Source organism: Spea bombifrons, chromosome 11 (assembly GCF_027358695.1).
Source record: "Spea bombifrons isolate aSpeBom1 chromosome 11, aSpeBom1.2.pri, whole genome shotgun sequence".
In the NCBI taxonomy this organism is placed as follows: Eukaryota; Metazoa; Chordata; class Amphibia; order Anura; family Pelobatidae; genus Spea; species Spea bombifrons.
In genome coordinates, this window is record NC_071097.1 from 15,826,526 (window position 1) to 15,970,704 (window position 144,179).

At 41.1% G+C, this 144,179-nt stretch overlaps 7 protein-coding genes across 8 annotated transcripts in view; 4 read left to right on the forward strand and 3 right to left on the reverse strand.

Moving 5' to 3' along the window:
* Window positions 1-3,569: 3,569 nt before the first annotated feature.
* On the reverse strand, window positions 3,570-14,186 carry CARNS1 (carnosine synthase 1). Its single transcript, XM_053450387.1, has 10 exons — window positions 14,069-14,186; window positions 12,154-12,169; window positions 11,638-11,902; window positions 9,824-9,913; window positions 9,140-9,606; window positions 8,347-8,551; window positions 7,688-7,773; window positions 7,213-7,444; window positions 6,163-6,446; window positions 3,570-5,493 (listed from the first exon to the last, which is right to left on the reverse strand). The coding sequence occupies exons 2-10, from the start codon at window positions 12,154-12,156 to the stop codon at window positions 4,087-4,089; spliced, it is 3,039 nt and encodes a 1,012-aa protein (XP_053306362.1). The 5' UTR covers window positions 12,157-12,169; window positions 14,069-14,186; the 3' UTR covers window positions 3,570-4,086.
* Window positions 14,187-27,384: 13,198 nt separating this feature from the next.
* RAD9A (RAD9 checkpoint clamp component A) lies at window positions 27,385-56,691 on the reverse strand. The gene is made up of 12 exons (XM_053450779.1): window positions 56,576-56,691; window positions 53,373-53,449; window positions 53,220-53,290; window positions 45,796-45,915; window positions 42,684-42,798; window positions 41,441-41,540; window positions 40,647-40,756; window positions 39,663-39,769; window positions 38,724-38,788; window positions 36,984-37,079; window positions 36,150-36,363; window positions 27,385-27,963 (listed from the first exon to the last, which is right to left on the reverse strand). The coding sequence occupies exons 2-12, from the start codon at window positions 53,416-53,418 to the stop codon at window positions 27,874-27,876; spliced, it is 1,134 nt and encodes a 377-aa protein (XP_053306754.1). The 5' UTR covers window positions 53,419-53,449; window positions 56,576-56,691; the 3' UTR covers window positions 27,385-27,873.
* Window positions 56,692-58,729: 2,038 nt separating this feature from the next.
* Window positions 58,730-68,615, forward strand: TCIRG1 (T cell immune regulator 1, ATPase H+ transporting V0 subunit a3). The gene is made up of 20 exons (XM_053450347.1): window positions 58,730-58,842; window positions 60,616-60,739; window positions 61,066-61,144; window positions 61,341-61,570; window positions 62,998-63,083; window positions 63,292-63,418; window positions 63,599-63,681; window positions 63,795-63,888; window positions 63,978-64,184; window positions 64,376-64,526; window positions 64,613-64,752; window positions 64,832-64,989; window positions 65,175-65,265; window positions 65,385-65,503; window positions 65,628-65,841; window positions 66,091-66,213; window positions 66,298-66,399; window positions 66,580-66,697; window positions 67,863-68,034; window positions 68,360-68,615. Exons 2-20 carry the CDS (start codon window positions 60,623-60,625, stop codon window positions 68,433-68,435), a joined length of 2,487 nt encoding a protein of 828 aa, XP_053306322.1. The 5' UTR covers window positions 58,730-58,842; window positions 60,616-60,622; the 3' UTR covers window positions 68,436-68,615.
* An 11,242-nt stretch (window positions 68,616-79,857) lies between these two features.
* Window positions 79,858-108,682, forward strand: KDM2A (lysine demethylase 2A). The gene is made up of 22 exons (XM_053450599.1): window positions 79,858-79,956; window positions 82,147-82,252; window positions 82,531-82,669; window positions 82,950-83,028; window positions 83,164-83,210; window positions 83,318-83,496; window positions 84,865-84,971; window positions 86,725-86,818; window positions 86,928-87,081; window positions 87,837-87,952; window positions 88,054-88,180; window positions 88,885-89,366; window positions 93,421-93,504; window positions 93,679-93,948; window positions 94,051-94,182; window positions 94,267-94,347; window positions 96,135-96,164; window positions 96,677-97,263; window positions 101,787-101,950; window positions 105,747-105,905; window positions 106,015-106,230; window positions 107,588-108,682. The coding sequence occupies exons 2-22, from the start codon at window positions 82,217-82,219 to the stop codon at window positions 107,767-107,769; spliced, it is 3,465 nt and encodes a 1,154-aa protein (XP_053306574.1). The 5' UTR covers window positions 79,858-79,956; window positions 82,147-82,216; the 3' UTR covers window positions 107,770-108,682.
* Window positions 108,683-119,684: 11,002 nt separating this feature from the next.
* Window positions 119,685-137,392, forward strand: SSH3 (slingshot protein phosphatase 3). Its single transcript, XM_053450560.1, has 14 exons — window positions 119,685-119,857; window positions 122,436-122,473; window positions 122,588-122,747; window positions 123,625-123,743; window positions 130,190-130,261; window positions 130,350-130,415; window positions 130,508-130,696; window positions 130,963-131,044; window positions 131,182-131,310; window positions 131,396-131,442; window positions 131,780-131,926; window positions 133,185-133,385; window positions 135,946-136,423; window positions 136,745-137,392. Exons 1-14 carry the CDS (start codon window positions 119,795-119,797, stop codon window positions 136,994-136,996), a joined length of 2,043 nt encoding a protein of 680 aa, XP_053306535.1. The 5' UTR covers window positions 119,685-119,794; the 3' UTR covers window positions 136,997-137,392.
* Window positions 127,036-144,179, forward strand: part of LOC128468785 (uncharacterized) — a 131,536-nt gene continuing 114,392 nt past the window's right edge. The window contains exon 1 of the mRNA XM_053450594.1: window positions 127,036-127,045. The gene's annotated coding sequence lies outside the window, so the exon portion shown is untranslated. The remainder of the gene's footprint in view (window positions 127,046-144,179) is intronic.
* The window catches only part of POLD4 (DNA polymerase delta 4, accessory subunit), a 6,156-nt gene continuing 3,860 nt past the window's right edge, over window positions 141,884-144,179 (reverse strand). The window contains exons 2-4 of one of the 2 annotated variants that reach the window (XM_053450598.1): window positions 142,964-143,026; window positions 142,710-142,821; window positions 141,884-142,377 (exon numbers count right to left, since the gene is read on the reverse strand). In XM_053450598.1, coding sequence (XP_053306573.1) covers window positions 142,368-142,377; window positions 142,710-142,821; window positions 142,964-143,026 — 185 coding nt within the window. In that variant the 3' untranslated portion in view covers window positions 141,884-142,367. Of the gene's footprint in view, window positions 142,509-142,709; window positions 142,822-142,963; window positions 143,027-144,179 lie in introns of both variants that reach the window. The other variant, XM_053450597.1, reaches the window with a different exon arrangement.

The window sequence follows — 144,179 nt, forward strand, 5'->3', positions numbered from 1 at the left end:
TCAAGAAGGATTTTTTCCCCTGATGGTAGAATTCGAAGTAGCTTAATTAGGGTTTTTTTTGCTTTCTTTTGGATCAAGAGTAGTAAGGTTAGGTAGAAGGGCTGAACTTGATGGACTTCGATCTTTTTTCAACCTCATGTTTTATGTAACTATGTAACTATGTAAGAATGCATATTATGCTCTAAAATAATGTACTCATTTTCAAGGTCCACTACTAGTTGCTAATCTTCTGAACTAGACTTGGGCACCGGAGGAAAGCTTGTGCTCGTATTTGTGTTCATTTTCTGGGGAAAGAAATTATTTATATATGAACGAAATTTGTCTGTCTCCATCTTCTGTTGGGACAGAATTTTTGTTTTTAGAAATCCAATTCATTCATCTGGGTTGCCATGGAAACAAGAAATAAACACATAGAAGAAGTTGAATTAAAATACTGAGATTCTCCTCCTCTTAGTGTAGTTAAAATGTTGGCCGCGATGAACGAATTAACAAAGATTTTTGTATTGTGAATTTGTATTCTGGACCCTTCTGCAGCTTTTGATATAGTGGACCACCTTTTCTCCTTTAAACCTCTCACAATCTTGCTCTATGTGATACTCCTCTTTCATGGTTTACATCCTACTTTATTTGATTGCACTGTTAGCATCTCCCTTTCCAGTAACCATTCTTCTCCCCTCACCCTCTCAGTTGGTGTACCCCATGGCTCAGTTGTAGGAGCTCTTGGGGTATCACTTTACACTACCTCTCTAGACAAGCTAATAATAGGCATTCAGTACCAGTATCCTTCCCTGACCTCTCTCCCTCCCTTTTAGATCATGTCACTAAATCCCTTGCTTCTGTTTCTAACTGAACGTCTCTAAGGACCCATGCTGTTTGTACCTCCACCAGCAAGTGTCACCCTATTCTTAATCTGTCCAAGATGGCTGCTGACTCCAGAACTCTGTACTTTTTTCACTGTATTGGACTCACTTTACACGCTGACTATCTACTCCTGGGACATCTAAGGAGACTAAAACAAGTATCCAGAATGTAAGGTGATGTTTGCTGTTTTTAAATTTTTTTTTTATATTGGAACCCAAGCAGGTGGGGATTTTCTCATTTAAAGTTGCTTGCTGGGCTTAGCACTTGTGTGTGGAAGGGATCTAGACCTAGGTGATAGTCTAGCGTTACTTCTCTTGATCTGCTGTGTTTTGATGTGCTTTCATTATTGGATCATTCTTTATTGCCACATGCCTATACCTCTCTTGCTTGTGACTTGGATTATCCTGTCTGCCTCTAGCTCCTGAATTTGTCTCAACTGTCCTTCCGCCTACCAGACTTCCACTGACTCTTGCTCTATTTTTGTCCTGAGTGAAACAAGTAGTGTGACAAATTGACAATTTCTGCATGTTACTTAAAACGCAGATTCATCAAAATGGAATTTCATATCTCCCTTCCATCCAAAGCTAACATTCCTTTAACAGTTGCAATCATCACTCTGTCCCCTCAAGTTAGCTGTCTTGGTGTCACCCTTCACTCCAACTTCTCATTCATCCCACACATAGGATGTTTAAAAAAACAAAAAACTGCTGCCTTCACTGTGACGATACCCTCAACACCCCTCTTCAACCTGCATGATAAACTGTCCACCAGACTGAGCTACTGAGCGTGAACATTAAATACATATATTTGCCCTTTATGTTTGTTAATTCTCCCCACGGGTTTATTTCCACCGCCCTGTCCTTATACTTTTTCCCACTTTCTGCAAATCATACTCCACCTGCGGGTGGCAATGGGAATTGTAGGACACCGCAACTTACACCTGACCAGAGGACAGAGCAGGATCCCCCTGGAACTCTCAGGGGGACCTCAAACCCATTGCGGTCTGCTAAAACCTTGAGCAATTGTCGATCCCCCATAAAGTCTTCGATTGGTATGCTGTTTGGGAATGAGGGAGGCAATTGTGATAGGTCACCCCGTTGTGGGGACTGGGGGCATCCTGTTTTCTGTATATCTGGACATTTTGCAGCAAGTTGGCAGGAATGAAGGGCGACAAGCTGACGGCCGGGAATGTTGCCCTGGAAGGGACAGGGAGAGTGAAGGATATTGTATTTCACCTGGTTGGGTGTGTATAAATACCAGCGACCTGTTCAATAAATCTGAGTTTGTTTCTCACCCTACACTGTGTCTCTGCAAGTGAATGAGAGCTATAATTACTTGCCTGCCTAGTGAATTCTCAGCAAGAAAGACCTTGACACCAGTGCTACTCTTCTTGAGTATGTGTCTCAGTCACACTGGTGGCAGAGGTGGGATGTGCTCCCCTGCCCTGCGGACATTCAAACCGGAATCACCCCTCGTTATCGGATGCGTGGCAGCCAGTGAATGGAACATTGTTATCCAAAGCTCAAGAAGACTATGTTGCAGAACTTGCTAGAAGCCCATGGAAGGGTAGCCAGCAACAAACCCAAAGCAAAAATCATTGCAAAGCTGATGGAGGACAACTGGACCACCACCCCACCATTAGACGGTGATCTCCACCGTGCTGGCAGAATTGGACTCAGCTCCAGGTAACCGAGCTCCATTAGCACTCAGTTATAGGCATCCGCTGCCACTCCTGCCACAGTGGCTAGAAAGAAGCTACTGTATTCTACTTTTAGAGCATGCTCAGAGACGGACGGCAACATCAACAGCTACGTCCAGGGCTTTGAGTGCATGCTCCAGGGGATTGATGCTGCTGCCTGGGTCCCCATCCTGGCCAGAAAACTGTCAGGTAGAGCAGTGGAAGGGTTCCCCCTGGAACTCTCTGAAAGACCACAAATCTGCTGCGGTCCTCTAAAACTCTGAGCGGTTGCCGCTCCCCCATAAAGCCTCTGATTGGTATGACGTTTCGGGACGAGGGGGACAATTGTGCTAGGCTTCCTGGGAAATACAGGGTTTGAGATTACCCTATTGAGGGGGACCTGGGGCATCCTATTTTTTGTTTATACAGACATTTGGCAGCAGGGGGAAGGGCGCCAAGCAGATGGCTGCCCTGGGCAGAACAGTTGGAGTGGAGGATATTGTATTTCACCTATTTCTGTATATATAAACACTAGTCTGTTTCTCACCCCACACCGGAACTCAGCAAGTGATTGGGTAAACAAGAGCTTTAATTATTGGGCTGCCTAGAGAGTTCTTGACAAGAAAGACCTACACAGCAGAGCTACTCATCTTGAGTACGGGTCGCTGTCACATTCACCTTTAAAACAATTGCCTGCATTTGCCCCTTCTTCATGCAAGATGCAGCCAAGCCTCATTATCTCCAGTCTCGGAACCTGTAACCGTGCCTTAGCTGGTCTCCCTATGCCAACTGGTATAATGAACATCACTTGTACCATGTGTGTTGCTAAGGAAGTTACCATGATAATATATCACATGTGCATTGTTTTGTTATACAGGGTCTTTCAGTCTGTTAAGTACTGAAGTTCCTCTTGCACGTCTAGTGGGTTATAGTGGTGTTCAGCTCTGCCAGCGCCAACTCTCTCCTCCCTTATAAACCTAGTCTCGCCCCTTGTGAGGATAGTCATGCACCTTCTGGGAGACCACATAATTGCCTGGTTCACTGACCCCTTTAACATGTCATGTTTGTTATAGCAAACCTTTTTTATTTTAGAGAATACATCTGCGCACAGTTATTTCAGGTTGTTAGGATAATTGTAATTCCATAGCACACGTGCCTTGTGTCATCAATAATGCACTCAATGTTACTAAATAAGGTGTTTGTTTGTAAGGAGTAATTATTGTTACATATGTGACAAAGTAGTTCCTGTCTAGAAAAAAAAATCAAAAATAGCAATGTGTTATTGGTGTAACTGAAGTTAGGAGGAAGGCGTTACTGGGCCACACTTTTAGATTGTTACAACCCACACACTCTTAAATCATGCGCTGTTTTGACCAAGTATCGAAGGTATTTCTAGCACAACACCAACTATTCTTCAATGTTCTAAGCAAACTAATGAGTGTCCTGCTTCTAGTTTTTAATTTGTATTTCCCACCACCCTCTAACATTCATTGGATTATACAGCTATCTCCACTTGCCTGTACTGATTATTTCTCCCCAAGACACTCTCACTGGAACTCTCTAGTCAGATACTGCACTGGATACTCATTTGAGTCTAGCCCCAGCACTGAGCACACTCCTATCAGCCTTTCCCTGGCTTCCCGAAGCCCTCTTCCTTCACATGCAACACTGCCAAATGGATCTTGATCTGGTCCTCTGTCTCTGCTACCCTCCAGGCGATTATATCGGATGTGTCCAGCTTGGTGTAGTTCTGCCAGTCTCTGGGGCTTTGCTGTACTGTGCAACGCTTCTTCGTGATTTTCCCCTGTGCACATCACCCCAACCAGTACAGCACCCTGCCGGGTATCTGTTTCAGGCAAAACAGGCTTCACCCCACAAGAAAGAGCCAGAGCCACCAGCACAAGGTCAGTGCCATAGATATGAAGGATCCAGTCACGTAGGTAGAATCCTCCCATTCGAGGGTTTATCTCCAGAAGCCTTGGACCACATTCAGTCAGCTTTAACTCAACATTGAATACTCCAGGGTACAGTCCCAGAGCTCGACAACTGCGGGCAGCTGCTTCAATCAGCTGAGAGCGCCATTCAAAACTCAAACGAGAGGGGAGAGCAGCTGCTGTTTCAGTGAAACGTGGCAGCATTGTAGGACCATTATCAGACACATAGGCAGCAAGGAGCTGACCATTAGAACATAGGACAACATCCACGTCATGTTCAGATCCAGTCACATATTCTGCCAAAAGAAGTGGAGGGGGGGCCCGAGTAGGTATTCCAAACACATGTTTAGATACAGAAGCAGTGCATCTATCTTCTAGTGACATATCCAAACTATTAATTTCTTCCTTAAGAATTTCAGCAATGTCTAATTCACTGGAGCCGCCATTTGCAGGTTTATACGTCTCTTCCATTGCCATCTTACATGATTCGCCTTCCTTGTGTGTCTGCTTGCACTTTTCAGGTTCTATTCCAAGTTTTCTAAGCATCCTTCTGCACTCTTCAGCATCTTGAACAAGTCTTACTCCCACCGCCCCTGCTCCCGATTCTGGCTTTACCACAAGTGGATAGGAGATAATAGATTCTGCTTTCTCTAGGCCTCCTGTACCCATACTCAGAGGGCAGGAGGGGACTGCAAAGGCTCCGGCATAAGGGAAGGGTGGGAATGATGATGGTGTTGTGAGCAGACATAGTTGTGTTTGGGTCTTGTGCTTGGCAAGCCTCACTGCACTAGGGGGTGGACCTGGCAGCCCTAGGAGGTGAGACAAGCAAGCCGCAAGGATGGTACACTCATCCCAGAAGGTCATGCAGCCTGATGGAGTAAGGCCTCTTTCTTTGATTAAACTCAAAATATTTTGTGCATGTTTCTCTTCATCAAAGGACTGATCTTCATAGTCATAATGCATAAATGAGGTCACAAGAGATGAAGCAAAATGGTTGGGGTCTGATTCAACCAGGTGAACCTAAGGGGAAAATATACAAATTACGTAATTAAGTCAAATAATTAAAAAAAAGATTCCAGATTCCTGCACAAGTACAGAATTTTCATTGGGAACGGCGACAAGTTTTGTACAAATCATAAATTTGGCAATGCATAATTATCCTAGGGACCTTTATGTTTTTGGCTGCTGTATGTCTGACAAAAATATCCTATGTCTAGTTTGAAGTAAGGACAAAAATAGTTTAATGTGACATTGTTACCTATAATTGATAGAGATTACATACCTATAGGGAGAATGTGTATACAAGTGTTTTGTCTGGCAAGGCAGTTTCATAGATACACCTATAAATGCACTTATATTTATTGCACAAATCGTATGTCTGCATAAAATTTAACTGCTATCCTAGCTGCCCACTGCTCATTGGATGAAACAGTGTTAGCTGGTCTGGGGAAAAGCTGACACAGATGTTTAGATTTCAGATTATTAGATTTTGGAGCGTTTGAAGTTAAGAATCTGTGTTTATACTGAGATCTATGCTCATGTGAACCAAGGAAAAGTGTGAATTTTTTTTTTTTAAGTGGTGGAATGAAATTATGAATCATGTTATAAAATAGGTAACATATCTTGTAGCACATGTGGGATTGTGTACGGAAAAATATATATATTGTAAGGCATTTTGTAGTAATTTACCTTAATACCATAATCCCTTGCTGCCTCCCAGATGAATTTCTTGCTGATCCCACCAGCTCCTATAACTAGTACCTCCTTCCCTTCCATCACATAACTCAGGGACCGCCTAACCATGGTTTCCAACAGAGGTCTGGATGCAGAATTCATAGCAATGGACCCCCCAGCAACTACACTGCTCAGCAAGCATTCATGGATCCCACAACCCTCCAAGCAATGGGTTGATGTCACACCGAGAATCACTGGGGTCACCACATAGTCCACAATGGTTAGTAGGAAATCAACACCTAAAAAAAAGCAGAAAATCATTTAACTTGATAATAGAATAGCTAGAGATAATAGCTAGATCTGTTCTAAGACCTCCATCATCAAGTTGAACTAAACTTCAGAATGCTACAAATTAGCTCCTAAAAATCCATTCTAAAATCCTCATATGCTTTTTATGTGTATAAACTAACTTTCCATGCTAAATTACAAAGTATTGTTCAAAAGCAAGAAAGCAGGCCTTTCTGAAACATCTTGTCTAATCTGCAGAAATTGTAGTATCCATGAGGTCTCATAGATGTTTCAGCAAAACTCATTACAGTGACCTTACATATTTGAGGTCAACTTGCTATAGTGTTTTTTTTTTTTTAATGTATTTATTTTGGAAGGGGATGGCATGCCGGCAGGAGATGAGAACAGAAAACTGCTTTTCTGCTGGCGGGTAAGTGCTCTGATCATTACATTTGGCATCCTGAAGAGTTTTGTACCCTACTAAGGACTTTTGGATTTTGAATATTGTTAGTTTACTTGTGGAATATGTTTTTATTACACCTCTGGATCAACCAAGAGAAAATGTTTTGTAACAGGTTTGTCTAGTTTTACTATAAAAATGTCTCTCCTGCAGTCCATGCTACCACAGTACATTTGTGGGCTTATAAAAATATTGTGGGGCTCCTAACTTAAGATAATGTATAGCTGAGATAATGTAGTTTTAGACATTTTCTTTGTAGCACTATCAACAGTACTGCCTGATCCATGACTTCCCCTCTAACATCCTACAATTCTTACCCAAAATGTCAGTTTGTGCTTTGTATCCTCCTCTTTCCTTGGGGCTCTGCTTTTTCTCCTCCTCTATTACCACTCGCATGACACTTTCTGCAGTGTCTTTAACTTGAGTAAATATGTTCTCTTTTTGAATCTTATCTCTTATTCCCCACAGCTCTAATGTGGTGTCCAGAGACTGGGGTAATGCAAAACGATGATGGAGAGGCTTCTCTGCCCGCCCCACTGAACATACCACCTGTGGACAATGCAGAATTTACAAGTCACATAACGCACACATCTACACAACATTATAAAGCATTGTCCGATAATACAGAGTGAACAATAAAATGCATTTGGAAGTGAGGACCCTTTGTCCATGAAATACATCTGAGAGAGCAAGGACCCCTTATGAGAGACAGACTAAAGGGCTCATCTCTTCAGGAGGAGGGATTTGAAGATTGGGGTTAAGGCCCCCAAGATTATGTGTCAGCCCTGTTACCTTGCTTAGGATTGGTTGGTCTCCGCGAGATCGGCAGACAACGGCACAAAGACGGATCGTCAGCTCTGGGGGGCGCACGGAGCAGCCTGGGGGGTGGGGCAGAGACAGTAATATAGGAAGAGAGGAAGGAAAAAAAAAAAAAGACGGAGGTAGAAGTCGAATGTGGAGAGTGCAAGAAAAAGATAAGGGGGAAAAAATATAATAATCCACAACCCCCTGCTCTTTCACTAGGAAAATGTGTATCTCATAGTACTGGAAACCAAGACAAAGGCCTCTACAAAACACTACAAAGTAGATCCCCAGTGTTTGAAAACAGAATCATCATGACTCTTGTTTTGAGAAGAGGGTGCACCCTATGTATTCTGAATAAGAGTCTCTGAGATAGAGGAGAGGAAATGAGGCAAGATTCAGGGATTAAAACAGACAGAATATGCAATTTGAATAATAGGCTATTTAGGGCATTATGATTATATTAAAAATAGATGTAGGAGGATAGATATATGGAAATGAAAAAAGAGAGACAGATCTAATGGATAAAGGAAAGACGTAGGTCCAAGATGTATTTAAGAAGAGGAAACCTGCGGAACATCCCATTCTTCTGACCCCTTTCCCTTCTATCATCAAGAACAAAGTAGTTCCTCCAACACCCCTTAACTTACATGCTATGACAGAGGGTGGTCGTGGTGTTTGGAGCCTGCGTGGAGGTACTGTGTTCAAAAAACCCTCTAAAAGGATTCCTTGTTCGTCATGGAGGTCCCCAATGAGCCCAAGCACTGCTTGAGTAACACAAGCCGTGTCACATGTGGGATAGAAGACCGTGCCAAGGGACTTTCTTCTATGTGGACCATAGACTTTAACCACAACCTGAGGGTTAAAAAGACGCTTAATGGAGGGAAAAACACATGTAAATAGACAAGAGAAGAAAATAGTGGAATATGCAAAATAGATGCAAGGGAGCAGAATAAAAATGACAACATGTCACAAAGAAAATTTGATTCCCTGAAAGCCACTTCACTGATTGATCTATGTGCTGTACATGACCTGGCAGCCTACCTAGCTTTCTCTATTTTGTCAGATGAGTAATTTTTAACATTCAAGTATTGGTAAGTGATATACCATTATGTAAGTACTTCAAACCTATTTGTTTTTGTACTATATCCAGCTTGACGCCCCCCAATAATTGACTTAATTTAATGGGTATCTCTGTTTTATCACTTATTCTGTAGAGTAATAAAACTGCATTTATCCAATTTTAAACTAAATTTAAAGATCTCCTCTGCACATTAGATAATCAACCCTAATTTTATGAAGATCATTTAGAATGATGTGCATTCTTCTGCTATTTGTTTTAGATAATTAGGATTAAAAGTTCTGCAAGACCACTGTTGACCGTCTAGTATAACCGCAGTATGGTTCAATCACATATCATTGTACATTTAAGGTCCTACATACCTGCTGATGTTTCTTCATTCGCAATGTTGCCAGAAAATTGGAGATATCCTCTCTTACTCGTTCCTCCCACCCCTCCTTTCCATCTAATTCCACTACCTTTGTGTTCTTCCCATCTCCATTTCTCGAGCCCCATGGGCCTAAGTGACATTGGGGGGTAAGAACAAGAGCAGGGGGGAGTGGAAGTTCCCTGGAATCCAAAAGGAGTCGCATATCTAGAGTATTAGCAAGAAAGCTGGATAGTTGAGGTGAACCCCCCATCGGGCAATCCCACTCTTGCTCCAGAAAGACCGTATCCCCTCCCAACCAACAGAGGTATGTGACACGCCGAGGGGGAGAAAAGATATCCAAGAAAGTGCGCCCACCAAGATCAAAGGTCACGGCCTGTCTAACGAAAAGTGGGGGTGGGAGTGTACAAGCAGGAGGCCGGGGGCAGAACCAAGATGAAGAAAGGCATAGTAAGATGTTACCTGTAACCATAGAAAGTACTACAATAAAGACATCATATTCAAAGTGCACAGATTTCAAATACATACTTTTCTTTAACCAAGGTCAGTAGTCATTTTTGTTCAATTCCACTATATTTAATTGTTTCTTGTTATTTATTATGTTTCTCTAGTACTATATCAACCCTACCTATAGAACATTTCAGAGAAATAATGGAAAAAAAAGGGTTCTAAATCGTACCAGGACATTGTCTTGCCCCCTCCAGTAGAACAGACATAGAAAAGCTGGGAGGTCCGACCACACAGATTGTGGTAGCATCTGTATTGTGACCTAAACCAAGTGAAAAGAAAAAAAAACATTTGTGAATTAAAGTATTTTTTGACAGTTTCAAAATTATCCTATATGCAGTACTAATTCTAGTACTAGAGTTACACCATAAAAACATATCTGTGCCTTTAAAGGACACGTGGAGAGCATTGAGAGCCCATCTCAAAATATGCAAGATCCTTTATTTCATCTTGTTGCAGATGACTGAATATGGTTAGATAGAGCCAAGTAATTGTAATGCTGATACTAGGTTCCCTTACACCGTCTTTCCACTAGAAATATAAATTGAACAATTAAAAGAAAAAAAAACTGATTCCAAGTAGATATATATGTAGCAGGTACCATACTACCAAAAAAGTGAATCTATTGTGAGATCAGTTGACCATCATAGCATGGCATGCTCCGTATCTGTGCCTCTATGAAGAGCTTTGTGAAAGAAACCTGGTTTGTAAGAATTTGTAAGAACCATGAGCACAGGAAAGCAGCAGCTAATGGGGAAGGTGCCTACTTTCAGCAGCTACCCGCTGTTATGGGAAAGAGTGACCAGTCCTCGAAGCACCTAATCTTGCTGTTTTAGCCCACCTTGTCCTATTGACCAGGAACACGCCAGCTTCCATCACAAATTCAACTTGAAAAAATAATTAAATATACCTTGGATTTTCCTAGGTAAGGTGTAAGCTGCTGATAAGGTTTTCACCTAAACAGAAGTACTGCACAAACTAAAAACAAAAATTATCTAGGCCTCACAAAGGGAAACCCGTGGGTTGCTGGTGGCAGGTAGAATTGGGCTGGGGGAGCAGCATTTAGTTGCGGCATAAAGACAAGCCAACCAATAAGAAAATACAGCTTACGCGTTACCTACACACAGTTGTCCTAAAACGGAAGTTATCCATCCCTGCTGTTATCCAAAGTGAAATATTATCTTTGCAAAGGTTTGTCAGTTTTAAACTTGCTTTGGCAGAATGTGTAACTACTTAATGTTGTTTTTTTAAAAATGATTATATATATATAAATAAAACCTACATGATTTTTGTTATAGGCTTTCAAACATTTAGCTTGTGGCAGTGTGTCATTTTCCTCTCTGTACTACCTTGTACCTTAAATGGCTAAGCATTTCCACTGTTTCAGGACACTCTCTCACTGATGATCATGAGAATGATAGTTTTAAGAGGAACATGAGTAACTTTTGGAAAACTAAAAGGGCCCCGGATGGACTACTGGAATTTCTATGTATCATAGTGTTAACTAGACTTGTGCATTCGTATTCGGGCGAACATGAAAACGAACACGGAGGGTGTGTGTTCGTTGTTCAGAACAAATACTGAACATACGAACATGGCGGCGGCGGCGGCAAAATGTATACGACGACACACAACACGAAGAATCTTCGTTTACTAATCTGCCTGGTCCCTTCTCCTTCTAGCCAACCTTATCTACACAGCATCGGAGGGGTTAACGGGAGCGGAAATTCTGAGATTTGCCATCAGTAGTTAAAGGGCCATGCAAGCGACTCTATTGGTCGCCTGCAGGGGCCTCCTCTGGCATCAACCAATAGAATAACACGAAGACGAACACGAAGAGTTGGCCGGCTCCCAAGTCTAGTGTGAACCATTATACAAATAATATGTTACCAACAATTTATATTAAGCTGAGGTTAGCTTGAGTGATTGATTTGATATTGTTTTGCCTTACTTTTTTAATGGCGGTTTTGTTATTCCTTATATTACCTGTACGAGGTTGCTTGGTTCTGTCCTCTGTCTTTGGAAGTCCAGCACTGATCAAAATTTCCTGCAAATCTTTATAACTTTCAGTTATAACTTGGTGTACTTGGTGCTCCATTTCACCTTCCTCAAGATTGACTCGTGTAGTTACTCTACATGGGCCTCTCCCCCATGGAGGTCCATCAGGTGCAACACCAGGAACCCATAATTCATTGATGTCTCCATCTTTGGAGTACATGGACTGATCCATGATCAGCTGATCAAAAGATAGCTAAAATGAAAAGCAGCAAAAGTAAAAATTACACAAAATTATGAAGATAAACTGAAGGCTTAAGGGATTTGTGGTCTATAACACTTATCCCCTGATATCTTTTTCTGAGAGGCACTTATGAAGAGGACGCTGACAGAGAAACACTACAAGCTAATCAGCTTAAGAAAGAAAGTGAGGGAGAAAGAGAGAGAGATACAACAAATAGACACACTGTGAAAAATAGTGATGATAGCCAACACTTTTATACTCACCATAATTGTTCTCTTCCTGCAAAGCAAAATAATGCGACAAATATTAGTGATTACTGTGTGGTAACATATTGACCATAGAAAAATATATATGCAATTCTAGCCTCTTAATTATTTTATTGTAGCATATTTAACTTACTTGCAACATAAAATGAGAAAACCTGGATTTGTCTGTGCACTGTTTATTTAATCAACTCATATCTCCAACTGTATTGATGTAATGGACTGACTCTGAGCTATATGACCTCATTTAAGACACAGTGCATACCAGTCAACAGTCCTGAATATGCCAGGACAGTCCCGTTTTTTTTGGGGGGGTCCTGTCGTGTCAAATTTGGGTCCAGGCATAAAAATACTGCCTATACGCAATGCATTGTACTGTACACAGGCAGCTTTGCATGTCTGAGAGACACACAGCCTAAATGCTAGTAAATGAGCTCCAGGCACCCCAAAACAGGAGTCTAAAGTGGGTGGGGTTATACAGTGCCACATAACTCCACCCACTTTAGGCCCCACTCCCTCTATGTCCCGAGACACCTAGAGCAAAAATTGGCAAGTATGATACATACACACATATCTATATCTATATATATATATATATATATATATATAAATACAAGTGTGTGTAACTCAATGTGTGTATGTGTATGTTACTGTATGTATCTTACTGTGTGTGTGTGTGTGTGTGTGTGTGTGTGCGTGTGTGTGAGTATATGTTTGTAAGTATGTTACAGTGTGTGTATGTTACAGTGTGTGAACATGTGTGTGTGGAAGTATGCTACTGGACTCCTCTTCGTGAGCAAAAAAAAGGTAGAGGTGTGTGCGTGGTTGTGTATGTATGTGTGTGTTAGTGTGAATGTGTTACTGTGTGTAACTATGTCATTGTGTGTGTAAGTATGTTTGTATGTGTTTGCATTAGTGTGTGCAAGTATATACATGTATGTTAGTGTATTTGTGTATAAGCTTGTTACTGTGTCTGTATAAGTAAGAGGAGCTTAGGGACCCCCACCGTAGGTCTTGCAGGGGGGGGCTGGCATTTTTTGTTATCTCCCTATCCAACTGCAGGAATACCATGTAGAAATATTACTACCCACAAAAAAAGTCACCAGAGGACTGTTCTTAAGCATAATATATTAATATAGTATATGTTATTATACATCCAATTATACAATTTATAAGCAAAACATTTTTCCACAAGAGTGTCTAGAAGCTATAACTATTAATGCACACTCTCGTGTGTGAAGGTAGTGGTTACAGGGTATAGAGACTCTGACAACACCAAAAATGCCAACCAATCCTTAAATAACGGAGACACACAAACTCTATTAATGCACTCTCTCGTGACTGATCTCCAAAAACACACTGTGTGACACCCAGCTGTCCTAAAAGGAATGGGGTTCTCAAAGTCAAATTTCTCATGTTTGCTGCCAGAACTAAAAGGCGACTAAAAAGAAAATAATATGTAACTGAGATGTACAGGATGCCAAAATCACAAGAATGGAGACTGTATAGATTATAAACAAACATACGATACAAACAAAGAAACATATAAAACATTTGAGAAAAATAAGCATTGTAAAGTTGGGTGACCTTAGAAACCCACTTTTAAATGGACGATCCCCTCACTATGACTTATCTCTTTTATAATATGTCCTTGAAAGCGTGTCTTGAAACCTTTAGGACCGAAAGTAAAAATATTTTTCAAAAGTAACCTTGTATTTTACTTTTAATGTCATCATAAAATTGCCCAGCAACCGATTTATTTTATTGAAATCTACTTTTTATTAAACGATAACTAAATTTGAGAAGATATGTGTTTTTAAATTATTATTATTTTAATTTATTCCTGGAATTCATTTCAAATGCCTAGTAAGCATAACATGAGCAAACATTTATATTGTATTAAAAAAAATCTTACCTCAAAGATGCTCCCCAGAAAGGCGACAGGTAAAAAGGAGGTATCGCAGAGCCAGACGGCAGAGAGAGAGAGAGAGAGGGAGCTTTGCCTGGATTAGAGCGTCTCTTTAAATCCTGCCCCCCACCTCCACCCTCCCTTGTAGGCTTTAGCTGAGCTGCTCCCAGCTGTCACTCAGCCAGGGCCGTGTCACTCCGGGTGTGATACTGGAAAAAAGTCTTATTCCAAGAGACCAACTAAGATATGCCACTCTTCCTGCAGTTTGACACTCGACAGCATGTGTGAATTCTAATTTATTGACGTTGCATGTGCAAATCTTGGAGTAAAAATATAACCTGCAATCCTGCAGTGTGGCCAGCCAGCTAGCCAGATACTAGAAATAAACCCCTTCCTACAATTACATATTGTAAAGGTATACTATGATGCTATATCCTGCTAAGGGGCAAATCAGATGGGGCCCTCGGTTTACAGTGTTACAAGAGGCCCCTTCCAAAATCTTGAAATATATACACCACAGTGCCGTTGTTTTAGCAATCTCTTGGCAGTAGGTTAACTACTTTTCCTTTCTGCAACCCTGGAACTGATTTCCATTCAAACAAGTCACATCACTATTCAGCCCGGAAATGCCCAGTCAGTTGCGACCCAGATAAATGATATATAAGGGGACAGGAAGGGGACCACAGACAATACTAGGGTGACCATTATGCAAAGCGAGTTTTGTTCCCACAAAGCTGTGTGAAATGTGACAACTGAATGGCCAAAAACAACCAGGCATTCGCAGTTAAGACAGTATAAATGGACTTTTTTAAGTTTGCGGTGGTCATGGAAAAAAAGAGATATTGTTACATTTCTTGTGCTGCTACAATGGTATGCGGTACATATTGAAGGGTTCATTCACTAAAAGCAGGAAGGGTTCCAGTAGAAAGGGGAAAACCCAGTGAGTGTCTCCTGAAAGAAGGGCTGAGCTGGCCCTCTATAAATATATACACACATGCATATGTTAAGTTTTCTTTTGAGGGAACTAGGGAATTGTGTTATTAAAATATCAATCAGATGGATTAATTCTTTATCTACAGCATACCATCTAAAAGACTTATGAATGTGTTATGTGCTTAAGATTACAACTGATCCAACAACAGATACATCCAAACACATATCAATGAAATCACAATATGTATTCGGATATATCTCCTGAAGGCTAATGTGTTTTCTAGCTACAATAACTACACTTATCCAGGTGAATGGGTATATGGATACACTTATGAAATATGCACCGATAAACCCACCCACTGGCTTATTAAGTTAAACAATCCCTGTTCTATCTCTTCTAACTTTTAAGGTTTGAACTGAAAACTTTCGCTTCTTCCAGAATGCAACAGAATATTTTGGAAACAACAACAGGATATCCAAGAATCCACAATGCGGCTATGATACGACAATACAAACTTTTACTAGAACGTTCCAAATATAAAACAATACAAATAACAGTACAATAACAATAATCCCCACATTAATTGACACACTTACAACAAATACATATATATATAAGTTCCTATTTACAATATTCAAACATGCATGTTCATAGTTACCTTCCCTGAGAGCTCCAGGTTAGTGATGTTACTTTGTCTCTTTACTTTCTCTCCTCCTCCTCTCTCTTACTTTCACTACCTGTCCCTTGATATACTAGAGGGTCCCAATTGAGTCTAGTGGGGAGATCCCTGATTGGACCCTGTGGTTGCCGTAGTCAGGGCCGGCCGAAGACTTAACGCCGCCTGGGGCGTCGGGGGGGGGCATTTTAAACTTCGCCGACGCCATTATCTACGATTCCCCCCCCCGGTACTTACCTTTAAACAGTCCTGCGACGAGTCTCCCTGCTCTGCCACGGTTCCGGCTTGTAATGCTGAGCGCCGGAAATTGACGTCACTTCCGGCGCTCTGCATTACAAGCCGGGACCGAACAGGGAGACTCGCCGCAGAGGAGAGAGAGAGAGGGGGGCGCCGAGCGGGTAAGCGAAAACCACTCGGTGCCCCTCTCTCTCTCTCCTCCGCTTCAAAAAACAAACAAAAAAAAGCGCTTGGGGTGGCAAAGTGCCGCCCCTTCTAAAGTGCCGCCTGGGGCAATTGCCCCAGTCTGCCCCATTATAGGGCCGGCCCTGGCCGTAGTTACCCTTTGAAGTTATTCCCTTTGGCCAACACCACACCCTGGGGTCTTTACAATCATGGGGCAGTAAAACCCGAAAGATCTCCTGACCTGATTGACATGACAATCTATTTCATGCGAAAACCTGTCTTTCTTCCACACACCCTTCATCACACATATCAGTGTTATCTAAACTAAGACAAAAGGTTTCCCAAATATTTATCATTCCCGGCCACCTCCCATGCATCTTGATTTAACTAGTATTAACAGAAACCATGATATATATATATATACATACACATACATACCTACATATACATATCTACACACATGTACATCCATACACCCGCATACACGTGTCCATATACATATATATCCACACACCTGCTTATAGTGTAACACATACATATGGATCCAACCCGCACAGGCTAGTTGTCTCTAAGACTGCATGCTGTGGGATCCCTGACACAGTAACTCAGAGCCTTGTTTTTTCCTTACAAGAAAGCTATGTAGCTTCCACTATGGCTGCCAAAGGATCTTTGGATTTGCTAATTCTGTGAAATGGCAGGAACTAAGCATAATCCAGAAATGGAGCATGTGTACGTCTCTGAAATACCCCTACAGCAAGAGAGGGACCAAATGCACCTAAAGACCCAACACAACACCCAGCACAAGAAGCAGTGTTGTTCTTTTAGGGTCCAAAAGTGTGAATCCATCATCACAAACTGGTTTTATTTGATCATTTAGTAAAAATCAACTGTAATCACTTGATACTTATTATCCAGGTGTACATTATTTAGCACTGAGACAAATTAATGTTTTATCTGTTTGTTAAATATTTTTGTGAAATTGCCGTTTATGTGAATATCCTCTTCACATACCATTTGCTCAAAACTGCTTTGACACTATATTCGATTGTTAAGTATTATAGTATGGTGCTGCTAGTGATTCTTCTAGTGTTCTACCACAAATGACATCATTAATGGCATAAAAATTACATCATCAGTGCCTTCATCATTTACCTTACCATCTCTGGTGACAGCACAAGTAACACAATCAATTACATCACAAATCACCTTATCAGTGCCATCAATAGCAACACCAAATATCCAGCACCACCGCACATCAACTGGCAACACTGACTTTACACATCAACTGGCAACACTAACTTTACACTTACTTAAAGCTCTTTTTTAATTCAATCCAGAGCATTGACTTGTATTTCCTGAATTTAATTTATTCTATACTATGTTTATTCTATACTATACTAGCTATCTATGCCCAAAGCTAGGTAACTACCCAACTCCCCTTCCCAACCACTGCTACCTCAGGAAGGGTGACTCCAACCCGTGGTTAAAAGTGTTGTATTAAAAGGTCAAGTTATGATAAGCGAGTATTGATTAGGTGTCAATCGATTTAACATACATGGAATGTGCTGATTAATTACAAATAACGTGGGCATTGTTATGGTGCAGAATTCTCTCTTAATCTGATCATGGTTATAGTGCAGAATTCTCTCTTGTGATCCCTGCCTTACAAACAGGGATCAGTAACTGGGACAACACAGCTATCCCCCACAAAAGCCACAATAAAAAAAAATCAAAACTCACAATATGCGCAAACATATAAATAAAAAACGGGCTGCTGGCATTTAGACAATTCTCATCAACCGCTTCTTATGTGTGTCTACCTTGCAGCATGCAAACATGCTACTAATGCCTCTGTACATGTTCAGAAAGGAACGTCTCTACAGAAGTGACAAAACAGTGCTTGCTTTACCGATCCCTGATTAAAAAATGGTTAGGACTGTCCCTTGACTACGTACCACGGCATTAGACATTGTTAAGTAATCAAGGGGTGGCTTGATTGTTCAGTTTGTCCATTGCTCTGTTGATAGGGCAATTCAATATAAAGGTTTGCATTGAAAGGAGGTGTCACTAACCAAGGATCAGTGGAGCAAGAAAGTAGTTTCATTACTACCTAGAACAAAGGGCATTTTATAAAAGATTTACTGGGCTTAATTGGTACTTTTCTGGATTTAAAGCATGAAAAAAAAAATGCAACACGTAGTTTCATTTATAGTTTTGTTTACTGACTATTCAGCTGAAATACACGCACCAACAATTAAAAAGTTGTTACAGAAGTGTTCCAAATTTTGCAATACATGGTACATCGTATACAGGCTATATTGTTACACAATTTCTAAATAATCCATTATCATCACATTACATATGTTAAAACAGCAACGCCTGAGGTTAATAATTCAGAGGACTAACTAAAATATTTGCGAAAAACCAGAAGGGTGGAGTCTTCTGGTGGATAGAGATATAGAATAACTATCAAACATTCGTTAACATATCAAAACAAGTTAGTAAGTAAAGAATCGGTCATACACCATTTTCCTTCCTCTTTCTGATGGCACCTATTTTATTAGCAAAATAACCAGATCTACAGGACTTAATGCATGCACTGATTGACGACAACAAACAATGCTTTGAAGCATCCAATTTGTCACATCTTGAGGGGGTATTCCGAATTTTTTAAATACCAAGTATGGAAAGTGTCATCTTCACAAACACCTTCTTAAGTATTTGAGGTATTCCCAGTTGTGTGCCAGCCAAGAAAACCTACTTGTTGATTTGGAAATAAAGCATCTGGTCTTTCTACTATTCGGTCATGTAGGTTTTTGCCGTTTATTTCCACTGCCCCAGCAGTTTTGTCCTGTTCACCTTCTGCTGAAAAGAAACTTTAGCATATATCCAGGTAGATTTTCCTTCCACCCTAATGGCTGCAGCTGTGTTTAACAATACCCGCCAAGGTCGGAACCATCGATCTGCAAGAGGGGTAAAACAAACAAATATCTTTACCATCCCCATGGCACCTGGCTATATTGTGTGGCAAGGGGCAGCTAGGTGTCAGCTTGTGTAGTTCTTTAAGGTTGCAATGCGTATCAGTGATATGCTGAGTCATCTTCTGGACCCAAGTGACATTTATATCCTGAGCCAGTCGCATACTTGTCTCATATGACATAAGTGCTATTGAGAGATGTGGAGCTTTCCAAAGTGTATTTCATAGGGAGACAGTTTAATTGGTCCTGTAGGGTTGTTAGTCTTTTGTTATTTCAGTTATTGTAAAATGTGCATTTGACTTTCCCACTGGATCATGAGTGGTATAGGGTATGGAACTGTTGTTTTATCTCCGATATTAAACATATTCCCTTCATCACATTGGCTGTAAGATGGGTCCCTTAGTCACTACTCAATACCTGCGGTAGCCCATATTTAAAGTATATATTATTTCTATTATAAACATTTTTACAGTTTCTTGTACTGTGGCGGCAGCAACTGGAAATGCTCCAAACTAGAGCCCTGTGCGGGACTGCTTTTTTAATCCCATTCCCGCCCGCTCCCGCTGTTTTGAATCCCGCTCCCGCCCGCTCCCGCAATGTGGGTGTTCCGCTCCTGCCGTTTTGAATCCCGCTCCCGCCCGCTCCCGCAATGTGGGTGTTCCGCTCCTGCCCGCTCCCGCCACATTTGTGGCCAATCTCGCCCGCTCCCGCCACATTTGTGGCCAATCACACCCGCCTCCTTACCTGATTTCCCGCGCAGTCCCGCAAGGCTGCCCTCGTGTTGTTCCCTCACAGCGTCTCTTCTCTTGGTCCGCCCAGGAACAAGGCGGAGTCACAGGAAGTGACGTCACATCACGTGACCCCACCTTGTTCATGGGCGGAGCAAGATAGGAGACACTGTAATGGAGCAGCGAGAAGGCATCCTTGCGGGACTGCGCGGGATTACCGGGACCCGCAGGTACAGTGCCTGACCGCCCGCAGCCCCAGAAAGACCGCCCGCGCCCGCAAGTTTTTTGGCGGGTCCCGCGGCACCCGCCTCCCAATGCAGTCGTCTACTCCAAACCACCCTTAAAACGATGTGCACATACTAGAACATACTGTAGATTCCTTACATTGTATGCATTCTATTTGGAGTACCTGAAAGGGGGCATTGGTGGGTGGCATTTTAGCGGAAACCGTATACACTGCCTTTCCAGGATCAGTTCTGGATCAGTTGATTCATGGGTACTTGCGACTTATGCATGGAACTGTTGGCCACATGAGCCAAGGCCAGGAGTAGGTTCTTGAGGGCAACCGACCATCATTGACTTTTCATTCCTGATATTGGTCTGATATATTAACAATGGCTCGACAAGCTGCTTAAATACACACATAAAGAGATAAGCAATGAAACATTCACCTACTACAATAAAACAACAATAACGTTAACTCTTACCAACTTACCATAGAGTATATCAATGGAAAGAGAGGAAACTCCGGTTACTGGTTACTATGGAAATCCAAAAAGCTACTCTTGCTGCAATAGATCTTCCTGCTATGTGTAATTGAATCATGAAAACAGCTACTATTATCCATATATGTACTTTTTGTTTCCCACGGCATGTCATATTTTCTCCATTCACATTACGGTAAAAAAATCCATAGGCATCAGTGCATTAAAAGATGCACAGCTCCTTTAGGCAGCAGGATACGACACATCAAGGTGTGCTGTGTCTTAAAGGCTGTGGCAGCATCCATAGCGTAAAAAGTCTGGTTAGGGAAATCTGCCCCAAATTTCTATAGCAGGGGACTGCCACCTGCCGTGGCCAGGATACCTCACTGGTTTAATCATTCCCTTTTTTACCATAAAAAAAACACTTTGTCCATGATCATGATGCAAAGCACTTGTCCAGGTAATTAAGCCTGTATTCCCCATAATGCATTAAGCTACAACAGGAATGACAAACAGTACGTTCCCACTCAATTATGTCTCGTCAGACAGGATACTCATTTAGAACACCATATGAAAAGAAATGTCACATTTAGGACAGCAAACCTTGTAACAAAGACACAAAAGTGTCATCTGAAAGGGAGAGACCACATGGTCTGATCAGAGAGTAATGCATCCCGAGCAGAAATGTAGGAAGGTAAACTGTTATCTTATGTGGCCATCTACGGTCAGTTTCCAGATCCTCTCACAACAATTGGCAATGACGTGTGTGATGGAACCCTCCATCACCGGGGCCCCTGGAGAGGCCTGAGAGCCAGCCTCCTCCGTATTGACTATGGGCCCTGGCCTTGTAAAGACTTCTGTGTGTAGGTACAGGGGGTCAGTTTCTACTGATTTTTCCCCGGTACAGGTTAAACCATATTTCCTAAATATTAGCGACTCTGAGGACTGTGGAGCGCTGATATTGATTTGGGATTGGTCCTGTACTTTGTCAACACTGATGACGTTTATTTGACGCAATTATTTATTGTATGTCATAACTTTTCCCTGTGTCACCCCCTGTTTTCAGCTACCCCCAGAAGTATATTGTCTTATCACTTGCTGAGGGGATTATGTCTGGCAGACAAGTTATTGTTTCAATTAATCTGTTTAATGCCTGACCTCCCCATGGCGCACTAAGATGTTGTTTAAATCAGTCTTTCCCCATCCCTCCCCCCATTGTATTCCACCATGTGGAAAATACATTTATGTCTGTAATAAAAACCCTGTGTGTGACTCTGAATAAACAGTTCTCGTACTTCACCCTGCATTAAGCTTCGGCTAGTGATTTGGGTGACTGGACAGTTGGTGCTTTGGAGTGTACCCATATACAGTCCGTGTAAGAGCTAGGAATCAGCTATTGACGGACGTACCCAGTTAGGGTACAGGGCGTCCCGCCACGTTGGTAGCAAGTGGTGGGATGTTTTCTTTCTACCGGGATTGACCGACAGGACGGCAGACTTCGGACGCCTAGATGGCAATATGAATGTGACATCAGAATTCCAGGGGCATCCTCTCCTACTACACCACTGCTCTGCCTACAGAACAATACCAGGAATTGCGGCAACAGATTCGAGGGTCACTATGACAGGTGGCCATCCAGGAGGCTGTTTTAAGCCGGGGTCAGTGTCTTCCAAGCTCCGGACAATCCCTGTAAGAGCTAGGAAGCAGCTATTGACGGAGGTACCCAGTCGGAGGTACCCAGTTAGGGTACAGGGCCTCACGTCACAACGTGTTATTCCTAGGTTTCAGCACCAAATTATAAAATACCCAACACGGAGTTTCTTGTATTGTTTTATTTTGTGAATATTCAGCAGAGCTATACACCGTACAAAGAGCCTTTACAGAATTGTTTCCAATAATGCAAAAAAAATAAACTAACTAGAATATTTGCGAAAAACCATGAGGGTAGATTCTTTTGGTAGACAGAGATATAGTCTTTAAATTGGTAACAAGTTGGTAAGTAACGTATAGTTCATAATATAAAATACACTAGAACTACTGACATTTTGTCTCAGGTACTCAATTCTCCTTCAAGCATCCAACAAATGTTTGTCAGTGGGCTCAATCAACATGAGACAGGCAGCCCTTTATACTATAAGCTAAATAAATGAGGGAGACGCTCAAGAGATTCCACCATGCAGAAAAGAGTGAACGCTAACACTCAATAAGGTTGTACAAAAATACAGCAAGAGAAATCCATGAGAAGGGTGTAGTCAGATACTGTGATTGCTTTGTGGGCACAAGGTAAAATACAATGCGAGGCGTAATAATGAGACATGCAGTTAAGCTAGGTGTTACATTTCTGTAAGTGGTACCACAAGGTCCGTGTGTTTGCTGTTTGATATGAAGAGAAGCAATCATTAACTTTTAAACATTGTTTGTAGAAACAAGAGGGTAGCAGTAAATGTTGTGGAAAGGTTGGGGAACGGACTTTAGTCTAGTTATGGAGAACAGCCAATTCTCTGCTTACAAGACTTATTTTCTTTAAAAAAAAAAAAAACAAAACAAAAAAAAAAAACAGAATAAATAACATAGATGATGGCAACGCCCCGTCCTCGATCACCCAGCCCTTCTCCCCATTGGGGCCATTTTTTTTGGATAACAGCTGATTCCCTATGGTCTTTGAAACACCGGGCATGAAAACTAGCCTCGCAGCCAATCCGTGTTACTTTAATAAGAAAAATGTCTCAGAAATGCAACTCCAATTAGGCATACCTAGAGTATTTGTCACCTGGGCAGATCCTATATGTGGCACCCCTCACACACAAAAAAAAATGTTGGCAAGAATATTTATTTCACAAATTAGGCACCGGTGCGGGGAACTCTGATCTCTGAAAGCCGGGGAAGGTCTGCGCGATGGACGCAGACAACCCCCGCTGCTAGCCACACCTCCTTCCTGCTGCAGCGGAAGTTGTCTACGTGAATCGCGTAGACATCTACGCGCTGCCCCAGCTACACACCGGGGACTCAGAAGTACCGGTAAGTGGGGCGGGGGGGGGGCGACACAGGAGGATACAGGTCCCCTGCAGCTGCGGGGGATCTGGATCTTAGTCGTCTCATAGTCAGACCTATTTGAGGTCTAATTATAAGACGACCCCGATTATAAGACGAGGGGTATTTTTCAGAGCAGTTGCTCTGAAAAAAACCTCGTCTTATAATCGAGCAAATACGGTAATAAAAACTCACATTTTTAATAAAAGGTAACACATAGGTAACACACAACAATTGGACCAAAAAAAATTGGCAATAAGACTTGTCATGATAGGAGTGTGATTGCTAACAGCAATCACACTCCTATCATACCCAGGCAACCAGTAAATGCTGGTACCTAGGCATGATGTGACTGTGCTTGCTGTGATTGCTGTTAGCAATCAGCCATGTACTGCCAAGTCAGCCAGTACATGCTGGTACAGGGTGGCTGTAAGTGATGTGCAGACCCCATACTGCTGGCAGCATCAATACACAAGGGGGGCAGCTAGCCAGGTTTCAGCATGTGCTGGCTGACTTGGCATGATAGGAGTGTGATTGCTAACTGCAATCACAGTCCCATCATGCCTAGGTTACAGCACTTACACATCCATGCTATCACACACACACTCATTCATTCATATACTGATTCATTCACAGATTCATTCCCTCAATCACACATACTCATTCAAACACCCTCCCCACCCCCTTACCTGCACTGCAGCTCCTCGATGCCGCTCACAGACGTCAGCAGGGGGCATGGCCTCCCTCTGCGTTCTCTGGTACTGAATAGAGGAAGCAGGACTGGAGCAGAGTCATGTGATGTCACGTGAACTCTGCTGGGTTCCGCTTTCTCTGTGCAGTACAAAAGACCCTCCCACAGATAAGTAGCAGGGCTCTTGTTGTAGCAGGGCTCGAGGTGCGGCTCGCGTAAGATCGGTTGCCCTGGCTGCCGATCTTACGCGGGCTGCATGTTGGACGCCCCTGTTCTAGCATGTACTGGTTGCCTGGGCATGAAAGTGTGATTACTGTTAATCATATATATATTAATATTGTTATTGAATTTTTCTGTCCGATTTTGGTTACTTACTTTTAATAAAAGTGTGGTTAACACACCAAAAGTCGACCAAAAAATCATACATATAATTGCTAACAGCAATCACACTCCTATCATGCCCAGGCAGCCAGTACATGCCAGAACCTGGGCATGATAGGAGTGTGATTACAGGCTCCCTATGCCATGCTATCACACACACACACATTCACACTCATTCACTCCCTTAATCATGCATACTTGCTCATACACCCTCTCCCACCTCCTAACCTGAACTCCAGATCTCTCACTCGCAGACTTCTGCTGGGCCCGGCTGTCCGAGCAACTTCTCTTGTCCTGCCCCCAGGGGAATAAGGAAGGGAGTCATGTGACGTCCATTCACGTGACTCTGCTGAGTTCCTGCTTTTCCTGGCCAGTACAAGAGACGCTGCTCGTACACTGTGCGAGCAACGCACAGGTAAGCAGCCTGGCCCCTGCAGACTATTATTTTATGACATTTTTCTTTGTTTCAGAATTTTGCCGATAATGTCCTTTTCAGCCAATATACTTCGCCACCGATATATCGGTGCATCCCTAGTGCAAAGGCATTTTTTTTCTCATTATGGGTGCAGTGGAAATTTATATGGGTCCAATGGCAAATATTTTTTTCCCCATTGTGGGTGCAGTGAAAATGTATGTGGGCGCAAAGGTATTTTTTTCATTATAAGTGCAGTGGACATTCATGTGGGTGGAATGGCAAGCCATTTATTTCATTATAAGTGCAGTGTAAATGTATTGGGTGCAAAGTTGGTGCAGAGGGCAGTAATTGTTGTCAATATGGGTGGAAGTTTAATATTATAAATACGTGCAGGAATATTTTTCTGTTAAACACCTTATACAAAAAAATATTCCCTGGCTGCTGCATAATGGTAATTACGTTCAAAGCTACTTTGGTACATGTGAGTAATTGAGCAGATGAGTTTTACAGCAGCTCTGATGTTCAAAGGATTAAAAGAACCCCCCCTCCACTACAGTTCTCCTTTGATTAAACTTCTTCTACGCGTTTATTTCTTGTGTCAATGACAACCTGGAAAACAAACACAAACTTTCCGCTGTAGTCCAGGTCTACTTCCTGTTGCGTGCTTTGTCTCTGTGTCAAGGGTTAGGTGATGTGTCAAACTCTAAATTACAAACCTAGTTCTATTACATGTATTGATTTAAAGGTATAGCCTTTATACAGTATTGGCCTAATTGGCACTTAAAGTGGGGGTGCGGCCTATAATCTGGGTTCAGTGTAGGGATGTGCGATTTGTATCGCCCGAGACGCTGTTCCAGACGCTGGGAATGTGTTTTTTTTTTCTTCTTTCATTTAGCCTGCAGCAGGGTTAGGACCCAGATCCCCTACGTGATCGGGCAGACGTCCACCGGCTGCCCCCGTTAGACACCAGGGAGTCTGAGGATGCATTGGTATGTCAGGGGGGCATAAAGCATATCAGGAGGTAGTGTCATATCAGGGGAGCAGAGTGGCATATCTATAAGTAAGGTGCTTTATGAACTGAAAGAGGACCTTAAAATGGCTATTGGTTTTCCAAATTTCTGTTTGTATTTAAAACTTATGCTGACTGCATAATAGTTACCAAAAATGTATTCCTGTTCATTAGATAAAATACAGTTTTACCATTCCACTGTTCTTTAAAAATAAATTTTTCTTTAATATAGCACCAAACTTTAAGGGTGCGGCCTAGAATCGGGCCAATACGGTATATCAGTATAATGCAAACAATAGTTACAATTCATTTCTAGATAAAGAAAGCAACTTTTATTGAAAAAAAGAAAGCATAAACACAGACGAGCAGCATGACAGTAATATGAATCTGAACAAAACAATAAAAACTATTAATGCATTCTAAATGAACGACAATAACAAATTTGCATTTATGACATTGCATTCTAAATGCATAGACATTAATGTAGTTGGACCCATTAGTACAATGTGTGTGTGTGTGTGGGGGGGGGGGAAACACAAAACAAATTACTACAATCTTTGACAAAGGATTGTAGTAGAATTACTGTGTGGATAAAATACCAATAATTTAAATACCCTGGAGTGTCTAGTTTTCAAAATATATGGGTTGGTGGGATAAATCAAATTGGCCAGGTTGAAAAATGTTTCAAATAGGACATGGGAGGCAGGTTGACCAGATGGTAAATTCTAAATTGAAAAATCCACCACCATTTGGCCACATACCAGGAGCGAAAAATTCATACCTAATGCGTGTTAAAAAAAAAAAAAAAGTCTACCACAAACGTCAAAAGCTGGTGGTAAAATTAGTGCGTGAAGAGGGTTAAAGTACCACCATTTGAAATACCCTGGGGTGTCTAGTTTTAAGAAATATATGGTTTCATGGGAGGTAAATTGAATTGGTCAGCTTCAAAGATGTCCCAGATAGCACATGGAGATAGGATTGAAAAATATTTGAAATAGCAAAATGCTACTGTACTTATTGCACTATGACTTGCAAGAAAAAAAAACATTGGGTATTTCTAAACTCAATACAAATAGTAGAACCTATTTAGCAGTTTTTTTTTTATTAGCTTCTGTAGAGGAGTAAAATATTTTTTAAATAAAAGCGGGTGCTTTTTTTCAATTTTTCACCATTTTTTTAATATAAGAAATTGGATATGATCAAAAAATTATAGCTAAAGAAAGCCCTTCTTGTTCTGAAAAAATAAAAACAATATATAACTTGTGTGAGTACACTAAACGAGAGAGAAGAAAATTACAGTTAAACATGAGCAGTGCAAAAAGATCAAAACAGCCACAAAGGGTATAAACATAATAAATCAGCCTGGTCATTAAGGAGTTAAACAATCCCATTTTATTTCACAGTAAGGGACAAATAATTGCTTGTGAAATGAATGTTTCCTCCATGTCTCTTACGTAGATGAGGGTATTCCCTGCTGTTGCACAATGCCATACTGCGGTCATTGTTTGTGCAATGTCCAACAATGTACATTTCTGAGTTTACATATGTAGAGAGTTTAAAATTCCATTCCATAGAACTGGGCCTAGTATTTAACACCACCACTTCACTAGCACAGTACAGCTGTGACATATACATAATGATAATACATGTGAGATTTAAATTTTTACGTAAGAAAAAAAAAGTCAAAAAATAATATATACACTTTCACATATATACACTTTCTTTAAAACATACCATCTCTTCATGTGCAGCACCAAAGCAAAAAGGAGCAGTTATGTATGATATCAAGGCCAGAGCAACAAGTGGAATAATTCAGGAAACTCAATTTATGGGCAGTGCATTCAACTTGGAACCACTTCTCTATTAGGACTCTCCGTCACTGTCCTCAGCTAGAACAACTTGATTTGTCTGATCGGATCTTGCAAGAACAGACCCAAAGAAAAGGGAACGAAACTGAAACAAATGGATAATATAGTGTTAAAAGTGAGGGCTAAAAAGATGGACTTTGTAAATGTAGAAATGTTGTTGAAATGCTTGGCATAAAGATAAAGGTAAAGTTTCTCTAAGAAAAATTAGTCCGTAACAGATTCACATGTATTAATACTGACAAGCTTCATCTCATGGCTACCAGTTACGTCTTCATGTTTTCATCCAACTATTCACCTGCAATCATTAACATACACCAGGTCTCCTTCTTACAGGTATGATCATATATTACATCTGTTCCACCCCCGAACCCTTCATCTCCTGCTATAACCCCTTGGTTTTTTCCTGATATGTCTCTATCCTGCCTGTCTCCAAACCCCGCTGATTTCAAAGGGTTAACTTCGGTGCCCTCTTGTGTAGCTTAATTGCAGTTGTTAAGAGAAGATATGAAACATCCGCATCCTATAAGCAACCACCTTGTCTGACCACTTGTGAGGTAGCCCTATACATTCACTTACTTGAAAACAAACTTGCTTGGAAATGTAGATATTGTGGCCTCATCACAAGTGGCCAGTTAGGAGATACTGGAGTTAAACTGGTGGAAACAGCAGGAACCGCATACCATTTACTCTTGCAGGCAGCAGGTAACCTACCTCTCACTCTCTGTGCCTTATGTTTGTCACCCCATTCCCTCAAGATTGTAAGCTTGCGAGTAGGGCTCTCTCCACCTAATGTATCGGTTTGTCTTATTCTGTCAATTCTCATCTTGTCATACCCCTTGAATACATGTATTGTATTAAGTGCTGCATAAATTGTTGGCGCTATAGAAAAGGTAATAATAATACAGGGCTCGACAAATCCCAGGGCGCCATGGCGACAGAGAATTTTGTTTACATCCACAAAAAATTGCCCCCGTGTCACCACGCGGGGGCGCTGCTGTCTGCCCAGGAGTCTGGGCAGACCAGCACAGCTACTCCGAGCCCGCCCCCGAGCCTGTGATCACTCCCATGGAGTGATCCTGTAGGCTGAAAACGCAGTTGCAGGAAAACCAGCAATCGTGTTTTCAGCTGCCACAGGCAGCTTCAGGGAAGGGGGTTGTGTGTTGACTAGGACCTGACCCAACACCCCCCAGCTGCCTGATCGCTCCATGAGAGCGACAGTGCAGCGTTAACCCCCCCCCCCAGCTGCATGAGAGCGACAGTGCAGCGTTAACCCCCACCCAGCTGCAGACCAGCAACAGCAAAAACAAGCCCCCACAAGCCCTTTGATGACTTCTGTAGGCATGGAAGCCTACAGCAGTCATCAAAGAGACTCCCCCCTGCAATGGCTGGTCTATAAACCAGCAATTGCGTCCCAGCTGCCAGAGGCAGCTTCAGGGACAGGGGAGAGGGTTCTTCGGTATCCACATGAGTGTGGAGACCAGCCCCAACCCTCCCCTGCTGCCCGATCGTTCCATGAGAGCGACAGTGCACCGTTAACCCCTTCAATGCCACAATTATGTATGACACATTTGTGGCATTGCAGGTGTTAAGCTTGTGGGGACTAAATATCAGTCAATGCTGTGCTCCAATGGAACATCAGCATTGAAAGAGTTAAAAAAATAATAAAAAAAAAAACAGTAATTTTTACTTACCGTAAATTCTCTTTTCCCAAGTATAGTGGCAGTACCGGCGGGCTTTGCTCTCTCCCGGGACAAGCACTTAAAGAAAAGGGTTAAACTCCGCCCCCCCTTACCCTATAACCACACTCACCGGCGCCCGTAAGCCAGTTAATAACAAGAGGACCATTCAGTAGCAAAAAAAAAACGTACTTTATTAACACAACTTGGGAGGGAAACACGTACTGCCACTATACTTGGGAAAAGAGAATTTACGGTAAGTAAAAATTACTGTTTTTCCCGGCGTATAGTGGCAGTACCGGCGGGATATACCAAGATCCCCCAAAACAAAAAAGGGAGGGAGTTAGCGATTAACGGTGTGAAGAACCTGCCGCCCAAACTCCGCTTCTGAGGCAGAGGAAATGTCCAGTCTGTAATGTCTAATGAAAGTATTCCAGGAGGACCAAGTAGCCGCCCTGCAAATCTCTTCCGGAGAGACTGATGATCTGGAAGCCCAGGAAACCGCCATGGATCTCGTGGAATGTGCCTTAATTTGGGACGGAAGAGCCATATCACAGGATTCATAGGCCAGACGGATGGCGTCCGTGAGCCATCTGGCTAACGTAGATTTTGACACTGCGCGGCCTGCAGACCTGCCATGGAACTGAAGAAAGAGATGATCAGATGAACGAAAGGCAGAAGTGCGCTGCAAATAAACAGAAAGAGCCCTCTTAACATCCAGCGTGTGCCAGTCCTTTTCTAGTGATGATGTAGGATTCGGGTAAAACGTTGGAAGGACTATAGGTTGATTAATATTAGCTTGTGACAACACCTTTGGAAGGAAGGATGGCCTGGGATACAGAACTACCCTTTGTCCTGATGAAAAATGAGAAAATCTTCCGAGGCCGAGAGAGCCTGGAGTTCCCCAATACGACGTGCAGATGTGATAGCAACCAAAAACGCTGTTTTTAAGGAGAGGAACTTAATGGAGACTTCTTGAAGAGGTTCAAATGGCGCAGAACACATAGCTTTGAGAACTAAGGTGAGATCCCATGGTGGAAAAAAGGATCTAACCGGGGTCTTTTAATCATGATGGCCTTCACAAATCTCCGAATGAAACGATTTGATGCTAAAGTAAAAAATGGCTGAGAGCAGAAATCTGACCTTTAAGCGTTGCCACCTTGAGGCCTGCTTCAAATCCTTGATTTAAAAAGTGCAGGATGACCGGCATGGAGGGAGGTGAAGCTTGAACGTCATGACACCATTCTAGAAATTTCCTCCAAGTTCTTAGGTAAATAAGAACTCTGACTCATTATCAGGTCCAGCTGCAGTTGATTCCATGATCAAGACAGCCTTCATAAACCTGCCCAGCCCTGCAGTCTGGGCCTTGACATTAATGTTTGAGGACCACATGCTTTGCTTCTTGATTTGTTCCTGCTTTGCTTCCTGATTTGTTCCTGCTTTGCTTCCTGATTTATTCCTGCTTTGCTTCCTGATTTATTCCTGAGTTGCGGCCAGCGCACCACTAAGTGGGCTTCCAGCCGTGTGCCCCGCGAGTGGGCTTCCAGCCGTGTGCCCCGCGAGTGGGCTTCCAGCCGTGTGCCCCGCGAGTGGGCTTCCAGCCGTGTGCCCCGCGAGTGGGCTTCCTGCCGTGTGCCCCGCAAGTGGGCTTCCTGCCGTGTGCCCCGCAAGTGGGCTTCCTGCCGTGTGCCCCGCAAGTGGGCTTCCTGTCGAGTGACTTTCTTTGTAAATATTGTTGTACCACCATATACAATACAACTCTTAATCCTGATCTTCTGTCTGTGGTTTATTCCTGCGCCTGTCTGTACCTACCCCAAGCCATTCATGCATCGTGGGGTACAGACAGAGCCCCTCGTATCCCCTGCACCTGGGCTCCTAATAGACCTGCTCCCCAGGTTCGTGACATCCGCCCTCTGATATGGACCGCCGAAATTGCTTCCAGATTCTCTTGCGTCCATCGCATAATTTTTGAACAGAGGTTTTGAAGGCTGGATATTCTCGTCCCTCCTTGTCTGTTGATATATGCTACTGTCGTGGCGTTGTCGGACTGAATCTTCACCGGTTTGCCCAATATCCACGGTTTGAAGAATGTCAGCGCCTTGAAGACTGCATTCAACTCCCTGAAATTGGAGGATTGACGTGCCTCCTGTGTCGACCACTGTCCTTGGGCTGTGCGAAACTGGAGATGTGCTCCCCAACCAGTTTTGGACGCGTCCGTGGTGACTACAAGCCACTCCTTTGGCTGGAACGATAGACCGCTTGTTAAGTTTATTTTGACCTTCCACCACTCCAGTTGTTGAAGTACATCCTGAGGCAGAAGAATGTTTGTGTCTAGGTGTTCGTCTCTTCCTGACCATTGGGATAGAATGTACCATTGTAGAGGTCTCATTTGCGCTTGCGCCCAGGCTACCGCAGGAATGGTCGATGTCAGTAATCCCAGGATGCTCATAGCCTTTCGGATGGTGCATAGAGGGTATGTTTGTAGCTGAGTAATGCTTCGCTGAATACGTTTGGCTTTGTCCTCTGGAAAGTACAGACGTAGAGACAGTGAGTCCACCAGAAAAGCTAGAAATCGGATCTCCGTAGTTGGAATTAAGTTTGATTTGGCTACGTTGAGAATCCAACCGTGGTTTCTGATGAGAGTAATCGTGTCCTGAAGATCCGTTAAAAGCTTTGCCGACGAAGACGCTTTTATTAGCCAGTCGTCCAGATAGGGCACCACCGCTATCCCTTTCAATCTCAACTCCGCTGCTAAAGGAGTAAGGATCTTGGTGAAGACCCTCGGGGAGGTAGAGAGGCTCTGAATTGGAAATGTTTTAAGCCTTTGTTTGTTTCTATCGCAAATCTGAGAAATCTTCTTGATCTTTCTGCTATCGGCACGTGCAGATAGGCGTCCTGGAGGTCTAGAGACGCCATAAAATCTGCTTTGTGAATCATGTGAGTCACTGACGAGATGGTTTCCATCCGGAAATGTTGGTATGGAATATGTCGATTGACAGATTTCAGATCCAAAGCTGGACGAAAGGAGCCGTCTGGCTTCGGAACCAGGAACAAGCGAGAGTAAACTCCCCGACATAGATGTTTTTTCGGAACATGTTCTATCACTCCCTTTTTTAGGAGTTTTGATGCTGCCTTTCCCAATGTCGTATTCTTTGTTCTTGACGGGTATGAGGAGATCAGGAAATAATCGTTTGGGGTCTTGGAGAACGTGATGGTGTAGCCTTCCGAGATTATCTGACGTATCCATGGGTTGTTGGTAGTGTGGAACCATGTTTCCCGATATCTCTGAAGGCGACCTCCTACTTTGTCAGAATCTCCTCGTCCTTTCTTGTCTTGCAGTTTTAAATTGAAATCTGGATTCTTTATTATGCTTCCGAAAGGAAGATTTATCCGAAGGTCTTGAATATCGTTGCCTATTATAGGGGTATCTCCGATTCCACTTAGGCTTGATGTCTTGAGGAAGAGCTTTCTTAGTGTCAGACATTTGTTTTAACAGTTCTTCTAGTGGAGAACCAAAAAGCTTCTTTCTTTCAAATGGCAGTTCACATAACGAAGACTTTGATGCGGAGTCAGCATTCCAAGATCTAAGCCAGATAGCTCTTCTGGCAACTGTTAACAGCCCCATGTTACGAGCAGCGAGTTTGACCACTTCATCCACCGTGTCAATCAGGAATTCATTTGATAGTTTCAAACTCTTTAAAAGCTGAGAAAGATCTTTATCTGCCTATTATTATTATTACAGGGCTTGACAAATTTGTTGTGAATCTAGGCGCCAGCTAAAAAATTTAAGAGCCAGGATTTTTTTTTAAACTAACAGTTGGTCAGGAGTGATCTGATCATCATCAGCCCACTTACTAAACTCACAACATTTGACTGTGAAGCAACCTGGACTTTCAGGTCAGTGCTGTTTTTTTTCCCGGCGTATAGTGGCAGTACCGGCGGGCTTTGCTCTCTCCCGGGACAAGCACTTAAAGAAAAGGGTTAAACTCTGAACCCCCCTTACCCTATAACCACACTCACCGGCGCCCGTAAGCCAGTTCTTTTTCGTGCCGCATAGGGACGAGCACGGGTAGTCTCCGGATCCGAGGAAGACATTCAGCACACGGGTTGTGGCTGATGGGGGTCTCAGGCAGTCCGTTCGCTTCCCGGGTGGAAGCTCGGCTGCGGCATCTTCACCGCGTTTACAGATTGAATCTGTAGCGATTGTTTAAGGACGTCCGGGGGAGGAGCATGCGCAGTACAGTGGAACGCAAGCCCGGGTGGTTATGCGTTCCACTGATGATCCGTCCGTGCTACAACGCATGCGCGGCTCGGATCATCCGATTTTGGCGCCAAATTTGAATTTTGGATGCCTATTTAAACTGTGCAAACCTGTCTGACCACAAGAGAATAGTAAAATAACAGTCCACCTCTCCTCTTCCATTCTGCCATCACCCTACTTCAGCTCAAATGCCATTCTCTCGTTTCTTCATACCCTCCACACCACTAAACACTCTCAGATAAAGGCATCACATCCCAAGAAATCACAATCCCATTTGTTATGTTTGTTTCCTACACCTTCTGTGCTCAGGCGACACTGAATCTAACACGAAATAAGGCAATCCTTCCAACCTCAAATCAGTCCACTGTAACCCCAGCAATCCTTTCTCATGTACCCTCTGGAATGCACGCCCTGTGTGCAATAAATTCACTTTTAACTCTTTTCATCTCTAACCACCTCAGTCTCCTTGCACTCACTGAACCGTGGTTGGCATCCTCAGACACTCTCCTGCTGCTCTCTCTTTTGGTAGCCACACACCTAGACCTGGACACAGACAGGGCGGGGGTGTTGGCATTCTCTTCTCCCCTTCCCTCACTGCACTTTTCAATGTCTGTCACCAATTCTTGCTCTCTCCTTCTCATCTTTCAAAGTACACTGTCTTTTCTCCACAATTGCTTTTCGTGTTGCAGTGGTCTACTGGCCTCCTGGCCCTACTTCCCGATTCTTCGATTACTTTGCTGCATGGCTCTCCCACTTTCTTTCCTCCACTGTCCTCCATTAATCCTAGGGGTCTTCAGTAAACCTATTGATGACCCATCCTCACCAGCTGCTTCCAAACCACTTTCATTCTCCTCCGCTCTCATCCTATTTTATACAATGGACTACTTCCCCCACGCACCGTGGCGGTCATGAAATCAATCTTGTGTTCTCAGTTCTCACACTCTGTTTGTTTGTTTGACCACAGCCTGCTAACATTTACCCTTGATATGCCTCCCACACCTCCTCTACCCAAGAAACCAACACAAACCTACCAAAACCCTATATGACCTCAACACTCAAAAGCTTACTTACATTTGCCTCAGTCCTAGATATGGTTCCTCTTGTAATTGTGCTCCATCTCCCACACATTCCACCTCAGCCATGGTATTTCACACTGGCCTGTCTCCCCCAATGATGATCACGTACCGCCGAGTGAAGTCTCATTCACCTGAAGGCCTCACTCATTACTCATGCTCTGTTCCTATACATCGACCCTCCATCTTTCCAAAAAACTATTTCATTAATCTCCTCCCTTTGCCATAACCCTAAATGACTATTTTGCACCTTCAACATCCTTCACTGTCCCACAGCACCTCATTCACCCTCCAACTTCTCTGCCTAAGAGCTTAAAGGACTACTTTAGAAACTAAATTGACACCATCTGGGATAACAATCCCCCAAGGTGTTAATCACATGATACCTCAACCTCCCTACTCACCACAACCCATCTTCACCTGCTTCAGTCCCGTAACTCCTACTGAAGTTTCTGAGGTCCTCTCTTCCTCCAACCTTACCACCTGCCCCATCCCTCTCCCCTAACCAACATCTTTAATCTCTCTTTTTCCTCTGGCGTATTCCCATCCTCATTCAAACATGCCATCTCTCCCATTCTAAAGAAAACTTCCCTGGATCCTAACATCCCATCAAACTATCGTCCAGTTTCACTTCTGCCACTAGCATCCAAACATCTAGAACAACTAACTTATAATTAACTGATTTCCTATCTTCAAACTTTATGCTTGACCCTCTACAATCCAGTTTCTGTCAACAGCATTCAACAGACACGGTTGATCAACCACCTCCTCCTGCAAACTCTCCATGTTCATGGCATTCATGGCAGCTCATTCCTGGTTTTAATCCTTAGGGTCTCATTCACTGGAAGTAGCTCATCTCCTCTACCGGTATCTGTTGGTGTCCCTCAGGGTTCAGTTCTTGGGCCTCTCTATTTTAAACTCCAAGATTTCCCCTGACAAAGCAGACATGTAGCAAGGGAACTGAGCATAGGATGCTTTTCTTCTCAAATGTAGCCTAGAGTACTGCAAGAGTTAATTATATCACTATAATGGCAATTAATAAAAACGACATAAGTAATAAATGTAACCCTGCCTAAAATACATTGCATGATCTTACACAAGATCCCTGTGTTTTGTATCATATCAGGCAGTACTCAATTTCACGAAAATCATGGCATCTTTTGTTATGCTATTCACTAGGTTACAAAAATTAAAACTGTTAATACTGCACACTATCGCATTATTTAAGGAAATTGAAAAGCACAATTCTGAAATGTATCACCTTTTTGTTAGGTGGTGTTCCATCGATTTCCCTCTCTGGCTCCTCATCATTTTCAAGTGGTGGAGGTGGCTCCTCATGGGCAGGGCTCAAGACTGGGCAATTGGCGTAGGTTGTACTACAAAATGGAGGAGATGAGGCAGCAAGTGTGGTTTCCATGGCAATCATATAATCAATGTCATCTCCCTGAAAGTCATCATCAGTGGGCTGCAGAGGTCTGGATGTGACATAAAAAAAGGGGTAAGTTAGGCTGAAACTGGAAAACTGACAACTGAAAGAAAAAGAAAAATGATAACAGGAAACTGTCAAAAGATTAAAGGGCACAAGAAGAGAACAGAAAGATATATAGATTGCAAACACCAGTCTTAGGAGAGAAAGATATTTATTCATTAATTGTGGTTATGAACATACACATTACTTTTCCACAGTTGCAAATGTTTTGTCAGGGGGCTGTATATGCAGCTACAACTATGACAGGTTATACATTCTGGGTTGCATGAGTTTTTAAAATGCATTAGGATATTCAGTGCTCCCATCTCCTAAAGAACTATACCATACAATTGCATGGTATGCAACAATTACCAGAAAATATACAGTATATACACAAATAACTGAGTGGAAAGGCTCATTGGACTAGAACCTGCAATTAATTCATAATATCATGTTCATACGGCATTACTAAAGTTGGAAAGTAACACTAACTTGTTTAGTGATGTAGACAGACAGATGCTTAAACAGGTGTTACACAAAAAGCTGACCTTTGGCGTCATTGGCAAATGAAAAATAAAGACACCCGTTGAAACCATATGAAAAGCACAGTTAAGATAAAACGGTTACCTGTGGCTTTGAGATGATGCATGGTCTGTTTCTGAGAGGGTAGCAAGAACAAAGTGAGCTTCAAGGACTGTGTCATCCACACTGAACACTGCAGGGCTGGAAGATGGCCAGAAGTTATTACCTGTTAATGACCTAATTTCTAATTGTCTCTAATCTAGGCAGCATTCCATTAAAGGACTACTCTAGTGTTCCAGGAAGCCCACAAAAAAAAAATCAAAAAAAAAAAAAATCAATGCACACGAAGGTTGTTGAAAAAGAAAAGTTACTTGCCTTAAGGAGAAACTGCAGCTACAGAGCTGTACCTTCCTTCCTCTGTGTCTAAATGTTCCACCCCACTTTGTAGCAGTAGATAGCTCCCATTGAAATTAAGCATGTGAACAGGGTCTGAACCCCCCGCATGCAGTATTCACAGCACGTTTGGCCAAATAGCTCAGCCACAAATTGCACTACCCTGGACCCACTCGAGGTACAAGGGTCCTGCTCCATCCTCCCTCTTCTGTTGTGTGAGTTTGAGCCAGGGGACATTGTCCTTTTCACAGAAGATTTGTCACAGCCTAACAATAACTTCCCGCACTCTACCATAGGCACTCTGGCACGCTACTCCAAACCATCCTCCCGAGCTGCCCTGCTGTATTCCTTGTGAGTTGGAAGGTCGGCCTACACCCTCGACAACCACAGGACTACCACAGCTCTGCTACTGCAGATAGGCCGTGAACCTGAGATATATGGACTATCCTGAAGCCGACTTCGGCCTAAAAGCTTTGTACCATACTTTGTCAAGTCAAAGTGGCAGTTCCCTATTTGTTTGCTCAGCCTGTATAATTTGTCTGCTAATTGTGGGGTTTTGTGCTGGCCTATAACTCTTTTTCCAATGTGCTTATTGGAAAACCAAAAAACAAGGTGGGCTGTGGTATCTGGCACCAAGACATTAGCAGCGCGTAAGTTGCGAGGTGGGGCCTCCATGGATGCATCCTGGTGCCATGTGTTGTCCATGTAAGTGATGCATACACACCCGGACATCCACGTGAAAGAAAACGTGATTCATCAGGCCAAGCCACCTTCTTTCATTGCTCCTTGGTCCAGTTCTTATGTTCACATGGGCACCCTGACCAGTCTGTGGCTACGCAACAAACTGTGATGCACTGTGCATTCTGGCACCTTTTTATCAGAACCATTAACTATTTTAAGCAATTTGAGCTACAGCAGCTGTTGGATCTGACCACACGTGCCATCCTTCACCCAAACGTGCATCAATGAGCCTTGGGCCCTATGATCCTTTTCCTTCTTTGGACCACTTTTGACAGGTACTGACCACTGCAGACCAAGAATACCTGACAAGAACTGCAGTTTTGGAGATGATCTGACCCAGTCGTCTAGCCGTAACAATTCGGCCCTGGCAAAGTCGCTCAGATTCTTATGCTTGCCAATTTTTCCTGCTTTTAACACATCGAGGACAAAATGTTCACTTACTGCTTAATACATCCCACCCACTGACAGGTAACATGATAACAAGATTATTAGTGTTATTCACTTCAACTGTCATAATGTTATGCCTGATCTGTGTATGTGCCAAGAATCATGGACTACATGTCACTGCATTTCAGGATTTTAGGTTAGGGTAACAAACGGGGCCATTGTTTCCTATATTTATGTTGGTTGGTATCATACTAGACCAAATTGCTACCCCTATTCATTGAAGTGTACATAATGTTTTCATGCTAGGTTCATATTTAGACTTACCTGCCAGCACTGTCAAAGTATATGGAGACTGGAAGATTAGTAGACTCTGCAAAAAACAACAGACCCTGTAAAACAAGCAGTAAAATAAAAAAAAATTAAAAACAAAAAGTTATGAGGGATGCGGGGCGGGGGGGTAACTGGGCAGTCAGGGGAAATTAAAGAAGTGCTGCTAGCAGCAAGAGTAAGTACAGGAGGGAAATGTTAGAACAGGTTTTCATAACCTAAAACTAGAGGGTCAGCCTTTCAGAAGTGGTAGAGGCTAACCCAGGGAGGGAATTTAAACATGTATGTCTTCTGCAAAAAAATGGTACTTATCAGCTATTTATCTGAATCGTGCGCTTCTAAATAAAATGTGTGAGGTCATATTTTAAATGATGATTAAAATCTGCCTGAAAAATTCTACAGATCAGGAGCACTAAAAAGGATCAGATCGTGACTCACTTAAGTCATTTCAACGGGACCTCAACTCACATGTATGATTTAAGCTAGGGAGGTTTACTTAAGTACGCCTCCTGCTTTAGCAGAAGCAGGCAGAGCACGGAGAAAACAAGACCGAGGTGGCTTTAGGCCAGCACTGAATACTGAGTGAAGCATCAGCATATAAATGAAGGATGGAAGCTCACTGAAGTCTAATGGTTATAAGAAAATGTTAAATGCCTTGTTTTAAAGCCATTGTGGCTAGCCTAAGAATCAAAGAGAACAAACTAGTATACCAAAAAGGTTTGGGAAGACTTCAGAGGACAAAATTAGTGGGGCAAGGGAAGCAAAGTTATAGTCTAATGCTATTAGTGTGATGACAACAGGAGCAGTAAATAATAGAACAGGGTAAGTGATATCTGTAGGATGTGTTTAAGATCAGGGAGCCAGAACATGCTACCCCTTGTAGTGAGACGGCAAAGTAAAAGGGGGGACTCAGCACCTACAACATTCTGTAATTACCCGGAACTCGCGCAGACAGAAAGTGATCTCGCTCTGCTTCTGCACCTGAAACACCAGAAATTCCTCCCTGCTCAGGGAAAGCTCAGTTAGCATTGCTTTACTCGGATCTATAGGAGAATTAGAATGAAATGATTGAGGTTTCACATTCTTAGGTTCATAGCACATAAACCAAAAGTAAATTTAAATTGGGTGAAAGGGATATGTTTCAAATCTCCAGATAAAAGCAGCCCTGCGTTTTTCTGTCTTGTGGTCAGGGATGGTGGGACGCAAGATTGCATCAACAGCACATTAGGTAGTATAAGAGGGACTAAATAAACACTATGCCTCTTAATAATTAGGATTTGGGGTAAGAGGATAATCAAGTGGCAAGTATTTGTATTATTGTCACATAAAATGTAGAGCGCAGATCTGATTAAAAAAAACAAACATTTTTATTAATCCACTTTTTCTTTATTATAAAATAAGCATTCTGATCATCTGTCACCATCTGTCAGGTTTTTTTTGGTATTTGTATAAATCATGAAAATTCTAGGTAAGATTCAATGTAGAATTTTTACAAAATGTGTTTTGCTTCTGTTCTGCCATGTTCTCAAAGATGAACTCTGTATCAGGGGACCAGATTTGTACAATACAGATGTGAACGATCTCATCAACACTGATGGTGAATAATGTCATATTTTCAAAGCTTTGTTATATGCTTCGTATGAGTAAGCTTTTTTTTATGAAAACAAAAAATATATTGATCTGCATACTTTTATGAAAAAAAACAGAATTCTTAAGAAAAAAAAAATTGCATATGCTTTATTCCTAAATGTCAGAGAACGATGGTAACTAAATATATCAAAAGGACTGGTGAATAAAGAATATATCCATTCTGCCGTGTTTAGGCAAATTGAACTATTGTTGTAGGGTTATTTTTGCTACATCTTCTATGAAGAAGCAGCTCTTTTTAACATTATATTCTTTCGTAGTGCCTTCTCTCACCTATTTCCTCTTCTATATAATTCCTCAGTGTTACTCTCCCACAGGGGCTTCCAATCAACGTCACTTCTGCGAGCGTCGGCGGGAAGTGCACCACAGCTTCCAACAGCAGTCTGTAGGAACACTAAACCATGTCAAGCTATAAATTCACTTAAGAGCAAATTTCCCACATCAGCAAAACACATGCCATCTAATCTGATCGCCAGACAGGTAGAGATGTAACATCTTAAAAAAAAGTTCTTACCCCAGCCTAATTGATTTTCAAGTGCACCTGTTGGGCACAAATGACGTGGGTGACTTTAAAGATGACACAAATGTCAGCTATACATAGGTGCTACAATATGTAAAAATAACTGAAGCTGTTTGTACACCAGTATGTCACTAGAATACAAATAAATGTCTGCTTTAATACTAAGCCCTTCCTCAATCAGCAATGAAATGTACCGAAAAAAGATATATTTGGCTTCAACCTATGTCTCTTGAAATTGTGATTTATTTATTTTTTGAAAAATCTCCCTAAAAATGTAATTTTAACTTTTAGTTAGGTATAAATCCAAATAGAAATGTCATTGTTACTTTCTTACAAGCAGTGGCCTAAAAGACAGTAGGAAGTGTGATTTGTGCGACAAAGACACAGATCTTGCGGATATACATTCTTGTTCCCTTGAAAAATTATATAAAACAAGGGAAATCATACCGTTGTATATATTAGCAAGGACAATGTCCTAAATTGGTACACTGCTGGATACTCACTCATATTATGTGGACCTGCTTTTTCTATTAGCCTTTTCACTTACCTAGCTGGGGCCCTTAGAATATTGTGACAGCTCTCTGGGTTGTACACAGCCTGCAGGGACTCACAGTCCTGGTAAGACAAGTTGTGAGTTTTTGTAACACCTTAAGGGGAAAGACATAGAATAACACCACTTATTTAGTCACCAAGTGTTTAAAAATGTCTTATTTTGGAGACACTTAACTGACAATTTTTTTTTTTTTAAATTATAAGTTGTAGCTGATCATTTGTTATGATTTAGTTTTATTTTGAATACTAACTGTAGCCTTAACCCCTTAAAATCTTCATGACATCATGATGGCACACTGGAAACGGCATTCACCCTCTCAGGTCAGAAGTGTTGCGTGAGGACCTGATCACACAAAACTTCACCATGAACCAGAGGCATTTTTTTTTAAAGTATTCAGATATATATACCTATTTTCATTAGCCTTCAGATAATATGAAACCCTACAGTCTGCCAGTCAAGAAGTTGCCTTTATTTCCTCATACTGCCTATAAAATTCCACTACTATGACAAACACATTAGAGGTAAACAGCATATTTGTATTAATACACATTGCACATTGTAGGTACAAAAAGGCCCCAAACTTATTTAGATCGTAAGTCGAGTTTTATGTAACGCGGAGACACGTTTTATTATTTATTATACAGTATACTGTGCCTTACATTACCAGAAGACTTGTGCAATCATATTTACCCCGGTTCTGCTCCATTGTCCAGTCCTCCCAGGAGCGCTTCAGCAAAAGGGCAGAGCCTCAGGGCACACCCTCTCCCCTGATTGGTGGAAAGGAGGGGGGCTGTCCCAGTGGTGCGTGCCATGGCGCTGTCCTTTTGCAGAAGTACTTCAAGAGGCTACAATATTGCAGATGGCTGGGCGAAGAAAGAGAGGCATTTCACACGTGATAGAGTATGAAAGTGTTTATGAGGGTGAGCGACAACAAAATTCATTTCCCCAATTTTTTTTTTTTGTTTCGTAAGTCCGAATCTACATATGTAGGAGCTTAAGTCTGGGTCTGTCGGTAATCAGTTCCTCCTTATATTTTTTGCACGGACCTAGAGGCTTTTATAAAAAGCAGAGGTTATTCTCAACCTTTATAAAAGTGAGAAATTAGCTTAGACCTTTTAGATTGCTGCCATTGTGTCACTGGCTGGTGCTGTCTCATGAGCTTGTTTCTTGAAATGCTGTTAAGTTCTTTAGTAAATTAATCAACATTTTAGACACTAAGACATATAATAAGACATACCATATTTGCACAGAAGCTGTATCACTAGCCGGCTTTTAGTAGTATTCAAGCTGATCAGGCATCTCTCTACAGTCTTCTCTAGGGATGGGAGTGAGCGGAACACACTGACCACTGACTGGTAGACACAATGAAAGAACAATATATTAGTTTGCTAATCAATGTCTTTCAGTGATTTCCATCCCTGCAATTTTCCAGTCCTGTCCAACACTCATTCATCAGAAAGGACTCTTGGACCAAAGGCACAGAAAGCATCCAAAAGTGCCTGATACCGTAGATTATGTATCTTTGTCGCTAAAAAGGAAAACAAAGTAATACGGAAAAGCATTCATTCTTCACTGAGAATTATTTTCTAATTCTATGGCAGGACAAACAATGAGGCTCCACCTCCTGCAGGTAACACAAACCAGACCTCTAAAATTCTTCCCCAATTACCAAAAAGGCTTGCAGTGTTCTTGCAAAATAAACAAAAAACAAAACAAAACAAACAAAAACAAACAAAAATAATGATTAGAGTGGGAAATAAGTGGCGTGGTGCTATTAGCAAAGTAAAGGATACCTCAGGTAAGAATGAATGCTTTGTCATCCCACTTAGCATATACAACAGGATGTAATCAAGCATTAATCTTAGGGACAGAATAGCATAGCACATTCCCTCCCAAGGATGCATCTATAGAACATCAATACAGTGATGCCTACTAAATATGTGGACCGAGTGTTCGCGGATAACCAAAAAAGGAGATTTGAGGATAAAAATGAATAAATAAAAAGACTAAAGCCCCAATCCTATGGGCAGAAGAAATGGACTCAACGAATGTTATTTAGCAGAATGTTCAATAAAGGTTCAGAAGGGTTATGAACAAGAGTGTGCAAACAATATGAAGGTCCCACAGGAGGGCTACCTAAGCAGCCAGAGTAGGCCAAGGACTGCAATGTGGACACTTAAAAGGTAGCAGATGTTTTACCCTGCTCAACTAATTCCTGTAAAAAATAAGATAGGCAACACCAATTCAAAAACAGCCTCCAAATCTTGTAACAGAAAGAGGTGATGTTTTTCCTCAGTGGCAGAGATTCAATGAAACCTCAAGTTCTCAAAATCCTCTGTTCAGTTTTCATTCAACCACAACGCCAAAAACCAAAACCTCCTGGGCCATGAGGGTCCAATCATGATCACTGGAATATTTTTCTTTCTGATCTTCTGAAAATATAGGAGGTAAAGTGTGGCTACAGCCTCTTTTATGAATGACAGAAAGACAAGCCAACTTTTCTTCAGCCCATGGACCAATCCTGTAGAAGAGAAGCCTTCTACAGAAATCATGTTAGATATTGTAGAAAATCAATAGAGTTTGATACAGTAATATCTATATTCCTGCTGCAAAGAGAAAGGCTTGGAAAAAGGATGCAGATGAAGAGCTCAAGGAACCATAGGAATGGTTAAAGACATTACGCCAAGAAAAGGCATCAGAGTTCTGATGGAAGTCTGCCATTCCTTCAGCAGTGAAGCCACAATAAAATGGATAGCCTTCAATCCTGGAGAAGGAACAAAAGATTTAACTTCAACTGTGGCCAAGAGCTGAAAGAGTTGAAAGCGTTAAGTGCAACTTGCTCTAATTTAAACTAATAAACCACCCTAGACATTGGAGGGTCGACAGAGCTGTTTGAGTTGGAAACATTTGGCCGCTGCCAGCCAGTCTTCTAGGTACAGAACTATAAGGATTTCAGGAGTCCTGTGACACGCTGCCAGCGACCGACTTCTTTGAATATACTTGGTGCTGAAAAAGGCACGAAACGCAGAAAGCTTTTGAATCAATTGATGTACCCACTGCTGGTTTGCTCCTCCTATCGTGCCCAGGCATACCCAGATTGCAGCATGTACTGTGTGCCTTGGCATGATAGGAGTGTGATTTCTGTTAGCAATTTTATATATTATATAAATATTTCATATACATGGAGTCATTTTTTTATTTATTTTTAAGGGGGGGGGGTCATTTTCAGTTTCGGCCAAGTGCATCCTGAATTTTTTTTTCGGTGCATCCCTAGACTTAATCATAGGTCCAAAATGTTTTTGATCAAAAAAACTCTGATGTAGGAGAGGTTTTCAAACAAACAATCTCGAGGTTGAGGTGTGTTAATATATATCTGTTTTGAAGACGATGTTGAAGTTTCAACTGGTAGCCTTGAGAAACAATACTTAACTCACTTCTCAAGTTACCAATGTCCATTTTTGTAAAATAATTGAGTCTGGCCTCATTGAGGACCAGGTTAACTGAGGCATCACATAATTAAATTTAATTGTGGCCAAATTCTTAGTAATATATTATCAAAAAGCCATGTTGAGAGGAAAATTTGAGTAGGTCTGGCCACTAAAATATTATGTTGTAGGGTTTTGTGGAAATGGAAAAGGTGGGAATTCTTCATAAATCCCAAAAGAGAAAAGTCTTTAGGTTCTCTTATGGTGCAATATTGCAAAAATATGACCCTTTAAATGAAGCAATCTAGTGCACTCACATTCAAAGTTGGTGCGCAAAACTCTCATATCCAATATGAAGAGTTAGATCCCAGATCTCTCCAGCAAGTTGAAGGTTAAAAGAAATACTCAGGTCAGTAGGTGGTATCTTAAAACCAATGATTTAATACATGTAGTGTACCATCTGTGAGTCTAAGAGTAAAGAAAAAAAAAACTGCATACCCCAGAGGACATTACATGCAAACAGGCAGAGGCAAAAAAAGAAGCTTGCCACAAACATACTGTCTGTAGCTTCAGCAGGTTGAAGTAATTTGCCTTCAGTGGAGTGTGGGTGATGTCACGAGGCTCTAAAAGAATTAAACATAAATCTCAATATCGTAGCCCCTACACCAAGGGACTACATACAAAAAAAAGAAAAAAACTCACACAGAAGAAAAAAACTCAAACGAAACCAAACACTGCCACCTGGTGGAGAGGAAGTTTACAGTTCTGGTTTGACCTGCCCGCAGTGTTTGCTGCCTGAGATACCAAGGGGAACAAATGTAATCCAATAATGGCACAAAACAGCCCAACAGTAGCAATCCCATGCTTTACTTGTGTAGTTATATTTTAATAAGTATCTGGTATGCCATGGAGTATTGTACCTACCTTCATGTGAGCTTTACAATGGCACGATTCACCTGTGGCCTCATAACTGTGAAAGAAGAGAGGCGCAAAAGTGAAAGAGGCATAAGCTGATCTGGAAGAGTTGACAGAGCGCAGGCAGAGCTGGTAACGAAAAAAAAAAAAGTATTAATCACTCATTAACTGCGACACTGCATCCAATCAATCTTGTTCTTACGGTCTAACTGCAATACGCATAAACCAACATATCCTATACAACTGAATTTGCACATCACTGTCAACCCCGTTACTAGTAAAACGATTTAAAAGTAAAACCTTTCTAGTCCCTTCGAAGCTTCATAAAATGTATAAAACCACATCCGGCCGTTGCTGGAGATGTTATAAAATGAAAGGAACTCTGTTACACATTTGGTGGGACTGTGAGAAACTTGGGACACTTAAAAAACAGAAAACAGAAAACCTACTAAAAGAACTGTTTGGTCTTGAAATTGTACTCTCTCCTTTAACATTTCTTTTTCATTCAGAATTTCCCTATAAATTAAAAATCCAAAGAGATTTAAGTATTAACATTTTACTGGCAATTAAGATATGTATAGCGAGGGAGTGGAAGCAACCAAATTATTTGATATGGAATAATATTATTACACAAATAAACTATCAGCGTAAAATGGAGAAATTTCTTCACGATGTCAAATAATTTGACACTGTATGAGAAAATATGGGCTCCCTGGATATCTTTGCAAACAAACTAAACTAGATGTGGAGAGCGACTACAAATTCTATCCTGTTATCCTCACACCAATGACCCCCTCGTTATGCTTAATAACATCTCATGTGTCGCAGGGGCGTACCTAGAGTATTTGGCACCCGGGGCGGATCCTGTAAGTGGCACCCCCCCCAAAATGTAAAGACATCTACAAAATTATGTTGGCAAGAATATTTATTGCACCAATTTGTAAACTGTATGTCAACTGTAAACAACAAGAAATCTGAAAAAATAAATTAATAACTTATAAGTAAAATAAATATGTTTAACCCCTTAAGGACCGGGCTCATTTTTCGTTTTCTACCCTGTGGGACCGAGGCTGTTTTGACACTTTTGTGGTGCTTGTGTTCAGGTGTAATTTTCTCCTCACCCATTTAGTGTACCCACATAAGTTATATATTGTTTTTTTCAGGACAAGATGGGCTTTCTTCAGATACCATTATTTTGATCGTATCATCTTATTTACTATAAAAAAAATAAAAAAAACATGGTGAAAAGTTGAAAAAAAAGACATTTTATGACTTTTATTTGAAAAATCTTTTACTCACCTAAAAAAGCAAGTAAAAAAACTAGCTAAATAGATTCTACTACTTGTCCTGAGTTTAGAGATACCCAATGTTTTTATGTTTTTTTGCTGTTTTTTGTACGTTATAGGGCAATAAGTACAAGCAGCGTTTTATGATTTCCAAATCTTTTTTAACAAATCTGGTCAGTCTGCCTCCATCTCCTCTTTGGAACATCTTTGAAGCCGGTTAACTCAATTTAACCCATTCAAACCATATATTTCTGAAAACTAGACACCCCAGGGTATTCCAAATGCTGTTATTTTAACCCTTTCCATGCACCAATTATACAACTACACTTTGTCAAACTTTGTAATAGTAATTTTTTTTATTTTTTTTTCCCACACAAATTGTACTTTAGTTATAGATATACAGGTCCTGGTATATGTCACTATCAAACAACACCCCAATGTGTGTTCAGGAACATCTCCTGAGTACAGCGATACCCCACATGCATGGGTTTGTCAGATTGTTTGGCTGGTAAAAGGCTACTTTTGGGGCATGCGTAATTCAGGTGGTCATTTGGTCATTCTGCCTCCATCTCCTCTTTGGAAGATCTTTGAAGCCGGTTAACTCAATTTAACCCATTCAAACCATATATTTTGGAAAACTAGACACCCCAGGGTATTCCGAATGCTGTTATTTTAACCCTTTCCATGCACCAATTATAGAACTACACTTTGTCAAACTTTGTAATAGTAATTTTTTTCACACAAATTGTACTTTAGTTATAGATATACAGGTTCTGGTATATGTCACTGTCAAACAACCCCCCAATATGTGTTCAGGAACATCTGCTGAGTGCAGTGATACCCGACATGCATGGGTTTGTCGGGTTGTTTCAGATTTAAAATGCCACATTTGGGAAGTGCGCTTTTTTTCTCCATTTTGGTCAGTCTGTACCTATGCCCTATCTGTGAGCTAGGCCACTCCAATTTACCCCATCAGCCATTTTTTTTATATATTAGACACCCCTTGGGTATTTGAAGTGCTTTTATTTTAACTCTTTGAGATTTTTGAGAAATTTTAGCACTTGCTCAAAATAATAAACTTTATTTTTTTATTTTTTTTATTTTTTTAATACTTTTTTTTATATTTTTTTTACACATTTTGCTGGTACTGGATGGTTCATCTAGTGACATCACTGCATAATTATTTTTAAATGTTAGCACATTTTTTATGTTTTTTTTCCATTTTTTTTAATTTTTTTTTTGAATATTTTACTAATCACATAGTGATTAGAAAGCTGGGCTCCATTGACTTGCATGGTTGAATGCAGTACCTGTATTCAACCAGCAAGTGGAGCCAGTTCTCTAGAGGGTCTGGAGACCATCTAGCAAACTTTTTCTTGTTTGTTTTTTTTACAGAGCGGCGGCCATCTTACTTGATGGCGAAGATCACCGGCAGCTGCGGCTGTGACCGCTCTCCGGAGCGGTCACAGCCCACCTAAAGGTAAGTGTTTGGTGTCGCTGGATGCCTCCTGATCGAGGCATTCCAGCGACACCATTTAAGTTTAGGAGGCGATCGTTGATCGCCTCCTAAACGCTTTTAAAACGGGCGTCCGCCGCCATACAATGTATGGCGGCTGTTGACGCCCCGGGGAGGGGCCAGACATGGCCCCCGATGCCGATCTCGGCCTTGCTGAATGCCTCGACATCGAGGCATTGCAGCAAGGCCGTTTAAGCGAAGAAAGTGATCCTTGATCACTTTCTAAGCTTATTTAACTTTTTGACGGTTCAGGACCGTCAAAGGTCATTTAGTGACCTTCTTGTCATGACGGTCCTGAACCGGCAAAGGTCGCGAAGGGGTTAAATAACATTTACTGAACATATAATAACATATAATAACAAACACAACAAGTTTCTAAGAAGACCTAACAAATGAGTGACAAACATTACAAATTAAGTACTGGCTAAGCAGCTAAAGACACTATAAACTAAAAAAAATTCTGATATTATAATCAGGAGTCACCATAACATTGTTCTCTTTTCATTTAAGCATTTGCATATATAGTGGTGTTGCCATGTCTACTCATGATTATATATATCATATGAACCAGACACTGACTGTGGTATAGCATGACACCTATCACTATATACTGAGCCAGGCAGTGACGGTGGTACAGCATAATGCCTTTCACTCTATACTGAGACAGACATTGACGGTGGTGCAGCTTAAGTAATTTCATTATATATTGAGGCAAACATTACAGTGAAACAGCATAACTCCTATCACTATACACTGAGCCAGATACTACAGTGGAACAGCATAACACCTATCACTATAACTGAGCCAGATATTGATGGTGGTACAGCATAACCGCTATCTTTATATACTGAGCTAGACACTTATAGTAGTACAACATAACTATCATAATACACTGAGGCAGACATTGACAGTTGTGCAGCACAACTGCTATCATTATATACTGAGACACGCGCTGACAGTAGTACAACATAACCGTTTCCATTATATACTGAGGCACGCGCTGACGGTGGTACAACATAACTTATTATATACGGAGGCCCACATTGCTGGTGATACAGGATAACACCTATCACTTTATACTGAGCACACATTGACGGTGGGACAGCGTAATCCATATCACTATACATTGAGCCTGACATTTACAATAATGCAGCATAACCCATATCACTATATACAAAGCCATTGATGTGGTGTAGGCCTACCACTTTAGTGTCTGGCTTAATATATAGTGGTAGGGGTTATGCTGCATTATTGTAAATGTCTAGATCGATGTATAGTGATAGGGATTATGCTGTACTGCCCTCAACTGCAGATCAGGGGAAGACTGTGAGAGTCAGTACAGCCTTCCCTTCTTCTGACTGCACCGTGACATTGGGAGGTCCTCTCCCCGTAATCATCCCCAAAGTCCATTTGTCCCCTACGTCACTAAACCACAACTCTCTTTTAATTACTCCCTGTAGTTCAGGTATAGATCAAATAAACAACACATGGAAACAGCACGTGCAACTGAATAAGACATAAATATCCTGTATTTACAGGTATACATAAATAATGTATGGAAACTAGGGCTGCAACTAACGATTATTTTAATAATCGATTAGTTGGCAGATTATTTTTTCGATTAATCGATTAATCGGATAAAAAAAAACAATATGCAAATTTTTCGTTTATTTAAAATAATTTAATGAACTGGATGTTAAAAAACAACTTAAAATTTACATTAACATTCTTATTTTGTTATGATGTAATAAAAAACAATATTTTCAAAGTACAAGAACCCAAACACAATATTTATGAAACAAAATAACCCCAAACATTCTGAAAAGAGGTGGACTATTACTGTTCAAGAAACTTTGCCCCAGCCCTGGCACTTTGCACCCAGCACTTTGCCCCAGAACTTTGCACCCAGCACTTTGCCCCAGCCCTGGCACTTTGCACCCAGCAAGCACTTTGCACCCAGCACTTTGCACCCAGCCCTGGCACTTTGCACCCAGCACTTTGTACCCAGCACTCAGCACTTTGCACCCAGCACTTTGCCCCAGCCCTGGCACTTTGCACCCAGCACTTTGCCCCAGCCCTGGCACTTTGCACCCAGCAAGCACTTTGCACCCAGCACTCAGCACTTTGCACCAGCACTTTGCACTTTGCACCCAGCCCTGGCACTTTGCAGCCAGCCCTGGCACTTTGCACCCAGCACTGGCACTTTGCACCCAGCACTTTGCACTGTGCCCCTGCACCCAGTCTCCAACTCTGCCCTGCACCCAGCCCTGCCCCCACATTCTGCCCTGCCCCCACACTTACACTCTGCCCTGCACCCACTCTGCCCTGCACCCACACTCACACCCTGCCCTGCATCCCCACCCCCACTCTGCCCTGCACCCAGTCTCCCACTCTGCCCTGCACCCACACTCACACCCTGCATCCCCACCCCCACTCTGCCCTGCACCCAGTCTCCTGCCCTGCACCCCCCCACCCCCACTCTTCCCTGCACCCCCCACCCCCACTCTTCCCTGCACCCCCACCCCCACTCTGCCCTGCACCCACACTCACACCCTGCATCCCCTGAAACCCCACCCCCACCCCACCGTGGACCCCCACCCCCGCGAATCGCTCTGTGCGAATGGAGCCACTCGCACAGAGCGAACCGCTCTGTGCGAATGGAGCCACTCGCACAGAGCGAACCGCTCTGTGCGAATGGAGCCACTCGCACAGAGCGAACCGCTCTGTGCGAATGGAGCCACTCGCACAGAGCGAACCGCTCTGTGCGAGTGACTCCATTCGCACAGAGCGATTCGCTCTGTGCGAGTGGCTCTGTGCGATCTGTGCACATAGACATGAAGAATACTTACCTCCGGAACGCGTCACATCCGTCACGTAGCTAGAAGGCGGAGACTGCAGAGCGTGTAGCAGAAGCGGGGAACGCTCGCGGAGGTAAGTAAAAGGAGCCGAGTGCTCCAACAACGAATCGATCACTCGATTAATCGATAACGGAAATCGTCGACAACGATTTCCGTTATCGATTATTATCGATTTTATCGATTCGTTGTTTCAGCCCTAATGGAAACACAGCATTGCAGGTATAAATCAACAGAACACACAAACCCAGCATTGCAGGTATAGATCAACTGGAAATCACTCAGCACTGAAGGTATAGATCAAATAAACAACACATGGAAACAGCACCCCAGGTATTGATCAACTGAATAAGACATACAAATCCTGTATTTGCTGGTAAACATAAATAATGTATAGAAACATAGCATAGCAGATATAGACCAACACATTAACACACAAACCCAGCTTTGCAGGTATTGATCAATTGGAATTCACATAAAAACTCAGCATTAAAGTTATAGATAAAACACCCTAAATTACAGGCATAGATCACAGATTGCACACCCCAAAGCCAGCGTCCACATTGCCCACATAGAACCTGACCAGCACCCTGCGGTGGGGGTGCAAGGCCTCTGTCTCCCAGCTCTGCCACTGTACGGAACAGTATAGAGTGATGGGAGTTATGATGTACTTTAGAGCATAATTATAATGAAAAAGACATTGGAAATGGTACAGCATAACACCCATCACTCTCACACATTTACCAATCAACACTTACCAATCCACAGATTCCACACATACCACACATACCAATCCACAGATTCCACACATACCAATCCACAGATTCCACACATTCCACACATACTAATCCACACATATACCAATCCACACATATACCAATCCACAGATTCCACACATACCAATCCACAGATTCCACACATACTAATCCACACATATACCAATCCACACACATACCAATCCACACATATACCAATCCACAGATTCCACACATACCAATCCACTCTCACTGTCACTCAGTCTTAATGAATGATTTCCTACCTTCTTTTCTACTTCTTTTCTTCTTACAGCAGTCTTCCTCTTCGCTCCTCTTCTTCTGTCTTCTTCCGGGTCAGAGGGCACTGTGGGCGCGCGCGGCTTCAGTGCCGCCGGGGTTTGTTGTCAGATCCCAGCGGCACTGAAGCCGCGCCCACAGTGCCCTCTGCACAGCAGCAGTTGCCGCGCGGATCGCAAGGGAGCAGTATCGGAGGTCTTTAACAGACCTCCGGCTCCCTTGAGTGATTTTAAGCCGGTTCAAGGGAACCGGCTTAAAATCACTCGAGGGAGCCGGAGGTCTGTTAAAGACCTCCGATACCGCTCTCTTGCGAGCCTGCTCCTCCAGCGGCGGACATTACTGTCCGTCTCTGGAGGGGTGCCGGGTGCTGGCAAGTTGGCACCCCCCTGATGAGCGGCACCCGGTGCGGACCGCCCCCCCCGCCCCCCGCTAGGTACGCTACTGATGTGTCGACCCCTTTTAGGCGAGACACATGATTGCAATAATCCCTCCTACCAATGACGTGATCAAAGAATATGATGTATGAATGATGAATGAATGGAAGTAGTCTCACAATAGGAATAACAATTTAGATTTGGATTATTGTAATGTAAATCTGATGTAACCTGTTAATCTGCATGTTGGTTATATCACTGTTGTGACTTACTACTTAATTTGTTAATAAAAATTTGTTTAAAAAAAAAAAAAAAAAAAAAAAAGTAAAACCTTTCTACTTGTTACTTACCCCATCATCCAAGGGCTCAAAATACAACTCATCTCCAATACGCGATAGTGAATGAATGGCTCGTCCAAGTGCTAAGACAAAGAGACACATGCAGGTAGTAAAGGTGATATGATCCGTTGCTATATAACCAGCAACTACTACAACTGTGTTTACCTTTGATACTGGCTCCTGTAATAACACACTTCACCACCGTCCCCATTTTTGTTGGATGAGTATTGCCAACTTGTGGGCTATAGAGAAGAGGAGAAAATGAAAATGTTTTCAAACAAATATGAATCTCTGTCTGTTTCAATGCGGATGCGTTGATTAGAAGTAAAGTAAAAAAACCTAAACCCTACTAAACTGACGTAGTATTTCAACGTTTACGTTCATTTAACTGCATGGAAAAGGTTGATCCATGCGTAAGAGGTTCAGGCACTCCAGTAACACTAAGTATAGTCCGATTCGATATGAGTCACCATTAGTTGAGCATGTGAATCACGTAAACCTATGATCTCTCTCATTGTTTTTACACCAAGGTTTATATTATTTGAAAACAAAACATTTAAAAATCATGTGTGTCATTTGCAACAACATATCAGCATTCTCGGAAATTTTACACAATTACATTTTTTTAAAAGAATTCGGACATTTAACACCAATATAAATTATGTTTCTAATGTATAAAAGAGTTTAATTCAGTTTTTTTAACTTTTTTCTTAATATAGTTGGATATTAATGAAAATAGCATCTTAAATAAGGAAAATGTAGTCATGTCGGACCAAGAGAATAAGGAGTCTTTAGTTAAAGTTGATACTTTTTGTGGGACAACGCAGAATCACATACGTTTTTGGGACTCTAATAAAAGTCCAAACGACGAACATATGAAATTAGGCTGCCATAAGACAAACTGGAGCATACTGTAGGGCGGGGATGCAACAATAGATGCGGTGTACAACCTACTCGAGGCCGAAGATGCTGCCTATTCCGCAACTGTGCCCCAAATACGCTTTGTCAGCAACTTGAGAACGGAGATGCAGCTGGGATCTCTGATGACCTTCCCACTGGCCGATTACAGTAACAGTGTTTAAAAGATAGGAAATATATATATATATATTTCCTAATACAGGCAACCGCTCTCCTGGCTGACAACCGAGGAGAAGAGGAACAGAAGAGAATTGAAGAAGCTGAGCCTCATATCCTGGATGCCTCAGTCACTTAAGAACAGAAAGGACACCTCATCTCTTGCTCTTGGTGTGACTTGAGCAGCTCAGCTGGAGGAAACAACTGTGGGAGGCTGTGATCTAGTGTAAGTCACCCCTGGAGATGAGACTTCATAGCCTTCATGCAGGCTAGCTACAGTGAGTGCACTAAGAAGTTGCAATAATACAAAAGCTCAGTAGATGGCGCTAACGCTCCGTTTAACTAACATACGCAGTAAAAAAAACAAATGAATTAAAAAGAAAACCTAACTCCAGCGGTTAAGGAGGCTGCTCGGGTGGGAAATAACCTTGTAGCAGATGGGTTAAACACAGTAGTGCCGTGTACAATGACCGATTCTGGAAAAATGGGGCAAAGTGGAAAACTGAACCATCAAGTGGGAATAATTTCTCTGCATTTTACACCATGTGTACAATTATGAGGCAATTGGGTATTTTGACCATATCATTTTTATGCATATTTTCCAACTCAAAGTTGTATAAACTTACATCCAATGCTTATTGGATTAAAGCATATCGGGTGATGTGTATTTGTGTAATGAGGAAGGGTGTAGACTAAGGAGGTGAACACCCTATGTCAAGGTGTGCATAATTATTAGGCAGCTTCATTTTCTCTGGCAAAATGGACAGAAAAAGATTTAGCGGACTCTGAAAGGTCAAAAACTGTAAAGTATTTCAGAGGGATGCAGCACTCTTGAACTTGCTAAAATACTAGGGGATGATCACAGAACCATCAAACATTTTATTGCAAATAGTCAACAGGGTCGCAAAAAATGTGTTGAGAATAAAAGAAACAAATTAACTGTCGGAGAATTGAGAAGAATCAAACACAAAGCTATTATACTCCAGTGCTGTCAAGGTGTTCAGTGCTCAGAGATACGGCCACGGTATGGAAGGCTGAAACCCGACCACCACTGAGCAAGAAACATAAGACTGGGCCAAGAAATATCTGATTTTTCAAAGGTTTTATGGACTGATGAGATGAGAGCGACTCTTGAGGGTCCAGATGGATGGGCCTGTGGCTGGAACAGTAACGGGGCACAGAGCTCCACTTCGACTCAGACACTGGTATTATCAAAGATGAGCTAGTTGGACCTTTTTGGGTTGAAGATGGACTCAAACTCAACTCCCAAACCTACTGCCAGTTTCAGAAGACACTTTCTTCAAGCAGTGATACAGGAAAAAGCCTGCATCTTTCAAGAAGATCATGATTATTTTGCAGGACAATGCCCCATCGCATGCATCGAAGTAATCCACGGGTGGCTATATTGGTCACCGATTTGTTTTTGGAAATGTTGTCACAAATATTTGTAAAGTTTGAGCTGTTTGTTTAGTATTCTCGCTTTAATGGATTAAAACAAACATGTCAAATGGGAGAATTATCGGTTTTCATTTAGTTGCATTATTCTGCACACTTATAGTTACCCAATAATTGCACTCATTTTCTCATAAGAAAGCCAAAATCTCACTTTTGCTTTCTTAAATATTCAGGTTTAAAGTAAAATTAATCCTCAAAAATACAACTTGCCCAATAATTGTGCACACAGTGTATATAGAGGATGCCTTTAGATGTTTAACCCTGGCAATAGTTGTTTAGGTAACAACCATATAAACACTATACACGTTACCTAGGGAAAGCTGCATTTTGTGTTCTTAATCAGGACAGGTTAAAGTTGTTAATAGATTTTATCTATTACCTTATATACTCCAAAACACTAAAAGTAAACTGACCTCCCTCCTACTGGTTATTCCAAACCCAGTGTCTGTGTCCCTAAATCCCTAATCTGTCCCCTTACCCCAATTCTCATTATCATCCTCTAGCCTAAAAAGGATAAGAGCAGGCACTTAGACGAAAAACGAAGTGTTTTAGTTAAACAATTGTTGTAGAAATACAATCTAGTTTATAAACATATCTGATGTTTCTAAACACAATATTGGGACTTTCAGGTGGTACACTAATAGCCAACAAATTAGTCACAGAAAACAAAAAGAAGGCATTGAGGTAGTAAATCGAGAAAGAAATATTTATTCCAAACATAGTCCTACGATTACGTCAAGTTATCCTAATTTATAATTACCCTTTAACTGAACATTTACTACAGTACAGCGTGGAGCATTGCAGAGTTAAGCATTTGAGATCATCAACAACTCACTAACCTTTTGACAGTCAGCTGGGTGTCAATCCTGGCAATTAGGTATTCAAGCCAGCGAACAGGACATGATGCTATGAGCTCTTAACATTTTCTAAGACTGCATAGCAATGTTGGCAGTACCTGAAAATAATATAGGTGTAAATACAATGCTTCCTATCAACAATAGTGCTGCACTAGTAATATACTATGTTTTCCAAACGTGAACTACCAAACCGACGTAGCTATTTGCTAACGCGTCACGGATACATTGCACTGTTCCACAGGACCCGTGCACTGCAGCCTCTGCTACTTTAATGTAAAAAAAAAAAAAGTCGCTTGTCGTTTTTTTTTTTACATTTTTAAGGGACCTTGGTATGTTTTATAAAATAATATCGTACGGTTAACGCCCTACGAGACTCGCACTAACGTCTTAAACTTTACAATAACGTAAAACTCACACGCTGCCACTGTCCACCTCTTCAACGTTACTGCGGTAACCTGGCTCAATTTGATGACGTCGCAAAATCTCATTGGAGGAATTTCTCGTGTCAAACGCGCTAGCTCTGGAACGCAGTTTCGACACTTACACGTAGGTGCGGGATATGTGTACTTTACCGATTCGGTTGTACCTTGCAATAAATCCTTGTTTATATTCACTTATATTTGCGAGCGAGGCTGCAACTCGATACTTCCGTAAAGTAGAATAATTAGAAATAAACTTGGTTTTATATCAGATGCATTTCGTTCTGATAGTATGAAAAGGGTAGCTCTCAAGTTTATCACCAGGGTCCTTTAGCGAAGATCTTTCATACATAAATAGGACAGTGTAATCATTCAGCGAACACACCCTATAATTTGTTGGCTTAATAACAAACAAGCCTCTTACTAAATATTTGTCTAAGGGGAACTGTACCTTTAGGTTTTCCTTTGGGTTGCATGTACCCGTCATACATTGATGTGTGCGTTAGCGTTATGTATGAGATCGTATGGCCTGTGTTCTGAGCCACTAAAGCATACATGAAAGAAAAGCACAAGCCACAGTCCAGTCTTGATTTAGTTTCCGTCTCTGCAGTCTGATGCTATGTTGTTGTACTCAGCATAACCTTTGATCTGTATATCGGTAAAATGTATAGGTTGTTGTTTTTACCCTATACAATTTAAAGTGCACCAGCAATTGTGTGAATGAGAGACCAATGAATGGCCAGCATTCTTGTCTAGCCATATACCTTGGGAGGTAGCTTTCTGTTTTTTCTTATATAGACGATTTTATTTTTATTTACACCAAGTATTCGTGCTAACAAAGTCATTGCAAATACACAAGTGGGAAGTATTAATGTGGAATTTTAGCGCACTGTGACCCCGCTGCGTTCCTGCTTCCCCTGGACAGTACAGGAAATAAGCTGCCAGCCCGTGTAGAAGCGCTTGCCATGCAGTGGACGCCCGGTTGCTACCCCAGTGGTTGCTGCGTTCTCTACGGGCCGTTGCTATGGGCCCCTCAGGAACGACTAGGCTCAGGGCAGCCGCCCCCTTTACCGGCATTTAAGACAGCCCTGCTTGTATGATGCATAGCTAAATAGTTAAATTCCTTCAAAGTCTCACCACTCATTAAATTATATGTTATAAAGGGCCCGCTCTTCCCTGGCATTGACCCTTTATAATTAGTTAGGGAGCAGTTAACCACCACTCTCCGAATTGTGAGTAAACTCTATCGAATGAACCTTGAAACACTTTAAAGGAGCACTGCTGATTTTTCATTAAAACAAGGTTCCGTAAAACAGACCATATGATTATCCCATTAAGTTGGTGCCATGGGTTTGGTATATTTTTTTACCATAAGAACAATAGACGTTATTATTTTCCAACATAGTGTTTTAAAGTTTATAAACCCTTTCCCTTCCAGAAAGAATGTTGTTGGCTTGACTTTTTTCCCCAACAGAGTCAATCTAACAGTTAATATACTTTCTGATTTTGTAGATTTACAATTAATTACAGGAACAACCATGAAAGCACTCATTTCCTTCGAAACCCCCCGAGTGAATCAAGCACACGTGATCTCTCAAATATTCCCTTACGAAAAAACAAGACTTCCTCATTCGGTTCCTGAACCAGCTTGACCTCAAGCAGCCGATCTGCCCTCCCTTTTTTCTATTACCTGCCCATTGTCCGTCTAATATATCGGACTGTCTCTTCGCGAACCCAGCACTCTCCGCCCATAGGACAGGGAGCAGACAGGAAGCCGCACAACAGAAGAGTTCAATTGCAAAAGCAGGGGAGAGAGAAGTGAAAAAAGAGGTCTGATTTTTTATTTATTTATTATATATAAATATTTATGTAGAAAAGCGATGTAATTGTTCATATAACTCTTGGCATCATTTCTCTATGGTTTGTTTATATCTTTTCGATGTGCATGTATAAAAATGCTGATGTTTATTTTGTTTACGTACAGCTTTGTTTTCCTTATCTGTCTCTGCGAGGTATCTACCAGCATGGCTGGATTATTATTACTATGTTTTTATTCTTTTTATATTGCTTAACAAAACTTGGTTGCTGCTCTTGTTACTCCCCAAGTTCTTCCACTCTAAATTGTAACTTTGTATGGCTTTGGCTTGTAGTATTTGGTGTATATAGAACAATTTATTGCCCTCCCAGATGTCACTGGATCTGGGTGTGCTATTCAACAACTTCCCTTTTTTGACATTAAATAACAAGTTTTTTTTCCTTCTACTTTAAAAAAGACACATATTATCATTGTATAAAAAAATGGTATAAATGTGGATGGGGGCACAACTGGCACCTAGTTTGTGGGGAATACCCCTTTAGGGCTAGGCTGGAATCATGTGAATTCTATGTGTGGGAGTGGACCCTTCTTATCTAGCGCCTCAGAATTGTCCATTTAATTCAAAATGCTATAAACCTGGACCAATAAGCCTCCCTGGACCCCCTTTTCTGGCAGGCTGTATAACAGAGGAACTCTTTCTCTAAACATTTCTAGTTATTGCTCAATGTTTTCATGCATATATATATATATAGAGGGAGCTATATCTCTATGGTCTTTGCCCGATCTACTAGACACTATGTTGTAAACCGCATAAAGGATCGGTCTTAGTCACCTAGCCAGGCACTCTTTCCATTGGAAGCCTACGGAGGAATGGACTTCATTAGTTCAGTGTGGTGTCTGAGCAGGGAAAGGCAACTTAAATATCAAATGACTTACAACCTCTGGATCTGCACATAAAGGGAGTTTATTGGAACAAAAGGAGATAAAACCAGGTTTTATCTAAAGTACATTACTTTAAACACCATGGTATTTTATGGTCAAGATAAAAAAAATGTTTTTTTTGGGACTTCCTTTTTAATTCTTTCCTGATATATGGTTTCACTAGCCAGAGTGTGTCGCTGAGCGGTAAACGCTGAGCCATTCTATTTACCATAAGGCAGTATAATAAGGAGTCCGTGTTTTTGTCTAGAAGATCAGGCTAAAATAACGGAGATATAATATTTAGACAGCTGCACACATTATGAAAAAAAAAACTACAACCATCTCGAAATGTACTTTTTTCTGAAAACTCCTGTTACGTGGTTTTGTATAATAACTACATTTTGAGGGGAATTCCCCATTAAAGCAGTGGCTCAATGAGGTTTAACCCCTTGAAATCTGTGATTACATAAGTAAAATAACTATTTGGATGGCACAAATCACAAGAAATGTGTTTTTTTAGATGGGTGTTGACCTTACATATCCATATGGTAAAGAGAGGGCCCCAGACAATTTTAAACCCCTCAAAATTATTCAACCTTCAAATTTATTTCAAACATCCCATAAAAAAAAAGTAGCACTGGTTTTGCATCAAGTGTTATTATCTGTTCTAAATATGGAGTCAACTTTTGCATATTTAGAAAACACCTTGATAAACGTCCTTGGTACGGGGCAGATATAGAAGCATGGTGGTATTCTTTCTGAAACGATAAGAAAATAGAATATAGTAAGATACTGTTACTGTGTATATTTATATTATACCTTTCCTAGGCATTTAATTCCAATTATTTGCTGATTTTACTTTTCAGATTAAGGATGGGCACAATGTTCCGGGGGGAGGAGGTGTGCCTTGCGCAATTATTCTTGCAGTCTGGCTGTGAATATCAGTGTGTCAGTGAGCTTGGAGAACTTGGAGTGGTGGAGTTTAGAGATGTGAGTATCTCACCCTCAAATTTCATGCGTCTTAACCTTTATTGGGGCATGTGGCTGGAGGTGGGAAAGCAGGGGTGGGGACATGGTCAGGGCAGGACCATACTGGACAAGCTAACGCATGACTGCCTGAAAATTGGGAAAGTTTGGTGGTATGGTTATGTCTTTATATCTACACTCATATCTTTACAATTGTTTTACTAGGACCATAAAGTAGGTCAGATTACATAAGTTTAACAACTAAATGTGGCTTGAAATATACCTTAGATTTAAATGTTTGTATATACTCTACCACTTATTTATGCAAACACGTATTTTCTCTTGTGCAGCTAAATCAGAATGTTAACGCCTTTCAACGTCGCTATGTATCTGAGATTAGACGGTGCGAGGAAATGGAGACAACATTTGGTAAATATCAAATCCACGACCCAGCTAGTAGAGGATAATATTTTGGTGGTGTGGATAAACTTGCACAGAGAAACACTGCTTACTTTACGGAGATGCATAGAGATCATTGATGTAAACCTAGCTTGTGTCACTGATCACTAGAGGAAATAATAGGACTCAATTGGCTCTTTTAAGAATTCTTTAAACTGTTTTTTAGGATACCTTGAGCAGGAGATACGCAAAGCAGGTATGAATGTGCCAGAGTCTACTCTGTCTCCGCCTGCTCCGTCACCCAGAGACGCACTGAAAATACAAGAAGAATCGGAGCAGTTGGCAAAGGAGTTGAGAGAGGTGTCTGGGAGCCGGCAATCTTTAAGAGAACGGTTAAGAGAGTTGCGGGAATATGCTAATATTTTGCGAGAAAGCCAGAGATTCACTGGACCGCTGGTGAGAGATTGAGCTGTTATTTACACTATATATCTTTAAAAAGCTGGAACCAGACATGCTGTGCCATTGCAAATGGATATTATATATGGCACGTGTGGCTTGTTTAAATGAGCACACTAGTATTATTTATTATTATTTTTATTGTTGTTTGATATAGTGCCATCGTATTCCACAGTACTATATAAGAGGCAAAGTGCTACTGTTAGGGATAGATACTGGCATTGCAGGAGAGGGACTAGGAAAGGTGAGCTAGGCAATATGGGAGGAAGGGCATTGACATGTAAATTTGAAGATCCTTAAAGAAGGGGTCTTGAGGGACTTTTTGAAGGACTTAAGGCAGGGAGAGGGCATTGCAGAGGATAGGGGCAGCCCTTGAGAAATCTTACAAGCGTGTGTGTATAGATGAGTGAGGAGATGTTGTTAGTAGGGGAACCACTATGAATGACTTGGGTAGTAAAAATGAATCCTGAAGCGCACGGGCAGCCAGTGAAGAGATTGTCAGAGGTGATAATAAAGCGATGGGTGAAGAAGATAAGTCTGGCAGCAGCGTTCATGGTGGGCTGTAGAGGGGTGAGACAGGTATGAGGGAGACCAGCTAAGAAAGAGTTACAATAGATGGATAAGGCAGATGATAATGAGGGGATAGACAAGAGCCTTAGTGGCATATTGTGTTAGGGAGAGACGAACGCAGGCAATGTTTTTAAGGTGGAGACGGCCATTTTTTTTGAGACAGACTGTATATGGCGGTGAATGAGAGGTCTGAGTCAAGGGTGAGTCTGAGGGGACAGAGTGATGGTTGCACCGTTGACATTGAGGGAAACTGATGAGGTAATGTTAGTATTGTAAGTTAAGTTTTGGAGAGATTGGGTTTTAGGAAATGTGCAGATATAGGCAGAGGGAGAGAGATCAGGAGCGGATAGGTAGATCTGGGTGTCATCGACATACAGGTGGCATTGAAAGCAAAATGTTATAGTGAGGTAGTGTAAAGAGAGAACAGAAGGGGTCCTCATGCTGAGGCTTCAGGTACCATGATTGAGAATGGAAGGGGAGGGGGTAGTATTACTGGGGAGAGAGACGCTGAAGGAATGGTCAGAGATAGGGTGTGAACTAGGAGAGAGCAGTGCTGTGTGAATATGGCATAAGAAAGGACAATGAAGCCATATAAAATATTGGATGTATTGTTTTATTATATTGTAACTAGCAAAATTCTGCATAGATTTATGAACAATAGGATCTTGTCAAGTAAATCTATTTGCCGCTAAGTGTAGAAATGAGCATTTTGTAATTGGACAGAAAACTGATTAAAGGGCAATTGGCATTTGCTTCCTCCATGTGGTTCAACTGAGATAGGGGTGTCTTAGCTTGTATTTGTGTTTTTTAACTTCATTAAACGTGATGGATATATATATATTTATTTTTTTTGACAGCCAGAATCAGAGACCTGGAGGGAGAGAGCTGATACAGATCCTCTGGTAGACCCTGCAGTAGCACACAGACAGGACCTGAGAGTGAGGTAAAGACCTCAAGACAACTTGATATTAATGTCTATGTCTTTTAGAATGCAATGTCATAAAAGTCCCTGTTGGTGTAATGGTCGTGTCTCCCAATACTTTTTGTCCATATAGTGTATGTATATCTGTATATAGAAAACACTTTTATGGTTTTACTACAACATACTGTATTTATAATTGATACATTTGTAATCTCTTCTATGCACTTAGTTTCATGGCTGGCGTCATTCATCCATGGAGAATGAACTCTTTTGAACGCTTATTATGGCGTGCCTGTCGCGGGTACCTGATTGTTAATTTTGTGGAGATGTCAGAGCCCATGGAAGACCTTGTGACGGTGAGATCTAGCTATAAACCACTGTCATGTTTTCACACAAGCAGTGAAATATATGTATCAACCCTGAGCATATTATAAAAAGGTGATGGTTCTGCATTGCAAGCAAGGAAGAATTTGATATAGGAACCTTTTTATGCTAAAATATGCTAACCTTCTTTTCTTGCTTGTTTATGCACACAGGGTGAGAGTGTAACTCAGATAATATTCCTAATTTCTTACTGGGGAGAAAGAATCGGAGAGAAGATAAAAAAGATAGCAAACTGGTGAGTGTGACCAAACATGCAAGCATTGTATGAATATGTATATAGGCATATATATCACGGTTTGTCATTTCTGTGATGGTATTATTATTCTTTAAATCTATTATACCTTGTAGTTTTCACTGTCACATTTATCCTTATGCTGATGACGAGTCTTCTCGAATGGAGACGCTTGCAGACCTCTTGGTTCAGATCCAGGACATGCAGAAGGTGAGATGCCCTACTGCGTGCAATGGGAAGATCAAACTTCCTCGGCCTTGCTGATGCGTGACAGATTCTGAATCTCTTGACTTCTGTAGGTTTTGTCTCAGACGGAGGGTTACCTGTCACAGATACTTAGTCGGGCCGTCTCTAGTTTACACAACTGGAGAGTCAGCGTGAGGAAGATGAAGCATATTTATCTCACGCTGAACCTGTGTAGTGTGCGGGAACGATGCTTGATTGGGGAGGTGTGGTGTCCCGTCGCTGACCTACCTATTCTCCAGGCTGCCTTGGCTCGAGCTTCTGTAAGTTTTCATTTCATTTCCTGGATGTTTTATTATTTTTGTAGGATCCAATAATATTCTGTCAATAACCACAGCTTTTTAGAATAATTAAACAATTGTTTGCTTTCCTATTCATGGTCTAAAGAGCCATTTGTTATTAAAGCAGCTTCTGTTTAATATTATTCTATTTACTTTTTTTCAATATATTTTAGGAAAACAGTGGAGGAGGTGGAGAATCATTCTGTCATCAAATCCCGTGTGCCATCAGCCCTCCTACCTTGATCCGCACAAATAAATTCACTTCAGGTTTCCAGGGCATTGTTGATGCCTATGGGGTGGCTAGCTATCAGGAGGTGAACCCAGGTACGGCTTAACTGGAATTTGCTATTCCATCATTACCTTTTGACGTTGGACTGATTTTTTTACTACTTTTTTGGATGTTCCTGCAGCTCTCTACACAATAATAACCTTCCCGTTCCTTTTTGCTGTAATGTTTGGCGATGTGGGGCATGGGCTCATCATGTTCCTATTTGCTCTCTGGTTGGTTCTTGGAGAGGACAACCCAAAACTTAAACATGCTGAGGGTGAGGTGAGTGCTTTCACAAGGCTCACGGGCTGAAAGGGACTGCTGTGCCCCAGACTTAGGCTTTTTCTTCTCATTCTTACAGATCTTTTCTATGTGCTTTGGAGGACGTTACCTCATACTTTTGATGGGAGCATTCTCTATATACACAGGCTTTGTGTACAATGAGTGTTTTAGCCTTGCTACCACAATATTCCCTTCAGGCTGGAGCGTAGCTGCTATGGCAGATGTCAAAAACTGGACGTGAGTTACATAATCGTAATCCCAAATATGTTTTTCATTACGTGTGTGTGTGTATGTATATATATATGTATATATGTATGTATGTATGTATGTATATATATATATATATATATATATATATATATATATATATATATATATATATATATATATATATATATATAACATATAAATTTTACTTGTAGGGCACATTCGTTGACATCATCTATTCCAGCTCCTCTGGACCCCAACATAACTGGTGTCTTCATGGCTCCGTATCCATTTGGCATTGATCCGGTGAGTTTGAGTGTTAGAAAATCACTGGTGCATATAGGAAGTCAAGCATTCCAACCATTAGAAAAGTACTCCTTTTATAAAACCTTTTTTGATTGATTTTTTTTTTATTTTTTTAACAGATTTGGAGCCTTTCCTCAAACAGACTCACCTTCCTGAACTCTTTTAAAATGAAGATGTCTGTTATTCTGGGTGTTAGCCACATGGCATTCGGAGTATGTCTTGGAGTCTTTAACTTCATGTGAGTTATGTGTCTATGCTCTACATTTAATTTTTTTTTTTTAAGAAAGACATTAATATTTGTATTATTGTCATGTTATCATTACATGTGCTTTAATTTTTTTCTTGTTTTCTTCCCCATGCAGTCACTTTAAACAGACGTACCGTATCTTCCTTGTTTCCATCCCTGAGCTGCTCTTCCTTCTGTGTCTGTTTGGGTATCTGGTGTTTATGGTGATATATAAGTGGTTGGCTTGGACCGTGGTCAATGCTGAATTTGCTCCAAGCCTCCTCATTCACTTCATTGACATGTTTCTGTTTACCAAGAATGATACAAACAGAGATCTTTATGAGGGACAGGTAAGTTGTTCTCATAACAGTAGTTGTGCAAATGTTGTATTGGCTGGTGATGGTGTAAAACATTTGCTCTACCTGTATGTATGTATGTATGTGTATATATATATATATATATATATATATATATATATATATATATATATATATATATATATATATGTATGTATGTATATATATATATATATATATATATATATATATATATATATATATATATATATATATGATTTTTTTTTTTATTTATTCTTGTAGCAAATTGTGCAAATGGTCCTAGTGATTGTTGCTGTGGTCTGCGTCCCAGTTCTTCTTCTTGGAGATCCAATTTGTCTCTTTATTCAACACCGAAGGAAAAAACAGAATCAACAGATGGCCACGGTATGAGCCACTTTCATAAAGGTGCTTAAGTGGAAATAATAAATAACGCAGCAAGCCTCTTATCACTCTTCAATTGCATTTTAGCATACAGTAAATGATGATGAGAGAAGTGCGTTATTAGTGGAAGAGGCCCCGGAACATGTAGAAAAAACAGAACAAAATAAAGAGACTCATGATGAAGAAGAGGTTTGTGTCGCCAATCATTTCCAATTCTTTTGCAGTAAACCAGCTTCTACAGGATTGGAATTGGGGTTTTTATAATGCTAAATGGTGTGCGTGCTAATACATGCAATATAATGTAGTTATCTCAAGCCTGAAATGTTACTATCCTCTTCAGAACTTCTGTAACCAGTTTTATCCTTGCAGTTTGATGTGTCCGAGGTGTTCATGCATCAAATGATTCATACCATAGAGTACTGTTTGGGCTGCATCTCCAATACTGCATCCTACCTACGGCTGTGGGCATTGAGTCTGGCGCATGCACGTAAATATATTGTCTTTTTATCTATTTTCAAACAAAAACCTGCAAACTAAAAGTAACGTCGGCAATGACAGTGGGCTGTCCTGATGACGACAGTGGGCGGTCCAGATGACGTGAGGGGGGTCCTGCCTATGACAGTGGGCGGTCCCACTGACAACATTGGGGAAACTCTCCCATTTAAAGGGGAAATGGACGGGGTGCGTCAAGACCCCGCGACCCGGAGATTTCAGGTGTTGAACCGGAGAAGCAGTACTTCTCTCGAAGTCCTCCGGTATGCATATGCTGTATGTTGGATAGGGAGGCCAAGGGGCAAAGGAAGCACAGACCAGTTGTGTGGGGGCAATGATGGCACAGACTAGCTGTTGAAGTTGGTGGGCCCTGGAGATGTAAAATCCCTGGAAATTTTGAAGCCATGGAAGAGTGGAGTAGCTTTACAAATGTAATTTTTTTTTTTTGTTGCACTGCATTTCATGCTTGAAATAAAAGTACAGCTTGAGTAAATAATAAAGTCCATTTGCTTTTTAAAATATTTTTTGTTGCAAAGGGAACAAGGCCTCTAAATGTTAAGAATATTTCAACTATATATGAGATGACACGGGTAAGCCCCCCCCACCTCAAATGCAACACAATAAATGAAGAAACCATCAACACAAAAAAAAGATCTCCCCTAATCCGCCTCCATGAATTGGACGGGGAGAACGATCACAATCGCCCAATCAGATTTGCACCTTAGCACCAATTACAAATGAAAAAGTTAAGTAACTGGCATTAATTGTCCCAGTCGGATGTGGACACGTTGCATTGGGGGGATGTAAGGGCCACCTCAATATTTATGCTTCATACCTAGCGAGGTTAACATTGACTTCTTCAAGAAATGGGATGGATCCTAACTTTGAAGAAATCCCATTTCTGGGTTTATGAAGGAAGCAAAATGCAAAATCTTACAGATCTCACTACTATTATGCATAAGAGAAGGGGTTCTCTTCGACTGATAGGATTTTTTTTATCCCAAGTACACAAAAATGGTTCCTCCTATGCTATAGTCAATTAAATGTAATCTATAATACACCCTCAATGTGGAGCAGAAATTAATTTCAAAGTCAAAAAACTTTGTAGTTAATGTGAAGTATGATCTTTTACGTCCGTAATCTGATCTTTCTCTCTTTAGAGCTGTCTGAGGTCCTGTGGCATATGGTGATGAGAATCGGCTTTTCAAACATCAGCTTTGTTTGGAGCATTGTGATTGTTCCTGTCTTTGCGTTCTTTGCTGCTCTGACAGTCGCTATACTCCTTGTCATGGAGGGTCTCTCTGCATTTTTACATGCCCTCCGTCTGCACTGGTATGTATTTGGATTTATGCCCCTTAAATCTAAGCCTGACTGCTTTGTTATTTACAATATAGAGCTGATATGGGCCTAATGGCCTGCTTGGCAAAAGGGGAGATCATGAGCCAGCTAAAGAGCCTCACCCCCTTCAGTGTGTCAGTTCCCACATGCCAAAGCACCCGCTATCTTTTGTGCTTACAAGCCGGGCTCCTTGGCATAGCTTGGGCGGCAGCTCTGTTTTCTGTTCTTAGCTAGCTCAAGAACCTCAACCACAATCGCAACAGCTTTTCTTTTTCTCCTGTTATTTATACATCTCTTTTTTCCCCTCCTCCCACTATAGGGTTGAATTCCAAAACAAGTTCTACATTGGAGCAGGATACTCGTTCACACCGTTCCGCTTCGATACAATCTATTGATCTTAAGCAGCATGGATTTCTTTTGCTGGCGGAGGCAGAATATACTACTGCTTATGTACAATTCTTAAAGTGATGAATCTTCGTTCATGATACTGCAAAATAAATTACTTTCAACTATCGCTCTATCACTGCTGTTCTGTAAGTGAAAGCCCCTAATAAATCTTCCCATTTCCCACCAAAGGTGTTGGTTACTGATTAAAGTGATGCTAAGCCGGATCAACTGAGAAATGGCCAATGCTCCAAGGAAGTAACTTCTTAAATATCTGTGCCATGTGTGTGTAGCACCAGGTTATTAGCAGGAGCTAAAGTAAATTCATGTTTAGCTGTGAAAGTTGTGTAGGAAGCGCAGTTTCTTTTTTACCCTACCCGGGTAGACTGTAAAGTAGGGGTAGACTGCGCCTTGATGGGATGGGGCTGCTGTACTGAGGGAGCAGATATATAGAGGGTTGGAGCAGGTTTTAAATGGGATGTGGGGGTAGGGTAAAGATAGGATTAGAGGTGGCTAGAGCAAATTCATGATAAAATGCATTTAGCACAAATACTGGTAGTTACCTGACATGTTTGCTAGCGTCTACCGGCTGCCAGAGAGGTGGATCCCCCGCAGCGCTCAGGGGACCTGGATCCTCCTCTCTGGCAGCCAACCTCCGCTGCTGCCGGGCACTACCGGGGTAAATCGATATTTCTTCATTTTCAATATTGGGAAGAGGATACAGAAAAAAAGGAAAGGGCAGGGGTGTGGGGAGAAAATAAGACAAAACAAATAGTCAAATTCCTACACATAGGATATTCGAAATAATAACGGAAATGCTTGGAGAACCAAGAAGGAAGTCCGGCATAAAAATACATACAATATCTCACAAAAGTGAGTACACCCGTCACATTTTTGTAAATACTTTATTATATCTTTTCATGGGACAACACTGAAGAAATGACATTCTGCTACAATGTAAAGTAGTGAGTGTACAGCCTGTATAACAGTGTGGATTTGCGGTCTCCTCAAAATAACTCAACAGACAGCCATTAATGTCTAAATCTTGACAACAAAAGTGAGTACACACCTAAGTGTAAAATAAATAAAAGAGCAAGTGCTAAAATTAGCGCTGTATCTTCCCAAAAATCTTGACATGGAAAGAGTTAAAGTAAAAGCATTTCAAATACCAAAAGGGTGTCTAATTAAAAAAAAATTGAATGGTTTGATGGGGTAAATTGGAGTGGCCGGGCTCGAAGACCGGGCATAGGCACAGACTGACCAAATGGGGGGGGGGGCGCACTTTCCAAATGTGGCCTTTTAGCCCCCAAGCACCAGAGACCAGACAAACCCATGCATGGGGGCATATCACTGTACTCGGGAGATGTTGCTGAAAACATGTTGGGGTGTTGTTTGATGTATAGTGATATACCTCGAGCTACAAATTTATACATGAAGTACAGTTTGTGTGAAAAAAATACTACCACAAACTTTGGCAAAGGCTGGTGGTAGAATCTCATGCATGGAAAGGGTTAATACTAGCATTTGAAATACCCTGGGGTGTCTAGTTTTCAAAGATATATGGTTTGAGGGGGTAGATTGCATTGGCCAGCTTCTAAGATACCTGAAATGGCACATGAGGCAGAATGACCAGATTTAGGAAAAAAAAATAGTTTTGAAGCAGCAAAATTCTACTTGTACTTATTGCCCAATAACTTGCAGAAAAAAAGCAAAAAAAACAAAAATGAAGTGTTTTTTTTTAGAAAAAAATGTCATCATATTTTATTTATTTTTTTAATAAGAAATTAGATAATATGATCAAAAAGCCCTTCTTGTCCTGAAAAAAAACAATGTATAACTTGTGTGGGTTCACTAAATGAGCACCGCAAAAGTATTAAAACAGCCACGGTCCCAAAGGGTAGAAAAGGTAAAACACAGCCTGGTCCTTAAGGGGTTAATGATTTATTTCCACCTTCTGGGTATAGAAATTTCGCTCCTTTGTACCCCAGATTACCCTGTTTCTGAGAGTAGGTCTAAAAAAATAAACCCTTTTAGTGCGGGTGGAAGAACATGCCTTTGCTCATTTGAGGAAGTATTAGTGACAGAAACATAAGTGTCACCTGATTGTTCAGTCATACTTCAGGCAACATTTGTGGGATTAACTCTATTAAACTTTCTGCCTCTGCAAAAGATTTGATTGGTACTAAAGTCATTTTTATCTCTTTGAAATGTACAATATTTTCAAACCTTAACTTGATTTTTACATTTATCTAGATTGCTTTTTAATTTCTGTTCAAAATCAGGGTATAAATTATCCATTTGGATCGAGTAGTCTACTGCGTTTCCGTCTTTAATTGTGACACAAATTACCGTAGTTCTATCAATTTAAAGGAACACTGCAATGGTATTTTGTCCCACTTTGAAAGGAATCACTAGTCAAAGGATTTTTTTTATTTTTCAAATATTTTCTCAGTTTGGTCTCCTCTCACCATAATTCTTTTTCCTGAATAAAGGATGAAGTTTTATTTTTAAGTGTGATTTTATGTCACTCACGCTCTCACTTTATCTTTCTCCAGCATTGCTGGCAAATAAATTGGTGGCTCCCTGTAACCATCCCTCAGTATTCAAAAGTTCAGTAAGAAACTCCTATGAACAACAGTTTATGGGTTAATAAAACCCACCAACTATAATAAACTCAAAAGCAGACGGAAAAAAGCCTCACTCCCATTATGTCTAGGAAACTAGTCTGTCTAGTGAAACATCTGTACAATTAAAACCCGGCCTTATACTACACAACAAATGGATGAAATGGGAAAGTGTATTTTTTTTGGTTTACAAAGATACAAAAAATTCATGAGACTAATTACGCAGAACATTCATAAACAGATACAAATGATTCTAAATGATAAGGTAAGTAAAGTTGGATGTTGAAATCACAAGCATGAGGCGACATTGGCAGCAAGGACTCTGCGGACGGATTCTATGAGTCGGGGAGGAAACTGATGCTCCAATAAGGCACTTAAAGGTCAAAGATAGGAACTTGTATCATATGTCTCGTTAGTTGAGGAGAGGGGAGCTGGTTATGGCTTTTCTAGTTCAGGGTGTAGTCAAATTATTCCAGACTAACCAAATATCTGGAAATTCCCTTTAATTCCCATTTAATCTATAAAAAAACCCTCCTCCATATCTCGTTGGGAGGAGAAGTGTATTTTCATTGCAAGTGCTGATTCTCCAGCTTTCCTTTTCTTTTCAGAATGCTAGACAACAAAAAAAAGCTGAAAGAGCAAATTGCCGCCTGCTGTGGGTTGCGCAAGAAAAAACCAGCAAACTGCTTCTGAGAAAAAAAGACCGCAAAATGTGAAAATGGTGGCATGTAACACTTGCCTATATGTAGCACATGTTAATGTCGCAAACTTCATCATGTATGATGCAATTCAATGATGTATTCCGATCTCCAAATGGTTAGCAAGTCGCAGTAATTCACTTTTTTATAAATCAAAGTATTGTGAGAGTACCATTTCTAGGACATTTTCAAATAAATATATACATACATATACATTCTATGTACAACCAAAGGACAATAGTACAAGGTTTTAACCTTTTGGTGGGAGTTCCCCTTTAAGAAGCTAATGAACGATAATAAGCAAACAAAAAAATAACGGAACAAAGTGTTCCGTTAATGCTAGACCCTTAACGCGTTTCACACGAGGAAGTGCTTAATCATAAGCAGCCTGAGGCTTATGATTAAGCACTTCCTTGTGCGAAACGCGTTAAGCGTCTAGCCTGTGTTTCTACCTTGTGCCTGTTTGTGTACCTCTTGTTTTGATTTTATGGTCTATGGACTTGATTAAATTTTGACTTGATTAAGTCATCACCTGACCGTTTTTGCGTGACGTGTCTGACCCGTCAATGGACGTTAAGAGATCGCTTCTTGGTTAAAATGTCAAAAACTTTTCTGCATCCTCTAGAGCAAGGGTGTCCAACCTGCAGCCCTTCAGCTGCTGAAGGACTACATCTCCCACGCTCCTCTGCCAGCCAGTTAGCTGAAAGAGCATTATGGGAGATGTAGTCCTGAAGGGCCGCAGGTTGGACACCCTTGCTCTAGAGTGTTCTATTATAGCCTTAAAGGAGCTTTAGTTACTTGTGACCAAAATGTACTCTGTTTGCCATATCGTGTCTTTTAAAATAGATGTCGTGGTGTGTTAGTAAGCAGGTTGACTTTTTACGTACCGTTATAGCAGCCTATCAATATAGTCTGAAGTACTGGATGTGAGTGAATCAATGTATTGCTAATTCCAGGCCATTATCCAAAAATTGTGTTACAGTTTTTTTTAACTCTACTAATGGGTCCTAATTCAGGACCTCATAAGCGTTCACATCATTATGTAGCTTCAAGGCTTCTTTGTGGTACTCTTCACTGAAGACGATGACTACCCTCCCCCAATCTGCTGGCTCGATAACAATAGTTTCATCATTTTGCATGTCCTTTAATGCTTGTTCTTTATTTTACTAAAACTATAAGCATGTTTTATCTCCTTCTGTGTTTTCCTATCTCATCTATTGCTACCATTGAAAATGTCCATTGCTCCTGATATTTATGTATGTGGGAAGAAGGTGGATTTTTGCTTGAGAGAAGTGTGCGTGTATATTTATATTTCTTCTTGATTATATGTCATAGACTCGGTCTGTTTTGTTATGAATAGTTTTTTAGACAGAGTTCCCTAGTAAACCTATGTAAGTCAACAAAAACTAAAAAATGATCCAGTTTGGCTGTAGGGGAAAACGTAAGGCCAGATGTAAGAACTCTTGTGGTGTATACCAGGATATTTCAGATAGAAATGAAGTGGGCATACCATTTAAAAACTCTCTCTTTATTCAATGTCTTAAGAATTAACATATGAATAACAGGCACTAATGGTAATATCTGAAATTTATAGTCACACATTTCTTTAAAATAATCAATTATGCTTTATAATCAGATGAACAGTTTCAAATGCATTAACCCATGATAACTAAATCATTTTAAATCCATATCCATTTACTTATAATGAGGTATTTTAGCCATCATATTCATAATATAAACACTACAAAATACACCACCACTTACACAGGGATTGATAATTCTTACTTCTATGTTTGTTTCCAATATATATAAATAAGCACTGCAACAGTAAAACAACCATTGTAGTGAAACATTTGGTGTTAAGTATGGCAGAACATAAAAGAAACTGATAATTGAATAAATATTTCACTAGACAAAGCATATTAACTTTGATTAATTGCAAACAACGAATTGACAGGAATGAAGCTTTAAAAGCAAATCGGAAGCAGCTTACCCCAACACCTGAAGAAGCTCAAACGAGGGAAACGCATGCGCTTCCCAATTTCCATGGGGGACGCTACTACAGAGACCTAAAACAGATACTGCACATAAGTCACCAGGTGCTTAAAAAAGTATTTTAAAAGGTCCCCACGATCACTAACTTTTATTTACTTATGGATTTTATTATTTTTGAGGAATAAATATGTTTTAACCACAGTTTAATTTGCAATAACATTGATTCAACATTTACTGGAGAAATATACTACACCTAAGAGACCTCAAGGAGTCAATAGGACAAGGGACGATTGAGCACTATATCCTTTGAGAGCAGGTCATGGCTCCCCTTAAAGTCCAATTTATATTTTATGTACCGCAACACTATTATTAATTATGCTGTACAGTGTTACGCTATTTTATTGTTTTTTATTCTTTTGAGAATCTACTCTACCCTTGAGGGTGACCTGAACAAAGCAGAAGTGAACTTCACAACCCATAAAAACAGGGAACGGCTCCCCCTAACGGCAAGAGTTGAATCCACAGCTATTTTATTACAACCACAATCTATTATATGGTTCTGTACTGTTTGTCAATGTTAATTGTACGCTCTAAATAAGAACAGAGATCCACATACGTAGCGTATTTGGCACCCCACAAACACACAAAAAAAATAATGTTGGCAACAATATTTATTTCACAAAATGTAAAATGTATGTCAACTGGAAAAAAAAATTTAATTAAGTAACATTTACTGAACAGATATGGTACAGCATAACTCGCATTACTATATACTGAGCCAGACATTGACGGCAGTGCAGCATAACCCCTATCACTATACGGTAAGCCAGACTTTGACATGGTAGGCCTCTGCCCCTAAAACAGCTTCCCCATGCCACCGCTGCCTCTTAAACATCCTGCCTGTGCCACCACTGCCCCTAAAACAGCCTGCCTGTGCCACTGCTGCCCCTAAAACAGCCTGCATGTGCCACCACTGCCCCTAAAACTGCCTGCCTGTTCCACCGCTGCCCCTAAAACAGCCTGCCTGTGCCACCTCTGCCCCTGATGCAGCCTACCTGTGCCACCTCTCCCCTGAAGCAGCCTGGCTGTGCCACAGCTGACACTGAACCAGCATGCTTGTCCCACCGCTGCCCCTAAAACAGCCTGCCTGTCCCACCGCTGCTCCTAAAACAGCCTGCCCGGGCCACCTTTGCCCGGAAGCAGCCTGGTTGTGCCTCCTCTGCCCCTGAAACAGCCTGCCTGTCCCATTTCTGACCCTAAAAGCAAACTGCCTGTCCCATTTCTGCCCCTAAACAGGCTGTTTCAGGGGCAGAGGAGGCACAACCAGGCTGCTTTGCCTCCTTTGCCCCTGAAGCAAAGCCTGTCCCATTCTGTCCCTAAACACTTACCCACTTCATTCATTATTCATTCATTAATTCGCACCCCCTTACCTCTTTTGCAGATCACTAGTCCGGGGGCCGGCCGATCATCACTAGCGCTGCTCAGACGTCTATGCGGGCCGGCGGCCGGGTAACGCGGGCGGGCAGCTCACTGCTGTGGCGCCCGCGCAGGCGCGCACTGTGTGAGGAAACTCTTTCCCCGCCCAGGTTTCTGCTCCCCCTGCGCGGGAAAAGATTTTCCTCACACAGTGCGCGGGCGCCACCTCAGTGAGCTGCAGGCCCGCGTTAGGCGACCGTCGCGGCACACCCCTGATGAGTGGCACCCGGGGCGTACCGCCCCCCTTTAGGTAAGCTACTGGATATCATCCACTTTCTGTATCGGTTTTGCATGTTATTCATATGTAGTGAGACATGTGAAGTTGTTTTCAGTGCTGCGCAATTAGTATTACTGTGTGAGTTAATTGAGTGCGCTCACATATACCCACGTTTTTATTTTATTTTACTCAGAATATACATTTCCCTAAGGTGGGTTTTTATCCGTCATATACAGCACCGAGTGTCACCGTGTTTGTCTAGCAGGAAAGCTGAAAGCAAATCACCCAAACCTTTTTCTGGTCAGGAATCTCTGACAATGCCCATGAGTTCTGTCAGAATATAATCTCCCCTTTCTTTCCATCTTCTACCTTTCTTAATTCCTATGATGGAAGCACAAGGTCTATCCCTACATATTTCTGTTTAAGTGCCCCATCGCAGTGTTGAGTTCCAGGATATCTGCCATTCCTCTCAAGAGAGCAGTGAACAGACTTTGGGCTCCCTTTATTTTGGGTTGATTTTAAAAATTAACCAGTTAGTCAGCACAACAGAGGCCTTGGCGTGGGATACTGTCATATTTTCCAAGCTCAGGAACCAGTCCCTAAACTTTGCATTCATCATCCCATTGGATAGTAATGCATTTTAGAATGAAAAATGCCCCTGCCTCCTTCCAGAAGTTAAGAGGCATCGCCTGTGCCTACCTAAATGACATAACCATCTGGTCAAACAAACAGGTAGGGGGTGGTCGAGGTCAAATACTTGGGGTATGGGCTAGAATAGGGACGACAACAACGTCCTGAGTCAGCCAAAATTGACTATTTTAAGTTCCTTAATTGTACTACAATAAACAAATACAGTGGATCATTTCATTCAGATTTGTCAGATTTTGTTGTGCAGGAAGAGTGGTTGGAAGCAAAGCTGTCTGTACATTGTTTATGTATACCTGCAAATGCGGGGTTTGTATGTCTGATTCTGATCCAGTGTGGCCAATATTTTTTTTTTGGTGCGGGAAAAAGGGAGTGATTGCATACTAGGGAGCGTGGAGTAGAGCCCTGCGCGGGACTACTTTTTTAATCCCGCTCCTGCCCGCTCCCGCGGTTTTTAATCCCGCTCCCGCCCGCTCCCGCAATGTGGGTGTTCCGCTCCCGCCACTTTTGTGGCCAATCCCGCCCGCTCCCGCCACATTTGTGGCCAATCATGCCCGCCTCCTTACCTGATTTCCCGCGCAGTCCCGCGCGGCTGCCCTCGAGTTGTTCCCTCACGGCGTCTCTTCTCTTGCTCCGCCCAGGAACAAGGCGGAGTCACAGGAAGTGACGTCACATCACGTGACTCCGCCTTGTTCATGGGCGGAGCAAGATAGGAGACACTGTAAGGGAGCAGCAAGAAGGCAGCCTTGCGGGACTGCGTGGGATTACCGGGACCCACAGGTACAGTGCCTGACCGCCCGCTCCCGCCCGCAGCCCCAGCAAGACCGCCCGCGCCCGCACGTTTTTTGGCGGGTCCCGCGGGACCCGCCTCCCAGTGCAGTCCTCTAGCGTGGAGCACGGCCCAATTTTTTCAATATAAAATGAATTGGAAACAGGGTCTAATATATATATATACATATATATATATATATATATATATATATATATCGGCAGCAGGATCTAATATTAAGTTCAGTTCAGCTGTTATTTTGAAATCATATTTCAATCAGTCGTTACTTCAAAGAGATAAGTACATATTATGTAGTTAAAAATATACCTGTGTTTTTAATCTCATGTGCTTCATAGGGTGTCCCTGAATGGCAGAAATAAAATATGGTCACCCTAGTCTATGAGTAATAAAAAAATGCAATCAAATATAAACATTTTGTCAAAAATGAAATAAATAAGTAAAAATATTAAATGTATGTTAATGTAATTAATTGTATGTCAAAATTTTGTTGTTCAGGATTTCTTAAATGTAAAAAGCTACTATAAAACCCTATATACTCTAAGCCCTGTTATCCTAAGCCATTAAATAGTCGGTTTGCTAAAAAAAAAAAGACAGGCAACATATTCAACCCTTCAGGGTTTTTAACAAGGTGGCACCTTGCACAGACACTAACATCAACAACCAGGCACTCAAGACTAACATACCCACATTTACACACACCTGACCACTAACACATGCAGACAAACAGAGAAGTACACTAGCAGACACACCTGGACACAATCACACTCATCCAGAGACTCACACTACTAACACACCCAATCACTCACAACACAACCAGACACTCAACACTAACATACCCAGACACACTAACACATACCTACCCAGACACTGACAACATAACCACTCAGACACTAACACACCCGCTAACATACTCAGACACACACACACACAAGCAGACACACACCAAAATAACCAGTCACCATATTAATTTACCAACACACAGTCACACACAACTCACTATTGTAAAGCTCCAACCTGTCCTAACACCACTCAACCGCCTTCTTGTAGTTTCTTTTCCTTTTGGTCTCCCTTTCTGCCTGATTCTTGTACAAATTATTTTGTTATATCTCTTTTTCTGACTTCTCTTCCTCCTTTTTTCTGTGTGTTCAAGCCTCTCTTTTCTCCCCGTTTTTTCTAGCTGTCTTCTTTTTTTCTGCCTTATTTTTATACATGAATCAGAGACAGAAAAAACGAGATCAAAGGAAAAAGAGTTCAGCAAGACAAAAAGTGCATAGAAAAAAGGAGACTGACTTGGAAAAACACAGAAAAGGGAGGCAGAAGTCATTACAAAGAGATGCAAACAAGAGATACAGCAAAAGAAACCATATCAGAAGACACAGAAAAGGGGAGTTCATAGAGAAAAGGGACTGCACGAAAGCTCTTGCATGAGACAGAAAAAAGCGTAAATACAACCACCAATTAAACTGACATCCTAGCAACCTGAAATTAAAAAAATTCAATTAAAACTTAACTTTTAATAGTCATCAATAAAAGTTATGATTTCTGTAGGGAGAACAATGCAAAATGCACTTGTCTAAGATGCAAGGAAGAGGTTAAAACTATAGATCTAGCTCTCAAACCTCTTCCTTGGCAGACACTGGGATTCTTTGTGGCGGACCATTTTTGCCGACCACCGATCCCACCTCACTCCCTCACACCTATCCAACATTGCTCGCGTCACTCATAACTCTCCCCTTCACTGTGTATTAGCATCCGTAGAGCTTTGCTGTCTCACAAGCGCAAGCATGAAATGGGAGGTGTGATTGGCTGTAAGCGGTCTGTTATGTAAAATATAGAGGAGAGCTTTGAAGGAATGAGAGGACTCAACTGTAGCATTTTAAAAACTTTTAAACACAGTTTTAAGTTACAGGGAGCATTAAGGAGAAAATGTTTTTTTTAACTTATCTGTAAATAATGCAGCTGTTACCTGAGGATATTTTATAAGCTCTCCGAGGTGGAAAAGCACCTTTACGTATAATCATTAGATCACTCTTCTCTATACTAATATTTGGGTTTCAAAATTATCCCATCTGCAAACATCTGAAGCTCTATTTCTTGTACACATTAAAAATATCCAAACAAAATTATTTTAATAAAAATATTCTGATAATAAATCTGAAGAATAAATAAAAATGTAATAACTCCAGTGATGTCACCACAACACCATAAGGGGAACAATCCAGTTCTAAACACATGTAAAAAAAATGTTTTTAAAAATGTAAAATAGTGCAGAATGTATTTGACAGCTAATGAAATAGCAATAAGCTACTTATACTTATTGCCCAACAACCTGCAAAAAAAAAACCCACAAACCATAAAAACATTGGATATTATTAAGCTCAGGACAAATAATAGAATCTATCTAACGTTAGCTTTTGAAGTTTTTTCAAATAAGTCAGAAAAAGTGCTTTTTGCGCTTCCATTTTTCACCATGTTATTTTCCATGTGATATGATAAAAATAATGTAATCCGAAGAAAGCCCTTCTTGTACAGAATTAATAAGTACCGGTATATAAATAGTGCGGGTACAGTAAATTGAAAAAGGAAAAAATTACAACTAAATACAAAGAGTAAAATTGGAAAAACAGTCGGGTCACGAGGGGGTTAGTTAGTTAGTTAGAGGGGGTGTCTATATTTTAGATGTATTTTTTTAGCTGTACTAGGTGCTTGGAAGCTATTATGGAGCGGGACTTTATAGTCGTCTTTGCTTTAGCATATTTAGGTGTCAAATACATTAACTTAGTGTCAAAACCAAAAACGTTAAATGTTTTGACTGCGGACGTATTCCGCGATCTAAGACCAAAACACTTCCCAGTTCTATCTATGTAGACAGATCCTGGCACGACCTATTTGTTTTGCCCCATACCGCTCGGCAATAGGCTGCTTCGAATCACGTGAGACCCCAATCGGCTTCAACCAGTCTGCCATTACACACGTGAGAAAACAAACGACTGCTGGCGAAGCCATGTGACCGGAAACAGATAACTATACTACGACATATTGGAAACGGGCAAAAGCAAAATGTTCCTGAAGTAACCTTAAGTAACTGTAAGTAGGAATATAAATAGTACGAAGTAATAATATGAACGTTGTATGCGAATTATACAGTACTAGATCCTTAGTAGGATTATAGCGCCAAATACATTTAGTGCTCCAAAGTTGCCAAAACAAAAAAAAGACGCCCCCTCATGGTCCTTGTGTTGTCAAAATCATCTCATACGAGTTTATTACAGTTTCAGAGGGGATTTCCAGACTCTTTTAGCGCGTCACACTATGTTGTGATGGTAAATCGACTTAGCCAATTGCGGAACTTCATTATCGTCAGTCTAACGTTTAATTGGTGTAGTTTTGCAGCGGTTTTTATCATTGGCCACTAATGCCGACTGTGTAGGCGCGGCCGCGGAGAGTACCACTGACTTGATTGATCGGCTCCACCAATAAGCGTGTCGCCGCCTAGCTCCGATCTTGAATCTTCTTTCTCGCAAATTCGCTCTATAGTTCCGTCTGACAGACCACGCCTTCTGGCGCTCTCGTCACTTCTTGTCTGGTCCAAAATGGCGCAGACGGTGTACATCGATCTGGTCCTTTTCGAGTGCATCTGAGGGGACAACTTCCTGTGTAAGCAACGTGACGTCAGGGACGCGACTGTGTGACGTCATGTCGATGGACCGGTGACCAAAAAGACGACGGGGCGAGTTCTCTAAACCCGTTGACATATCGGTATTGTGGCTGTAGTGTGACAACAAAAGCTTGGGATGAATGCTGCACGCCCGGGTTTGTGTTAGCGGGTGTAGTTGGATTGAGTGGGATGAGGGAGTGTGATGTGACAGCGCTTTTGAAGCGGAATTATTGGGGATTTTTTTGTTTTGGAGTGCCGGTATATAAGTATCGTGTTTGGAGTGAGCAGCGGTGCATGGCTTTCAGAGTGAGTCCGGAGCGTTCCGCTGTTTGCCGGCCCCTGTCGGGATGCGCTCCGTTGTTATTGTAAGCGGGTAGCGGATTCGGGCTGCTGTTGGTTACCGGCCGTGTTTTGTTGCACACAGTAGAACACATGTGTACGCCGGGTGACAGCGGAGCTGTGTCTGTAAATACCATACGTTAGCACTACGGAGTTGCCGTGGATCGTAGATGCTGTGCAGTTAACACCGTGTTCCAAGAATAGCGTGAATGTAATTAAGGAATTATTCTTAATAGCAAAACTGTACTGAAGAGCGAGGTATTTGCGTGTGAAACGGCTGTTTACTTTTAAGGTGCTTATTTGCACGAGAACACAGAATATCCGTGCAGATGTTAATGACAGCGTGTAATAATGACACTTACTGCCATTCTGTTACCTTTTCATTCATCCACTCGGCCAGCATCCTTTTTTTAGATTATTGATGGATATGGCTTTGAATTACTACATTTTTAACATTATTATTATTTTAATTTTTGCAATAGCTATCTCTGCAGCAGAGTTTTTTTTTTGTTTGTTTGTTTGTTTTTGGAGGGTGTGTTTTTGTTACGGTAAAAGGGCTTGTGTATACCTTAAAAACTAATACGGCAGTATTTAACCAGTATTCATAACTCTACAAGGCAGATACAATAGGTCCGTATCATACAGTGTATGGTTTGGATCTCATTAGCTCTGCCATAATTACAGGGTACGGAGGTGTGTGTAAAGAAATGCCATATCAATTTCTATAAAATCAACTGTTTTTATTATTTTATTTTTGTTATGCAACATTATACTGTGTCTACACAAAGAAAATACAAATATATTCCCGTTTCTTGACACTTTCACAACCATTTAGGCTTTGCCTTGATATTCACGTTTTGTGTGGCGATATACGGGTAGTGTCATAGTTGTGGTCCAGGAGATGGTCCAGTGCATTGACGATTTGTATACTGGTTTATTGTACTAACCTATGAATCTGAATGTGTTGCTTTACTAATCTAGTACCTGTACACATATGCTAGTCTTGGTCTAGATGGATAGACCTTTTGAAACTCAATAAAATGCCTTTCTTGGACATTTTGTTAAACAGTATGCGATAGTGGAAGTGTTCTCATTATTGTAGCAGTAGAAATTGAATAGCTCCGCACCGCATGTGTAGGTATGGTGTATGTGACGTAATTCACGCTTGGCTGCCATTTTCTGTACTATAATCTGTAATATTGTTCGTAGTTGATAAACCTTTGTGCCTATAATTGTCAAAATTGCGTGTTGACCTTCCCATGTTTGCTTTCTCTTGGCAGTAAGCTAAATATTCAGATCATCATCTACTGACTCACCCTCTCCCCTTGGTGGAGGGAAGTTCTTTGAGACATGGAAGAAGAGCGAGTGCGTTCCAGCCGTAGACTGGTGAGTTGATGGCGTTCTCTTACATACTGCACCTTGAGTGTTGTGTCTTTTTTAAAAATAAATAAATAAATAAATAGATGCGCTTTGAGGCTTTGCAGACTATAATCTTATAGTGGTGTTTCCTGTTTGTAAGGTGTTTCTAGAGGTCTTACTTTCAGGGTTACAATTGTGTTTAATTCTTAGTGTTGCTCTCAGTTTATGGTGTGTTTAAAAATTAAATTTTCAAATTATGAGGCGTATAATTTATATGGCCTTTTGCGGTCTTTGTTCTTTGTCAGAGACGCACACTCCGGCGGCGTTACGAAGATGACGGCATTTCCGATGATGAGATTGAGGGCAAGAGAACCTTCGACTTGGAGGAGAAATTGCAAAGTCCCAAGTATAACTCCAACTTTATCATGTACATGGATGGGAAAGGTTAGACTTACATTTGGAATTTATTGTCCTGAATAGAGTGTCTTCTGTTAATAATGATTATTTTTTTAAAAACACACACTAGGCTTTAAAGCATCAAATCTCTGTTTGATGCTAGGAATTAAAAAAAAAATGAAAATTAAAAAAAGTATTCCTGTTGGATTATATTTATTCAACGAGTTTCTTATTTGGGAACTGAGTAGATTTCTCCCTGCATTTGTTACACAGATTGTGCTGTATGAAGTATACAACCTTCTTCTTCCCCCCCCTCTTCTTCCTCCAGACTTTAACATGCAATACATTCAGAAGGGAGGACTCAGGGACCCAATCATTTTCACTAGTTCTGATGGTCTGGGCATCCAGTAAGTTTTTTACCGAGATGCATGTCGTGTGTGTGTGTGTGTGTGTATATAATATATATATATACACACATACTAATCCCCTATATTTGCTTTTATTGATAATTTTAACATGCATGTATATTTTCCCTTAAACAGAATGCCAGACCCCAACTTTAGTGTGAATGATGTGAAGATGTTTGTAGGTGAGTATTCTATCATGTTTTGTACTATTTTGTTTTTTACAGTATGGTAAGCAATCCTGTGATTCAGTAGTTCAAGGTTAGTACATAGCAATTGTTTCGTCTTTCAGGGAGCCGGCGCATCGTCGATGTTATGGATGTCGGTACTCAGAGGGGCATCGAAATGACAATGGCACAATGGGCAAAATATTATGAAACCCCTGAGAATGAGCGAGAAAAACTGTATAATGTTATCAGCCTGGAGTTCAGCCACACAAAGCTTGAAAGCCTAGTGCAGAGACCAGCTACGGTCAGTATCCACAGCTTGCTCTGTTCAACTCTTTTCCCTTTATATTGTTTTATTATACCTGGTGCCTCAACTGGCCTGTTCTGGCATTATTTATTATCTTATTTGTACTAATAGTTTAACTTTCAATCATCTATTCTATTCTTGCTAAGAGCTGGATAGTACCCCATGCCCTATAACTTAGAGATGTACCACCCTACGCGTCTCTTGCTTTGTAAATTATGTCCCCTTGTCTACACCTTTTATTACTAGCTTTTTTTGTCTCTTCTGTAGCCCCCTTGTTAAATCCCATGATCAAGTCTATGCGATTGTGGCATTGAAGGGGTTTAACTGCTGATAATCAAATCACTCCTATTGGCCAGGAGTGATCTGATTATTATAACAGCCTGTAGATGACCCCTCCCCCCATCAGTGACACCTGTGAGTGAGATAGGGAGGGGGTCATATGGTGATAGAAACACACACTAAGTATTTTTATTGCATAACTAAGTAGCATCTGATAACTGATTATTGATTAGGATTCATAGATCAATGTCTGTCACGTACTTGTCAAGTTATCTAATAATGGCTACATATTTTTATTTTAGTTTATTTTTTACCTAATAAAGCTGATTAACGACTTCAGTCCTAGAGGTTTTGGTACCTCAAGTTTAGGAGCATTTTTGCCGCATGTCATCTCAGTGATTATTCCCCTTTGCTGTAAATAGTGTACCATGTAAACTATATATATTGTTTTTTTCAAAGAGATAGAGCTTTCTTTTGATACCATAGTCAGATAATTAGCTGAGAATTTAGGATGAGAAATTTAGTAAAAACTAGCGAAAATTAGAAAACAAACAACCTAATTTTTTAAATATATTTTCCCATCTGAATCCTCACAAAATTTGTGTCCTGATTTCAGAAACAACTAATTTATATAGAATTTCCATACTTTCCCGTCATTTATAGGTGAATAGGTGTACATTATTTTTTACAAAGCCGTAGAATTTTTACATTAGGTATGATGAGAATGCAACTCTAATTTTAAATGTCCATAGGGGACTGAAGGGGTTAATGACCCATGGTCAGTGATCAGTTGATCGATAATCAGCCATTCACGTAATCTGGAGGGTGCGTAAAATACTATACTATTTGCATATTACATGCACACACTGCAAAATTTTCAATTTTCTCCTTTTTGTTAGAATGCAACAAAAAAAGTATAATAGGAAATCGATAATTGCATCTGTAATATCAGTCCTGTAATAATAGTTGGCCATGTGCTCATCATCTTATTATGGACCTCTTGTATATAAACATTTGGCATGTTTATCACCTGGTACCTTATCGTATCCTGCCTTTGCTTTTCTTTTGTTGTTATTCTTGTCGCAGGTGGATCAGATAGATTGGGTTGACAATATTTGGCCAAGGCACCTTAAAGACAGACAGACAGAGTCTACCAATGTCATTCAAGAGATGCAGTACCCCAAGGTTCAGAAGTGAGTGATTACTGAATACAGTCTTATGATGTTGCAGAGCACTATGTTTTATTACTGATACTTACGCCATACCTACAGTAACTAAACCTAAACATCAGATATTCTGTTATGCTGGCATAAAAAGTGTGTTGTATTGTATATATGAATTCAGTAGAACCAGTAAGTGTACTGTAAAATGTTACTTTCTTGTCACACGCGTTGCTTGCGCGTGTATATTTGTGTGTGTGTGTGTGTGTATGATATATATATATATATATATATATATATATATATATATATATATATATATATACACTCTCTTACAGGGGCAATTGCCCCCCAGGCCGCCCTGAATCTACATTAAACGGCCGCGCGGCCACCCATTTAAGTGGCCGATTCGGCCACCCCAGGGCCGTCTTTAATGCACGCAGCATCCGCGGTGGACCGGCCGAACTGGCCGGCACACCGAGATGCCACTGCAGCCAATGTGGCTGCGAGTCTTAAAGCAGCGGTAAGACACGCTGGCCGCTTTAAAATCATTAAGCGGCCAGCCTGCCTGCACAGTGCCTCACATTGTCCTGTTCGATGTGACTCCGCCCCCTTGAGAGACGCGTCACATTGTCAATGTGATGGGCCGCTCAAGGGGGCGGAGTCGCACGGAACAGCTCCTCGTGACAGCTAGAGGAGCATGCTGGAGGACAGCAGCAGTGAAGGATGACAGCAAAAACGTAAGTATTAAAAAGAATAAAAAAATAGTTGGGGTAATAGGCAGAAGGGGAGCCATATTCAAAGGGGGGGTCTGCATGGGTCAACAATTAAATACAAAATGGGGGTGGCTAGGGGGTATAAGTACACAACAGGGTGGTTGGGGCACCACATAAATCAATACACAAAGGTGGGGGTGGGTCGGGGAACATCACATAAATCAATACACAAGGGTGTTGGGACATAATGTACAAAGGGGGCTGGCTGGGGGCGCAAATCCACATGGGGCAATACAAAAAGGGCATAATGTACAAAGTGGAGCTGGCTGGGTGCACATATCCACATGGGGCAATACACAAGGGTGTGGGAGGGAATACATTAAAACCAAAGGGGGGGGCTGGCTGGGGCATCAATACACAAGGGGGAAAAACAAACAAACAGCAAACCAGTGTGGAAAGCATTTTGGACGTGGGTGTCAGTGTGGCAGAGCCTGTCCTGGTGTGTGTGTGTTTGGATATCGGTGTGGCAGAGCCTGTCCTGGTGTTGTGTGTTTGGCTGTCTGTGTGGCAAAGCCTGTCCCGGTGTGTGTGTGTGTGTGTTTGGGTGTCGGTGTGGCAGAGCCTGTCCTGGTGTGTGTTTGGGTGTTGAACAGTGATCCGTTCTTTTTTTTTTTATTGCTATTTACGACAAGCTTTTGAGAGTTTTACGCTCTTCAGGTATGAAGCCAAACAAATCAACAAGGTTCCTACTTGAAAAAGTGAAGTTTGGAGTGAGTGGGGTGTAATAAATGATGGGCCTGGGAGTGAAAACTGCACATCAGAGATAACTATAAGAATTAAACATGCATTGCACATTTACTGTGTGTATGTGTATATGTATGTATGTATGTGTTTATACATACATACATACATACATACATACATATACATGTCCATTGTTTTTAGAATACAGCATGCTTTCCGCAAATTTAGCAAGAATAAATAACTGTATGCGTATAGGTTTCTGTATATTTGGAGTCCAGTGTCTGACACTAACAAAAACATTGTGCTTGAATTTCTTTTGTCCATAGGTACTGCCTCATGAGTGTACGAGGGTGTTACACTGATTTCCATGTAGATTTTGGTGGTACGTCTGTGTGGTACCATATTCTGAGAGGAGGCAAGGTATTCCCTTTTAACATTAGAGAAACAATCCTAGGCACCTATTGCTTTGCGGATTTGTTGTGAGTTTTCTTTCTTTTTTACTCCATTATGTTTTCTTTGCACTTCACAGGTGTTTTGGCTGATACCCCCTACAGATCAGAACCTAGAAATGTATGAGAACTGGCTCCTGTCAGGAAAGCAGGGTGACGTTTTCCTGGGCGACAGAGTGACAGAATGTCAGCGTGTTGAGCTAAAGCAGGGTTATACCTTTGTCATCCCCTCAGGTATTCAGCACGTCAATGCGTTCATATATATGTGTTTTGTGTTATCAAAATTAATAGAAATACAGTGTTTGACAACCAGTGTGGTCTAGCCACTTGTTCCTGCTGTAAAAGCATCTAACCTTATTTGGTACTTTGGTCTTGCCTGTTGACTTGGTGGATCTTTACTATTAAAATGCATCCATCAAATATTAGAAAACATTTAATACCGTATTGTCTCGGGGTTTAGATATTTTCAATGTTTCACATACCGCTTTTTCTTGTCGCCCTGTCTCCTTTCACCTGACTTGACTACTTCTCTTCCTATCTTGTTCTGTCTTCTTTCTTCTGTTGTCCGCTTGTCCCTGGGTGTTCGGTCTTCACTGCCAACATGCTCAGCAAAAGGGCGAAGCTTCCGGGCACACAACGGGAGGAAAGGGGGACAGGCTGCCACTGTGACTCTGCTCTTTTGCAGAAATACCCTAAGATACTTGAATATTGCAAACAGATTCGCAGAGAAAGACTAGTTTCTGCACCCCTGTTTCTTTGCAAATTTGTCTGCAATAGAGAACATGAGTAAGCTTTCTAGTATTTTTTGTAAATGAATTAATATCAAACTTTAGGAGTGTGGCCTATATTCAGGACAATACGGTACATTTCTAGTCGTTTCATTTGTAAGAATTAAGACTGTCATGAAAGGAGCATTTTTAGTGCGCTCTGAGAGCAACAGATTGGGATTTATGATGGTGCATTGATTATATTTTAACTCTGTGTTCTAGGATGGATTCATGCTGTGTATACGCCACAGGATACCTTGGTTTTTGGGGGAAATTTCCTGCACAGTTTTAACATCCCAATGCAATTGCGCATATACAGCATTGAAGATAGGACAAGGGTGAGTCTAAAGGATATTCAAAGCACCTTAAATATTGAAATCAATGATGTCTACATTCTAATGTGGTGTTGTTTTTTTGTTTGTTTTTATTAACCTTTTAGGTGCCCACAAAGTTTCGCTACCCATTTTATTATGAAATGTGCTGGTATGTGCTTGAGCGATATGTGTACTGTATCACCAAGCGTTCTCATCTCACAAAGGAGTTCCAGCGCGAGTCTTTGAGCATTGGTGAGTTTCCTGTCTGTTGTCTACTTTATGTGAAACCGGTTACACCCTTTCACTGTACGTATGATTGGTAAATTGTACCCAGGATGCCTCCTAATGTTGTAGTCTCCTGAAAATGGGCAAAAAAAGCAACGCTTCTAACTACATTTAAATTTGACCTGCCACACTGCATTAAAATATTTTTTTTAAGGTGTAAGCCCCCAGTTCCACGTGAAAGATAAGTTGAATGATAAAATTAGTGAAGCCCATATTAACTAGTCAGTAAAAAGCATTTATGGGTCTAAGGTGCACACAGTCCATTTTGCATCAGGTGGTTATCTTCTAAGCCGAAAGAAGTCAAAATCAGGTTCACACTGAAAACGGTTAAAGACCAGTAATAGAAAACTTTTCATCTCAGCTAAAATCATCCATTAAGTAATCCTGTAGCCCACACTAGTGATGTAGCTTCAGCTGTTGGCTCGTGTTATGGTGTCTTTATACACAAAGCACTGCAGTGATTGCTAGCTTTAACCAAAAAGTTTGTCAGCTTTTCACATTGCCTGTATTAGAAGAAGACATTCAACAAGCTGTTAAAGAGGCAGTCATTTTTCCAAGAAACCAGTGAGGCATTTCGTCTATAAAGTACATGCAAGATGTATATATGTGTATTTAAGTAATTCACTGACTTTTTTACTTTTTTTTTTTTTTTTTCTCTTTTCTACTTTTAGATTTGGAATTGAACGAACGCAGGAGGCTAGAGACACCCTCTTCTTCCTCATGTTCTTTGTCCTCTTCATCATCATCATCATCATCATCCTCTTCCTCCACTGATTATGATGACTCCTCGGATCAAGACTGGGAGGAAGAAGAGGGATTAAGGAAAAGGGAAAGAGACCGTCGGAGAGTGGAGCGAGAACTGCAGAGGAGGAGGGAAAAGGAGAGGCGACACAGAGAGCGAGAAAGAGAGCACCAACATCACACCGAGGGGATAATCATCCCCCCTCTCCCTGCCTCGCTTCGACCTCTTACACCACCACCCTTCCTTCCACTGTCTACACCTCAGCCATCACTCAACAACCCTATCTACCTGACATGGTTTGAGATGGAAGGCTTGCGATGCCTGGTGAAAAAGCTTGAATCTCTGCCACCACAGAAAAAGTGCCTGCCATATGGGATACATGACCCAGATGCACTCATCTCCGACATCAAAGTGAGTGTTTCAAATATGTGTATTAGTGTGTGTTTGTATACAAATTTATAGAGGGGTGGGATGTGCTCTGGCTTCTGACTAACAATGAAAATGTAGCATACAATCTACCGTGATCAATTGATTTTATATCTAGTCACTTTCCTAAAAACTGAAAATCAGTTGGTTCTTGAAATATACTTATGTATACAATCATGTTGGGTAAAAGGTGTTGGAAATGTCTGCAGCAGTGGGCTGGTAGAAATATATGATTTGTGGTTCAGCAGTTCCATATGTTTTGCATGTTTGTTGTTTGCCCTCAGCGGGGCGCCTTCTGTGAGGAGTGCCAGATAACATTTTAGTGAATGGCTTGGGAGGAATGAGATGTTAAATCTACGGTAATGGTTTTTCTTGGATGCAGGCCGCATGATAACATTTAAAAAAAAAAAAAAAAGTACATTACCTCATAACGTGACTTCATAAATGTGAGACATCATAAATATCTTTGTAATTTGGACATGACGGCGACTATATTGCTGTTCTTAGTGCCTGATTTTCAGTCTTCTATGGAAAACATAGAAAAAAAACTTTGCATTCCTTTAATTGGCAATAATTCAGTTGTGATGGGTTGGTATTTCTCTTGAGAATTAGTGCCCCCCCATTTGTTTGTGTGTGTAAATTTTTATATATATATATATATATATATAATATAATATAATTTAATTCTAGCTGTTTGTTCCCTGTTGCTTTCTGTGCCTCTGCTTACAATGACTGTCCTGAAGCTGGTACCCTAGATGGCAATGCTTTATGATACAGTGCTTTCCAATGAAAGAACACAAGAATACATATAATGCAGAAATTCCCCATGGATTTGCAACGGGGACACAACAATTTATAAGAACGACACAACTGCCGTATGCATGAAAGCGCATGTGATGGCCGGAGTGTCCAATAATAACAATAATTAACTATATATCATAGCTATAAAAAATTGAATGCAGTTTTAGAAAATTCAAGAGAATGGTGTGACCCGATATAAGCCTACTATACAGATGACAGAGTTCCAAAGAAAAAACCCAAATATGTATCACTAGTATTTGGCCCCACTTCATCTTTTTGAGTTGTTTTTATAAGGTTGCCAAAATACAGATTGCTGTGCACTGCTGACAAGTTATAGGACCAAAAGTATGTGGACTACCACTCCAATTATTGAGTTTAGATCTTTCAGCCACATTCATTGCTAACGGGTATATAAAAAAGCACAGAGGCATGCCGTGCTCACAGATCAAGAATGGTTTATACTGAAGAGCTCAGGGACTTTAAACATGGAACGGTGATAGACCCCCCCCCCTTGCTGTACACAGTTTTCCAAAATTTCTGACTTGTAAGTGCCGGTAGATTGAAGTGGAAGCATCAAAGAGCTCAGCCATAAAGCAGGAGCCCATGCATAGAGCGAGGCCACTGAAGTGTGTATAAAAAAAAATAAATAAAAATTCATTTAAAAAGTCACCTGTCCACTGAAGCATCACTCACTACAGAGTGCCTCTGAAATCAAAAACAAGGGCGGTGCCTCCGAAGCTTCATTACATTTCTGTGGCCAAGCATCAGCAGGAGTGAAGTATAGTACTTGGAGTGATGAATAATGTTTGTTATCAGGAGGTCTGATGGGTGAATTGGGGTTTGGCAGATGCCAGGAGAACTCTACCTACTGAAATGCATAGCGCCTGCTGTAAGGTTTGGTGGAGGAGGGCTAATGGTCTGGGGCTGTCACTGGTCGGAGGTATTATTAATGCTGGAAGGAGGGGTTGCAACTCCATAATAAAGCCCATGGTTTAGCAATGGGATGTCCAACAATCTCCTATAGGGGTCACAATCAAGTGTCTACATACTTTTGGCCATATAGTGTAGTCAGATGCAGAGTGGTTTAGTTTACCATATAGGTGGCCGGTTCCTGCTGTGAGCACATGCATTTACTTCTGCTCATCACTTTACATACCTTTTTGTATGTAAATGCTTGTCAGGCAGGGGGCATGGTGCTAGCTGGCAACCTTTTAATATTGATCCACAGGACTCAACCCCTTACTCCTGTAGGATTTTTTTTATTATTAGAAATCATAATGATCGCCACGTAAAATAATTTAAACACTTACAGGCAAAGTGAACATGCTGGCCAGATGTATTTGGTAACCTGTACTGATTATCCTTCCCGTTAAAAGCAGAATGTAGGTGCATTGATACAGTTAGGTCATTTTTCAATCCTGGGTACAATTTTATGATAAGGTGTCCCATTTTAGCGGGTAACATTTCACCTATACATCTTGCTAGCCGATACGCCAGGAAATTGTATAGACGAAAATAATAATTTAAAATTTTACCCTATTACCTCTATGCTCACACTAAGCTGGCATTGGGATAAACACTACAAATACGGCCACTGGATGGGCTGCATACATTTTATTCTGGTGCCGTTTTTAAAAGTGGTCACTATATCATGAAACAGTGATATATATTCCAGGTTACCGGACCGTTCTGTTTGTGTTTCTGGTCCACAGCAAAAATTATTTTCTTGCACGCTCGCTGTGTATTTTTTTTTTTTTTTGCAAAGCAAAGAAAATTAGCCTTATTCGGTTTTGTGGTTCGTAGTACTGCATGTAGAGATATCAGCGAATCCATCTTTGTTCCGCTGGTTAGATTAGCAATGGCCAGCTTTTAATGTCGGCGGTTGTGCAGGAGAGAAAACCCCCAGCAGCCCATGTCTGTGGAGCAGTGCCTGCCAGTACTGCAGGCAGCAGAGCTTGACATGTCCTCCCACCTCTGTCCTGACGTGGACTCCCATAGGGAGAGAGTCAGGAAGAGAGCAGTTGTGCAGAGGGAGGAGTGTCATATTTTAGCCAATGGCAACAGCCCTTGTGTCTACCCCACCCATTCCCCCTCCTCCTCCTTCCTTCCTTTTTCCCTCTCTGCAAGGGTTTTCCCCCTTCCCCCCTCTTCTTTGTGTGTGACTTCTCCTCCCCGCCTGCTGCAAAGCACTGCTGGGAAGAGTGTGTAAGCAACTACAGACAGCCAAGAGGGAGTTGCAGGCGAGAGGGTAATGTTGCATCTGCCTTAACCAGTAGGAAATGCGGGCAAAGAAAAAAAAATACAAGAGAATTAGACAATATGTTTAAGACGGAAAGAATTTTTCCAAAGGGGGCAATGCTACATGTCCGGCTGACACCTACAGACAGGAAGTAAAGAAGCCATGCGAAGCGGCAGCGAGTTAAAGTCACACACAGCAGTGTTTTTGTGCAGAAGAGGCGCATAAAGACTGCAGAGCTCCCACACTCACCCAGTCCCTCCCACAGAGTGAGCTGGCAGAACGCACGAGACCGTTAGGAGATGTGTTAGTCTTGTGCAGGCTGGTGGAGACTCCTTTATTTATATTAGATTCAGCCAGGACTGCGACAAGAATCAAGTGAGGTGAGATGGGAGTGGTTTGTGCATGTCACTTCATCTTTGCCTCCGTGCATTTTTTTTTTGTTTGTGTTTTTTTGCCTTGACAGCTTTGGTTGTCTTCCTGTGCCTATGTTAGCAGTTTCCTGTATATGTAACTTCTTGGTTGCTTGTCTGTTATTTCTCCTTGGCTACATTTTCTTGATCACTGAAAGTCTTGCCTCAGCTTACCCACTAGCCATGCCTCTTGTCTGATTACATCTCTAGATTTCCTTTATGGTTTATTAGGAGTTCTAGCCTTTTGCTGGTCTGTTATATGGCTTCTCCATAATTAAATATTTGCTTTTCATGTTTTTGTATTTCTTTGATTTGGTGTCTTAAAAGATCTACCCTCCCTCTGTCTCTCGTTTACTCTGTTGCTGTTTCTCCTTGGTAGGCACCTGAGAGTGGATTGCTGCTAGTTTGATTTCCGGTTTTGTGCAGGGATGATTTTTCCCAAGCCTGAAGGCTGTAGTTTCTAGCTTGACTGGGCATGTATTCAATTGCTGTCTTTTTGGCAGATTTTGTTTTTAAATGCCATTAGTGTGTATTTGCACCTTCTCTAACCTTTCCCTCGTATCCCATCTCCACCTCCTATGGGTAACAGAAACTCTTAGAAGAACACGCACAAGATCCACCTGAGCTTGCACTGACCGGAGTACCGATTGTTCAGTGGCCCAAGAGAAATCAGGTGAGCCTGCAAGACTATTCCTTGTATAACTGATATTACTTGAATCTGTGATATTTAAATGTGCTGATAATGGAGTTTGGTATGAGGCTTTTTTTTTTGTGCCATTTTCCGAAATTGCTTTTGTTGTTTTGGCTTGTCGTGGTAGCTGCAACATTCATGTTTAATTTCTGTCAGTACAAGGTACATCTTCAACCTAAGATCCAGTTTACCAAACCTCACACGATGCGGCCAGCTTCACGCCATATCCCTGCTCCTCCACGACCTTCGAGCAATCCACCTGCTACTGCTGCCTCTTCTGGGGCGCGTAGGCGAAGGGTTAGATGTAGAAAGTGCCAAGCATGTCTCCAGAGAGAGTGTGGCACCTGCCACTACTGCAAGGACATGAAGAAATTTGGGGGTCCAGGCCGAATGAAGCAGTCCTGCATGTTAAGGCAGTGCCTAGCAGTGAGTTTCAGAACCTTTGGGGTTTTTTTTTTAGTTTTTCTTCTGCTGACATTGTATACTCTTCTGCTGGGTCAGACTCTCATAGTCTTCTTTCTTCTCCAGCCCAGGCTGCCACACTCTGTGACCTGTGCCCTGTGTGGGGAAGTGGATCAGACAAGTGAGTCCCAAGACTTTGAGAAAAAGCTCATGGAATGTTCAACGTGCAATGAAATTGTGCACCCAGGATGCCTAAACGTAAGCCATGTTTAAAAAGCGTAGGGAATTTATCCACTGTTCTACCTGTACACCCCATAATACTCTTGTCTGTTTGTCTGTTAGATGGATGGCGAAGGCCTGCTGAGTGATGAGCTCCCCAACTACTGGGAATGTCCTAAATGTTACGAGGAACAGAAATACATGGTAAAAAAAGATCAAACTAGTGTCTTGGCTCATTTCCCATTGAAATATCCCCCCCCCCCCGCCTAGAGTTAGGAAGTGTTACCATGTCGGTGTCAAATGTTAAGCTCCTGGCATTTCCGTTCCCTTTACAAGGTACTGTGTATCGGCAAGCGCAGAACACAATTCTGCTGTAAACTTTTACCTTAATGAGCATTATATATGTTATGAGCAATATTCTTGCTTACTTCACACGGGAGTGATCTTGATATGCTTCTTTGCTAACACGTACATTAAGTGTAATGGCGAGGGTTGCTCATGGAATGACTTCATGATTCCGATAAATTCACAATGCCAACTGAGAATGGACATCCAGGAGAAAAAAATACTATTTTTATTAACCCCTTCAGTCCCCCATGGACGTCCATAAAACGCATCCCAAGAAACCCTTATGGACGTACGTATGTATAGGGTACTATATGTAAGGGATGGATATGGCCCTCTAGAAAGAAAAAAAAAAATAAGGATGTGGGGTATCGCCATAATCAGGAGTGCCACCTTTGACAGTGATTGGTAGCCAAATAGTTGCATGAAGAGTGCCCGAATACCCCTGATATATTTTGAGGTACCAAAAACCCCTGGGACTGAAGGGGTTTATAGTATCAGATTAAAAATAAGTGTTCAAAAGTAATTTTTGCATAATGGTTTCAGCTAGCTGTATGTTTGTCCAGGGGTCCACAAATTTGGCTTGGATCTAGGAGCTAGCCAAAAAAGTTAGGAGCCCTTTTTTCTTTCTTTTTTTCCCTCTTGTTGTTTTTCTTTTTTTTTTTTAATGTTTTTATTTTCCTGGGTTCTGATGTTTGTCGAGCCTTGTCATACATTAACACCATACACTAACAGACACACGCTAACATCTTAAAGTAACATCATGTACACTCGTCATGCATGCTACACTCATGTACACACACGCTGACACCATACATTAATATACACAACACTATATGCTGACATACACACTCATGCTAATGCCATAGTGTAACAAACACCATACACTCTAGCACCACACTCTATACGCATACATACACTGGCAAACACTATACATATATAAAATGACACTCTACAATTATGGAAACACACACACACACACACAAACACTGAATGTGGGACTACTCTACAGTAGACATACTCACACTACAATATACACTGACTCTGGCACGACAGTATACATCCACTGACTATACATACACACACAGACTCTATAGTATACACATACACTACTCTCCCTCTCACCTTATTGAGATCAGCCACGTCTCTTCCTATCTTTCGCCATCATGAATCTGGCTTTCGCAGTGAGGTGAGTGCTGTGCGTTACCAACCCTACTGAGAGCCTCGTGGCACCGCGGGAAGGGATAGGAAGCCAGATTCATGATGGCGACCCTGCAATACCCTAGATGCCAGGAAGTAGTTTCTAGTCACCATAGTGACCTGGCGTTTTTCACTTTTGTCAAGCCCTGTATTGGTCCCTTTTTCTAGTTCTGTTATCTACTAAGCAAAAAATCCTTACTCCTTATCATATTGCCCGTGGCAAACAATACAGTGGCTCATTCGTTAGCCTGACACTGGCTAATGAAAGTCGGCAGAGGAATATACTGCTTTAGCACATCTCACCGTGGTGTTTGAGTAGTGAAAGTCATCTAAAATATCACATAATGCCAAAGTATACATGCAATATGATTAAATGTTTGTTTTATTGTTTTACACATTTATAATGTGGCTAAGGGAATTTATCATTTTACGTTTTCACTTTTTAGGTGGGAACAGAGCAAGACAGACTGCATAATGTAAGTTGAAAAGTGGGGGTTATGCCCTGTCTGGACAAATTGACTCGTTCTTTTGTACTTGGCAATAAGAGTAGTATCTTAAACCTGCTGCTTGTTATGTTTGCATTAACTTTAGAAGAATGTTCGCACAACAAAACTGGTTTAGCTAAAATAAGAGAATAGTAAATTAGCTATATATGTAATCATCGAAACAGGACCTACAGTGAAGGGCGGAAGTTGGTTTTAAGGATGAAATGGTCAAATGGCTAAATACATAGATGCATGTTTGTGTGTGTAAGTTCTCAAGAGCGGGACCCTCTACATCTGTATCAGTAGGTCTTAACATGTGTTAAAGTTATTGTTGATTTGGCTTCGTTTTTACACATTTCATCACAAAAATGTATGTGTACATATAGGCAGATGTAGATATATATGTGTACATTAAACAAGTACAAAACAAAAGCCTATGTACACCATAAGAACTGATTTTATAGTTTCACTTTTATATAAAGCAATCGTGCTTCTCCCCACAGAAACGTAAGGCTGTAGAGAACTATGAGACTGAATCATACTTTCCAGCCAAGGTTCTCCGACCTCCCCTGGGGCAGAGTCCTCCATCCCCACCTCTTCTCCTCCTACCTCCTTCTCCGTCTTCTGGACCTCCCACACCGCCTTCTGCCACACCGCAGATTACATTTGCAAGCCGCGAAGAACGAGCTAAGAGACGCCAGCTAGCCCGTGAAAAAGAAAACCACCCTAGCGGACGAGAGTCTGAGGGAGACCGATTACGGCATCGGAGTTCCTACCACACAGTTACTCTTCAGAGACCCCCCAAAGAGCTGAGCTCCTCCTCTATCGTACCCAAGTTGCAAGCTATTACATCAAATCGGCAGCTTTTTTGCTCATCTCCGCAAGCTCCTGATTATTATTATGATGATGACGATGATGAAGATGACGACGAGGAAGAGGACGATGAGGAAGAAACAGAAAATGGCTCCATGTCAGAACATAAGACAGCACATACGGCGATGCAGAAAGAAGTCTGGCTGTCTGTTTTCCGGTACCTTACACGCAAGGAACTGTGTGTATGCATGAGAGTCTGCAAGGCTTGGTATAAATGGTAAGTTTGATATATTTTTTTTATTCGTGTACACCAATTCTCCAGTGTTTGCAAAACATAACTGTTACATTTTGTATCACTGTATAGTAAAATATGCATTTCCTCCGCATTCTAATACAGAGATTGTCCTTGGCTAGTATATTGTATTGTAATTTCCGCTCTCCTTTGGAATCATCCTTCCACACTTCATCCACGTTTCACGTAACCCTTGTAGCTTTACTTTTCTAGAGGGATATTTTTGTTTCAACTCTTAACCTCGCACATTTTGTACAAAAAGGTCTAGATGGCCACCTCGACATAATCCATCCTATGTTTTTTTGGGGGGGGGTTTCAACTGGCAGGAACGTTTCCATGCCAATACATATATATAACATATATATATAACCTTACCTGCACCCGAACCAAAAATAACAAAAACTAGTGTATGTAAGGGGAGCACTTTGTTCTGTTCTACAATTACAAAAATCTATGCATGCCGGGTATTCTGTGTGGGGGGTGTTGCTGAAAATAAATCAGTGGATGATCAGATATCGGGATTCAAATGCGTCTCACTTTATAGAATAAATGCCACATGACTAGGGCTGCAACTAATGATTATTTTCATAATCGATTAGTTGACCAATTTATTTTATCGATTAATCGGATATAAAAATAATGTACATTTTTCGTTTATTTAAAATAATTTAATGACCAAACTGGGTGTTAAAAACAAACAGCAGAATAATAAAATAGCATTTCTTGTTTTTATTTCCCAACCTGCCCCCCCAGTTATGCACATCTGAGCCCAGGCTTGCCACACTGCCTCCCAGATATGCCTTATACCCCCAGATATGCCACTCTGCCACCCCCAGATATGCTCCATACACCCCTCTGATATGCCACTCTGCCCCCCCCCATGCTCCAGACTCCTTGGTGTCTAGTAGGAGCAGCCGATGAACGTCTGGACGATGCGTGTAAACAACCTCTGCTGCTGGCCGGCACTTTCGCTGGAGCTCCTATGACTGAGAACTGGAAGGTCATGTGATGCGGGTGCTCCATCATAGAAGCCCTAGTGGAAGCGGATCCTGGTCTCCTGCAGCACTGCAGGGGATGCTCCTCTGTGGCAGCTGGCGAACGTTGCGCAATGCGCGCAAACAACCTCCGCTGCTGCTGGCCGGTACTTCTATGGTGGAGCACTGGAAAGTCATGTCACGCTGGAGCTCCATCATAGAAGCCCCGGTGGAAGTGGAGGGCAGTGGCGGAGGATCGCACCGACCCCCACCGGCTGCCAAAGAGGAGGATCCAGTTCCCCCGCAGCGCCCATCCGACCATCTTATATTCAATAAAATCTTCTACGATTTTCATTATCGATTATGGATTAGTTGTTGCAGCCCTACACATGACCCATTGCCTTTTATACTAAAGCCAACAACAGCAAAGAGATTTTTCAATTTCGCAAAAATTAGGTCTTTTGGAGAAGTAATTACTTTGAGCATTGATTTTCTATAAATTTCCATCAGTCTTTTTTAGGGTTTTAAAGGATCTTATCTGTTGGACCAATGAAGAGGATATTGTCTGGCACTAATGTATTAATTTGTGTGCTATAAGGGCAATATGTTTCATGTTTTGATGCAGTAGGGAGAAGTTCTACACGGGCCACTTTAGTGCTAGTTATAGATCTGCTATAGTCTTCCTGCTTGGTCACAGGTGACATCACATAGGGACATCTTTTCATGATGTACTTGGTATTTCATTAGTCACAAAGTGTTTAGATTACTCTGTGTACTTTATTATGTACTGGGAAAAAAAAGAATAAAAAAGCAGCCGTCGGTGGGGAAAAAAAAAAACCTCCAATTGCACAATACCTGCCTCGGTGTTCAGAGCGAGTGCTACTAAACACAGGTGTCCAGGCAAACGCGTCTCTTACATGGCCTATAGCTGGGTGGTGGGGAATGGGCAAATGTATATGGAGGGATTCCACAAAAAGTGACAGGGCCCACACAGCTATAATATACATTAAAGTGCACGTGGAGGCTGACGTGTCCATTTTATTTTAATTCGATAGAATCTTTTTTTTCTGCTTTGTTTGCTTTTTTGCTGTTTTTTTTATTATTATTATTAGTTATCAAATATACAGAAACATTTTTTTTTTTTAGATTAATCGGGTTAAAAAAATATGCAAATTTTTCGTTTATTTAAAATAAAAACTAATAATTTACATTAAGATGTGTCATTAACACTTATCTCTTTATCACAATGGCATTTCTCTATTCGCCTTCTTATTTTACTGACATAATTAAAGCTATATTTTAAAAGGTACAAGAACCCCCAAAATACCAAAGAAGGTTTTACTAGTAAATATTAATTCATGTAAACTATTTTTTCATATTTAATGAAAAATGCCTCTTGTTTATTTTCTTTTATTTGCCAACCTGCCCCCCAGTTATGCACAGCTCACCCCCAGCTTGCCACTCTGCCGCAGAAATGCCTTATACCCCCTATATACCACAGATGCCAATGTGCCCCCTTATATCCCTTATACCTCCTATATGCCTTTTACCCCCGATATGCCTTATAGCCCCTATATGCTACTGATATGCCACTCTGTCCCCCAATATGCCTTATAGCCCCCTATATTCCTTTTACTCTCAATATGCCACTGATATGCCACCATGCCCCCTGATATGCTTTCCCCCACCTATATGCCACTGTGCCCCCTGATATACCTTATAGCCCCTTTATGCCACTGTGCCCCCCTGATATGTCTTATGCCCCCCCTGATATAAGAAAAACTGACATCGCTAAGATAGGTATAAAAATATATGCTTTAATAAATATAGACAAAAAAGAATAGATAATACACAATACAATATAAATATATGGACAATACAAACAATAAATCAAATATTACAACAATCAAAAAATAAAAAACACAAACTAAAGAATGCATATAATTAATAGATCCCGAAAAAATTCTACCTGCCCCACCAGGGGTAAATATATCAACAGAAGAAACACGGGGCAAATGAGCATAAAAATAGAGATAATACTCCAGGCTTAGCTTACCCAGTGGTGCTTATTTGCCCTGTTTTTCTTCTGTTGATATATTAACCCCTGGTGGGGCAGGTGGAAGGGAAGTAGCGGAGGTTGTGCACATTGCGCACTAAAATCCAAATCCCCCGCAGAGCTGCAGGGGACCTGGATCCTCTCTGGCAGCCGGTGGGGGTCTGTGCAATGCATGCAGACAACCTCCGCTTCTCCCCTCCACTTCCGTTGGGGCTTCCATGATGGAGCACCGGAAGGTCACGTGACGCCGGCGTTCAGTAATAGAATCCCCGGCGGAAGTGAAGGGGACTCGGGGAGAAGCGGAGGATGTCTGCGCGTTTTGCACGGACACCCACTGGCTGACCGAGAAGAGAATCCAGGTCTGCTGCAGCTTTGCGTGGGATCCGGATTCTAGTGTAATAATCCGATCTCTGTTTGAGGTCGGATTATAGAAGGAGGGGAGTTTTTCCGAGCATTTGCTCTGAAAAAAAAATCATTTTATAAATCGATTAAAATCCATTCAACTAATCGATAATGAAAATCATTGACAACGATATTCGTTGTTGCAGCCCTAGTAAAAAGATTTCTGCACTTTAATTTTTCATTTTACTACTGTACTACTTAGTGTTTTACTTAAGTACACATTATGTATCCGTAGTAGAAGATATGACTTCTAGTCAGGAAAAGCAGCATCTCCAGAGCTACAGTGCACAGACCCCTCCATGGTTGTGATTTTCGCCCCACTCTTGGCCGCTTGGATGGATGTGGGTGGCCTCGATAGATCCTCTGGAGCCAGCTCTGTAGCCAAACACAACTCCTCCAGGCCTAGGAGCCAGAGGGTGGGGGCGAAGTCAAGTGCATTTACAAGAAGGGGAAAACTAACGTCAAGCGGACACTCGGCTATCATGCATTTCGCCGGGTGTTGTGTGTTATTAGGAATAGTCCTGCTTTTGAGTTTGCATTCGTTTTGCAAAAAGAGAGCATGCGTTTGCCTCAATGCGGTGGCAGGGCGTGCGTAAAGTCATATAACGTGGACCCCTGGGAAAAGATTGCTGTATATTGATGCCTCCCTCTCTTGTTTTTCTCCCATTAGAATATTTGTATCTAAGTATTTGTTGTTTATTGTGTGTGTATATATTTATTTCATTTAATGTAATCTTACACATAGTCATGTAATTTATATATGGTAATCCTCTGTAGGTTATACATCATAATATATTGCAGTAAAGCATTTTTTTTTTCTTCTCAAAAACAAAGTGAACAAGTAACCGTCGAAAAAAAGCTGTGATATTTTGTATGTATAGTTATGTTATATAAATAAAAAATGGTGGACTTTGTAATATCCATGACCTCAGGTTAATTCATATTGCAAGCCTATTTACATCCTCAATGCAGAGATAATGCTCCACTATAAACAAATGTACTGGAAAGGAGAGTAGTAAGTCTTGGCATTTGACAACCTCCTCACCCCCCTAAAAATGTATTGTGGTCTTTTGCAGGGGATGTGATAAGCGCCTGTGGGCCAGGATAGATGTCAGCCGCTGCAAGTCTTTGGTTCCGCAGGCTCTTAGCGGTATCATTAAACGACAGCCGGTTCATCTTGACCTAAGCTGGACAAATGTTTCCAAGAAGCAGCTCACATGGCTAGTGAACAGACTGCCAGGTATGTGGTGTGTGCGTGTGTATAGAAATGTTTCTATTGCTTAAAATAACAGGACACAAGCTATCAAGACTTAAAATATCCTTACATGGTGTATTGGGAAATGTGGTAGTTCATATAGCTGAGCGTTAATTTCTTCATATGGCTAATACTCCCCTTTCTAAAAAAAAAAAAAAAAAAACTATGCAAAAACTAGCACCGTTTTAAAGGGGAAAAAATGTAACAGAACAGTATTTTTGAAAATGTATTTGTAATCCCATACTAGTAATGGAAAAATTGTAGGTGTGTATGGAAGTGGTTAGTGCTGATTTTCTGTATAATTACATAGGTTGTTGAACCAGTTACCTTTTGGGGCTCGGGGTTGCAAGTCTAGCTGTCAGGATGTCATGGTCTGAAAATTTAGAGTTGGTGTCGGCTTTGAAGAGACTTGTGATTGCTAGTGACAAAAAAACTTTACTGAGTCTGCACCCTCCTTCATCACCGGTGCCTCACTTTTTCTTCCTATGTATATCTACACCTTTATATGAGTGCCTGAGTAGATGTACAGAAAAGTATTGCTCATGTGCATTGTGCAATCTGTATTGCTAACTAAAGTCTGCATTTCTTGTTGAGAATATAAATGTACCTCTGTAAATCCTAGATGTAACGGCAAACATTTTAGATCTACACATTTTCTGGGAATTTTCTAGTTTAGTTTTTGTTCACACACAGGTGTTAAATGCTGTAAGATTTGGCTGAAACGTCAACTGCTATTACTATACATGTCTGATCCAAGCCAGAGGCGATACCAGAACTAAAGTACCGTCTAACAGCCTTTCCCTACCAGGCAAGAGATCCAGACATTTAGCAGAGGTTGTGGCTGCGAGCACATGTAATCAGAACTCCAGTGAATCGGCTTTTTGAGCCTACACAGAAAGCCACAGCTCGCTGGTTTTGATCTCCAGCAATCTGCATTCGCTGTCACCCACTGCAGCCATGTTCCTCTGAGTATCCACTCATTTGGGAGACCAGGCTTAACCACTTTATAGCCCATACCATTAAACTGTCTCTAATGTACAAATGCAGAAATGAAATTAACACTGACTTTGACACAGCCTCTTCAGTCCTCGCTAGAAATGCTGGATTTTATAGTGGGGATAACTGGAGCCTTCAAAAAAAACAAAAACAGATCCTTCAATCAAAATCTGTATACATGCTCATCCGGCTAAGAACAATGCTTAGTTGCTCTTGCCCCTATTTTCTTCACCTGCTGTTTTGGGGGGTAAAATGTCACAGTTGAAACTGCGAAAATGCATGGTTTTCCGTGAATTCCATTTATTATTCCTATTATTTAGGAATGATTTGCCGGTGAAACATATCTTGGCTATGAAGGGGTTAAGAGAAAATTTTTTGGAGCAACCATAAATCTGATTTCTTCTTTTAATGTCTTTTCCTCTTCGCTTTTATGCCCCTAACCCTCTTTCCACTAACACAAGAAAAAAACTATATCCTGCCATTCCTTGGAACAAACCCTCGCTCAGCTGGTGTTGCTGGAATGCCTCGATATTGATCGTTGATCACTTCGTAAGCACTCTGTCCAGCGGCAGGGCACCTTCGTATATAAAAGGCATAGTGTCTTCAATATGGCTCTTCCCTTCTGGCAAGGGCTTCACAAGCGATCAATGACTGCTTCCGTTGCTCGGGGTGCGTTGCTGCATCTCCAGCATCCAGTCATGTGCATCCAATGCTGTTTCTTGGTAGATTCATTGCAGTGATCTTGCACAGTAGCACTTTTTTTGCCATGTGTGCATTTTTTAAAGGGTTTATGTTTATTTAATCCACAAATTAAATTACTACATTTTAATTTAAATAACTTATCTGGTATATTATAACTAAATTAAAAAAAAAATACATTTTTAATTAAATAATTTCAGGTGCACCTTTCAGTTTTTCCTATTTGGGACATCCTTCACGCAGGCCAAATAAATTACCCCCATCAAACTATATAATTATGAAATCTACACATCCTAGGGTATTTCAAATGGCGAAGAAAAAGTAGTAGTGCACATTAGAAATAGAAGGCTTTCCCTTATTGTTATGATTCAGTTAAGGTCAATTCCAGAACCCAATAACCCAGCAGAAAAGAAAAAACACATATAAAATAGTATAGTGTAATAATCCAATAAATGTGGAAACGGTATGAAGAAATATAGAGACTCTTACACTTTATGGAGCATCAAATGCTCCTATATGATTACGTTAAATGGAAAGCATCTGCTTTCAAGATCCCATCGGTGGTTAATGTGGTCATATATAGTCAGAGTTAGGCAAAATACAGGGGGGGGTTATACGATAATATACCTTAAATAAATAAAATATCCACGCTGGATATTATCACGGGCTTTCGTCCTGAAACTTGCGTATTGACATTACGCGGGGGAGGAGCCAGAAGATGTCTACGCTTTCAGAACGAAAGCCAGTCGTTGCAGTAGCGCTGCTGCAATCCGGGGATTCGGACTAAAGAGCACATTTTGGGACTTCGGATCCGGTTTTTAGTGTAAATGTGGATTTATTGTAGTCTGTGTCTATTGGTTTTTAGCAGCACTCGGTCAATTGTTACATACACTATCACGGCGCTTACCAGCACCTGTTTGTTTATATTATTTCAGTTGGTGGGATTTTAACACTTTCCATGCGCTTTCTACCATCAGCCTAAAGTTGTGGAAGTAATTTTTAGTGAGTAATTTAAAGGAGACCAACTCAGGATGACCAGATATAAAAAGTCCAAGTTGAAACATTGACATGTACATTTCCAAATATGGCCTTTTGGCCCCAAAATAACCTATGCTATATAACTATATAGCTATATAACTATAAGAATTTGAAATACCCTTGGGTGTCCTTGTTTTTAGAAATATATGGTTTGATGGGGTAAATTGAATAAGGCTTCAAAGGTGTCCCAAATAGGACATAGGGGCAGGATGACAAGGTTTGGAAAAATGGTTTTGAAATAACAATACTCTACTTTTACTTATTGCCCCATAACTTGCAAAAAACATTGGGTATTTCTAAACTCAGGACAAATATTAGAATCTATTTAGCAGGTTTTTCCATTAGTATTTGCAGAGGCATAAAATATTTTTGAAAGAAAAGTCAGAGATCCTTAAGGGGTTAATAGATAAACATTCTAAATAGGGGCTAATGAGAAAATCAAAAGAAAATGGGGAACCAATTATGGCACTTAAAGAGCAAACAAACTAGTTACAAGACACAGAAAGTAACCAATGGTACCGAAGAATATACTAGAAAAGTGGCAAGTGTGGGCGGGATCATACAGAGTGACCACTAGCCCTCTAACCTGTAATTAGATACGCTAAAGGAATGTACGCAGGCTTGATTAACCCTTAAAGGCCCGTGACTACCTAATTAGGAAATGCTTTGCTATAATATCTTTGTACCTGAAATAAACATCATATTGATGTGTCGTATATTAGTCTGAAAAGCATTGTTTTTCTCAGCAAAAGTGATGTGTGTACCTTTTTATGCAATGCTTCTCGGCAACGATTCCTGTCTAGCAAGTGGGTCGCCAATAGTTTCATCCCAAGGAGTTTTGTTTGCTGTTGCGTATACAGACACCTACAGCTGGTTATGTTTATGCAGTGATGAATAATATGGCTTTACTTATTCATAGTTGTATGTATACAACAACATTAGGCAAAAGAAACATTTGTATGTCATTTTGGGTGCCTTATCTGTATCTATACAATGCCTCACCCCTTCAGCAATTTATCCATGCATGTTATCCGTTATTTCTTAACAGGTCTGAAGGATTTATTTCTTGCTGGTTGCTCATGGTCTGCCGTTTCTGCACTTAGTAGCTCGAGTTGTCCTCTTTTGCGCACTCTGGACCTTCGATGGACAGTAGGCATAAAAGACACCCAGATCCGTGATCTACTTATACCACCTTCTAACAATCTAGGTAACTGCTTGAGAGGTTAGAAGTTTACTTAGTTTTAATTGTTTTTAATACCTTCTCATCTGCAGCGTCCTCTGACTATCTTGTGTCCGCTTTCTGTTTGTCCCTTTAGGTAATGACTGTCGCAGCAAGCTCCGTCTCCTGATTGACCTGCGCCTTTCGGGTTTGGACATCACAGATGTCACCCTGCGGTTGATCATCCGTCATTGCCCTCTTCTGTCTAAACTTGACCTCAGCTACTGCCCTCTTATATCTGATCAGTCTGTTAACCTGTTGACTGCTGTGGGCTCCTCTACCCGTGCTTCCCTCACAGACATCCACCTTGCAGGTAATTATTTATATAATTTGTACATTTTAATCCTGTTTTATTGCAGATATTTATCCTAGACAGGGCCAGACCTGTACTATAAACATGCCCTGGAAATAATAAAATACCAGCCCAGTATGTACTGTCCGCACATTAACGCACTTTAAAAAGTCTGTGAGGTCCTATATACCTTTTTTAATAACTCCTCACACCCATCATAGCCCCCAAGGTCATCATATCCCCACTGAAGAAATGCCCTAGATAGAATTGATGTAAACTCAAAACAATGTCAGGGAAACACAATATCTTCAAACGACATACACAAACATTTGGATACACAGTCGAACCATACACACTTATTATTGTCTCTACCAAGTTTTTCTTCTCATTAATAACTGGTTTTGTATTATCTAACAAAGTAGACTGTCCCTCTTATAGACGGTAATATTTTCTACACGTTAAATCTTTACTCTCCTTTGGTTTCTTTGATCACAGATGTGTGATGCGAAAAAAAGGTTGTGTGGCACATTCCAGTAAAAGTTACACTGGCTTATTTGATAAAGGCCAAGGTTCTTTTTAATTTCTTTTTTTAAAAACCTTACTTTTTGTAGCTGTCAGACTGAGAGCTGATGGGGTTCAGAAGCATTCAGATAATGCTAGCGTACGTCATAACTGACCACCTGACGCCAGGTGCTGACAGAATTATTCTCTCTCAATGCACCTGCAGCAATTATCGCTAATTTTGTCCCTTCTGTCAATTTTGATTAAGAACGTCATCACTTCTGCAGGAGAAGTGAGCGTCTGCTTTTGAATCTCTGTCTGCAAGTAGGCGTTGCTGGTGTTATTAGGGTCATTGAAAAAATAACGTCAGCTTTGCTTAATTTTCGGTACTTTAAAAATCATGAACATCATCATCTACTAACTTATTGAACAAAGAGGAGACATGCTACTGCTGAGCACCGACACTACATAGGAAAGCACTGTTTGGGGGTTCTCTAAAATCACATTCTGACATACCCACGCTCACTGTAGTAGTTTGGGGTTACACGACCCCACCGGGCTCCCACCCTCCAGACACTTCTATATGCCCAATAAAGTACACCCCCCCCCAGGTCTTCATGGCCACATACTGGAGTTGGCTGGCTTCCAGCAGACCTCAGAGCAAGCAGCCTCCTGGAATCATACTAATCCAGCCATGATCCTAGAAGACAGAAGCATTTTCCCAAAAGCAAATAATGCAAATGTACAGTGCTTAGTTTGTGTTTTTTATTCTGCATCTTTAATTTGTTTGATATTCTAAAATTCTGTCACTGTGTAAATACAAGGATTATTATTTTAAAAAAGAAGTTTAAAGATTCAAATTTGTGCTCTCTCCTAGGGTGCAAAGGGGTGACTGACGAGTCCCTTGTCTACCTGCGACGTGCCTCCAACCTTTCTCTTATTGATCTCCGAGTCTGTAAACAGGTGTCACGAGGGGCATGTGAGGGATTTATCTCAGACCTTTCTGTGAGCACCTTGTATTGTCTGTCAGAAGACAAACTCATACAGAGGATCAGCTAGAACAGTGGCCAGCCATGGGGCAGGAAGAGTGCGTGAGGAAACTTCCTCAAATGGCTGCTCCCTCTCGCGTGCTTTCTTCCTGCTCCCTCTGTCAGCAGAGATAATCAAGGAGCAATAATCAGCCTTACCTGCCTGCGGTGGAGTGATGATCTGAGGAAAGGAAGTGGGCTAAATCTGAAACGGGTATTTAACCAGTTCTAGCGGCCCTAGTGGTGGGGGTCACTTACTAGGGCTGAAAAGTCTAGAATTCTAGAACTGGATCTCTATTCTAACAGAGCAAAAGAACACGTTCTATTTTCTTACTTTTTGTTTTGGCTCCTTAATGCAAAACATAGTCTCTCCTCCAAGCTGGTCAAAGGAGAGGTTACTGGGGTGTGGATTGGATTTTTTTTTTTATATATATATATTTTTTTTTATAATTATTGGTATTTTATTTTGAGAACAGCTCCACCCCCATGTTCCATCTTGTTTTTGTTCCTGTGTAGCATTAAAACGGGCAACTGCTCAGTTAAGGTTATTTCTGTGGGTGTTTGTTGTTGGGGGGGAGAGTGTTTGTGTGAAAGTGGGAGAGGGAAGAGGCATCTTGATAAATAGGTTTAATATTATATTTTTTGATTGTTAACTTAATTTGGGTTGTTTTTGTGCCCACCCCTCTCCATGTAGAATGCAAGCTCTCATTGCATTTTTTTCATCCACATGGGGAAAGACATTTGTGGATATATACATACATATATGTATATATATATATATATATGCGCTAATGTTGTGCACACAGAAAGTATGTGTGTCGACTGTTTTTCTTCCCCTTGCCTGGGGGCTAGATTGTATAAAAAGAGCCTGGATAATATTTTTCTCTGCGGAGGCGGTTTCGCTTACCCTTTATTTCTTTTGCAATAAAAAAGTTTATGATAAACGTTTGGTTTTTGTTTGTGGAATGTGCACACTGTGAAAGAGTACTTTATTATGGGAGATTATCTAAATGACCACAAGAAGATACATACGACCACTAGGCTTGGGAAGTGGCAAGTATGTACAGATAACCAATATATCATGAACACTTAGCAAAATGTTTTAAAATGGTCACTTTTCAAATTTCACAGGTGAACATTTAAACAATAGAAAGGTGTATACATTTCAGTGATTTTCTTGGTGGTTTTACCTTTTCATGTTGACTCCTGCTTGGACATTCAGTTTCTAATTCTTGAACACTTGTGATGCTTCACTGAGTGGTAAATTGCTCTTGAGATTAAGAGGAGGTCTGAGCGAACGTAATCTGTAGATGTCAAGTGCAGTAATGAGCATAGTAAACCTTGTGATGCCGATCCAATGTGGAACATATGATAGATATGTGAAAAAGCCTTCAATCATAAGCGGTAGAGGTTAATGCAATAAGTGAATATAAGCATAAATGGGACAGGCATAATCCTATACGGAACACCAGCGAATCAAAGAAACACCAGAAACCATGTATAAATTGTATGAGTACACTTAATGTAGGACTCATAACGGCTAAAAAAGCTCTCTGATATGAAAACCCTTTTCCCCTTTGAAAGGTTTTATTTTGGGGGGGGTTACAAATCTGGCAATACTACATACGCTCATGACTGCAGGCTACTATGAACTGATATGCACAGTGCAGAAAAAACACTTATTTTAGAATCCAGTCCTTTTATTTGCATTTCCTTGTAAAAAAAAAAAAAAATCCCTCACCAATGCCTAAACAATACGCAAAGTTATGCTGTACAACTGTGTGTCTACATTCCTGATCAGAAAGGAAGATCTTACTGTAGAAGTTTCGGAAGTACATGATCGGGGACATTACATTTACTAACCACTTATTGCATTTCCTCCTTTCGCCAAATTACTGTGTATGTGTATGTGTGTGTTTCCAAGACTGGCCTAACATATAGACTGCTATCGGCAGACCCCCCCAACGGCAGTTTCTAGCCTTGTATCATGTAGCAGGTATGCCCGGGGGTGCTAGCAGAGACATGGTTTGTCTAGCTTGCTAGGACATCTAAGACCAGCCCTGAACTTTGTGTTTTGTGACATTGTCAATCTACCTGAAAGCCGCACAATGGAGCAGCTGCCCTAGCCGATTTTTCCCTCTACTGAAACAACCCAGCCATGATTGGGAAGCAGAACAAGACCACTAATGATCAGGTGATTCCAAGGGTTACTGCCAAGAGGCGTTTATCTACCCTGCTGGCGTTTTTCTTTTGGGATGTCGGTAATCCTCGCTACTCGCTCAGAAGACAAGATGTCAGTCTTGCTGTCATGTTTCCCCTCAGATTGCAACGCTTTGTTAGGGGTTTTTATGCCTCTGACATCCATCAGGGACTCCCTACGTCAAATATTCCAGTCTCCTACAAGGGCTGACCCACTGCAAAAGAGGTTAAACAAACTGTGAAAGAAAGCATTTCTGGCCTGCACGTTGAACTCCATAGCCTAACGCATGAAGAAAATTGCGGCTTGTCTGGACACCTTGTATCACTCAGTTCAGTTTGAGACCACAGACCAATATTATGGGAAATCACCTTAAATGCATAGACAACCAAGGCCATGAAAATAACAGGGTAATCCAGAATTTTGCTACCCATGTGATCTCCTTGAGTTATACTGTGTGGACAAAAGTATTGGGACACCTGACCATTACACCAACAGGGGCTTTTATGATATTGCATTCTGTATACAGTACATAGACATTCATATTTAGTTGGCTTGCCCTTTCCAACTATAACAGCTTCCACTATTCTAGTAAGACTTTCCACGAGATTTTGGAATGTTGCTGTGGGAATTTTTGCCTATTCATCATCAAGTGAGGCACTGGTGTTAGACAAGAAGGTCTGGCTCATAATCTCTATTCCAGTTCATCTCAAAGGTATTTTATGGGGTGGAGATCAGGGCTCTGAAAGTTCTTTCACACCAAACTCATATAACCATGTATTTATGGACCTTGTTGTGGGTCACAGTCATGCTGTAGTAGAAAATGGCCTTCCCCAAACTGTTCCCACAAAACTGGAAACAGCATTGTCCAAAATGTCTTGGTATGCAAAAGCATTAAGATTTCCTTTCGCTGGAAGTAAGGCGCCTAGTCCAACCCCTGAAAAAAAAAAAAAAAAAAAAAACAGCCTTAAACCATTATCCCTGTCACGGAGCTGGATAGTGGATAGTCCGACCGACTACCTCCACCGACTTGTGCTCCCTAAGTCTGGGACAACGCACTCTTTCCCCGGTTTCCCAGTCACTAACCAAGTAACTGCCCTCTTAATCTGCCTCCCAGAGACTATAGATTAACAATACAATGGGGTCCCAGGGAAACGGATGGTTTGGCCGGGGTAAATGTGTAGTGATGGAACTTGGGGGGGGGGACACAGGGAAAGGTAATTGCAAAACATCATCCTCAGAGTCTCTAATGCTTAGGAAATTTGGTAAAACCTGTACCAGGGGGAAAATGAGTGGAAACTGACCCCCTGTGCCTACACACAGAAGTCTACAAAGCCAGGGCCCATAGTCGGTAGGGAGGAGGTTGGCCATCATTTCTCTCTAGGGGCCCCAGTGATGGAGGGTTCCGTCACAGGGAATTTGAAGTACTATTTTCTAGAAACCCTAAATGGCTAGTGAAACGTTCACTTGGGACCTTCTCTACATTTGTAGACAACATAACACCATGTTTTGTATAGGTGCATGAAAGTGTCCTTGTACTGTAGACTTTGCACTTCCTCTCCCTTCCTAAGCTTGAGTTTCACATTACGAGGAAGCAGTAGCGTACCTAAAGGAGGGCAGTCCGCCCCGGGTGCCACTCATCAGGAGTTTGCCGCGATGGCCGCCTAACGCGGGTGTGTAGCTCACTTCTGTGGTGCCCGCCCAAGTGGAGCAGGAAACTGGGTGGGAAAGCGTTTCCTCACACAGTGCACGGGTGCCACAGCAGTGAGCTGCAGGCTCGGGTTAGGGGGCCGTCGGGTTACATAGACAGCTACGCGGCCCCAGTGATGATTGGCTGGCCCACGGACTAGTGATCTGCAAGAGAGGTAAGGGGATGCGGGAGAATGAATGAATGAGTGTTGAGGGGCAGAAGTGGGACAGGGAGGCTGTTTAGAGGGGCAGACTTGGCACAGACAGGTTGCTTCAGGGGCAGAAGTGTGGCACAGCCAGGATGCTTCAGTGGCACAGGCAGGCTGTTTTGGGGCAGCGGTGGCACAGGCAGGCTGTTTTGGGGCAGCGGTGGCACAGGCAGGCTGTTTCAGGAGCAGAAGTGTGGCACAGCCAGGCTGTTTTAGGGGCAGAACCTACCACGTCAATGTCTGGCTTACCATATAGTGATAGGGGTTATGCTGCACTACTGTCAATGTTAGGCCCTGTATATAGTAATGGGAGTTATGCTGTACCATATCTGTTCAGTAAATTTTATTTATTTAAACTTATATAATTTATTTATAAGTTAATTTATTTTTTCAGATTTTTTCCAGTTGACTTACAGTTTACAAATTTGCGAAATAAATATTCTTGCGAACATTAATTCTTTTGTAGGATGGGGGCACATACTCTAGGTACGTCCCTGCAAGGAAGGGGTGAACTGGCGACAGGGTCACGGGCGGCCAAGGTCCATTGATGCATGTCAGTGGTGAAGGCGGGTCTCCGTGGTCCAATCTAACCGACGAGCTACTGTATCTCAAATTGCTGAAAAGGTTAATGTTGTTTCTAATATAAAAGCGCATAGCAGCTTGTTGGATATGGGGGTGCGTAGCTGCAGGACAGTCTTGGTGCCCATGCTGACCCCTGTTCACTGCCGAAAATGCCTACAATGGCCACAGAGCAATGGAAGAAGGTGGCCTAGTCTGGTGAATTTCGTTTTAATTTACATCATGTGAATGGCCGGGTGCGTGTGCGTCCAGTGGCATAACTATAGGGGTCTCAGCAGGACAGTAAGCTGCAGGAGCAGTGAGTGGTAAGCGGGGGGTGTATGTATGTGAGCATGAATGTGTATGTATAAATTTGTGTGTGTATGGATGTGTAATTGTGTTTGTCACTGGTGTAACTACAGGGGTCACAGGAGTTGCAGACCAGCTGTTTGGGGCAAAGATGGCATTGATAAACTGCTTGGGGCAAAAGGCACTCACAAGCTGTTTAGGGCAAAGTTGCCATTCTGGGGCATGTTGCTTGGTGAATTGGGGGGATTCAGGGCAATTTTTGTACCAGGGCCCTGTGGTTTCTTTTTTTTTCAAAATCCAAAGTTTATTTGTTTTTTTAGAGAAGGTAAGGTGTACAGGAAGTAAAAGGGGAAGGAAAGACCCAAGGCTTAGTATTTTTATCCACCATGTTCCCCTTGATGACGCTCAACAAATGAGTAGCCTAGTAGTATTTTTAATGTCTGATAATGCTAGTCCTCCCCTGGACTTTGGCCAGGGAAGCTGGGAGAATTTCTGCCGTGGGCTTTTATTGCCTCAAACAAATTTGATTATAGTAGACCTCAAAGAGGCAAAGAACCCGTTGGGGATATGGATTCCCCTGCTGTGTGCCATTCCCAGTTTGTACCGTAAAGTGGCCAGACTGTTAAAATGAAATCCGGGGACATTTTTTTCAAATTAGCAAATGGTGAAAAACTATTTTAGAAGCATATTTTCTTCAAACTATATATGTAGTGTATTTGGTATGTGTTTATGAAGTGATTGTATGATATATGTGTTGCATTTTGTCCATGAGATAAAAAGAAAAATACTTAGAATCTTTTGGGCAGAGCCAGATTAAGCACATCATGGGCTTGGTGCTGAGGATTTTGGTGGCCTTTTTATGGAAATAAATAGAATCTTAACTCCTCAGCATCCATGTGTACTGGATAAAGATGACATCAGATAATATATGATAGAATCTTATGTGATAGGATTGGGAATAAATCAGTATACAAAAAAAGTCATCATAAATGGGATACCTGAAGCCACAATTTAGTGCTAATCCTGTTTAATAAAATATGCAGATTGAAATAGAGTAACTAACACAAAACATTTACTTTTCCTCTCACTGATTTCTGGGCCTAGAATGCTTTGTCCTCTGAAGCGACAAATTCAGGAGGGCGTGTTATCTCTGGATAAGTAAAAATGAAATAGTTCAATTTATTTCTACAGTAAGTAAAGTGCCAGAAAACAGATACACACACACCAGGATGGGCTCTGCCACACCAACACCCAAACACACACAAGACAGACTCTGCCACACCGACACCAAGACACACAAACCAGGACAGGCTCCGCCACACTGACAGCCAAACACACACACCAGGATAGTCTTTGCCCCACCAACACCCAAACACACACACATTAGGACAGGCTCTACCACACTGACACCCACATCGGGACAGGCTAAGCTACCACAGTAAAAAAGTATTTTCCACAGTGTTGTTGACGCCCCTTTTGGTTTTGCCCCCTTGTGTATCACCTCCTGCCAGCACTATGTGTATTTATGCCCCCAGCTGCCCCTCACTTTAGTATTGATTTATGTAATGGCCCCAGCTACACCCCTTATGTATTGATGCCGCCAGCCCAGATAAAATGCTGCCCTGCAGTATGGGGGATGTATATGTGAATTTATTCCTCTCCATGAGCCTATGCATCACCCATACTGCAGGGCAGCATTTTATCTGGGCTGGACAGCAAAATGTAAAAGTTATATGTGTTCTGGAAAACATAGCTGATGTGGTCACCCTAAAGCCCCACACTCTTGTGTATTTTCCCCAGCTAGCCCCACATGGTATATTTATCCCACCACCCAGCACCCCTTTAGTATTGATTTATGTGATGCCCCCCGCCAGCACCCCTTGTGAATTAATGTCCCCACACTCTTGCATATTGCCCCCTTAGTATCATGTCAGCCCTGGCATTGCATCCACAGGACCTGCCCAACACCTAGATTGAAAGGAACTCAGGACTGCTGATGTTTCAAATATATCTGAGAAAGAAATTCCACTTTAAGGATCACTAATCAGTCACTAGGTCAAATGTTAGATGTACTATATAACAAATTGAAACAAGATATGGATAAAAACTCATCTGAATTAAGGAAAGAAATGGAACACTTAGCAGAAGTAGCTGAGCTGCAGGCGAATCAACTCAATAAGATGCAAGATGAAAATATGAATCTACAGCTCTTAAAGGGCTTGATTGATAAGAGTTCATTTCTTAGAGAATAAGGTGATTGAATTAAAAGACCGTTCTAGGCGTAAAAATATTCGTCTCAGGGGAATTCCTGAATCCGTCCGAAATGATCAGATGGAGGCCTATTTGGAAGGTCTTTTTAGTTCCATTATACCTTTAGAACAATTGGGACCCCGCTTTATAGAAATCTTCCATAGATTACAAAAACCAAAAGAAGTGGATGTCTCCCTCCCCCGAGACGTGATAATAAGATTTGCAAATTTAGATTTAAAAAATAATATTATTCAAGGCTTCAAAAAGAAATCGCCGAATTCTGTTCCAGAACAATATAATCACATTTTTTTTTCCAGATTTTTCGTTCGCAGCCCGACAACTAAGAAGAAAATTCTTTAATTCAACACAAATTCTCAGAAAAAATGAAATCAGATATAGATGGAGATTTCCTACTGGAGTACTGGTATACTAATAAAGAAAACACATATCTTCTAAAAGACACAGAAGCTTTAAAAGAAAAGATCTCATACACCCGAACATCTTTCCTGCGGCGGCTGCAGGAGATGAATAAATAGCGTTATATAATATGCTTTATAACTCATATGTAATAGTATGCTTGAGGAATATGTGGAATAAGAAGAGTGTTTGGTATATGGGCCGGTATTAAGATGCCGAAGGGATAGGGGCGATACAAGGTTTCCAAATGTCCCTTAGGATAGCAACTTAAAATGCTAAAGGATTGAATTCACCTAAAAAAAAGAGGATGCCTTTATAATTTTTTAGTAGAAAATAAAATAGAAGTTATATTTTTACAGGAGACGCATTGGAAAGAACATCCTAAAAAAAAATTGAAAATTTACTAAATATATTGAAATTTATACAGCGTGCTTTTTGGGTCAAAGTAAAAGAGGAGTTGCATTAGTATTTTCGAATAAGTTAAAATTAGAACCAATACATGAGACAGCAGATCCAAATGAAAGATACCAAATAGTAATTATAAAAATAAACAATGTATTGTATACTTTTTTTTTTAAAGTTTATTCTCCATTTAAAACATTCTTGAAAGAAATCTTTTTGAAACTAGAGAACTTTACAATTGGCATCCTTGTGTGTGGAGGTGACTTTAATTGTGTAATGGATGCCAAAATTAATAAAAGCTATAGGCAGAAAAGGGAATTAGATCCACATCTTGAAGATACATCTTCAGCTTTTCAAAAAGTTTTATCACAATACTCTCTATGACTGCTGGAGGGGTTTCCATCCGATAGAAAGATATTATTCTTTTTATTCAGCTGTGCACCAAACACATTCCCGTATAGATTTATTTTTATTGAGACCTCAGATTCTAAGTAAAAAGTTATTAAGATACATATAGGTTTAATTTCCTGGTCTGATCATGCTCCCGTTATTCTTGAATTAAAAAATAATGATCAATATAAACTAAAAACAAAATGGAAACTTAATGAAAGTATTATAACTATTCAAACTAATTTAGACTATCTTCACATTGAGGCAGAAACCTTTATGGCTGCTAATGATAATGGTGAAGTATCCTCTGGGACGATATGGTGTGCTTTTAAGTGCTATATGAGAGGTTTAATAATAAAGCTTGGTGCAGAAAGGAAAAAAAAATACTATTAATGAACTATATATCAGGTTATCTGAACTTGAAATGACAAATAAAGCAAGATTTCATCAGAAAATACTTAAAATTAGAGCAGAAATAAAGATAAAAACCTATGATAAAATCACCAAGTTATTAATTACTAAGCTGAAACAAAAATTGTATTATGGAAATAATAGAACTGGTAAACTACTAACCAAAAAATTACAATTTAATAAAAGAGCAAAAATTATTAAAAAGATAGTAGTAGGCGATAAACAATACCTGGACCCAGTGGGTATTGCAAAGGCATTTGGCGATTATTATAGTACACTATATAATTTATCTGACACTAAAGTTAATAACACAAGGGATACTGATAACTTCTTAGATACTTTAAACGTACCCAAAATATCTAAATTTGATTTAGACATATTAAATAACCTATAACAATTCAAGAAATAGATGAAACGATTAACAATTTAAAACCGGGGAAAGCACCAGGCCCAGATGGCTTTTCGTCACTCTTTTATAAAGAGTGCATAGAGATCGCAGCGTCTGTGCCTCTCTCGCGGTCCGTCCAGGGGAAACTTTGAACAGCTGCCCCTATTGTTTTTGGACCACTATACTGTGGTACCCTGCCTTCCTTTTAATCTTTCTGTGGAAAATAAAAATAAATGGTTTTTGTACCCAATGATATATTTTCATATATTGTATCACTAGCTTCTGTAGCAGAGGGTGGCCAATGCTCCCACTGCTGCGGTCCCCAGTTAGCTGACTTGGCCACAAAGGTCTATAAGTCTTTATGTTCACTAATTAACATTTTACAGAACTCAAAACAATGTGCAATGCTATGCTGCAAATAGCAAACAATACAGTAAACATACATACAGTGGAACAAAGACAAAGTAATATGGAGGATATCACTGTACAACTGCAAAATGAGATAGCAGTCTGACGTCCTTTCATTCAATCCCTAATGAACAAAATATGTGTAGTAGAGGAGTAGAAAAAATTAGCTACACTTCATTGGCCCATTAGAGTCTATTATTAGCAACCATAAAGTCTTGGTTGCCAAACAAAAGCATTCGACCTGCCATACAATGATATAAACCCATTGTGCCTTAAAATGGCTCATTGATTGGGGCCTGGCAGGAAATCAGAAATGCCTGTGCTCTGCCAGGAATTATCCCAGTGCTGAACTTTTGAGATAAAGTTGCGTCAATCCTCTGATCTTCTTTGACCAGTGGAGGTCTTTTGCTAGGTGGCTGTTCTGGTGAGGCAATGTGAGGCATTTGGGTGCAGGTGCTATTCAGATCTTAATATGGGTCCCTGGGTTGGAGCAATTGGAGAGCAGGGTGGGCCAATGCTCCATTCCCCATTCTGTGGAAAATCCATGCCAGCTTTTCCAGGAGGGTAGAAGTCTTCATATGAAGTGCTGTGGTCGGGCCGATGGTGTCCGGGTTATACAGGGTTAAAAGTCTGGGGGCAGGACATGTAGCACATGGATAGGGCAGGACATGAAAGAGAACACACTATACACAACTAAACACCACATATATGGGGAAAGTACATAAATCACCAATACTTAATATATCCACACATAACATCGGATGGTCACAATCACTACTACAGACGGCCCTGAGCCTCCCTCTTTCATCTCTCTTTCACTAATTTGCCTATACATGGGTCAGCATAGCATCCTGCAGCAGACGCTCAGTGAGGCAGGCTATCATAATGTATAGTGATCATAACTTTCCTGCAGACTCTCCTGTTCCTTTAGCGAATAGACTCCAACACTGCCCAGCACCCCCCACACACACACACAATACTATCACACAACCCTATCCAGCAGGCCTTCCATTCTTCACCTCCTGCACACAACATGATCCAGGAGGCCCTTCTTCTGTCCATTCGCACAACACAGATAGGCAGGTCTTCCCTTCATCTTTGCACACAACACAATCTGGCAGTTCCTCCCCCATTCCTGCATACAACACAATCTGAGTGCTAGCGTGAACCGTACATCATGCTGGAAGGAGCATTCTGCGTTGAATCATAGTACACTTTGCTTTAAGCCCTGCCCAGTGTGACCGACTTATATTATTGCTTTAGGATTTTATTTACTTTTATTTTGGGGGTTGGTGGTCTGATGCTAGTCTAATATATCTAGAAAAGCTGCGCTGTACATCACAAGTCTCATACGTCAAGCTAATTGGACATTCCAGCCATCATGACTGGTACCTTGTTTCCAGACAGACCCCATCTATTAAGCTCACAAAAGGATTGCCAGCGAAACAACATTTAAAATGTAAAAAAGGAATAAAATTGGGGCGTAAGAACTCTACAAAGGTAAGACATGTGATATTGAAAAGAAAGCCTTATGTATAATATAATATTAATATATGCTAAGAATGGCAAAAAAGCTCTGGTCACTATAGTGTCAAAAACCCTGGTCATGAAATGGTTAAACACGAAAAACCAACGCCAGGGGGAGGTAAAACACGGTGGCCAGTGGGCTCAGCAGCCGATTCCGTGGTTAACGCTTTAAGATAAATTGATTAAACTCTAGTCTACTCGCTCTTTAGTGAATACGTCTCACAGGAGGACATTTCTATATGTGACAGCGCACCTCAGCCAGCAAGGCGTATATGAACGTGCGTGTAACTAGCTGCCAAATAATTAAATTCTGTCGAAGAAATAACCCGCCCGCCATAAGAACACGCAGATATATATTTTCCCCATAATGCACAAGGCAGTTCTACCCCCCCCCCTTTATTAATGCTATAAAAGGAAATGTATTTACGTCTTCCTTAGTAAATTTCATGGTGGTGCCCCATGTGACCGTGGCGCATGAATAACTAACAGCAAGCCACCTCTGATGACCCCGGTTATGTTGCAGAGGCGTAGCGCGCCGGATTACCGAAGCGGCGGGCTGTCACAAATCTGACAGAATTTATCTCTTATCCGGGCTGCGAGATACAGCAGTCTATCTATCTCTATCTCATTCTCTCTATCTGGCCCGAGTTACGCCTGTGGAAGCCTAATCTGTCCACCCAACTCTCCCACCCAAACACTTCCCTCCTTCTAGGGGCATGTCTCTTTCTCCGAAGCACTCTCTTCCTCTTGCATACCTCTCTGTCGCTATGATGGCCACTCCTTAAAGGGGCTGTCTCTTGGGGTTTTTTTTCTGTTTCTTCCTGATTTTTCAAGTTGAAGCCAAGAAACAGAAATAAGTAACTCTTAGCGAGAGACATCTGCGCGGACTGACACCACCACCATGTCCCTGGTAACCCTGCAGCTCTCAGCTGTGGATGGGGCACCCAACTTCGCACCTGCCCAGGTGAGGGGTGTGCTAACCAGCTTGCGATTTCCGGGGTGATCCCCAAAGCTTACTCACCTTTTACATACCGGAGCGGGAACTTTACCCTTGCATTGCCAGGGGCGGCGCAGTGTGCACTAGTGCACACATGTTTTGGTATGATATGTTGTCCAACTGGCATCAAAGGGTTAACTGATTGTACCAAGACACTGGGTAGTAAGAACTGAAAAGTTTAATATTCAGTATTTCTGTTCTAGTACAAATATTGTATACATATATTATAATGTAATGTTTGTATATGAAATATGATTGGGTTTATATTCATAGACATTTTTTATATATATAACACATAATATATGTTATTTATGCTTGTTTTTTGTTTTATGCAATGTCTAATAATTATGATCTTTTTCATTATTTTCTAACTTCCCTTTGCTTTGGTGCATTGTTTCTATTTTTCTATGTTTATTTATCGAACCCTGCTAGAATAACTGTTTCTGTATTCTATAGTTATGTAATGCATAATAACCCAGACTCTAAGCCATCTTCCTCGTAGTTTTATTAATACGTATATAATTATACCAAGTAATTTTCATAATTATACCACCCTATGGCTATTCTTATGATGCTTCTAATAATGAATGTTCAGCCTCTATTTTGCATTGTAGTAATAATAATACCAGGGATGCCCTCACGGTATTGGGGCTTGGGCAAGAGGAACTTGCATTTAGGAAAGGGAAAGCATGGTGTGACAAGGATCCGCACTGCACGGATTAAGCCTCTGTCCGCTGTCACCATGGTTCAACCTTTAGGGTCCCAGGATAGGCTTGTTGCAAGGAGAAATAACAAAATGAACCGTTTATCTGGGGGAAAACACATGACTTTTTATCATCAAAGCGAAAGAATAAAACAAAATATGGATTCTAATTGGACAGGAAGAAAAAGTAATCAAGAAAAATTATTAATGCCAAACAACCAATGAACAGCTGGGGAGGGGTGTTAACACACCACCTATGGGATCGAGATAGGGCAGCCAACGGGGAAAGAGCCTACCTTCACAGCGTCCGATGAGTGGCGCCTACTCTCTCCATGTTGGATTATGGAGAACAGTGACCAATCTTCAGCAAAAGTAGCTAAACTTATGGACACCTGATGCCAGTTTCCCAATCAGAGCACCTTTCCCAACAGGGGCAGACATATTCCCTCTCTTCATGTCAGTCATTTGACATGATATCCCAGTGATCTGGTTGACTCACCTGGAGATCATGTGAGCGAGGAGGAGGAGTAGTAAGCAGTGGCACTGAAAGTTTTTTGGGGCAGGAGTCACACTAACCCTTCCTAAAGGGTGGTCCTGGAATTTTCAAACATACGCAAAAGCACTAGCACTAGGTTGAATGTGTCATGACCTATGGAAAAGATTGGTGTAGCTGGGTCTAACATCATTATTTTGTCATGTTGTAGGGCTCTCTCCGCCTAATGTATTGGTTTGTCTTAGTCTGTCAATTTTTCTCTTGTCATACCCCTTGAATGTATGTATTGTATTAAGCACTGCGTAAACTGTTGGCGCTATATAAATAAAAGATAATAATAAAAAAAGTTAATAATGTGAACTCGATGAGAACTTACAGAACTTGACAGCTCGATCTGAATGTGTCAGGGGGGTTTACTAGCCAGCGACCTGAGGTGAGATTCGCTTTTTATCTGCATTATAAAGGGTCAAACCTGGTGTGTTCCTCCTGCAAGAATGGGTCTTCAAAATGAATAGTTAAATCAATGAGTTGAAATATTCCACCTTATATAGTTTAGTTATTAAGCTGAAAAAAAGCTTATGTCAAATACTATCCGGCCAACTTGGCCCTTGTTTCTCAATCTAAAATGTGCCATCTATTTATGTGGTAAGAATAACATAATTCATGCATTCTAAATGGGAAAGAAGAAATCATATGGTATCACTTTTTTGGCATTAAATAATAATGTAAGGAAGGTTTACTTTATTTCCATCAGAACTGGTAGAGGCTAACGCAGTGAGAGAATTGAGACATGCATAATACATATAACCAGTGGCGTATTCTGGGCCTAGGGTGGCAAGATCAGATGGGCGGCAGCCCCTCTCCCGCTTAACAGGCAGCCAATGCCACTCTTCGATAAATAGATTACAGATCTCCCTAACCTGCCTATTTAAAGCACAGAAGACTTGGTCCTGTCAGCACAACCTCCATAGTTCATTTCTAGTCATCATCCTTTTCCGGTGCTCAGCAGTAAGGATGGTGGCAGGGAGGGGGTGGCTGATGCCACTGGCCAGGGGCAGCCCCAAAGCCCCTTATACTTCACTACTTAATTGTTTTGTTTTTTGTTACATTTTATAATTCTTCTGGGAGGGTTAATATTGTTACCCGCGTCAACCCAGGGTTAGTCCTATAATTTTAGCACCCAAGGTAGCAGAATTGATCCTGCTATAGCGATGCAGGAAGGGAGTGTTGGTGACAAATCACCCAGCGCACACTGGTAACCGGAGACAAAAACTACACTCCATATTGAAAAGACTACATTAAGGTTTTACATGTCAAGTGATTGACATTTTTGCATTTTCTTTAAACAGGAAGATGAGAAAAGCCGTAGAAAACGAATGCAAAGGAGGTACGTGAGTATAAATTAACCAGTAGCCATACTCGTAAGCTTGTATTGTTTTTCTTATCTGAGTGGTCTGTCTCTTTTTTAACATACTTCTCCCCGTATTTTCTGCTCAAACAGGCAGAGTTTTGTTATGGTTAAAGGGGCCGCAATTCTTCTGCAGGATGAAGGAGACCAAGAACAGGCTGCAGAGCTCCCTCCGACATCAGGGCCCAGTGAGCAACAACTTCATCTTCAAGCTATGCTGAGGCTACTCCGGGCAGAAGACATCCTAAAACTGGTGAGTTGCCAGAGGGCAGTTAACATGATTAAAACATTGTTAATGAAAGAGAAGAGTAAACGTAGACATAGAAAATGATTGTTGATTATTGTTAAGGTGAACATTATAGATGACTCGAGGAAAAAAGAGACAAAGTGTGAGACCTAAGGAGGAGTAGGTATTGTTGAACCCAAGCCTGGGCAGACTGCGTGGTCAAGCATAGTTCCCTCCTTTTTGTCCAACTCTACTTCTACATATCTATTTCTTAACTAAATCTTTTGCATGCCTTTATTGTGTATTTCTTTTTCCTCTTATGCTTAATCTTTTTCATCCCCCAACTTTTCTCATTCTTCTCAATACTTCTGTACCACTGGCAGATACAAGTATTGTGAAGGGTAGGATATACAGAATACTTCCTACATACAAAGAACACATAGCAGATGCTAAAAAGAAGCTCTCTTATTCTGGGTACCAATTTTAATTAGGCAAGTGGATGTCCAGCCCACCCGGTGCCCTCCTGTATTTTTCTGACCTTTCACATTTCCCATATTGAATGAATATTTTGGGTTATTTTCCAGTAGGAAATGGGGAGATGGGGGACATCTTTAAAAGCTGTAAAACTTGAGACGGTCGATTTTGCTGAGGTCATTAGCAGTTCAGACGGAAGCTGGTTAAAACTTGGTTGGTTGAAACTTATTAACTAGAGGTAACTTTTATAACATGAATTGAATCAGAGTGTGAGAAGGACTCTTTATTGGTGGTGAAAGAGTTTGAGTCTGATTGTGAGATCCAGCAGCAGTCTATTAAAAAAGTACAAGCAATGGCTAGCATTGGGTCAGGAAACTTTTAGGATTTTAAATTCCTAATTCTAATACTGGGTGCTATCTCTTCTCATCAGGCAGTGCGACTGGAGCCTGTACGCTTATGTCTTATACGTTATCTGCTTGTGGTTTCCTCCGCCGGAGCTTCAAGCGATGAGGAAACTATCCTACTGGGTGTTGACTTCCCTCATGATGGGTAAGGTCTATCTATGAAAGATTACTATGGAATCGGCTCTTGTTTTTTTAATGCTGCCATATGTTAGAAAATGTTTTCTCAATGCCAGATGACGTTAAAAACAAAAATATGTAAAGCATTTACTTCTTAGCCATTTCATTCTACTTTTTTATTATTAATTGCAGAGGAAATCCTGTTTGACATTTTGCCATGCCATGCTAAGTATTAACAAATTTAGAATGTTGGACATATCTACTATTGTTTCTTTCACTTTATCTGCAGCATTGCTTACCATTTTTCTAAAATTATGGTAAATGTAGTCCTTAAAACAGGTTAAAAGAGAGATGTCATGTGAGGGTTCAATTTGGCTTTTAGCGTTTAAGAGCCCTTCTCCAGAAGTAGATGAATGATGTAGCCAAGATGTGTAAAGGCATTATGGTACTATATGGAAAAAGAAGCTTAAGCCACATGTTTTCAGCACAGGCCATTTTCTACTTATGAGTGTGTACTCCAGTCTGGATTACCCAGGTGCTAGGGAGAACTCCACCTTGTGGTACTAGCCTTTCCAGCCACTATTAGCCGGTCATGGTGCACCCGTGTTTGGTTCTGTTATTATTAGATGGTCTTTTAGGGGTTCTACGTTTTTTTATTAAGCTTTGATTTCTTGTTGCAGATTATTTCATCTGTTACAGGGGACAGATTTAATCTTGTAGTTTGCACACTTATCTGAGCCACACAGTCAGCTCACTTAAATTCCATCAATTAAGGAAGTTCTGCGCGAGGCCACTGAACATCCACTACTCCTCTTACACCACCCAAGCTCGTTCCACACTTGATATAGACTAAGGGGCGACGTTCAAAATTCTCTCTCAGGTACTAGGATGTCTGAATCTACCTTAAGTGAAGAGATGTTGGCCACGGAATGGTAACATCCATCCACTCAACAGACACAAGCTTTCCCCCTTCTTCTTTCAACCTTACGGTCTGCATATCAGACACATCTTTACCAGACAAAGGCAGGACTTAAAGGAATTTATTATGAACAAATAATAGTCACAGTGCTTACAAAAACAGATGATAAACAGATTATTTAAACCAAGCAAATGAAAATAAAAAGGGGAAATTAACAGAAAACCCAACTACGCATTTGGAGGGTAAAGTGACAGTTTTACTGTCTGTAAGGCTCTGGCAAGGAAAGATGGCGACTTAGACTTGGATATTGGCCATTAGTAAGCACACTGACTAATTTCCTATCATTAAATTTATACTTTTTCAGTATGTCTCGTGTTTCCAAGCCGTCCCAGAGGTGGTATAAGTGGAGGGAAGGTTGTACCTATAGGAATGATAAGTGACTTCCCTTTGTGTTGTGGAACCATACCAGTCCAAATAGAGAATTTTGATTTTATTCTCTCTCGTGTGCTTGCCAGAGATAATTTTTGCATCTTGTAATTTCTTGTAAATCATGATGTCCATATATATATATATATCACACTTGCTACTTATGACTCAGTACTACGGACGTTACAATTTCTTCTAAACGGCTTAAGTTGCACTAGCCATATTTGTATTCTTTTTTTGTAGGGGGGCCTTTAGATTTAAGGAGATATGATTATGAATCTATGGGCTATTGATGTATGTCTTGGATATGACCCTGGAATAAATGGTTTCCTGACTGCTAGTGGTCACTTAACATATCAAAAGAATCCACTAGCTATGAGGGGATCCAGGCATATGGTGGATTACACAGCCACTTTACATTACGGCTAGATTTAGAGGCACCTTATCTGGTTGGAGTCCAGGCTTCAAAAGAGAAATTCGTGGTTTTTTGGCACCACATTCCTATACAATCAAATTAACCCCTCTCATGCTGAAATTGGCCATACCATCTCTACCAGGTAGCAAGTCCATGTATGTACTACACAAGTCAGCGTGACAGGCCCTTCATCCTGAAGTTTGTGACTGTACTACTCGCCAATTATCTGATCTTACACCACCCTAAGGCTTTTGCATAGCCCCTTCCACTTGGATGTACCATTATCCTGCTCCCTATTGACTCCATCACATTTTGCCCTAGAGGAAAGACCTGATAAAACTTAATAAAGCCCTACAAACCTGGTTGGATGCTTATTTGAGGGTAAACACAAACAGTGAGGTAGCTCCCTAAATTTAGCGAGAGGATCACAACCGTATATGCAGCATTTTTTAGATGACCCCATTGCTGTGAAGAAACCTTATCATACCATGAAAACATCACTGTACTCCCAAAGCCAAGCAAGGATCATGATAACTGTGTCTCCTCCAGGCCAATTTCACTCCCTAAGAGAGATGTCAAGGTTTTTTGAAGATACTGGTACAGTGGATACTGGTTGCTTCTAAAGCTCAGACATGCAGATCAGGTGGGGTTTGTCCATAAACAAACATATTAAATTCCCTTACGGTAAAGGGACTCTGGTCTTCCAAAAAAACCCTTTCAACTTGTGGCAACCCCTTTTTCATCACTGGTAAATCTGACAAAAGGCCTGGGTTGTAATGCACAGCATGCATTATACGTATAGTAGACCGATGCTCTCTGAAATCTTTAAACTTTATCTTGGGTAGCAACTACACTACTTCTATACAATACTTTTTCATTCAGCTATTACAATAGCATTCCTCAGAAGCACAACTTTGACACTTCACAGCATTCACAGCCTTATGTAGAGAAGCTGACCCACTTAAGCGTAATATCTCAGTGAGACAAATGCATATTGCATATTTGATCAATGATACAGATTCAGTTGCTTAATAGGATTAACTCCAGCAACGTAAGTGAATCAAATTTTATATAGTTTATATCACCCATAGGACCCATGTTGGAGACAAAAGTAATTCCTTGTGCTGGGTGCCATCTCTTTAGCCATGAATTAAAATCTCTAATTTGCAGCATTCTACTAAACCGTGTCCCATACACTGGTAAAAATGTACTTTATCATACTGACCTTGTTGCATGACAAATAGCCAATGCAAATAAATGGACTATTGCATCCAGTGTCTTGGCAAGTGTTTCATAACAGGGATACGTGGTGGTTGTAGGGTATTTTTTTTTTTTATTTCTCTGTAAATTTGGTATGATGACTAACACCATAGTTAGTTCAGGTTTTGAAGGTCCTCAAAATGGGTCCAGTGATGGTAGTCTATTCTGTCTCTAATGCATGTCGTATCCATCATCCCCTTGGAAAATAATATTTCTGAGAACTAGTAGTCAGGATATCCTCTACAATAATTGATCTGTTTGTAGCCCTGATAATTACAGAACACAAAACATTGTTTGGCACCGGGCAGTGACCCACTTCTGAGCATGTGGTTCTGTCCCAATCCATACAATCCACTTTTAGTGAAACATTGAGGGATCATTCATGCTGAATGACACAGCAAACTTTCTTTATTTAAAACCTGTGGTTAGCCCACAAGGCCTTCATTCATGGTCACGTAATTAAGCAGCTAGACTTAAAAGGGAGTGCCATTTATTTTGTTCTAATTTTGTCTTTTTCTGCTTTCACTGCATCTGACATTAGGGCATTTAGTACTAGAGAATTAGCCTAATTCAAATCCCAGACATTGATGGTTTCATAATCCTTTGGTAGATGCAGTAACCTTTTTGTTTATGAATTTTCTGTTTCTCAGAGCCATGAAGTCACTTTTATTTTATAATGAATTAAACCTGGCTTAAGTCAGTTTTTTTAATAACTGTCTTGTAAATCAGAGCAACACTTAAAATAAAACTGGAAAATACCATCACTGTGGTGTCTTAGGGGACTAACACTTCTGCCTGGTGTCAATACGATAACGTGTGTAGGCCTGCACCAGGAGTGGGTGTAGTGAGTACAAAGAGAGAGAGGAAACGAGGAGAAGGGGAAAAAAAGAAAAGAGAGAAAATGCTAACCATACCTGGGAACTCTCTGGATTTCAGAGGATCTAAGGATTTGGGTCATTATATAAAAAGTATGATGCTATCACTGGCATCTGAGCCTTTCTGATCTTGTTCCTCTCTGCAGACTAACCAATTCATGAAAACAATAAAGGGATAGTTAACTCCCAGCACATCTGGCACACATTTTTAAATCTACATTGTGCACCATTAAAATTATTATTATGATTATAGAATTAACAGACTAAGAAAAACTGATACATTAGGTGGCGAGAGCCCTATGTGCAAGTTTACAATCTTGAGGGAATGGGGTGACAAACATAAGGCACAGAGAATGGTGAGAGGTAGTGTGGTGGTTGTATCAATGACAAGGAAGTTCTCACAGCTATGGAGGGTGGGTGAAAGCTGAAGGTTCGGTGGAAGTAGGTTACAGAGATATGGGGCAGCCAGAGTGAAATCTTGTAGACGGGGAAAAAGGCGATAAGTGAGGAGGAGAGCCGTAGCCCCATGGGAAGAACGTAAAGATCAAGTAGGGGAATATTTGTTTATGAGTGCAGAAATGTATGGAGGAACAGTGTTATGAAGGCCTTATATGTTAGTACCAGGATTTTAAATGTAATTCTAAAGTAATAAGGAGCCAGTGGAGGGTGGGAAGGCAAAAGAGGCTTTGAGCCTGGATAGTCATGTTGTTAATGGAGATAGAAAGTTCAGGTTGTGGGGTGGAGATGGAAGGAGGGGAAATAATGAGTTCAGTTTTAGAAAGATTAAGTTTCAAGTAGTGTTGTGACATCCATGAAGAAATAGCAGACAAGCAATTGGTAATACAGGACATGAGAGAGATCATGAGAAGACAGGTAGATTTGGGTATCATCTGCATATAGATGATACTGGAGGCCAATTGAGTTGATTAGTTTGCCAAGAGATGAAGTATAAAGAGAAAACAGCAGAGGGCCAAGGACTGAATCTTGGGGGACACCAATCGGAAGTGGAAGAAGTGATGATGTCTTGCCAGAGAAGCTTACAGAGAAGGAATGGTTAGACAGATATGAGGAGATCCAGGAGAGAGCTGTATCTTGAATGCCTGTAAAAGTGAGTCAAAAATTAAAGTGATGATCAACAGTATCAAAAGCTTCAGAGAGATCCAAGAGTATTAGACTGGAGAAATGACATTTTGCTTTGGCAGAGAGCAAGTCATTGGAGACTTTTGTTACAGCTGTTTCAGTAGAGAAAATGGGTTTGAAACCAGACTGTAGAGGGTCAAGGGGGGAATTAGAGGACAGGAAGTTAGGAAGGTGTTTGTACATAATCCGTTCAAGCAACTTAGAGGTTAAAGGAAGCAGAGAGATAGGGTGGTAGTTAGTGAGACAAGTGAACATACTTACTCGCAGCAGGGCTTAATGAAAAAGAAAAAAAAACACCCACCCGGTGCCCGGAACTGCATGTCCCGGGGCTAAACCGCGAATATATATATATATATTTGGGCCAATACGGTAGATTTGTCTGCTTTTGCTCAATTTGCTCACTTCCCCAATCCTCGCCTTAACTTAACCACTTGGAACCTTGCCCAGATATTCTGGAAACTCACAGTTAATTACCACTTGTTAAATTTTATTGTAGTTATAATTAGAATCTTGGTGAGGTTCCAAGTGGTTAAGATGAAGAGGGAAAGGAGAAATGACCCAAAACAAATAACAATTTTTTCCCCAGGGAATGTAATTATTTGGCATAAAATAAATCCATACATTACTTTGTCAGTGTATACAGTATATACTAAGGCGTGTAGAAAGAGAGAAGGGAAAAAAAAACATAAAAAAGGCGTGACTAAAAGATCCTGGTATTATACAACCAAAGTACAGATATAGAAGGTCCTGGCACCGTGAGGGAGGTATCAGCCACCAAATTCTTTTTCCTGTTTTGGCAAAGTTGTGGTCTTGAGGCTTTTTATGTTTTTATGGTTATTGCTACATCAAAAGAAATTGCCAATTTTTTGTCTGAATTCTTTTGGCCAATCGCTACTTTTACCCAGGTGTCATAGTTTAGAGAAATATTTGTTTTTGCTATCTCTTTGGAACCAAATGGTGGGGGAGGTTTTTTTCTCACTTTTATTCCAACTGAATACTTCTAGTAAGATGAGGATTTGCAGCAGTATAACTACTGTACTAAAATCGCATGCTGTCCCTATTACTGCAGGAAAATAATATGGTTCCCACATGATACTTTTTCAAGAAAAGACTACAACTTAGCTAAATATGAAACTAAGCCTCGTTGATACAATTTTCATCTTTTGCTACGTATCCACTGCAAGAAGGGCAGAGTTTATGCAGCATTATATCGAGTTAATGTGGGAAATTGTAATATCAAAGATATATTAGATATAACCTGGGCTGCATGGTAGGTCCTTCATGATACAAGGTGCAGTCAGGAAAATGAAATGTGCCTCTCGCCAATAAATGCAAACTGATTGTAAACTCAGATATAGTTGGCATATAACAGAAATAGACATCAAGGGTGATACTAATATTTTAAAACGGCATCTAAATATTATTTGTCCTGTCCACAGGTCCCAGGACTGCACAATTGGCACTGTTCTACCTGTGTGGAGCAACACACAAGTTTTTCTAGATGGTGATGGGTGAGTTACCAGAGGATGTAATAAATAAGATCGTTGTTTTTAGTTTTTTTAGTTTAGTGTTTTTAAAACCCTTGTTCCTTCTCTCTAGTGGTTTCAGCGTCACTTCGGGAAAGGATGTCAGGGCATTTAAGCCCATATCAGTGCAAACAATGTGGTGAGTTTCACAACTTAAAATTGGAGTTTTCGAGGTGCAATGATTATGTTCTTAATCCTGACAGGCTTTTCTGGCAATTGTCCTTACTATAGGTCGCTCCTTCAGATGCTCCATAAAGCCTGTGAAGCTGCTGAGTCTAGTAATGTCATCCCAGAAAGTATCCTCCATTCTGGGGTTACCTACTATCAGGGACATCGTGGGTCACCCCAGGGTTGCCTAAATGCATGGATGTCCACCTCTGACATCGTTTCCACCCGTAGGGACCCCACCACACCGGAGAGGTTAGAGTAAAAACATGCGTTCAATGTTGATATATGAATATAAAGGGGTTGAGAGAATTTATGGAAATGGATGCCTTATGTTCAAAATACGTGGTTTTATCAGGCAAGCATTATCATAAATGTAGTCGTAAAATAGGTAAAGCATTTTCTGTCTGTTCTTAGCTGTCACTCTTGTGGCAGGTGAAGCTAAAAAAGGGAGAAAGAACCATGGCACTGTCACAATGTTGCTAGCGCTAAGGGTAATGTTTTATGCATCTATCACACAGAGAAGAGACGGAAAGAATCATCAGAAATAAATTAAGAGATATCCTGAGGGCGAGTGACCTGGAGAACATAACATCCAAAGAGGTGAATGGGGGGGGCTCCAGAGAATGTCCATGCTTTCTGCGTATACTAAATACCCTCTCTCTGTCACTTGCACCCCTGCACCTATTTTTTCCCCTCGGAAATCTCAATTTCTGTTGGTTGTTTTTGTGTTTCTGTAGGTACGGCGGGCTTTAGAACAGCACACGCTATGTAATCTGCAGGATTACATGGAGTTTATAGACAACGAAATGATGATGATCCTCGCACAGATGGACAGACCTTCAGAGATCTTTCCCTATCTTTACTTGGTACAATCAATTTCAAATCGTTCACGCTTTCCAATGATCTCGGTCTATGTTCATATGTTTAAAGTGTTTTTTCTGTCTTTGAAAGGGATCTGAGTGGAATGCATCGAATCTTGAAGAGCTTCAGAAGAATAAGTACGAAATGTTTTTTTCTGTCTGCTTCTAAATTTGTTTCTTTTGCCTTTTGTTTTTTGATGAGACATCTTTAATGACATTTACATTAAACCATTCTCAGTAAAAACTATGAATAAGGCAACATTTTACTTGATCAAATAATTATTTCTGGGGAAAGTCTTACGATTTAATAGTACAAGGGATGATGTTTCTACTGCTGGATTTAGTTACAGTGTAGCAGAGAAGGTGGAGCAACACATTTTAAGGATCTTAGAAAGCTCCATTGACATTGCTAGTATGCAGCATATATCACACTTTTGGTTTTCTTTTGCTTCATGTTATCTATTTCTGTTGCTAGGGTCACTCACATCCTGAATGTTACCCGGGAGATTGATAACTTTTTTCCTGATATCTTTACGTATCTTAATATCCGAGTTTTGGATGAAGATAGTACAGACCTCATGCAGCACTGGAAGGAGACTCACCGCTTCATCTCCTCTGCCAGGTGAGCCATGTTAAAGACCTCAGGACTATATGCTACCCTTTGGTGCGGGCATACTGCTTGCTGAATACTCTTTGACAATGTCATGTTTCCATGCCAGCAGTGTACTGAGTTCATGAAGAGGAGGACTTGTTCTTCTACAAAATGTCAGAATTTAGTATAGTAAATAATATAGTTAACTATAGTTAATATATATATTTAATAATTAAACTTTTTTTTTTTTACCTTCCCTCCTGCATATGGCATTCTGGTTTGTTACTGAGCTACAAAACGCAGGATATATGTGCCATGATGTCTGTAAATTGCAGATCTTTATTGGATTAATAACATGAAACGGTATTATTCTAATGATAACTTTGCTCAGTGCCAATGTAGCAGTTCCTAATCGGAATTGTTCCACCCACTACTTACTGTAAAGCTTTTATAGCTGAAAGCACACTGACAGCATCAGCTTGTGCCTCAAGCAGCTACAAAAACACTGCACAGCTTAGTAGATACCCAGAGATACCACATGTATTTAAATGGTTCATTAACATGTATGTTGTAGCATGCAGGTTATATTTTGAATGTATTCAGCTTTTATATAATACAGAATAGTGCTTTATATGTATATGTGCAGTATGGAACTTTAATACTGAGCCTTCATCAAACAATTAGCCTCTCACTTAACCAATATAAAGAAGAATATGTGAATATTGGATTATTAAAGAGTCTGGCATCAGCAGGGGGCATGCTGAGGCAGGTGCCAAAGGTGCACGGCTCCCAGGCACGCGGTAACCAATGCATTATGTGACCCGATGGTAGTATGGTGTACAGAGAGTATGAACTGCAGTGGAGACAGGTCTCCATGGGGTAAGAGACAGAGAGGGAGTATGAGTATAGTGAGCATACGGTGGTGTGCTGTATGGCATTAGCATGAGTGTGTATGTCGACATATTGTTTTAGAGTGTTTGTGAGAATATGGTGTTAGCATGTGTGAGTCTGTTACTAAATGGTGTTAGAATATGTAAGTCTGTTTGTATTTGGTGTTACCATGTGTATGTGGGTGGGTGTCAGCTTATGACTGGTAGGATAAAGAATGTGTATATGCATATAAGTGTACTGTGGATGTTTTATTGTGCATGTGTGTTATGGGGGCACCAAAAATATTGCACACAAACCCTAATCGAACACCTCCTTCTGTGTATAACTCTAATTTTTCCAATGTGAAATATCATTGCAGTAAAATTGTTAAAATATGTTATTCTGCCATCATTCAAAGGCGACAAGGATCCTCTGTGCTTGTCCACTGCAAGATGGGAGTCTCTCGCTCAGCCTCCACGGTCATTGCTTATGCTATGAAGGAATATGAATGGACTTTGGAGGAAGCTCTGAAATATGTGAAGGAGAGACGGAGCATTGTCCAGCCAAATTCTGGGTTTCTGAGACAACTTCAAATATATCAGGGCATTCTAGGAGCCAGGTGAGAGTATCACTGTGAGATATACAATATGTGAGAAGCAACTGGAAAAAGAAATACCGTATTTGCTCGATTATAAGAACAAATACAGAAAAATAACATCGTCTTATATTCGAGGTAGTCTCTAATCGGACCTCAGATAGAGGTCTAACTACAAGACTAAGATCCAGATCCCCCGCAGCGCTGCAGGGGACATTGATCCTCCTCTCCGGCAGCCTATGGAAGTCTGTGCGATGCTTCTGTGATGTAGCGCCGGCATCACATGACCTTCCGGTGCTCAATCATAGAATTCACGGCGGAAGTTGTCTGCGTGCAGCAGCGGAAGTTGTCTGCGTGCATCGCACAGACCTTCACCGGCTGCCCCACTAGACACTGAGGAATCTGAAGCATGGGGAGAAGTGTAGGGAAGCACTGGTAAATTTGGGGGGAGGGTAAGAGTGGCATATGGGGGGCTATAAGGGCTTTCTGGAGGCAGAGTGGCATATAGAGGGTTAAAAAGAATATCAGGGAGGCAGAGTGGGATATAGGGGGTTAAAAGACATATATGGGAGGCAGAGTGGCATATAGGGGGTATAAGGCATATCTGGCAGCAAAGTGGCATATCAGGGAAGCAGGGGGTATAAGGTATTTGTGGGGGACAGAGTGGCATATAAGGGGGTATAAGGCATATCTGGGGGCTGGTTGGCAAATAAAAGGAAATTAAAACAAAAAATGCATTTTTCTCATCATTATTAAATATGGAAAAAATAGTTTACAAGCAAATTACCGTATTTGCTCAATTATAAGGCAAGGTTTTTCACCCCTCGTCTTATAATGGAGATTGTCTTCTAATCAGACCTCAAATAGAGGTCTGACTATGAGACTAAGATCCAGCTCCCTGCACCGAGCGCCGGTGAAAGCACGTGCAGCAGCGGAGGTTATCTACGCGCATCGCGCATACCTTCCCCAGCTGCCAGAGAGGAGAATTCCCTGCAGCGCTGCAGGGAATTCTCTTCTCTGGCAGCCAGTGAACGTCTGCTCGATGAACGCATACAACCCACGCTACTGCTGGCACTTCCGCCGGGGCTTCTATGACGGAGCACCGGCGTCACATGACCTTCCAGTGCTCAGTCATAGAAGCTCCGGCAGAACTAACGGCGACCTCCACCCGCTGCCCCCACCAGACACCAGGGAGTCAGAAGCACTGGTAAGTCGGCGGAAGGACTGTTATATGGGGGGCATAAGGCTTTTCTTGAGGCAGAGTGCCCCATGATATGCCTTTTACCCCCTTTATGCCACTCTGCCTCCAGAAATGCCCTTTAACCCCCTATTTGCCACTCTGCCTCCAGAAACGCCCTTGAACCCCCTATATGCCGCTCTGCCTCCAGAAATGCTTTATATCCCCCCTATGTGTCACTCTGTCCCATAATATGCCCTTTAACCCCCTATATGCCACTCTGGTATAAGGCATTTCTGAAAAAATAGTTTACATGAATAAATATTTACTAGTAAAACTTTTTCTTATAGGGTTGTCTTACATTCAGGCTTTTTCTTTTTTTCCTGAATTAATATTCAAATTTTGGAGGGTCATCTTATAATCGAGCAAATATGGTAGTAGGCACTGGTGGAATGAAAGTGAAATTAGCTGCATCTATCAAAGTTGTACCACCAAATCAGCTGCTAGGATTTGGCTAAGGAGCAAAGATGTAGTGGACATTTATTTTATTTTGTCAGTAAATGTTTGAGCCTCGGGTCCAGACCCTGATTCTCTCAATGGGCCTTTTTCGCCCACCTCAGAGCCTTAGTTTTTATGTTTTTGTTAAGGGGGCCACAAATCCTCTGAGAGTTTTATTGATGATGCCTGCTTTTTTCTGGGTATACTTTTCTTACACATGGCCAATAATATGGAGCCACAGTCAAAGGATTTCATTTGAAAGTTATGCAAAAGTTTGTGAAGGAAAGATAATGGTCTGGGGCGTATTATCAGGGTTTCGGCTTGGTCCCTTAGTTTCTGTCAATGGTAATTTTAATGCTACAGCATACAAACACATTTAGATAATTGTATGCTTCCAACTTTGTGGCACCAGTTTGGGGAAGGCCCCTTCCTGTTCAAGCATGACTGTGCCTCAGTGCACAAACGATATTAATGTGGCCTGCAAAGAGCCCTGACCTTAACCTCACTAAACACCTTTGGAATTAATTTAATTAAACCATAGGCCTGGTAGAAGTGATGGTTGGTCTGGGAATATGGGGGCCATTTGGGCAAATAGGGAGAGGGGAGTGGTGGCAGAATGGCAACAATATGGGGGGAAGAAGTAGGCCAAATCTGTTAATAAAAGACTTTAGATGAGGGCGTAACATGACTTGAGGAAGGGAATTAAAAAGGTGGGAGAAAATTGTTCGATAGGTGTTGATGGACTCGTGTGCATGGCGGACTACTGTGGCTTCAGAGAGGGTGCTGTAGTATTGTAGAGGAATGGAACTGTTAATGCTTGGGGAGGATGATGATGTCAGCAACAACAAAACTATGTAGGTAACTAATTGATAATAGTTTATATTTTTCCTTCCCTAATATTACATACAGCAAGCAAAGACATTGCTATCTTTGGGATCCCAGCTCAACTCCACCCATCTCTCAGGTGATAAGTCCTCTTGAAACATTGCATGGCACAAAAGCCACTGCCCGTGTTCCACGAGCATTGAAGATAAGCTTGCGTACTCTTATGCGCTCTATCAGTGAAATGGAGGGCACAGAAAATGTTACATCACAGGAGGAAATCATAGACATAGCACAAAGGAAGACCATGTCAGAGAGGGATGAAAGTGTGTTGGAGAAAGTGGATACTGCATCTGAGAGGGAAGACAGCATAACAGAGATGAACAAGGACAGTATAAAAGAAGGTAGTGTAGAGGATGTGACGGAAGCAACAGTCAATGAAGTGCAAAATGAGACGATGTTGGAGGAAAAGGAGATCAGAGAGCCTTTTATACAACAGAGCCACAACCCATCCCAAGACAGTATTCCAATGCAATGCGATGAAGACAACACTTCTGTAGATGAGGTAAGAGCTATAGTTTTCGAAATATTTTATGTCTAATATGAGTAGTAGACCCTCAGTTATATTGTTTTCCCTTTGAACTGTTGTAATTGTAATGCTGGAAGTTGATAGACTGTGTGGGACACGTAGCGGTTGTGTAGTCATTGCTCAGTCTGCATCATCTCCACTATCTTTAAGGGTCACAAATACAACATAACACATAGCTCAGTGATGGATCATTTTAACAGCAGTGAACTATGTTGGTTATGAAAATAAGTGCAGAAATTGCTGGAGAGTAGATATGTTGCAATTATTAGCCACAATAGATGTTTGTGTCTCTAACAGGTATTTGGAAACCGTTCTCCTTCTTCTCAGTCCCCACGTGCAGCATCCTCTTCTGCTCGTAGAAGGTCACGGCGCAGAAGGAAACACCTGGCCCAGCAGTCTTCAGACCACTCTCAGCATGGCTTTTCAGTCAAGTCACCATCTGTGTCAGATCTAGAGGGGGCAGGCATAGTGTCCAAGCGTCTGCAGAATGAGCGCAGGGCAAGGATTGTTCGACAGAGCAACATTGCTGAGACTTCAGAAGATATATAGTCCTACAAAAACAGTACAGTTTATTCAAAGAGAGACGCATATTTTATTTTTCTAAGTTTTTATTCTGCATTCTTTTCTCCACAATAAACCTGGAGAATGCCATGCCGCTGCAGAGGGGACCCAAAATTCTGGCAGACATATTTTTTTTGTATTTTAAACAAAATGCATTGTTTTCCTTTTTAATTATATGCACTCTATAATAATAAAGTATATAAAGAGGAGCAGTGATGTAGCATTTACCATAATATGATGCAATGTGCAATGCAGCAGAGAAATGCCAGAGAATATTTCTAAACATGCATTGGATAATTTAAGAGACATGTAACCGATACATATACTAAATGTACTAAAACTTTACATTAAAATGGCAAAACATATCAGTTTTGCCCTTCCCTCTGAGTTTGTTCCTATTTCTTCTTTTTCTGCTCCTAACCACATATAAATATCATCATCATTTCTTAGACCTCTACTACCATCCAATGCTCTACCCACTGTCTCTGAATGTCTTCCTTTGTCAATCCACTGCTAATCACATCAAACAGCTCCTTAAAGAGTCAGGTCCATGAACCGAGTAATACTGAGTGCAGAGAAAAGACAAGTGTCACAAAGGACATAAGGTCAAACTGCAAGTAACACCAAATATATAAAATCTTAGCTGCCAATATTAGCAAGACACAACTTGGAATTCTTTATTTGAGAATTAGTATTAAGAACCTAATAGTGATTTGGTTCTAAGTGCACAAAGTATTTAGAAAGAAAAGGGAGGTGTAATGTTTGTTGGGTGAAAATTCTATGATACTGCTGTAATGTTTTCCAACCTCTTTTAACTGAAAAAACATGAAAAAAATGCACTGCACTGCCACTGCACTGCCAACAAAGTCACTTAGCTGTCAGACATTTTTGATTGATCCCTTTAGTAGATAATTCAGAATGAGTGCAAATCTGCTTCAGAGACCTATATATGCCCAAAAGGTTCTGCAGCAGGTGCGCCTTTCCCAACACTTTTTCCTTATTTCTTTAGCTCTTTTTCTTGCCTCTCTGCTGCAGGGCATTTAGGAAAAAACCCTGCCTGTCATGGTTCAGGCATTATTCAAGAAGTTGTGCAGCTTTGTAAAATGCAGTTGTTTCTGTCTGTTAGTATGTGCACTCATTAAATCACACAATACATAGTAGTGCTGAATATTTAACTCCGCTATACATCGTGAAAGACCAACATAAGTGAGTTTCTCCTACAAGAAGACATGAGCTCTCCCTTCAAAACACACTCAGAATGCACACCAATACGTAAAAAAGTAGTTCCCTGTTATGGGGAAAAAAATTATTTTAAAGTAAAGCATAAAATACAGTAATGTATACATTGATATAGGTTAGCATTAACAAGATATTAAAGCCTGAGCTTTTTGGCTTTTATTAAAACCCCCTTCTCTTGTGGGGTTGAGTCCTAATATGAATTATTTATGGTCATAAAAGGTACCTTTTAACAGTTGATTAAATGGACAGTAATGTCATAATAACGTATTTGCTCGATTATAAGATAACCCCCCAAAATCTGAATATTAATATATTTTTTTTGCTTTTATTTCATTTTATTTGCCAACCTGCCCCCCCCCTCGTTATGCACATCTGCCCCAGGCTTGCCACTCTGCCCCAGAAATGCATTATACCCCCCTATATGCCACTCCGCCTCCCTGATATGCCTTTTAACACCCTATATGCCACTCTGCCTCCAGAAATGCCTTATACCCCCATATGCCACTCTGCATATAGGGGATTAAAAAGCATATCATGGGATATATGTTTGTGCTGATATGCTGTGTTTGGTTTTCACCAAATGTTGCGTTTTGCATTATGGTCAAACATCTTGTCTGTTCATAAGATATTGTTCCAGAAATCTTTGGTTTGTTCAGATGCAACTTTGCAAACCTAAGCCGTGCTGCCATCTTCTTTTTTTAGAGAGAAGAGGCTTTCTCCTGGCAACCCTTCCAAACCAACCATATGTGTTCAGTCTTTTTCTAATTGTACTGTCATGCATTTTAACATGTAACATGCTAACTGAGACCTGTAGAGTCTGTTGGGGTTTTTTTTTAAATTTCTCTGAGCATTGTACGGTACGGCCTTATAATCCTTCCCAGATTGATGGACAGCAACAATTGCTTCTCTAAGATCATTGCTGATGTCTTTCCTCCTTGGCATTATGTTAATACTAGACTTGAGCATTCGTATTTGGGCAAACATGATAATGAACATGAAGGGTGCATTTTCGTTGTTCAGCCTGAATACAGAAGAAACAAACATGGGGGTGGCAAAACGTACACGAAGACACGTGAAGAATCTTCATGTTTTTCTTCGTTAATATCCTAACTAATTTCCCTGGTCCCTTCCCTCTCTAGCCTACCTTGTCTATGCAGCATTGCAGGGGTTAACAGCAGCAGGAATATGTAGGATTGCGCAAGGAGTTAAAGGTCTGTGCCAGCGACTCTATTGATCGCCAGCAGGGAGCTCCTCTGGCATCAATCAATGAAGAGCAGCTGCCCTTTATTGGTTGATGCAAAAGGAGGCCCCTGCCGGCGATCAATCTAGTCACTCGCACAGACCTTTAACTCCTGGAACCTCGCCAGGCCTAGTTTCTGCGTCAGGAGTTAAAGAACAAACATCTGAATAAAAAACTTAAAATTTACGTTAACGTGTCATCAACCCTTTTATCTCAATGACATTTCCCTAATTCCCTTCTTATTTTACTGACATAATGATAAAAGCTTTATTTTAACCCCTTAATGACAAAGCCCGTACATGTACTGAGTGCTGGCATCACATGACTTTCCGGTGCTCCATCATAGAAGCCCCAGCGGAAGTGAAGGGCAGTAGCAGAGGTTGTCTGCGCGCAGACGCCCACCGGCTGCCAGACAGGTGTATCCTCCGCAGCGCTGAAGGGGACCTGGATCCTCCTCCCTGGCAGCTGGTGGGTGTCTGCGATGTGCACAGACAACCACCACTTCTGCCCTCCACTTACGCCGGTTCTTCTATGATGGAGCACCGGTAAGTCATGTGATGCCGGCACTCAGTCATAGAAGCCCCGGCAGAAGTGGAGGGCAGAAGCGGAGGATGTCTGCAGCGGTGCGGGGGATCTGGATCTTAGTGTTATTATCATTTGCTCTGAACAAAACCCTCATCTTACAGTCGATAAAATCGATTCAACTAATCAATAATGAAATTCGTTGACAATTTTCATTATGGTTTATTATCGATTTTATCGATTAGTTGGTTCAGCCCTAACACTAATATTCATCCGGACCGAACACAGAAACGGTCAAATATTCGTGGAAAATCGATACTTATTGATTGTAGGTTTTCTGAGATTTCTTTTTTATTTGGCATGGTTAACATCAGATGCTTCTTAAGAATGGCAAACAAAAATGTTTGAGTGATTTTAATTTTAAAGTATCAATAAAACACTGATTGGACTACAGGTTTGCTAACTCCTGACTCCAATTAGCTTTTGTTGAAGTGGATAGCCTATGGGTTTACATACTTTTTCAAACTCACACCGTGAATGATTGAATGATGTATTCAATATGGACATAAAGAATACAATAATTTGTGTGTTATTAGTTCAGACAGATTGTGTTTGTTCATTATTGTATCTTAGATCACATTGTAGTTTGAGACAAATGTATACCTAAATGCTGGTACTTCTTCCTGCCACTGTATATATAAACTGATGAAGAAGGCCTTGTTCAAACAGAGTCTGAAGGCATGTCAGATGCTTTTTGCCTCCCAGGGCTTCTTCAAGTGCACACCCCCTTTCTGCTGTATCATTCTTTTATAGTCTCCAAGGTCTTAATTGAAACTCTTCCCCTGCCCATCTGTAGGAGATAGAGGGCGTGCACTGGGAGGCAACCTCATCTTTTTTTGTTCTTGTTGGTTATTTTACGCGTGTTCCTGCTCTGCTCCTGCTCAGAAGAAACTGCTGCTGTAAAATAGGATTCAGCGTTTCAAGACGGAAGGAGGCCTGGAGGGGAGTGTCTATATTTTAAAGGGTTCTGTTGGATTGTTACATTTGCAAAACCGTAATTAAGCCTTGGTTGGCTATTAAATGTCAATTTTTTTAACTTGACACACAATGCTTTGTTTTTTTTTTGTTTTCATTACTTACAGAAGAACAAAACTTTTATTTTCTGTCCTTTGATGTAATTGGAGTCAAGCTACATTGTGTCTTTTAGAGTCAGCAGACCAATATAAAATAATCCTTATTAATAGAGCTGTGCATTGCTCTTAAAATTGTGAGTGCGTTAATCATTTTTTATTTGTGCTTTATGAGAGACAGCACTATATTATTTTTGTTTATTTTTTCCCAGGTACAACTACAAATGTATAAGATCTTCAAGCAATTATAAGCAAATAACTTTTTTTGATATATGTCACTTTTTTATTTTTTTGTATGTTTTTTTTTTTTTTTTCTTACTGTAACAGCGCTGCGGAATCTGCCGGCGCTTTATAAATAAATGTAATGTAATGTTATCCCTTTTCCACTAATTTTTACCTGTTCAAACAAGCTTAAAATCTAGAAATAAACAAAAAACTAATAAACAAACTCTGATATAACAACTAACATAGAGCAGTTAGAACAGGTAATTTTACAAAGGTATTCAACCGTGGCAGGAAATCAGTGCACACCTAGTACTTAAATACTATCTAAGAGCATAATTTCACTCTGAGCTTTGTTAAACAGCCCTTTGATGCTGCTGGGGTAATATCAAAACAGAAAATTCATACATGTGCATGTATTTTCCTTGCAAATTACCTCACTTGTCCCACACCACTATTTTTGCTTTGTAGGTTAGTATTTCTTGTTACACTTGGGGTCAAGGTGGATAAGCACTAGCTAGCTGAGGGCTGTGACAATTTGTAGTTTTAACAGCAACTGAAAAACTAACCCTGGTGTATCCTGGAGCAAACTTAAAACAAAGGGTAAAATAGTGACCTCTTATTTCCAGTCGGTTCTATGTTCGGTCTATGGAGTCAAACTATAGACTTGCAATAAATATCCAGTATAATAGACAAACCATTATCACGACATTTCCATTCAGCCATACGAATGTCATATTGCTTATTCTTCTGAACTCCTGGCAAGGGATACCAGTATCCTTGTAATGCAGAGCAAAATGGATGTCTTGGGTTGTGTCCTGGAGCCATGAAATCCTGACGAATTATTGTTTGTTATACAGCGTGAAGATGATGGTCAATTCAAAAGCTAGGTCTTGCGGCCTTGCATCCAAGTAGCCATAATGCGCCAATTTTATGGTTACGCCTGTCTGCCTGCAGTGTCCAAGTTTGTTGGGTTAGCACTTGGCGCTGGTAGTTAATTAAAGATTTACTGGTCTCTTTTGGATATGGAAGAAAATAAAGAAACAAAAAACTTGTAGAGCAAAATGGATGTCTGTGATATATGTTAGAGCAATGAAGTCCTGATGATGTCATTGTCCGTTCTTAAAGGTTATATGCATGCCACAAACTGTAAGACAGTGAGAAGATAAATTACATTGAGTAATAATCTGCCATAATATCTTCTGGCAGACTAATCATTCCTGATTATCACACATCCCTGCCTATAAAAGTTGTGTGACAGGGTCTCTACTTCATATAATCAAGACCAGTTATTGCTGTGTGCTGTATATGTCAACCATTATGTACAAAACATCAAAACATTATATACCTGTATTGATAGGCAGGGTCAGATGGGTGATTCAGGAGTATTTGCCTAATAGTTTCAGGTGGTGAAAGCTTGAGTTCCTGTGCCCTCTGCCACCTCTCCAGTCTGGTTATACCTGAGACACATGTAAATTTTATATATGTGTATACATGTGACATACTTTCGCACAATTATATGTCTGTATATAATGCTAGCCTGCTGGCTATACATTCATGGAACACACTGCTATGAAAAAATATAATTCTGAGATTACTTACCTGAGCATGGTCCAAAGTGCCAGTTCAGGTCAAACTCTCTCAATTTTTCCAAGGCAGACAAACCTGATGAAATGTCATCACATTAGTAAGAAAGACTAAAAATCAGGGGGGATTCATTCAAGTAAGAATAGTGTAATATCACATTGGCTCTAATATAGGCTGCACCCTAAAAGTTCGGTGCTATTTTAAATAAAAAAAAATATTTTTAAAGAAAAAATACACAGTGGAATGGTAAAACAGTATTTTACCTAATACACAGGAATACATATATTTTAACATTTTTGGTATCTATTATGCAGTTAGTCAGCATATGTTATATACAAAGAGTAAACCTATAGCCATTTTAAGGTCCCCTCCTTAATTCAAAATGCACCTTACTTATAGATATGCCCTTCTGTCCCCCAGATATATTTTATGCCCCCTAGAAATGCCAATCTGCCCCCCTGATATGCAACTCTGCTCCCTAGATATGCCACCCCCCCCCCCAGACTCACCAATGCACTCCCAGACTTCCTGGGGTCTAGCAGGGCCAGCCACTGGACGTCTGTGCGATGCAGACAACCTCCGCTGCCGGCACTTCCGCCAGGGCTTCTATGGCGGAAAAGCACCGGTGGAAGTGCCGGCAGTGAGGTTGCCTACGCGCATCGCGCACAAGTAGGATCCCAGTAGATCAGCAGTTTTTGAACTACTCAGACCAGCCTGTCTGGCCCCAAAAACCATGCCACGTTCAAAGTCACTTAAATCCCCTTTCTTCCCCATTCTGATTCTTGGTTTGAACTTCAGCAAGTTGTGTTGACTATGTCTACATGCCTAAATGCATTGAGTTGCTGCCATGTGATTGGCTGATTAGCTTTTTGTGTTAACAAGCAATTGAGCAGATGTACCTAATAAAGTGGCCAGTGAGTGTATATTGCTTATTAGGATAGGGATAGGATTGGAATCTGGCTTGGGTGCACTGTGTGGGCCGCATCTACCTGATGCATGGCCTGAAATTAGTGCCATTAGAAGCTCAGCAATGCCATGAAATGTGTTGCCACCTCACTTTGCACCGGTTGTGTAGTAGTTTGAACTGTTTGAAATAAAGAGTGCTTCCAGAGAGAGATAAGCTGATCATGTGGAGTATGTGTGCCTGCGTATGATATGTGTGGTTTTATATATTATTTATACTTTTTGACGGGAATGAATTTAGTTTTGGCTGAAAAGACCTTAAGATTCT

What these genes read in the sequence shown, in the direction of transcription:
- CARNS1 (XM_053450387.1), bottom strand. An exon ending in AGCACAAACTGACATTTTGG is followed by an intron (nt 6,447 to 7,212) that starts GTAAGAATTGTA and finishes GCTTTTTTTTAG; the next exon opens with GTGTTGATTTCCTACTAACC. An exon ending in CAAGGGATTATGGTATTAAG is followed by an intron (nt 5,494 to 6,162) that starts GTAAATTACTAC and finishes TTTTCCCCTTAG; the next exon opens with GTTCACCTGGTTGAATCAGA.
- RAD9A (XM_053450779.1), bottom strand. Translation starts at nt 53,418, where the DNA reads ATGGGGACGGTGGTGAAGTGTGTTATTACAGGAGCCAGTATCAAAG. An exon ending in TTGAGCCCTTGGATGATGGG is followed by an intron (nt 45,916 to 53,219) that starts GTAAGTAACAAG and finishes TTTCGTTACCAG; the next exon opens with CTCTGCCTGCGCTCTGTCAA. An exon ending in ATTGTAAAGCTCACATGAAG is followed by an intron (nt 42,799 to 45,795) that starts GTAGGTACAATA and finishes TGTGTCTACCAG; the next exon opens with TCAGTGGTCAGTGTGTTCCG.
- TCIRG1 (XM_053450347.1), top strand. Translation starts at nt 60,623, where the DNA reads ATGGGCACAATGTTCCGGGGGGAGGAGGTGTGCCTTGCGCAATTATTC. An exon ending in ATCCATTTGGCATTGATCCG is followed by an intron (nt 65,266 to 65,384) that starts GTGAGTTTGAGT and finishes TTTTTTTAACAG; the next exon opens with ATTTGGAGCCTTTCCTCAAA. An exon ending in CTTGGAGTCTTTAACTTCAT is followed by an intron (nt 65,504 to 65,627) that starts GTGAGTTATGTG and finishes TTCCCCATGCAG; the next exon opens with TCACTTTAAACAGACGTACC.
- KDM2A (XM_053450599.1), top strand. Translation starts at nt 82,217, where the DNA reads ATGGAAGAAGAGCGAGTGCGTTCCAGCCGTAGACTG. An exon ending in TCTGATGGTCTGGGCATCCA is followed by an intron (nt 83,029 to 83,163) that starts GTAAGTTTTTTA and finishes TCCCTTAAACAG; the next exon opens with AATGCCAGACCCCAACTTTA. An exon ending in TACCTTTGTCATCCCCTCAG is followed by an intron (nt 87,082 to 87,836) that starts GTATTCAGCACG and finishes TCTGTGTTCTAG; the next exon opens with GATGGATTCATGCTGTGTAT.
- SSH3 (XM_053450560.1), top strand. Translation starts at nt 119,795, where the DNA reads ATGTCCCTGGTAACCCTGCAGCTCTCAGCTGTGGATGGGGCACCCAAC. An exon ending in GTTGACTTCCCTCATGATGG is followed by an intron (nt 123,744 to 130,189) that starts GTAAGGTCTATC and finishes TCCTGTCCACAG; the next exon opens with GTCCCAGGACTGCACAATTG. An exon ending in CAGGGCATTCTAGGAGCCAG is followed by an intron (nt 133,386 to 135,945) that starts GTGAGAGTATCA and finishes TATTACATACAG; the next exon opens with CAAGCAAAGACATTGCTATC.